Below are 144,179 nucleotides of genomic sequence, written 5' to 3'. Positions count from 1 at the left end.
ACGACAGCTCTACTCCATATTACCTGCAGGCCAATGGACAAGTTGAAGCAATCAACAAAGTCCTGAAGCGGATGCTGCAAAGGATGACTGGAGTCCACAAAAGGAGTTGGCACCTGATCCTGTACTCATCTTTGTGGGCATACCGAACATCGGTAAAGAATGCAACCAGGTTTACACCTTTCCAACTGGTGTATGGCCTAGAAGCAATCTTACTAGTTCATTGTGAAATTTCATCCCTCAAACTCGCAGTCGACCTTCTCCCCAGAACTTCAGAAGAGGAGGCTCGTTTCTTGGAACTAGTCCAATTGGATGAAACCTGTCGTGATGCCGCTTTGGCTAACAAAGCCCATAAGAAACAAGTCAAGGCGCAGTTCGACAAAAATGTCAAACCCCGTGTCTTCTTAGAAGGTGACTTGGTCTTACTTTATGGCCAGGAATCCAATAAATTGGGAGCAGGTAAGTTCAAGTCTTTATGGCTGGGCCCCTATATTGTTAAGCGTGTATTAGTAAAAGGAACCTACGAGTTAATGGATTATGACGAGATTCCACTGGCGCAACCCCGTAACAGGTTGTACCTTAAGTGTTACTACGCATGATTCAGTGTGGTAACCCATATGCTTTTGTTACATTTTTGTTTTTGCTAAGGGTAATTGTCTTGGTCAAGTAATCCAATTTTTACATTTGTCACAGATGTCGAACCTATTGGAATCTTTTGTTGGATATGCTGATGGAGCGAGTCGTAGTTCGCGGAACCTATCTTCTGCAGCCTGGGCCATTTTTGATCCAAGCGACGAGTTAGTAAGTTTCAGAGGGGTATGTATTGGTCGGTCAACAAATAACATCACTCAATATAGCAAGTTGATAGAACTTCTCTCTAATGCCATCACACATGGCATAAGCCAACTTGTCGTCAGGCTAGACTCACAACTCGTCATACTACAACTCACTAGTATCTACTCCGTCTGAAATCCAGCTATCTATCGCATGTTCTTGAGGGTCAAGATTTTGGAGAGGCAATTTGATTTTATTAAATATCAGCATATTTCCAGAAACTTAAACACATTAACAGATTCATTGGAAAATTATGTGTTAGATAGACATTTGCAACATTTATAAAAGGAAGCATTTCATCAGTATTTGCATCAGGATCATGTAACTTAACCAAAATAAAACTTCGAAAATCAAAAATATATATATAACTATTTATGGTTTACACATAATGTTCTGTAACCAAGAAAAAATTGGTCAAATGACCACAAACTCAAAATGCTAGGGGGCACCCTAGTCTAATGATGCTGGTGATAACAAGTCACTGCCTGTGCAATCATGCGTAAAAGCCTAGTCCATCGACTCGGCACGCCAGTAGTATGTTGCTGCAACCTTAGAGGCAGCTCGTCAGTCCTCACATCCGGAATACCAAGAGTGAGGCCTTCGACCTGGTCCTACAATGCTAAAAGAGTCTTGACCGCATCAAGGTCGTGAAGGATAGCCCTTCCCACAGCCTCTCCTGCTGGAGCGGCAGCTGGCACTCTCAGGCATACTACTGGCCAAACTGGTCCAACATCTGCATGAACACATGAGTTTTGATTAGTCCCAATAGAAGAAAGCACAAGAACATTATAAAGGAAATGATAAACAGAGATATGGTCAGAGGATTTACCGATGAAACCCCACTGCTCGCCAGTCGGCAGTACCAAATCCAGATCACCCCAGAAATCCATACTGGCATATGGATACTCGGAAAAAACCATCAACTGATGGTTGAACCACTTGAAAAAGGTATTAGAAAAGGAAACCTAGGACTAACCAACATGTCTGGCCATAAGGTCGATCCATCTCTGCATCTGTGGCTCAGTTGGTGGAGGTAAACCAAGTGAAACATACTGCGGTTGCATCAGCGGGATCTTTTCCAAGGCGAAATTGGTCAAGATAGAACCATATCCAAAGTTCTTCAAGCTTCCATTTTTCACCTTGGTCAGTTGTTCCTTCATCACAGAGAGTACTGCATCACACCAGTTGAACACCTTTGGTTCAAGGCTTTCCAAGGCGTATTGTATATAAGACCTGTTGGCCACATGAAGAGCCGCACTACCAGCCAGTCTAGCAAAAGTGAACAGAATGGTCCTCAAGGATCTGTCAGTGACATCTCGGATATTGATCTTACCATCCTTACTCCGCTGAGATCCCTCTTTGCAATACCTGCAAATGTAATCTCCCACAAATTCACCCCCACGGGCCGAACCTGATAATGAGATAGGGGCACCCCGCCTAGATAAGCCGGTCAAAAAATAGATGTCCACGACAGTCAAGGGGATGGAATTGCCCCTAATCTGGAACACCTGGGTGGTAGGATCCCATGCATTGAGAAAATATTGCAACAAGTTGATTTGTTGCCTCATGCTAGAGATGCGGAAAAACTTGAACAAGCCATAGTTCCGCAGTGCATTTACCGTAACCGGATCATGTAAAGCAAGCATGTCCTCTCCTTCATGCTCACGTTCTCATCATGTAATAGGAATTTTTCTCCAATGAAACTCTGAAACAAACAAGAGAAGAGTCAGGATCCTGATTTGGTGAAAAGCAGGCAAAAATTTCCATGAGAAACTGTGCATAAATTTCCCTCTTTGTGCCCATCGCACCCCCAACAGTGTTCTAGGTAGGATGCATGTTGACTGGCCAATGGCCAAGCTAGCATGCATCACACCTTTCGATATAGAAGAGGTGCGATGGAGCCAGGGCGAGTTTTTCAAACCCCAGAGGCTCAGAAAAACCATAAAACATGCTCAGAATTCAAAAAGGAAAAGATGAAACTGAAGAGCTTAGGTTTAGCTCCTACCTGGTCCAGACGACACCGAGAATCGTCCACAGAATCTCTCGGAATCAGCTAGTGAAAATCAAGGGGGAAAGCACCTCCAAAGCTCCAACAAACCAAAGTTCAAATGAAATGGTAAAATGAGAGGTAAAAAACCACTTTTAAATTACTTTTCATGTAATTCAAGTAAAATATTAGTGTTTTGACTCATTTTTCAAGCATATATTATTCGTTTCTAACTAGTTTGATGAAGCAATTGAAGAAGTAGTACAACCATTGAAGGAACAAAAGTTGTCAATGGTAAAATCAAAGTAATCAATGACCATTAGATCAAGCAGTTTTAACGTGGAATTCAAGCTCGTTAAAAAATAAACATAAGCAATGAGCAAATGTTCCCCCAGAGTTTAATCTCATTAAAAAATGAACCAATTTTTAGTAAATAACCATCGTGAATGCATTATCATCAGCCTTTTAAGCCTTGGTCGTGTTCTCATCATCACCTCCACTCTATATTGGCCAGTCATTCACCTCCATTTGATTGTTTACCCTTTTTGAGGAACAACTGCGAAGAGTGATCCTGTTAGCCATCCTTGTGACACTACCATGATTGGAAAATTCCAAACCTTACCTGGAAGTAGCTGCTACTTGAATTTATCACTTGTTCCTCAAAAAACGAGTCTCCTTTAAGCTCTTTTCAACTGACTCATAAAATATGAAAAGATTTCCGAGCAATTGGCCTCTCCAGCTCGTTAAAGTGACTGGAAGTGCTATCCCTCCTTTAGATTTTAATCTTTTTGGACTTGAGGTATTATTACACAAAAAGATCGAGCACTTGTTTTGTTTGGCTCGTTAAAAGTACCGAAAGTTCATCCCTTTTGTATTGTTTTATACTTTTTCAGACTCAAGGGATTATATGACAAAAAAGGATTACTGGAGTTTTCTTTACGTCCTTTTCTCAGAATCTCTAAAATTGAAAAGGATTGCGTTATCTTTGTTGTTAAACTCGTTAAAACCGAATAGCGAAAAACTTGTCCATACAGAAAAGAACGAGTTTCACTATCACTAGGCTCGTTAAACATAGCGATGGGTTTGCCTGAAGGGAAAATTATAGAACAAGCATATGTTATCCTCCTCAAGCTTCACAAAAATAAAGAGGTACCGGTCAGCAATGACTGGGGGAAAATTGGGAAGAAAACTTGAAGAAACTTTATTGGTAGCAAGTCGCTCTTGAACATGACACTTTCACTCAGCATCCAAGTCGGGTTGGGTTCTTCTATTCACTGGTCATATCACCATGGTTCTGTCACACCATCCATATTTGGGGTTAATGCTACCAATCCATCATGTCAGTGTCACCGATATGTTAAAGAGAAGTCGCTCAGAGAATTCACCTATGTCTCATCCACTGCAATACATTAACGCTCCATTCTTTCATGACTGCCACCCTGAACCTTATGTCATCATATCATTTTCACCTCCGTTAAAATCATTTGCTCCATTCCATGTCATTGATGTGGGATTCACTAAGGTCCTCCTGTGACGGATCGCTTCTTATCGACACCAGCTCATTATCCAAGAAGTTGATCTAGGAACACCCCTTTCAGTACTTTGAAGCTTGCATGCCTCAATGGAAAGTTTCTCACTTCCGGCGATAGGTTTACATCAATGGCCTTCAACCGAAATATTTTGCGTGGTGTTCGACGCCAAGTCCCTTATTCACACCACGTGAATTGTACTGTAGTACCTTGAGGGTTATCATCATTATCGGTGATTCCTCTCACACCTGTTAACAACTTACATCATTGGCTGGTAATCAAGCGATGTCTTTCCTTGTTCGACTCCAGAACATCTCTCACATGGATCGACTTGTAATTTGAGTGAAGATTGAATGAGATTGAAGACCCCGGATCTAGTTTCATCCATATGGGCTACGATATATATTTAGGAAAATAAAGACATCAAATGTACATAATTACTGCACAGATAATCATCCAATCCAAGGGATGATGGCTCTACCAGAATCATCAGTCTGCACCCAGACGATTGTCTGTCTTATGTACATGAAAATTAATTTATAAAGCTGAGAATGGGAATGCCCGCCTCAGCTAGACCATGAAAATATTATGAAGATAATGTATTGTATTGTATCTTATTACCGGTCGCCTTTCAGCTTGAAAAAACTTCGGATCCTCATGATAAAGCATTTCACCCGACATCAAAAGATTAATGACCTCATGCTTTAGGGGGCAACTGTTATAGACATTTTTGGGCACTACAACCCAAATCAAAAATGTCCATAAACCAAGGGCTCTTAAGTATCTAAAAGTTTTGTTCCAACGCCTAAAAGAACAAGGTCAGCTGATTACATCATCTCCCAGATGTTCTCCATAAAAAACTACTCAGAACTGGTCAAAACTGGACCATCTCACCTGCTCCATGGTCAAAGTGCGCTGCATCCCACCTAAATGCACATAGGAGGTGCGATGCATACTAAAAAGCCCTTCTATGGGTTGCGATGGGTGAGAGTGGACAAATGGCAAGGTCAACCTGCAAGGTGGAGGATAATGGAATCTTCCAAAAACTTCTCCTGTGATACTTGCCTCTCTGAATTCGCTCAGGGATGAGTAAGAGATCATCAATCTCCAAGTGGAATCAAGAAATATCAGAGAGAGGACACTAATCAAATCTCAAAAGCTGACTCACCCCCCTTTCAAACATCTATATATGGATCCCTCATCCCAGAGATCCAGAGGCTGGAATTTTGTATCCTGTAAGGAAGTGGTGCTGGTTTCTCGGTGTAACATCATAGTGTTGGGTGATCTAAGCTTTTCATGAGGTGAAGAAGGGCTTTCTTGCTGAGAGGATGATGCTAGGTCAGAACAATTGGTTGTAATCCTCTTTGCTATTCTTGATTATTAATCAAGCTATTCAAGTTTTCCTCCACATTCTTGTATGATTGATGATATATGCATTTGTGTGGTCAATGTATATCTGGTCCTATATTTTTTATGATAGTAGATCTCTGTTCTTGGATAGTGTTATGCTGGTCTAATTCTACAGGTACTCTTTGAAGCTGGGTAAACGAGGAAGCAAGTGGCAAAGATCTATCAGAAGGGAGAGGAATCAAGAAAGGGACCAAGCGCAAGACAGAGGTTGGTCTCCTTCTTTCCCCTCTTATTTACTTCTCATAAAGGAAAGTGAAAGTGGTTTTAGTTTGTTTGTTTCTAAGGTAGCCACCAGCCTTAGTGGGGCTAGCAGCTCTGCATAGACACTAGATTTCCCGATAACAGTAAGGGACATATATATTTATTATCTAAAGACTATTGAAGAACTTCTCTGGACATCTATTAATAATAAACCAACAACATAATTTTAAACCTTTAATTTAAGAACATTTGGGTTCAACATTGCAACCAAACCTCTCGAGAGTTTAGAGGCGTTGGTCACACGCACATGGAAAAGAGGAAAAATATGCATCATAAAACCCCAATCCTTCTCCTTTCTAGTCATGGTTTATTGAAATAGAACAATGGAAAGATTATAAATCCCAATAATTATTTTGAGGGATTGTCTTCTAGGGACAATCCCAGACCCCAAACATTTAGGGACATAATAATCATTCTAGAGAGTCTTCCATGGGTGTCTCCCCTCTAAGGACCTGAGACCCACAAAGAGCTACATCCATATGTCCAACCTTAAAGTAAGAAGGCTCACTAATAGGGGAAAATTACTCTCCAATGACTCTTGAAAATTACCTGAAAGGTTTGAAGGGACCATATAATAATTTGTGCTTTTCTTATATGTGACACCCCATTTTTCCAAGTGGTAATGTTATTTTGAGACTCAGGAATCACACATATTTCCTCATCTACAAAGAAGGATTTCTTGATGGAAAGAAATTCCAAACCACTCGAAGAGTCCCGAGCCAATTCCTCCAATTCCTCATCTTCTGAGAATGGAAAAAAATGTGGATGTTGATGGCTCCCCAAATTTTACTAGAGAAGAGAACTATTTCTCCTTCCTAACTTTTTCATTCGCTATCTAGACCTCTTTAGATTTTTGAGAGAAGTCACATTCCAAACAGGAGTCAGACATGTCGACCACTCAAGGGTGTCTTATATTGTAGATAATGGCTGAGTGGCACCCAAATTAGTATATTTCAAGGTAGGATTAGTGTGTTGAGTAGAGAGAAATACATTATCCCCAGTAACAAGCACACCATTGACAATAAGTGATTCATCAAATTTACTAGAAGAAGTTAAACTATTACCTGCGTTCGGAGGAGAAATTAAACAATCATCCCATCGATCCACCCACCCTTCATCACCTTTATAACACACAAGATTCCCTCCAAACATGCTAATTCTCTGGCGACCCCATGCATGTATACTAGGGCACTCCGCCATTAGGTGTCCAGTCGCATCGAAACATAGACACTTAAAAGGAACCCCCGAATAGTCAATAACCTATCTATGATATCATGACCCCTAGCTAAGATAAATATCTTCTGAAAGACCCCCTATGAAATTAATTTCAACTAGAACCCACGCTATATGCTAATCTAGGCCACCCAAACTACCTTCCTCCATGAAATAGAATTTTCCAATTTTATTAGCAATGGAAGAAATGGCCTCCTTAATCCATAGGTCCAACAAAAATCCTGGAAGTTTAACCCAAATGAATTTATGCCAAGGCGTGTCCTTTGCAAGATCAAAGCATAACTTCCACCTTTGTAATGGAAGGTAGCCCCTACCTTTAACCCATGGGGAAGCAACAATGTGAGTAGCGTCTTTAGAAATCAAGAAGTGGAAAGTGAACAAACCATTCAAAATCATGCTCACCCTCGATCTATATTTCAGAATAGGAAATCACGGGGACTCATCCCATCCCTTCATTTTTTCACTAATCATTCAGTCTAATTCCCACCTGCACACCAAATCGTTTTGTTTCACTCTATCCACCTCCTTCCAATACTCTTCTATCCCAAGGACTAAACCCTATGTCTGCTCATTGGGTTTAATTTCCTTATGCCTTCGAGTATTTTTATTCTTCCCCTAAAAAAATGTGACACTTTATTCATGCAGAACACCTTTTCCTATATTCCCCTTCACACCCAACTCCACACTACCGACCTCCGGTACCATGGCCATTCGCTTGCTCAAAGTAAATTTTGCATAATCCTCCACAAGTACTATAACCTCTACCAATTTCTCCACTTCAGGAGAGTAGTCCCTCCATAGAAACCCTACTAACGCCATCCAGTATTCAAAATTGAACATGTTATAGCCCTTCAAAATGCCTCTGGCATGTCATAGAAGTAGTCAACAAAATTTACTAGTAAAAAAAAAAAATTGAGTTTTACAGGTTTTTAAAAAAGTTTGAATAATATTATCAAATGTCCAAGGAAGGAATATTAGCCCATAGAACATTCTTTAAAATTCCAGTTTTATTTATTACAATTTACCATTGCTAATTTACTAAAGTATGACTTGTCACCAATTACCATGTTACATGTATAGACTTTTCCTAGGGTAAATTGTAACGCAACTTGGTGACTGGACTCTAGGTTTTTTTCATTGTTCAAAGGTTGTTGCAACATTGAAAAAGATTAATGGTAAGGGAGAGGGAGGTTGGAGGTTTTTGTGTTTCAATTTACCACTACCAACTCCAAGCCAACCATCATGATGGTAGGCTTAGCAGTGACTGATACTTTTCTCCGTAAGTGTGAAGGGCTTTCTTTTTTCATCCAATTGGAGAAGAACTCCAGTCTACAAAAGACCATTTTTGTAGTGAAAGAGCCATTCCTAAAACGTATTTTACACATTCATACTCAGGAGTGAACATCTTCTTCAATTGAATGCTGACAAACAAGAATCAGGTATGTTGCAGCCTCAACCTCAATCTCAACCTCTGTTATCAATGGTCCTAGTAACAAATGCATCATTGTAATCGTTGTAAAGATCCTTGTACATCTTTGGTCTTTGGTCGTTTTACCCACATGAACCTTCAACCTACTCTGCCTCACAAACCTACACTGCTCTATTCCCTCCATGGGGAGTAATCCTCTCAAAACTGGGAAAGTATGATTCCTGGAGGCGCTGCAGCACCTTTTTCTTGAAGAATTTGGCGCTGAATTTTGCATCAACCTTCATTACTTTGGCAGACATGATGGTTTTCTCGATTTTCTGAACTTCGATGTTGGTTGGTCATTTAAAAGAGTGTGCGTTCAATGATGACTTAGAACCCATGAGGCCTAATTCTTGAGCCCTTACTCCTAAGTCATCCCAGATTTCTATTGAGACCCGGTTTCAGAAAACATGAAAATGTCATTTATGTGCTTCAAAATTGAGAAATTTAACCATTATCTTTGGTGAAAAACCCATCAACATATCCACTCAATACCATTAACTCACACTCTTTAAGATGAGCTTCTAAAAATGAGGTCTATCGATATTTTAAAACAATGTTCCGAATACAACATGAATTCCCTATATTAAATTACTAACATTAACGCTAAATCTATAGTCCCAGGGTACTATAGCAAATCTCCACGAACCAATAGTGGGATCCATCTTTTACCGATACTGAAAAAGGACCCAAATTGCAGAATTGGAAGATAGACAAAAGGGAAAATAAACATTCAACAATTCTCTAAACAAAATCATGAGATATATTTCATTGTATCAATTAGAAAATCCTACAAAAGGATGAGATTCTTCATAAAATTCATCAAATGTCCTACTCAACGGAAATAAAAACAAAATATACAATATCTAGTCATATATATGATATATAAAAGGGAGAGTGCCATGAAAGTGTTAACAATTCCAAGTAAAATTGTATCTTAACAAAACCAATGTATTTGGAGTAAATTCGGAAGGACTGTCGACAACAATTAAGGCCATACTTCCTAATCAATCCATGCAATTCCCCACAAACCCAACTGGCACAGCAATCATGTAGAAAACCATGATAAAAATATATGGCATTCAGCTTCAACTATTAATTACAACAAAATATTTATAGTCAAGTTTAAACAACACCACAAATTTTCACAAAAAGAAAACCTGTAGTTCTTATATAACAAACTAGTCCAATCCTCTGCTCAAGAATTTAATTTCAATAGCAATCAAATAAGTTTCCAATAACTTAAAAGGTATAATCACTAGCTCAAGACTAGGTACCCAGATGCCTTAATCCATAAAATATAATACCATTTAGAATCTATGCTCAGTAAATGCTAAAAAGAGAAAAGGAAAAGCACGCATGCAAATCTTTCATGCTTCTCTCATTATAAGAATCATGAGACAAATAAAAAGGAATATTAAAAATAAAATCTATTTACATGCATTTCTAGAAACATATTTTAGAAAAGACAATATCAGGAAATACTACTAGCGCATAGATACATCTAAACATCAATTAAGTTTATAGTGCTAAATGATTCAATTCAATGGTAATACAATAAGACATTGGTACATGGGAAAGTACAACTGCAAAATGGAAATTCTCTAAATATTTCCTTGTGAGCATGAACAAATAAATTCTTAAAAATCATGGAAGAGCATATTGGTTGTTGGTGTACAAGAAAGTTGAGGTGCAAAATGGAAATCCTCTAAATATTTCCTAGTAAGAATGAAAAAACAAAGATTAGTGTATCCATGACAATAGCTTAATGAGCATGGCTTCTCAATTTGTAGAGTAGTATGGCTTCTATGTGACTTACGTGTTAAGATATAAGCTATGTTGTAGGAAACACCTAGTTTGGTCATGTCCTAGTACCCAAATCCCTGGAAATGTCAAAATAGGTACAAAACACCTTCTAAATTTAACTAGTTGTATGATACGATGATGAAATTCCCTAAATGTCATTGCTCATACCATACGACCATGGTATTTCCAAAGAATTTGGGCATTTACAGTGATGTTATGAGCATTTTTTGGAAGTTTCTTGACACCCAAGTGCCCATGAGGGGTGTGGGAGTCACCTCTCTGTGTTTTACAGCGCTGAGGTTTTTTCTTACCATTTATTTTTTGGTATTCAGATCGCTTCACCATGAGGCAAACATAAGGGTATTTACATTTTTGCTCCTTCTGTGCCTACCAACCATCATTACAAAAGTCTGCATTAATGTGATCAACCCCAGCATTGAGATTCTAAAACAGGGCTATTTTGGCAATGAAGGAAAGATACCAAAGTACTTCATTGCAACAATTTAGGAAGAAGGTAACATGGAATTTTGTACTTATTCTTTGTTGAGTATCACAATGCATGGAGTGTTTGTTTCATATTTTGTGAGTTGTTTCTTGTATGTGGGCTTGCATATCATATCGATGGCTATCAATAAGAGTTTGGAAAGAAGAGTTTGGGTGATGATATTAGCAGTAGTTATTTTTTTTCCTTTGAGGGTAATGTTCCCTGGGTTCACTGTAATGTCAAAGTCTGGTGATCTGGCATTTGAAGTGTTGGAATTCTAAGCATTCCTAGCAATGGTTTTTAGAACTTCGCTCTATGTAATCATTTTTGTTCTAAGGCGTATTTCTGATTCAATAGTTGTTCAAAGGATTTTTTATTCTGATAATTCGGGGTAGGGTCACAACAGTTGAGCATAATATCTATGGAGAATTTAAGCATGCATGTTTCAAGATTTTTTAGTTACAATGCTGATGAATTTTTTGTTGGTGCAAGTCAGAGTCTTCTTCGAGCATTAGTGTAATTGTTGAGAAGGATTCATTTCTCACTCATCAAATTAGGGAGCCAATTTTGTTTCTATTGTGATGGATCGACCCTTGGAACCTACAAGGAAGGGGGACATATTGTAAGTTGGGTGTAGTAGAGGATGAGTGGTCAAGATGAACGGAACCAACAGTAAGGGGCATATTTTCTTAGTCTGGAATGCATTATGATTGGTTAGGCGGGTGGGCATTGTACATGAGAGCCCTGAGCACAACAGAAATGGTGGGAAGTTGTGTGTGTCCATCTAAATCTATAGGGACTACAATTAGAAGCATACAATTAAATCCTATTGTTGGTGATTCAATGTTGTAGCGCTCAGTTTATTGAAACACAAATTTTAAAAAGTTAAAAACCCACTAAGAAACAACAAGTATTGGATACCTAATTTTCCAAAACAGATATCTTAGAAATAAAAAGATGAAAACACTCAGCTCCAAATGAATTTGTTTTGAAAATTCCAAAGTCTCTCCCATGAATTATGAGAAAAAAGGGGAAAATTTAGCACAAGAAATGAGTGATCCTGATGAGAAGACACCAAACATCTGCCACTTAAAGGCCAATAAACCTCATATACCCAAGGACAAAAATTCAAATAAGTTAGTCCATTTTCGGGTTTCCATTCATTAGGCAGACTATAGGATAATACTATAACAAACAGTTTCAAACTTCATCATATATTTCATAAACAATTTAGAGAAATGTCAATGATAAATCTGAGGGGCCAACTGAATTTTATTTAGAATGGATCCTCATTTTTTACAATCATCTTAGGAGTAGAACTTGAACTCGATTTATTAACAAACATGAAAAATTACAACAGTGTGTTGATAATACAAGCCTAAAAAAATTGTTTCCTCCTGGAATAATCTGCTACAACACTTCATGTTGATTGATATCCCATCAAAATGATGATCTTTAGCCCACTGCCAAATTGAATTCACTCTTGACAGATGAAATGATTTCGTATAAATGAGTTTGTTCTCTGAGAGAGTGTAGTTGGCCACTCTGAAACTGATATGAGGACGTTTGAAATATGCTCAAAATAATTTCAATTTCCCTTATGGAATTTAAGCTTCAAACTTGGAACTCTCTGATAGGAAATTATTGTGTCTCTTGGAGGAGAGATTAGCTCTCTTTTATAGGTGAATTTGTTCCTCTTTATTCAGCCTCAATGGTGAAATAAAATGATCATGAAATCTAACTTCCTTCCTTAAGCTTCAAAGGTCTAGAATACCCTTGTTGATCCAATCTTCAAGCCAAACGAATATAAAGGAAAAAATTCAACTCGGCCTCAAAATTTTTCACAATTCCTTTGTACCAATAAATATTGGAAGAATTAGACCTTGACAATAGATACATCAACTACATAACACAAATGTTGGCTTGATGGGGCCTGACCTAGGTTCAAAGTGTTTTAGCCAAACAAATCCCAAATTACCGGCCCTTTCAGCAATAGTCCACAGAGCGCAGACTGAGGTCTCACTCGAGGTAGTAGGGGAGGGTGCTTGAACCAGGTTTCTACACCGTAGGGATGTCTTGATGACATCTAGAAAGCTCGTGAACCGATCCTACACGTTTTTTTAATTCTGCGCAGCCGTCTGTTTAGTGCAACTACATTCTCGCGGCTAAGATAGCGAGAGTGAATGTTCTTTACCCCTTTCTGTGTCTAGTATTATTATAGATATTGACTTAAATTAAGTAGGCCCAATATGTTTAGTGATCAATTAACATAAACAGATACGCATGCAATCATAAACCATAACAGATGGATAAACCAGAATATAGAAACAGATATGCAATATTCCAAAACCAACTTATCTTTATTAACGCTTTTTCTAGTTACAATCCACATCCTACCTTGCGCACTCAGCTGGAGGATTCCACACACACAGTTGTGGACTTTACTAGGCCTCTGCACACACAGTTGTATAGCCTCTTCTACTATTACAACCCACAACTTCTGACTTACAGACTTAGATCGAATATTACTTTTAGAAACCCATATATTTTCTGATCTCTACCAAAACTTCCTTCTACACTTAGAGCCGCGATCTATTTATACATTCCCATGGTCCGCGGACCATGGGTAGGCCGACACATTCTAGATTAAATTACAATATTTTAGGATGGACTACCCTTTGACTTGACTCATTAAAACTCATGCTCTGCGCACTTTGCGAAGCCTTTACAATATGAATACCAAAATTTGTGGGCTTTAAGCCCCAAAACCGTTATGCGGGGGATCTGCTACCCAACAGGCCCCCAACACAAACATCGTGACTCGTCCAGAGTCACTTGGCCGGTGTGGTGATTTTTGTATGAATTTCATTGAGCAATCTGTGCACTTCGCTTATGTTTGCCACATATTCCTCCATTTTCTACTGTATCAAGTGTACGAGACTCTCCGATGCATCGTTGTTAGAGGCCCCCTCTTTCCTTTTCGCATATTTGTCTTGCATTTCGGCCAGCGTCTCCTCGATCGTGGCGGTGACCATGAACTCTTCTTCAAGCCAAGGCTAGATGCATTCTTTCATCCATGCGGCTTTCTATCATGCGACGTCGACCTGTTCTTTTAGAGCCTGGGCCTCCCTCATCTTCGCCAGTCACTGGGTAAGGACGACCATCTGTGCAGTTCCTCGAACATTGTCATAGGCTTGCTGTAATTCCTGTGCTTATGCTTCTAACTACTGCAGTGTTGGGTCCTCCTATAATGAAGTGAAGGTGACGAGTGACTAGTCCAACAACCCTGTGCAGTCCTGGACAACATGCTCTATTTCTTCCAACCCCGATTGAATGGCGCGGTAGCATTGCTATCTGACTTCCGGGGGTGTAGAGGACAATACCTTTATTCGCAGCTCTGCAATCTATAGGTTCATCTCCAACTGAACCTTCGTGGCCTCCTCCTAGGTCCTACAGACTCCTATTGCCAGTTGATGAATTTTTCCCTGGTGGGGAGTGCCGCTGGCATGGCCAACACCGGGATGCTACTATAGGCTTCTTCCACTACCTGTTCTAATCCTTGGTTGTGGGCAACCATGCGGTCACGCTGTAGGCTGAGCTATTCTAAATTGTCCTTATGCTCACTTAAAATTTGGAGAGTGTGGCCCTCCCTGGCGTGAAGCTCTACAGTTACCCCATCATGTAGTTGGTATAGGGTTTCTCTAGGAAGGGTGGCCAAATTTAATCCCTAGGCCCTCATGTCTCCTTTAGCTTCTGCGAAGACGACGCCTTTTGGTAACACCAAAGTGTTCATTTTGCAGGTACACACCATCTGCTCAGCTTCGGCTATACCTTCTATAAGGTGCAGTGTCATTTCTCCTGGGGGTCGTACCTGTAATGCTTGCAACTGCACTCTAAGTGCCCCCAACGCAGTGGTCTGCTTCGTCATTAACTCCTTCAAAGCATCATTAGTGACTTCACGAACTGGTTCGCTACTGTCAATGAGGTTTCCCTTCGCAGTATTTGTTGTCTTTGTCTTTTTGCACGGGGGTGGCTGCTCCTGGATGCATGGCCTCTTGGTTTGGGTCAATTTTGTTATAAGGTCTGTGCATTCCGATGTCTCCTCCTCCTCCCCGTGTATGTCCTACTCCATGGAAATTTCCTGACCTACCTCAGTTTCCTCAGTGGGTGCGGTTGTGGTTCGTTCTATATGCTCTATTACTACCACCTCAACCATCTTCTTCTGCGTGGCCGCATCTTGTTCCTGACTTTTTGTCTCCGGTAGCTTCATGATGTGCAGCTTGGTCTCCTTCTTCCTCTACTGTGCTGCGATCTTTTCTAGTTTTGCCAAGTCTGGGGTGCACCACTCCGAGTACCATGACGCCATGACTTCGAAGATCGCATCATCTGTGGCAATGAACGACAGTTTTACCCATTCTCTGGTTGGATCCTTGCGCACCCAGATATACAAGTTATGCATATATGCCTTGAATTCTGGTGCAATTTGTAAACTGTTATATACTGTTGGGGAAAAGTGTGGCCTGTGGTGGATTCATGTTCATAAACTCACCTCTATGAATGTCCAAAACACTTTTATCTCTCAAATCCGCGCCGCATCTTTTGTTTCCTAGAGCGAGGTGTACCTCACGGCCTCGGGTAGGTTCCTGTCAATGGTGGGAAACTGGCTGGCTGCCGACAGCTCCCCGTCAACTAGTAGGATGGATAACAGCAACCACGCGTAGTGGAAGGTCTTACTCTACTCCTGGGCTTCCCTACAATTTGTCAAAAATTCCTCGCAGAGAAACAATGCCCAATTGAACTGGACCCCTTCTGTACACTGCTCTACCAAGGTAATTACAAATGCTGACACTTCATCTGCATGACATTTCCTCATGAGCTTGCAGGCTAGCACCTGGGTGGTGATGCGCACCCGTCAGTCCTTGATGCTTACCATTACATACTCGCACTTCCTATTCTCTAGCTTATATTTGGCCTTCATAGCTTCTGCGAGGCCCAAGTGACTTCTCTCTCCTGCGATGTCTGTGGGATTGCTTCCTCTAATAGGCAGTCATGATACTCGGTGAATTAAGTTAGCTGTAATAGGAATTGGCTCATTTAGCTACAGATACCCATCATGTACTAGACACAGTAGCTGTTGGATTACAAAAGTTGTGATGGGTGTGCGATGGTAGTGGGGTATCCACTGTAGATGGAGTAATGCAACCATCTCCAAACCACGCAACCATTTCTGTCGTAGTAATTTTTTCGTGGCCAACTGTGGGAACTTCTTATCATCCGCGAGGTCCCAGTCTTCAAATTTGATGTTCGGTACCCTTCTAAGCAACGAACCATCAAATCTTATCTCATCCAGAAGAAGCGGGGTCTGGAGTGCACTCTTCGTGGCTTCCACATCCTTTGGTATTTTGGTTGTCCCTTTCCACGGGGGAAGGTAGGGGGGTAACTCTATCACCGACAGTGCTTGGGAAATATTCTCCACCTCATCAACCTATGCCTCAATTTGGGCTATTAGGGCTTGCAAATCTTCCTCCTCCTCTTTCTCAGCGGTGACAGTTTTTCCCTTCTCTGTGAGTGAAAATTTACTAACTCTTGGGTTGCATGGTGATACCCAGACTGGCCTCATTGGCCATTTGTTTTTTGTTGGAAATAATACTGAGAGGGGGGGTGAATCAGTATTATCAGAACTATAAAACTTTTTCAATTCTCAGAAACATATACGCTACTTTTGTTAAGTGAAACAGCGTGTACACGCAACTGTGTCTAAGGAAAACAGCGTATAACAAGAAATCTTATAATTCAGTCAGTTTATCTTCAGTTAAGTGCATAAGGACATTATTCAGCATATTAAGAGTAAACAGATGCAGTAGAACAGATCACACAAAAACCACACACATGAACACCATGATATAAGGTGGAAACCCAATGTGGGTGAAAACCACCTGCTGCAAGTCGTCTCTATCTTTCTTTAATATGAAACTTCAGTTTACAATCATTTTGTACTGGTGCAGCCTTATACCAGTACGCAGGCTACAACCTGTAGAAGGCTACAACCTTCTCTCGTTCTCCAAACTTCCTTGGAAGGGAGCTCCAACCCCCTTTGCTCTTGTACTAGCCAAGATACTAGTACGTAGGTGCTGGCCTACAATCTTCTTTCTTTCAGGTACCACCTTTCATACATTTTCAGACTGGATATTCCTGAAGCACAACGTTACAATCTGAAGACCACAATTCATTCAACTTTCACAACAAATCATTGAAGCACAAAACATCCAATACTAGCATCATCAATCATTGAACCACTGAAACCCTGTCAAACACCAGTTACCAGAACACAGAGCAGACTACAGAACTCTGCAATAACAGTCAGACCCAACTGTAACTAAAAAATCAAGCTCCAAAATATATACGCTACTTCAATGAGAGCAACCCGCGTATACACGCGCTTTTACCGAATCCAACCTGCGTACAGATCTAAAAATAAATTCTCTCAACTTGCAGCTGTACCAGACATCAGTTAGACCCAGAACATAGCATTGCGTCAGTATGCAGATCTAGAAACACGCATAATCAACCATATCATAATAGTGCATTTCAAATCATTAGATCCCGATCTATCCTTAGATCTAGTCTTCCATCAACCGAAGTGATCTCTCCTTAGCTTAGATCAAGCAACCCAGAACCTGCATACCAGATCTCTTTCTTTTTCAGATATTCAAGCCTTTTCAAAGATGATTTGCCTAATGATCTTCTCCTCCTTATATAGCCTTAGGCCTTGCTCAATACCAAGGGCCAAACCATAGAAATCCAATACCATCAACTTAGAAACTAGGGATCAACACGTCTGTCGAGATACTTTGGTCCAAATACATAGGCTCAAGTACCGAGGACTAACTACCATGGACCAAAGGGAAGCTTCCCGACATATACGCCCTTTTCTGTTCATATATCTGCGTGCATACGCGCCTCCGTATATATATAACCTGTGTATACGTGACTTAGTATGCATATAGACTGCGTGCATACGCAACTTGGACTTGATTAACCGGCGTATATGAGATTTCTCTTTTATTCTGTAGTCTGAACGGAGATCTGTCATCAAAGAGAGTTGCCATCAAGGACAACACCTGTATCAAAGCGCCACACCTGTGCCAAAATGCCAACAATCTCCCCCTTTGGACTTGATGGCAACCTCAAGATCCTTAGAATCATTCTCCCCCTTTGTCATCAAGGGCAAAGGGCTGTGCTCCCCCTGAGTACATGCTGATACCTCTGCTTGGCTGTCCTGAATCATTCTCCCCCTGACTGTAGGCCAGATCTGCAAAAGATGTTCTTCAACAAGAACCAAGACTTATACACCATAAGGAAACTTCCTATCACCAAAAGACTCAATACATACATCCATACTCCCTACCAAGAGGGGACACATCAGAAACAACCAATTATATTACATCATTCATCCCAGGCATAGTGGGGAAACCAACATAGGCCGTTACATGACCTTGACACCATAAAAGAGATATCACAAAAGAGATACATGACATAGAGACAACAGATCTAGACCAAGACTTATGAAAGTCACCAGCAGCATCTGATAAACATCTTTTAGATCAGCAACCAGGATTTCTTTCTGAGCTCCTTCTCCTGAAACTAACAACCAAAACATCTAAATGCCAACAATGCTTTATGAGACTTTTAAGCTGCTCCCCCTGAACCTGTGCCTGCTGCACCTCCTGAAACTGTGTCTGAAGGATTCTGACATACCCACCTCAGACCTTTTCAATCCAGAGTTTGCCCTTGCTGCTCAGAACTCCATATACGCGATTTATCCTGCACAAACCAGCGTATGGACGCGGATATACTCTCTGCAACAAGCGTACACCATACACGCGACTTTCCCAGCATAAATCGGCATATATACGCGTATATCCCTTACGTAACTTGCGTATACCAACTTTTCTGTAGAACAGACAAGCTTCAACAGCAGGATGAAGCATCAACTACTCCCAGCTTTTGTCTGAGATATTCGAAAGTTTCCCTGGGCAGTGGTTTTGTGAGAATATCAGCAACTTGTTCCTTAGAAGGAACATACTCCAACTTGACCTTCTGCTCAAGCACTTGTTCCCGGAGAAAATGGTACTTGATTGGTATGTGCTTGGTCTTTGAGTGCATGACTGGATTCTTTGAAATGCTGATTGCACTTGTATTATCACATAAGATAGAGACTGGTGGAGTGCAAGTGATTTGAAAGTCCTGCAAGGTCTGCATCATCCAAAGTTGTGTGCAACAAGATGCCGCAGCCACATATTCTGCTTCAGCTGTAGATAATGCAATCGAACTCTGTTTCTTGTTGAACCAAGATACTAATATGGAACCCATGAAGAAAGCACCACCACTTGTGCTTTTCCTATCATCCACACTTCCAGCCCAATCTGCATCTGTGTAAGCATGAAGAGTGAGATCTGTATTTCTAGGATACCATAAGCCATAGTTTTGGGTCCCTTGAAGATACTTGAAGATTCTTTTGACTGCCTGAAGATGAGTTTCCTTTGGGTTGGCTTGAAATCTTCCAACAATTCCTACTGCATGTGTAATATCTGGTCGGGTACCTGTCAAATAGAGCAAACTCCCAATCATGGATCTATAAGTGGGTTGGTGAACTGTTGCTGATTCATCATTTGCACTGAGGCTGCATCCTGTAGCCATGGGTGTACATACTGGATTTGACTCTTCCATGCCATACTTCTTCAAGATCTGCTTGAGGTATTTGGTTTGAGACAAGAAGATACTTCCTTCATTTTGTTGAATTTGCAATCCAAGAAAATATGTCAATTCTCCAAGTAGTGACATTTCGAATTCTTTCTGCATAACCGAGGCAAAGTTTTGACTCATAGTCTCTTCATTGCTGCCAAAGATAATATCATCTACATAAACAACAAGAATTAGCAATTTGTTATTTTCAACTTTTATATAGAGATTGCTATCTGCTGATCCTTTTGAAAAGCCTTGTTGGTGAAGATATTTGTCCAACCGATAGTACCAAGCCCTTGGAGCTTGTTTGAGTCCATAGAGAGCCTTTTTCAATCTGCATACAAGGTTTGGATCATTCCCAAGAATGAAACCATCTGGCTGCTCAATATATACTTCTTCTTCTAAGTCTCCATTCAGAAAGGCTGATTTCACATCCATTTGAAATACCTTGAAGTTTTGAAAGCTTGAGAGAGCAAGGAACATTCGGATAGCCTCAAGTCTTGCCACAGGAGCAAAGGTCTCTTCAAAATCTATTCCTTCTTGCTATGCATACCCTTTACAAACAAGTCTGGCCTTGTTCCTAATTACTTCTCCATTTTCATTCAATTTATTCTTGAAGACCCATTTTGTTCCTATTACATTTTTATCTTTTGGTCTAGGAACTAATTCCCAAGTGTTGTTCTTTTCGATCTGCTCAAGTTCTTCATCCATTGCTTTGACCCAACATTCATCTTTGCATGCCTCTTTCACATTTTGTGGTTCAGTGGAGGAGAGTAATGCCAAATAGCTTGAAGCTTCTGCAAGTGTCCTTCTTGTTTGTACTCCTGCTTCTTTCTGCCCCACAATCTGAGATTCCGGATGATTCTTTTGAACATATCTGGATGGAGTCTTCTCTTCTATTCTTGTCTGCTCCTCTGGTTCTTCTTGAGGTTCTTCTTCTTCTTGAGGTTCTTCTTCTTCATTATTCCGTCTTTGAGGGTAGCCTTCATCTTCTTCAATGTCTTCATGATGAACTTGCCTAGGAATATATCCCTTCTCATCAACCACTACATCAATGCTGTCAACAATTTTGCCAAGTCTTTTATTGTAGCACTTGTATGCTTTGCTATGTGGGGAATAACCAAGAAGAATGCCCTCATCTGCTCTTGGTTCAAGTTTGCCAAGTTGCTCATCAGTATTTTTAATATAACATTTGCTCCCAAAGATTTTGAAGTGCTTCACCGAAGGAGTCTCACCACTCCAGAGCTCATGAGGTGTTTGAGTGCTGTTTACTCAGACATTTGTTTTGTTAAGAATAATAACCGCAGCATGTGCAGCTTCACCCCAGAAGGTTGCGGGAGTACCTGATTCATCAAGCATAGCACGAGCCATTTGTTGGATTGTTCTGTTCATTCTTTCCACAACCCCATTTTGCTGAGGAGTTCTAGCTGTAGAGAATTCTCTTCTTATCCCATGTTCTTCACAGAAATCGAAAAATTCGTTTGAGGTAAACTCCCCACCTCTGTCAGATCTGAGGCACTTAATTTTGTGTCCTGATTCATTTTCAACCAAGGCTTTGAAGGATTTGAATTTTTCGAATGCTTCATCTTTGTGCTTCATGAGCCCTAACCAAACAAATCTGGAGAAATCATCAATGAATAATATCAGATATTCTTCTCCTCGAGGTGTCCTCTTCCTAAATGGACCACATACATCTGTATGGACTAGCTCGAGAGGCATGCTAGCTGATCCTTCCTTCTCTGGAAAGTTAGTTCTGGTTTGCTTTCCAAATTGACAAGATTTGCATATGGTATTGTCTGGAATTTTGATATCTGGAAGACCACGAACTGCCTGATATTTGCATGCTTTCCTTATTTGTGAAAAGCTTAGATGCCCCAACCTCCGATGCCATAGCCAATGTTCATCGTCCTTGCTTAAGTAGCATTGTTGTCTTTCCTCAAAGATATATAGATTATTTGGAGTCCTTCTTCCTTTGATCACTGTTTTACCTGTATCAAGATCGCGAACACAACATCCATTTGATCTAAATATTACCTCAGTTCCTTGATCGCACATCTGACTGACACTGAGAAGATTATGCTTCAATCCATCAACATATAAAACATTTCCTGCTTTGACCTCCTCTTTCAACGGAGCAACACCTTTTCCTTTTATGGCTGCAGAGATATCGTTCCCGAAAGAAACTTTCTTCCCCTTTTCTAATGCGGTATATGACTCAAGCTTTTCTTTGTCCCCTGTCATATGCTTCGAACATCCGTTGTCAATGTACCATAGACTTTCTTGACCTTCTGCATAAAAGGCTATCCCACATCTTTCTGGTTGTGATTCTTTTATTCTCTATGTTCTAACATTTGAGGTTTGTTCCTTCTGAGTTGTCTTCCAGAACCTGCTCCTGCATTCAGAGTCTTCATGACCAAAGTTATTACAAATAGAGCATTCAACTTCATTTTCAAGAACCGAAAAGTTGTTATAAGTCCTTTTCATGGTTTCAGTCATTCTCCCTTGCTTTTGAGCTTCTCTAGTCATGATCGTTTTGTAGGCAACACATTGAGCTGCTTTGTGACCGAAGTTATGGCAAGAAAAGCATTGGCCATTAAAGAAACTTCTGCGATAATCAGATCTATCATCCAACCAATTGTAGCTTCTATTCATTCTTGGAGCAAATTGGGAAGATTTTACCTATGGCTGATTGTAGCTTTTGTTTAAGGCAGTTTGTCCCCAAATTTCTTGATGGTCTTTATTTGTTCTTGAGGCAAACTGTCTCTGATTCACCTGATGACTTTTATTTGGCCTTTGCTCGCTTCTCCTTGCTGCATCAAGATAACTTTTAGAGGTAGAGGCTTGAGATGTTTCTCCATTATATCCAAGACCTGTCTTGATCAGAGGAGATCGCTGCACATTGATAATCTCATCCAAGGTTTCAGATCCTTTAACAAACTTAAGATTAATTGCTTTGGTTTTCTCAATCTCCTTTCTAAGACAAACAATCTCACATTCCAATTTTTCAAGATGTTTTTCCTTTTCAGCTAGTTGACATTGTAGAGAATCAATAATAGCACTCTTCTCTTCTAAACAAACTTTGAGATCTTTCATTTCGTCATAAAAGCCTTCTACATCTATAGCATCCATGTAGTCATCATCTTCAAAATCCATTAAAAGTTTATATCTATTACCTTGTTCATGTTCATCACTATTTGAAAATCCATCACTATCTTCATGAGTGTAGTAGCTTTTCTTCTTTTCATATTGTTTCTTGTTCCATTTAACAGGTTCCTTTCCCTTGTCATTCTTATCTTTGTGAGGACATTTGGCAGCATAATGACCTACTCTTCCACAAGCAAAGCATTTAAAAGGTAACTTACCTCTGAACCTTCCAGAACCCCTTTGAAGATTTCTGACGAAATTTGATTCCTCTTCTTCATCTTCTGGCAGGTGACTTGCTTCATAATAATGTTCTTTGCCTGAAGCCTTGAAGGCAGCTTCTCTTCTGTCTGATGGACCTCCCTTTCTCATTTCATAAGCGGTTAGAATTCCGTGAAGCTGAGACATAGTAAGAATTTGCAAATTTTCCTTTTCTTCTATGGCAGATACTTTAGATTCAAACTTGGGGGACAAAGATCTTAGAATCTTTTCAACCACAATAGCCTCTTTTATTTCTTCACCCAAGTTTTGCATGCAATTGACAATCTCATCTACCCTAAGGAAGTAGTTAGCCACACTTTCATCATTATACATTTTGAGAGTCTCATACTTAATCCTGAGAGTTTGAAGTTTAGCACGCTTTACCTGATCGTCTCCTTCATATCTCGTGACCATTTTGTCCCATATTTCTTTTGCAGATTTATAGTGCATTACCTTCATGAATTCAGATTGAGAGATGCATCCCAATAGAGTATTGACTGCTTTCGCATTTGTTTCATATTTCTTTTTCTCGGCTGGATCTGTAGGAGTAGCTGAAGGAAAAGTGTAGCCTGTTTCTACGATGTTCCAAACTTCTGTACCAAGAGATTGAAGATATGCAGTAACTCTTACCTTCCAATAATTGAAGTTTGTCCCATCAAAAACCGGTGGCCTGATTGATGCTTCTTTCTCGTAGTTGCTCATGATGATCGATCTACCTTCAAGCGGTCAAGCTTCTCTGAAGGACCTGCTCTGATACCAATTGTTGGAAATAATACTGAGAGGGGGGGTGAATCAGTATTATCAGAACTATAAAACTTTTTCAATGCTCAGAAACATATACGCTACTTTTGTTAAGTGAAACAGCGTGTACACGCAACTGTGTCTAAGGAAAACAACGTATAACAAGAAATCTTATAATTCAGTCAGTTTATCTTCAGTTAAGTGCATAAGGACATTATTCAGCATATTAAGAGTAAACAGATGCAGTAGAACAGATCACACAAAAACCACACACATGAACACCATGATATAAGGTGGAAACCCAATGTGGGTGAAAACCACCTGCTGCAAGTCGTCTCTATCTTTCTTTAATATGAAACTTCAGTTTACAATCATTTTGTACTGGTGCAGCCTTATACTAGTACGCAGGCTACAACCTGCAGAAGGCTACAACCTTCTCTCGTTCTCCAAACTTCCTTGGAAGGGAGCTCCAACCCCCTTTGCTCTTGTACTAGGCAAGATACTAGTACGTAGGTGCTGGCCTACAATCTTATTTCTTTCAGGTACCACCTTTCATACATTTTCAGACTGGATATTCCTGAAGCACAACGTTACAATCTGAAGACCACAATTCATTCAACTTTCACAACAAATCATTGAAGCACAAAACATCCAATACTAGCATCATCAATCACTGAACCACTGAAACCCTGTCAAACACCAGTTACCAGAACACAGAGCAGACTACAGAACTCTGCAATAACAGTCAGACCCAACTGTAACTAAAAAATCAAGCTCCAAAATATATACGCTACTTCAATGAGAGCAACCCGCGTATACACACGCTTTTACCGAATCCAACCTGCGTACAGATCTAAAAATAAATTCTCTCAACTTGCAGCTGTACCAGACATCAGTTAGACCCAGAACATAGCATTGCGTTAGTATGCAGATCTAGAAATACGCATAATCAACCATATCATAATAGTGCATTTCAAATCATTAGATCTCGATCTATCCTTAGATCTAGTCTTCCATCAACCGAAGTGATCTCTCCTTAGCTTAGATCAAGCAACCCAGAACCTGCATACCAGATCTCTTTCTTTTTCAGATATTCAAGCCTTTTCAAAGATGATTTGCCTAATGATCTTCTCCTCCTTATATAGCCTTAGGCCTTGCTCAATACCAAGGGCCAAACCATAGAAATCCAATACCATCAACTTAGAAACTAGGGATCAACACGTCTGTCGAGATACTTTGGTCCAAATACATAGGCTCAAGTACCGAGGACTAACTACTATGGACCAAAGGGAAGCTTCCCGACATATACGCCCTTTTCTATTCATATATCTGCGTGCATACGCGCCTCCGTATATATATAACATGCGTATACGCGACTTAGTATGCATATAGACTGCGTGTATACGCAACTTGGACTTGATTAACCGACGTATATGAGATTTCTCTTTTATTCTGTAGTCTGAACGGAGATCTGTCATCAAAGAGAGTTGCCATCAAGGACAACACCTGTATCAAAGCGCCACACCTGTGCCAAAATGCCAACATTTTTCTGTGTTCGTGGCATGCGTTGGGACTTCGGTACCTCTGGTGCACTTGCTGCCTCTCCAGGCTCTCCCTGGGTCACCCGGGGTTCTGGGTTAAATTTTGTTAATCACACTCTGGTTCTGGACATTGTATCTATAGTGGGTTTGTTCGGTCGCGTCCTTATAGGTGGCGAGGTAGCTTGGCGCTCATCGTTGTGTACTAGCTCCAATCTCAACCCACCAAGTGTCGTTCGACAACTACCCCACGGGATTTTATGGGAACTTTTGAATTTGAACTTGACCATTCCCTCCATATCTAAGTTAGTAGTACCTACTTGGCAGAAAATCATCCCGAATCTAGTTCTTAATTTTTGTCTTAATGGAACACCGCCCACTCCTTTGTGCCTTAAATTAGACCTCTTGTCATGAAAATTGACATCAACGATCACTTCCCAGCCTACCCACACGACAACACAAACTCTTATTCGCGACCACGATCCTTGTGACAGACTGACCCTACGTGGAACCTCCTTTCCACGCATCTCTTTTGCATACTTGTTTATAGTCCCATGCCTTCTTTCAGCTGTGGGGGGAGCTAAGACTATGCTTCCTACAGATAGTTAGGTGGTCACAGCTCTGGTGAGAGGCTTTGATTTTCCTACTAGCGCGGGTTGTGGGCACCCTTCAAAGATTCTTACGTTCGGTGGTGTGCCATGCTCTTCTTTATGTGGTACACTCCCTTGTTCAGTCAGGTGCAGTTGCAGCCATGATAAGAAGGTTGTTACTCTTTCTAGTGTAGTAGTAAGGCTGGCTAGCCTTGATCCCAACAGGCTTAGCTTCTTGCGGCCTGCTGGTGCAACTTCGACGTTCAGTTCGCCAATTTCTTCGTCCATTGTTATAATTCCCTTCCTTATTCATGCCCACTCCTCATCGGGTTCACGAAGTCTCATGTCCCTTCTTCGAAGGTCTTATTACACCTGCCTAATTCCTTTTCCCAGGTCCTCACGTTCTATCGCTACCATGGTATGGGGCCTCTTCTCTGTCTTCCTAGTTTCCTTTCTTCTTGATACTATTGTGCTGTAGTTTTTGCTTATGGTCTTATAGGCCCATCGAGCTGCTGGTACGCGCAGGTCCCAATCCATTCATCCCACCTGGTAAACTTTATCCATTATTTCATGTAGCCTTGTGAATGCTTCGTCATGGGGTATTTTTGGTGCACATCGCTTTTCCTGCTGCTACGTTGGGTTGATCCTTAGCCTGTGATGTGCTTGCCCATCATTCCTTTGTACCCATCAACATAGGTGGCCACGCAAATTGCTTTGCCCTGGCTGCCTGGCTTGCTTTTGACGTCAGGGACTTCCAAATCGTAAGTGCATCGATCTTTTGCATTCATGCCAGTTCCCAATATTTCTCTGGTGTTTTTGCCACCATTGTGCCGGTGTTGTCGTCAACACCCATTTCATCACACCGTACCTCTGCTGTTTTGGTACTGACCGTTTGAATTTGTCCAGGAATTCATCCATGCCTATCTCCCCAGTATATTTTGGCAGTTCCCTTGCTTCAGACCTCACACATTGCAGTGATATAATCATCATGTTGCAACTTAGCGTTGTTACTTCGTCCAACCGGTTCTACCCACGTTCTATTTCTTCTTCTGAATCTGAAGTACATGAACTGTCACGCTCCCATGAGATTCTTCCATATTCTGTCGGGTTCACCTGATCATGATCTTATGTCGTAATCTGATAAATGCAATCCAACTCATCGTCAATGTCATCCTCGCACATAGGTTCTGTGTAGCGTGCCCCTTCAACCGGATCAAGCGGAACTATTACACATACGGATTTTTCATGAAAATCATTTTTCGCTTCTTTAGGTTGATGACCCCATTCATATCCATGGCCCAGTCTATCCCTAACAATGCAGGGTAAGGGTTACTATCATCCACAATCTATATTACATCAAAATCATTCTATGTGCTCGAACCTTTGATATCCACTGATACCCCTTGCGATCTTCCCATGGGCATGATCTTTTGGTTGTTCACCATCCGTAATTGAATAGGAGACCACTGTAGCATGAGCCTACCCATGAATTCCCATGTTTGCTTTGGTAATACATTCGCATCTGAACCTAGGTCTAGGATGACCTGATCCATTTCATATTCACCAATTTTTGCCGTCAATCACATTTCCCTTCCAGTGCGCAAGGCATGCTTCCCCAACTTCCAAACTATGTGCGGTTCCCCTGACCCTACGCACCTAGTGATCAACTCTTGTAGCCCTTTAACTACCTTATTGTCATGTAGCAACTTCATGCATGTCTCTAAAAAGGTACTAAGCATAGAAGGATCCATTCCCGGCTTTGGTTGATCCTTACTACTTGAGGTAGAGGCCTCCATGAAGCTCTTCTTAGCTTCCATAAATGCGTCCTTTGCGCGCTCCATGTCTAACTCAGGCTCTTTTGTAGGATCCGTATGAACCCTTGCATCGCCCTCAGGTTTCTTTCCCTTACTGTCCCCTGTGGTTGTGCCACTTCTGAGTACCATGTTTACATTAGGGTCTTCTTCGCGTAGTTCTGACCTCATTATTTAGATATTTTGTGTGGGAGGAGGTTGTAGTACCCCTTTCTTGTGCATCTATGTGATCAATGTTGGGCAATCCACTGCTTCATGGTCAAACTAATAGCAATACGGACAACATGTTCTGGTCAGATTCATACAGTCACATCCATAGTGCCTGGGGCCTCCACAATTGTAGCAAATTAACTGTCTGCACCCTCGTCCGGGTCCTATTCCTCCTCGTCCTCGTCCTCACCCTTGGAATCCACTGTATGCTATGGCTGGGCTGGATCTTGACCTCGCGCCTCAATCTTCATCCTATAGGTAGGCATTCGATCCATCAATAATTCATAGCTTCGACAGTTTCACTCATCGTGGCCTATCAATCTACAAAAATTACAAAATATCTGCTGCAGAGTCTACATATACTTCTACAACAAGGGACAATTTCCTATAGTGTCCTTTCCTCCCACCTGATATATCGCACAGTAGAGCGCAGGAACTGTGCTTGGGCCCGCCTGTGCCTCTAGCCTCAATGGCATCGGTCCTCCTCCCGCCAAATAGTTTGCAAATACGGGGCAGTGATCCTTATCGTGACCCTAGCCTTTACATTTTATGCACCACACTTCTTTGCACGCTTCCGGCCGAGGTGCCCTATCCTGCTTCAATCTCTGCATCTCCAAGCATAGGTTTTGTAGCTATGTGTGGATTTGTTGGATTCCCAACCCTGGATCCTGTATCGGCATCTCATGCAACCTCATCACCATTTCCAATGCTTTTGCATGGGTTGAGAGCTTCTGTTGTGCCAGTGTCGTCCTTAGGCGTGGTGTCAAAGATGCCACAAACCATGCATAGTGATGTGCATCTGTTAGTGTCATATTATCCTCGCAGATCGTACTCTTCAACCTCTAATCTGGATCCTAGGGGGTTTCACCGGGAAGCATCGTGATCTCCTTAAATCCGATGATCGACTGCGTTTCAGGTTTCGGTCAGCTAAACTCTCTATTCAACACGATCTAGATCTTTGCTATTCCTGCATTTGGGTGATCATTCGAGTGCTTGATATACCAAGTCAGTGCGCGGTCCTATAGCACGCTTACTAATGTGGCCTTCTTAATGTTATCATCCGTAACCTTGTGTGCTTCCCACACTACTCCCACTATAAACCAGAACTGATCTGGATCTTCGTTCCCTACTCCTCTAAATATAGGTAGCCTGATTGTGCTTGCCATGCTAAACCACTACTTTGGTGGAGGTGGTGTGGGTGAAGATGGAGGTGAACATGGTGACGTGGGCGGCGGCGTACGTGGGGATGCTAACTATGGAATGCGATGTCTTATCAAACTGACCGCACTCCTTGGAGAAACCCTCGCGCGCTCTTCCTCGCTCACTTGTGGAGGTGAAATTAAAGGACTGTTTCCTAACCCGTCGATACCTTTGTAGACTTTTCCGCTCCACATTGTTCCACTCATTAATGGATTCACATCACCCGTTTTTCACACAACAACATCTTAATCCAAGTATTCAAAGATTTGATGTACTTACCTCACGGTTCCTTGAGAAAACTTCTTTCTGCTTCACTATAGCTGACAGTCATGTCTATCGCAAATTTAGTGATAAACCCTCCTATTATTCGATCCAGCCAATGGTCTACAGCTTGCGCGATCTTATCTTCAGATGCCTCTAGATTGCATACCAACTCTGGAGTCCACACTATCGGTTGATCAAGCTTGCATCTTCTCTCGCTGTCTACTAGCCTCGCGATCCAATCATATAGCTCTGAAGAGAAAGACGCAAAGAAGATCTCGTGGATTTCCGTATATACGTAGTGATCCATCCACCTCGTCTCAGATATCTACGGGGTTTTGTTTTCCTGTACCACGAACTCATGAAGCTTCTGATCCAACCAATCTTCAATTTCCTTCTTCATAGGGTTCCAGTGTTCTGAAATTAGACATCCCTTAGGCAGATCCCAGTCCCGACAATGGAACCATTTGTTGGCTTGATGGGGCCTGACCCAGGTTTAGAGTGTTTTAGCCAAACAAATCCCGAACTACTGGCCCTTTCTGCAATAGTCTGCGGAGCATGGACTGAGGTCTCACCCGAGGTAGTAGGGGAGGGTGCTCGAACTAGGTTTTCGCACCCTAGGGATGTCTTGATGATGTCTGAAAAACTCACGAACCGATCCTACATGCTGTGCTAATTCCACGCAGCCGTATGTTCAGTGCAACTACCTTCTCGCAGCTAAGATAACGAGAGCGAATGTTCTTTACCCCTTTCTGTGCTTAGTATTATTATAGATATTGACTTAAATTAAGTAGGCCCAATACATTCAGTTATCAATTAACATAAATAGATATGCATGCAATCATAAACCATAAAAAATGCATAAACTAGAATATAGAAACAGATACGCAATATTCCAAAACCAACTTATCTTTATTAATGCTTTTTCCAGTTACAACCCACTTCCTACCCTACGCACTCAGCTGCAGGGGTCTGCGCACACAGCTGCAGACTCTACTAGGCCTCTGCGCACACAACTATAGAGCCTCTTCTACTACTACAACCCGCAACTTCCGACTTACAAACTTAGATCAAATATTACTTTTAGAAACCCATATATTTTATGATCTCTACCAAAGTTGCCTTCTACACTTAGAGCCTCGCTCTATTTATACATTCCCATGGTCCACGGACCATGGGTAGGCCGACACATTCTAGATTAAATAACAATATTTTAAGGTGGACTGCCCTTTGACTTGACTCATTAAAACTCATGCTCTGTGCACTTTGCAGAGCCTTTACAATATCAATACCCAAATTTGTGGGCTTTAAGCCCCAAAACCATTACGCGGGGGATCCGATACCCAACAACAACCCTTCTAAGTGACTTACTTGATCCATTGGGGAGACTAAATTTGGCCTTCTAATGGATCATTGATTCTTCAAGGGATACGCCTCTTCTACCAGCTTCTACGATAAAAAGGGCATAGGAAGTGGGCCCCACGTTTGATGAACATATGTATGACACCCTATCAGCTAATATAAATATTACTCCCACCCATTTAAAAAATTCACTTATATTTAGGTAAGAGGCCCCACTGTGCAAATCGAGAGCCTCCAAAAATTAAATTTAATGAAAGGGATGGTACCAGGGATAAATGTCCTCAAGGAAAATCATCAGCTAGATAATAAATAGCTAGTTCCCTAAACATCATTAAAATGGCATGGAATCCCATGAACGATCTCGAAGCACCACATTCAAGAGAGAATGTAAAAATCATCTACAAAGATGATAATCCAAAAATTGATGGAAGAAATCAATGTCTATGATCAATGGCACCACCTTCCCTTAGCGCTTGAAATAAATTTGAAATTTAACCCTCCAAAAACGGCTAGTGGGGCCAAATGACAAGGATCAATGCCATGAGTTTGCACATCTAAGGGAAAATGCCTACAAGAAGACCCACACATTGGGAGGCCATACTAAAAAAACTCCACTTAGAAAAATATAAGAAAACCAACATCAGATGTTTGACCAGGAATGGAAACTGCATGCATAATATCATAATTCACCCACGTACACTTTTGACGAGTGAAAGAATCATGCACCAAAAAGACCCGAAAACATAAACTGAACAACTTCCACGAACTAACAAAGGGAAATCTCACGAAAACCAATCAAGAGGAAATGTCCCAAGGATGTGGTCCAATGGTTAGGTGGGGAGGTTTGGTTCCTATAGGTCTTGTGGTCCAATCCTAGGTAGAACTATGTATGCCTAAGAGCAGTTCCACGCAGAATTTCTTTTGTTGAAAAAAAAATAAAAAATATTTTGTTGAAAAAACCAATAAGGAGGAAAACTCAACACATAAGAGCCACAAGTCCTCAATGTGGGCTTAATACACCATATCAAGCCCATCTAGCCACTAATAAATTATCATAAAAAATCACCATAGAGCCACTGACGCAATTAAATATCGTTAGACAGGCATAGTGAATACTCCCTCATAGTGAGGAAAAACTAATACACCCACTAGTTATCTGCATCGATTGCACAAGAAACAACAGCATCAAGTAAAGTAGAATCCACTACACCAACAACATCTCCATCCAAAACCCTCCCATAATATCCCATGGAAGCTTTGCAACCATGTTTTGAATTGGCTGTTTGGGAAAAAACTAAAAAAAGAAGAGGGTGGTTTACTTATGCTCGCAGCCTTAACATACAATGCCTTCATAGTGTCGGTGCTCCAAGAACATAGCCTCATACCACATGAAAAAATTTCGCGAGTGTGATATGTTTATTGATTAACTTTTGTGACTCAATCCTGACCAAAAGTATGTGCACGTTCTATATTGAATTCATAGAGGTACTATGATATGGTCATCTTTCTCTATTTCACAGTGCCTTGTTTTTTCATTTCCCTTGCACACTTAGTTGCTGATGGGTATCATTTAGCCTTGGCTTTGTAAGCATAATTTTCATGTGACGAGAAAATCTATTGGAATTTTATTGGTTTAATGAAGGCTCAGTTACACTCATGGTCTTAGAAAATCAAATTGCACACTAGAAACTAATTTTCACACTCCATTTATTCACAAATATTATACAAATATATAGTTGGATTCAGATCCAACTAATTCCAAATATTAATATGAGAGTTGAGATATTCTCTCAACCAAATCCCAAATGAACTCTAAATTTACCATGTAAGCAATATCTCCAAGTGCCTCCCTTAATGCTTACACGTCCAAATTAAAAATAACACAAATCACAATATAGAGAATACATATTAAAACAATATAACTTGCCATTGTCTCACTAGAATTCATCAACACTCATGTCCACTCTGGAATCTTTTTAGACATCGCTCTTTCTTCATCCACTACTTCGAGTTGTCACTTGAACTCCATTTAACACATGCTTGCCTCGGACCATCATTGATGAACTTTGCAAGATCAACAATATTGACAACTCAACTTAAAAGGGCTTCCGCGATAAGAGCTATCAAGCAATGAACCATCCTATGGACCAATCACCATTTGTTGGATATTTCACTTTCGGCTATCCATTAGTTGCTAGGAAGATAGACTAAATACTAAATGTGTTCAAAAAATTATGAAACAACTTGACCTATTTCACACACATGTATATCATATTATAACCTATAGTAGTTTTTCAAGGGTTTCCAAGCACCAAGAACAACAAACCATAATAGTATAAACACAATCAAACTAGTCATGTGTTCAAGGGTTTCTGAGTGCCAAGAACCACTAATTCTAATTCTGAAACATTATTCATTAGTTGGTTATGCATGAAATATAACTCACAACAACAAAATAAAAAAACAGATCGTTACAAAATTCTCCTAAGTTGGTGCAAACCTTTCAATTCGACCACATCAATTTCTCCCTGAAGAGAATGGGCACAATTATGGCATGGATTCTAAAAAAGGCTGCAATTTTCAATGATGACAATGCAATTATTGATCCTTAATGATGGATTTGAATCTAGCTATAAACTTGACTTTGTCGACTAGTAGAATAAATATCTATAGTACACACACACACACATAACAAGTACTCCAATGAAACCTATAGTGAAGGCCCACAACCATTTCCTTGAGGAGGAGAATCATGTTGTACTCCAATAAGAGCCAAGTAAGTCACATTACAGTTTGGACTAAGTCCAAGCCTTAAACCAGCTACAATTTCATAAAGCATTACAATTGCAACATATTTTTATAACGGTATAATCTCCAATTCTAGTATAAAAGAGAGACAAATGCCTTTGAAACAAAATAGAAAGGTAATACTCTCAGTCCACGATTATCTATGAGCTTCAAGGACACATCGGGCTTTAATCTGAGCTTCGAAGAGAGAAACAATTCCAAATTTTGCAGTCATTGGCAGATCCACACTCTTGCTCTAGGTTCTGTATCTCACTCTTGGTGTCTGGACACTCAATAGATGTGAGTCTTCCATCTGCACCAAGATACCCATCCTCTAGTTGAAGTATCCAACCACTATGTGCTGAATTATCTCCATCAATCTAATTCTTCTTGTGTTCAGTGTAGATGCGTCTATTGAGACATCCATCATGAAGAAGTCTTCATTGCCCACATCTTTTTTTCCCATGCAACATGTGCTAGAAAAGAGATTCGCTATTGTTTGAGGATCAAGCCACTATGTGGCACACTTGAGAGGCCTACATGATCACTGGAAGCATGGGATCCTAGCAATTTCATTTGTCGCCACATAAGTTTTCCATTGCTTCCTGCACATAGTTTACTCCCACCAATGACAAATTCCATGCATCACTTAATAGACAACATATGCCACAAAACAAATCATCCCACCTCTCATCAACGAGCCTCAAAAGTCGCTTTCGGATCTGCAGTCATGTAGCAGTAATAAAGGATGGACAAACAAAAAAAGGGAAAACAAGCAAAATACTCTTCGAGCTCTCTATTTCCCTTGGCCCAAAAGGGGCCAAGGCCTAAGCCCATATGGGCTCTAATATCAACTAGAAAATCAAATTGCACACCAAAAACTATTTTTCACACTCAATTTATTCACAAATATTATACAAATATATAGCTGGATTGAGATCAAACTAATTCCAAATATGAATATGGGAGTTCAAATACTCTCTCAACCAAATCCGAAACCAACTCTAAATTACCATGTAAACATTATCTCCAAGTATGGTGTCTATTGATGTTAGGTATATGATTCAGGTCATTTTAATACTTATTCATTTTTCATTTCTATATGGTAGGTTACTTTCAGACCAGTTGTAGTTTTGCATAAATTCAATGGATTATGACCTAGTGTGATAGTAAATCAATCCATTGGCGAACTAAAAAATTGAAGATATAAAATATAGGTTTTATTAAACCTATTAGTTGGTGGCGACTAAATGTTTTAAAACATTGTAACATTTTTTCAACCTTTTATCATAGTTTTTTATCATAACGATTAAATATTGTCTTCTCTAGTAATGGTTTCCGAAGGGGTAATAAGAACTTACTGGATTTTTTTTTTCTCATCTCTCCCAATTTTATTGAAATATAAAATGATGTGAAGCTATAATTTTAATTTAATTTTAATTGTGTTAAATTATGATTAAAAAAAATATGGTGTTAAAATATAATTACATTTTTTAATTATAATTTTTTTAATGTTATTGTTTGAGATTATTGTTAATGCCTAAGTTATTTTAACTAAGGTTTGACTGACTATTTCTTTGTATAGATGGAATTGAAGTAATTGTATATTTTACTTGGATCCCATGGAGATGTATTTGTCAAAGATGATAACAAAAAATGTTGGAAGTTGAAGAGTTCAATTAACAATGCTTGTTGCAACTTGTAAGTTAGATGTTAACATCACTTTTAGATAAAGACTTGTGGATTTGTCTTCATCTTGAAATGTAGGGGGGAGATGGATGTTTCATCATTGAACATTTGAAAATGCAATTGTCATGTTTAAACATTTGAATATTTTTTGATTATGTGAGAATATAATGTCTCACTTGGTGAATATCTTTCATGCAATGTGGTTGCAAGGGAAAGTGTTTTTCCACAGTGTGGTGAATCATGTGCAAAATAACTTAGCAATGCTAATTTGGATTATGCAAGTAAATAGTATCTATAAATAAATCTATAAGTGAAATTTATAACAAATAGATATTTTTTCCTAAAAAGTCCCCAACACTTAACCAGTGCTAAGAATTATTTGTAATTAATTATTTTATTGATATTTGAATGGGTATGTAAATGTAAATCAACTTATAGGATCAAAACTGCATAGGAAGTGGACCCTAATTTTGATGAAAGTATGTATGACACCCTCTCATTTGATCGAAATATTACTCCCACCCATTTAACAAATTGACTTATCTTTAGGTCATACACATATTCGCTTAGTGAAAATTCATCCTTCAAGTCTGGTGATTATGAAATTCTTATGTTTTATACATTGTATTGATTGAGAGATACACAACATCAACTGTAATTATATCCAATATCTTATGATTATATACTATTTCTCCTCTTATTTGTATGATCCATTAACCATTTCAAGGAATTTTTTCTTTCCTTTGGGTAAATACAAACTACCTCACCTGCATGGTTTATAATATGTATACGACTTGAATTGATATCTAGATTAATGTAAATTCCATTTGTTGCAATAAGATTACTTTACTGCTTTTCTTTTATTCTAAGATGGGAATCTACACATGGGAAATCTCGAACTTCATGATATTGGCTGCACAAAGTGCTGTAAAAATGAATAAATGCAGGGGTCATGGAGCAGATCCCTAGTCATCTACATTCGGTGCACTATTGTTCCATTAATATTGAGGCAAAAAGCCACCAAAGGTTGTGGATTACATGCCTGGTAGTCAGGTAACAATGTATAGTCGATGGTTTTAGCTTTGATGGGGTCGTGGTCCAATATTTTTTAACTAAGACAGTGTTGGGTTTAGTTCAAACTAGCCTGAGAATTCTTAAGATTGAAGAAAGATATGAGTTTTGATTTGGGTTGAGCGTCTCATTTTTGTGGAGGGTTTACATTTGGATGAGATTTTCCTGAGGCAGAATGGGAGTGTTTTATGGAACAGATGAGACTTGAGTGGCATTGAAGATTTGTTGTGTTCAACTTCTAATTTTTGTGGAGGATTTTCATTTGGATGAGATTTTTCTAAGGTAGAATGGTAGTGGGTGTCAAATGAAATTGATGAGATTTGATGGGGCACTAACAATTTGTTGTGTTGAGCTTCTGATTTTTGTGGAGGATTTCAATTTGGGTGAATTCTTTTTGAGACAATGGGGGTGTGTGTTGTATGAACTAGATGACACTTGAGGGGCACTGAAAATTTCTTTTTAGAATTATCATTCTATGGAGTTTTTTGAGCTCTAATGATACTGAATTTAGTATGAATTGCTATGGGAATTCATAGAAATTTGGAGCTAAACCATTGTGTTGAGGTTCTTGTAGTTTTTCTAAGGGATTGTGTTTGGTAATGGACAATATGAGATTGCACGAGTTGGAACAAGATTGAAGATTTGCACTAGAATGAGCGTGGTTTTTATTTGTTTTGGTATAAATCTGAAAGTTCTTATATGTAGAAATTCCCACTGTAGATCAACAGATTATGCAATATACTAAAAGACAATAGAAGATCTACTTCTACAACACTTTGTGGAAGCTTAATCGAATCGAGCAAGATCAAGAGAAGACATATAACTGAAAATGAGAAATCAATTACACATAACACAGAAGAAATAACCCAGGGAAAGCCTCAGCCTAAAACCCCAATCTCTGTCTTATCATACAAGTGGAAATCTTGTTCAAGTTACAAAAAGAATTAGCTATAAAGCTATCCTGCTCTCTCTGCAATCAAACAGTACAGCTCACAGACTGAATAAACACTATATATGTCCTCCTCAAGCCCTCCAAGCCTCCTATTTCCTTGCACAAGTTTTCTTCGCGTTCAGTGAAGCCACATGTGTGAATTGGCCTCATCACACTCACAAAACTTGAAGAAGTAAATGTTCATTCCTGAAGGAAAGAATTCTTTCTGCATGCAAGGAATATTCACAATGGAATATTTTAGCAACTGACAGTGCACTACCCCTCCATTTGATCTCAATTGGGTCTCTGTCTGAACTAACATGCATGAGTTATTTATGAGAGAATATTCAATTATTTGAAGTGCAATAGTTACATGCATGCAAGCATTAACTAACTGAACTTACATTAATTCAACAAACTATTTGAATTAATCTAACTGGACTTGACTCAGTTAACTGAGCCAACTAATTACAACTCAATATTACAACTCATCCTTATCTCTCTAACTGATGGATAAATTCTTCAATTAATGGAGAAACAGTTGCATGTCCCCACATAGACTTCATGCTTGATTTTCCTTAACTAATTAACTCAATATGAATTAATTAATTATTTTACAAATATCTACTAAGATCAAATTCGAATTTTAATTCACTATTTTAGTTTAGGGATTGACTAAAATAGGAAGGTATCCCAAAATGCTATTTATAGAATGCTATTTTTAGCACTTCCATTTTTTCATTCCTTGTTGCTATGTTCAACATTGGTTGAACTGCCATTTATAGCAGTGCTATTTTTAGCATTTATTATTGCTATTTTCAACACTCCCTCTCAACAAGAAAGGGATTATTAGTAACACCAATTTTGTCTCTGTGGAACTTGAACTTGCATTTTGACATTGCCTTAGTCAAAATATCTACATCATGTTCCTTGATCAAAACATATAGCAATAACATGATCCTCTTGACAACACAGCCTCTAAGATGGTGATACCAGATATCAATGTGCTTGGACCTGTCATGAAAAACTAGATTCTCAGAGAGTTTGTTACAACTTCAGTCATCGCAGTAGATCACTGTAGGATCCATCCTCTAACCAAACAATCCCACTAGTATCTTCTGCATCCAAATGGCCTCACATGCAGCCTGACTAGCAGCCATGTATTCAGCCTTTGCTGAGCTAAGTGCAACTGATCTCTGTTTCCTGTTGTACCAAGAAACTACAATTGAACCAAGGTTGAAGATTCCTCCAGATGTGCTCTTCGGTCTGGTGGACTCCTTGCCCAATCTGCATCTGTGAATCCCTGAAGCTTCGATCCCTCTATTCGTCTGTATCACAATTCAAACTGAGATGTGCCTTTGAGGTATCTTACCACATGCTTCGCTGCCTTCCAAAATAGCTTGGTAGGCTGAACCATAGCTTGAATTAGCTAGATCACCGCAAAGCATAAGTCTAATCGCGTGTTCACCAGATACATAAGTGAACCCACCAGCTGCCGATAAACAATAGCAGCTACTACCTCACATGATGTAACATCCTCCTTCGTCCAGTTCCCAGCTAGAGGAGTCTACATGGGCTTGCACTTCTCCATGTGAAAGCACATGAGTATCTCATTGGCATACTTGCTTTGAGACGCAAATACTTCACCATCTTTCTGCCACACCTCCATGCCTAGAAAGTAGTGCGTAAGGCCCATGTCCTTCATCTTGAACTCTCTTGCAAGGTCCTCCTTGTAAGACTGTATCAGTTGATCATCACCTGTCAAAATTAGATCATCGACATAAAGAACAATGATCAATGGTTTACCTTCTACCATGATGTGGTAAAGGTTTGCATCTGCTTCACTCTTGATGAAGCCCAACCCGGTGAAATAGTTGTTGATCCTTGTGTACCAAGCATGGGGTTCTTACTTCTGCCCATACAAAGCCCTCTTGAGTTGGAACACAAGTGACTCACAATCGAACGTCTCGAAACCCTCTGGCTGCTCAATGTACACCTCCTCCTCAATCTTCCCATTGAGGAATGTTGTCTTCTCATCCATCTGGTGGATCTTCCACCCCATATGAGCTGATAGTGCCAACATCGATCTAATCTATGAGTACCTTGCTACAGGATCAAAAGTCTCATCGTAGTCGAACCCCTCGACCTGTGAGAAACCCTGGGAAACAAACCTTGCCTTATTTTTCTCAACACTGCCATCAGCTGCCTGCTTTACCTTGTAAAGCCATCTGGAACTCACCATTGACTTGCCCTAAGGTCTTGGGACAACATCCCACACACTGTTCTGAATGATAGAGTCGTACTCCTCTACCATTGCATCGAACGAGACTGGTTGTTGTACTGCCTCCTTGAATGAGGAAGGTTCGGTATCTACACACTCCCCAAATAGGGCCATGTACCTAGTGTACCACTCGGGCGACCTCCTCTATCTGTGCTGAGAAGATGGCTATCCCACATTCTCCCATGCATCCACCATCAACTTGTCAGCTTCCCTTGAGCGTTTCCGCCCATCTCTGGAAGTCTCAACATGAGTGGATGTCTCCACTCCTGGATCCTCTGCATGCGGCTGCTCTGCATCAATCTGAGGCTCCTCCTCCGCATGCAACTTGAGCTCCCTGCCAAGTGATAATCGCATGGCTTTCTGCTCATCGAACTTCAGATCCCTGCATACCACTATCCTTTGACTGGTAGGCAGGTACACCCGATAGTTGTAGGGTGTATCCATGTACCCCACAAGTATTCCCAACTCAGCTGTTGGATACAGCTTCTTCCGAGCATCTCTGGTCACATGACAATAAATGGATGATCCAAAGATTCAAAAGTGACTCACATCTAGTCGCTTCTCGGAAAAGGCCTCCATAGGTGTCTTCATTCCCAACATACAGTGCGGCCTTCTGTTTTGCAAGTATACTTCTGTATTGCATGCCTCAGCCCACAAATGCAGTGGTAGGCTTTGGTCATGCAACAGTGCTCAAGCTGCTCCCACAATTGATTTGTTCTTCCTTTCATCCACCTCGTTCTGTTGTGGGTTATGGCATGCTGTCAATTCCCATTTAATTCCTTCTGCGGTGTAGAAGTCTTTAAACTGTTAGGAGACATACTCTCCACCATTATCGCTATGCAAGGCTTTTATTTTCTTTCCAGATTATTTCTCTACCAAGACTTCAAACTCACAAAACCTCAAGAAGGTTTGATCCTTCATTCGCATAAAGTAGATCCAACATCTAGGAGAAAATCATCAATAAAAATAACATTGTACCTTTGTTTAGTGGTGGAGTCTATAGAGAATGGTCCACAAACATCTGAGTGAACTTGCTCCAAGATTTCTCCAGCTCTTGATCCAGAAAGGAAGATTTCGCATACTTACCCAAGGTACAACCTTTGCATGTACTCGTCTGCTCAAGTTTTTCCTTGGGTAATTCGGTAGAAATCTGCTACATGATCTTTAGGGCTCCATGGTGCAAGTGGCCTAGTATTCTATGCCATAGCTCGCCAACATCTTGGCTTTGCACCATCTCAGCTTTGGAGCTAAAAGCATCATAGTCGTCTAGCTCCATCTTGTTGAGATTCTTGACTCGAATCCCTATTCGCTTTGTCTGTCGAGTACCGATATGCCTCAAGAATACCTTTCCTTTACAGAAGACTACATCATAGCCTTTATCTTCTAGAATAGTGACAGACACAAGATTCTTCTTCAAACCTAGTACATACTTTACATTAGTCAGGGTGAGGGGAGCTCCATGCTCCCTCTGAAACACAACCGTAGGTCTTCACCTGAAACATGGTACTTTCCATTATCCCCCATCTCGATACGCATTTGGAGATCCTTCTCCTCCAAGGTATTGAAAAGATTCTTATCACCTGACATGTGGAATGAAGCTCACACATCCCACCATGGATGAAACCATGCATGAGATAAGCGAGAAATCCAACTCAAACTATGAGGTGAGTGCCTCACCATCAGATCCCTTCGAGGAATGCCTTCCCTTTCCCTTTCCTAGCCTTACTCACTAAGGCTAGATTCTCCTCATCATCTTGCTTCGATGAGGATCCATCTCTGGTGCTTCTTCTTATCTCCTCATGCATCAGATCCGACCAAAGTCATTCCCAATCTGGCAGTTTTTCTCTTCCATTAACCGAGTCTTGGTAGCAATGCCATCTCTTAAGAAGACAGGCGAGTGCAAGACTCACCATGTCATCATCAGTGGTCATGATCCCTACACTTCCAAGCTCATCCCTGCAGGTGGTGAGCTTGTTCATATATGTAGAGATCGTGTTGCCCTTTTCACACTTGATCCTATGAAGCTTGTCTTTCAGCGCTAGCTTCCTATTATCATTGTTGTTCTGATATAGATATTTCAATGTTTTCCATATTGAAAATGATGTCTCCTTCCCATGGAGGCTCGAGACAATGTGGTCTCAAACTCCCTCCTGGAGGATTCTCCTCGCTCTAGCCACACATTTCTTCCATTTCGCTAGTTGAGTAGCATCAGTCGGCTTGGGGACTTCTTGATCAATGAATTCCTTTAGATCATTATCATCTAATACTGCCTCCATGCGATCCTTCTAGGCTATATAATTCAAGCTACCATCAAGGGAATACTCGAGTCTTAAACCACTGAATGCCATTGGTGAAATTGAGATGAGATAAGAACTCATTGTCTATATTTAGGAACCACAAACTTTGAACTTCTCCCTTCTTGTATATTGTTCTTTGCTTTGATCACCTTTTCTCTAATACCATGTAGAAATTTCTACTCTAGATCAATAGATTATGCAATATACTAAAACAAAATATAAGATCTACTTCTACAACACTTTGTGGAAGCTTAACTGAATTGAGCAAGATCAAGAGAACACATATAACGGAGAATGAGAAATCAATCACACATAACACAGAAGAAATAACCCATGGAAAGCCTCAGCCTAAAACCCCAATCTCTGTATTATCATATAAGTTGACACTTGTTTTATTTACAAAAAGAATCAGCTCTCAAGCTATCCTGCTCTCTCTGCAATAAAAAAATACAGCTCACAGACTGAATAGACACTGTATATGTCCTCCTCAAGCCCTCCAAGCCTCCTATTTCCTTGCGCAGTTTTTCTTAGGGTCCAGTGAAGCCACATGTGAATTGGCCTCATCACACTCAAAAAACCTGAAGAAGTAACTGCACAATCCTCAAGGAAAAAATTACTTCTTCAAGCAAGAGATATTCACACTGGAATATTCTAACAACTGATAGTACACTGCCCCTCCATCTGATCTCAACTAGGTCTCTGTTTGAACTGACATGCATGAGTTATTTGTGAGAGAATATTCAGTTATCTGAAGTGCAGCAGTTACATGCATGCAATAATTAGCTAACTGAACTTACATTAATTCAACAAACTGTTTGAATTAATCTAACTGGACTTGACTCAGTTAACTGAGCCAACTAATTACAACTCAATAACTCATCCTTATCTCTTTAACTGATGGATAAATTCCTCAATTAATGGAGAAACTATTGCATGTCCCCACATAGACTTCATGTTTGATTTTCCTTAACTAATTAACTCAAGATGAATTAATTAATTATTTTACAAACACCTGCTAAGATCAAATTCGAATTTTACTTCACTATTCTAGTTTAGGGACTGACTAAAATAAGAAGGTATCTTGAAATCCTATTTATAGAATGCTATTTTTAGCACTTCCATTTTTTCATTCCTTGTTTCTATGTTAAACACTGGCTGAACTGCTATTTATAGCAATGCTATTTTTAGCATTTCTATTCTTAGCATTTCTTGTTGCTATTTTCAACATTATAGGTTTTCCTAGCCAGAATAATATGATATTTTGTGTAAATTATTATGAGAATTGATGAGATTCAAGATGTATCAAATATTTCAAGATTTTCATTTGATTGTGAAGAAATTTATGATCAATTCCTAAATCATTTAATTTTTATGTGGTTATGTGATATATTAATGAATATCTATATTGATCCAAACATGGGGTTTAATTCATCAGTAGACCACTCTGAAAGGATCCCAGATTCACTTATGAAACTTATATTCAAAGAGATTATCTAGTATAGTCCCTCAAGTACACATTGTGGTAGTTAAGGTGGATTGTGTTATATCTAGTGAAGAAAACAACCTTAACAACAATGGTAAAAATAGAGGGATATGGGTCTATTTGATGAGAATCAAATTAAGGGATATGTTTTGAATTGGGATATATTAGGAAATGGGATATATTTTGAATTTTTTTTTTTTTGTTATGTAACAATCTTTTATTAGCACAAAGATTGTTGGTTTTTTCTTTCTGAAAATGAAATGTATAGATAATAAAATTATGGGTACTGCTCGAATCAATCAACAATAATACCTTTTTCTTCTTGATATTTCCTTCTATCTTGATAGTTTGAGGTGGTAATTATGGCCAATGCATTACAAGATATGGTCGGATTCATTTCTTCTTTCTCTAGGGTTTGTTCCTAGTGTATATCCTCTTCTTTTGATGTTTCTTGTTCCTTTTCTTCCTCCTCTTCACAATCTATGTAAAATGATTTCTTCTCATCACACTTATGACCTTTAGTGTATTTGCTATCACAACTGTAACAAAGCCCTTTTGCTCTTTTTTCTTCCAATTGTTGTGGTGTCATCCTTGTAGGTTGGGGATAGCTAGGGGAAACAACACTTCCATCTTTATGATTTTGAGTGGTAGGCTTCCTTGTTTCCATAATTGCCAAACTGAATTCCTTGTCCAATGAATCAGGTTCCCAAAGGTGAACTTGATGTTGGATGTTATCCTTTAAAGTCCCTATGAACACATCAATCCTATGCTCCTCTGGAATATCCTTTACCCTTATATTCAACTTTTGGAAGTCCTCAATGTGCTCCATCATTGAACCCTTTTGTTTGAGATTTATCAATTGGCTAAAAAATGTGTTTCTTTTTGTATCCTCAAAATGTGCTATCATTTCATCCATAAAAATAGCCCAAGTGACAATTCGTTTACCAGAGCAAAGCCATTGATACCATACAAACTGATTTGGTTCCAAATATAAAGTTGCAATGCGTACCTTTTGTGTGTTTTGCACATTATGGAGATCGAAAAGTTACTCCATTTGTAGTATCCATGATATTGGATCCTTGCCATCAAACTTCCTCATATTGATATTTGGAACATGGTGGTTCTTTGATCCAATGTTAGAGTCTCCGAAATCATGATTAACATTTATTTTGTTCTCATCATGAGTTTCCTTTACTACCCTTTCTCCATTAGTAACCATTTCTTGTAGAAACTTTCTCAAATCTGTCTTCAAATATTCCATCTCAGCTTCCACACCTTTCTTTAAATCATCCATCTTAGATTCCACGTCATCCATTTTAGCTTCCACACCATCCATCTTAGGTTCCACGCCATCCATCTTGTCTTCTACATCATTCATCTTAGCTTCTATGCCTTTCTTTAAACCATCTATCTTAGCTTCCACGCCATACATCTTAGCTTCTACGTATTTCTTTAAACCATCCATCTTAGCTTCCATGCCATACATATTATCTTCTACATCTTTCTTTAAGCCATCCATCTTAGCTTCTATTAATTTTTATGCGAGTGAAATTTGTTGCACTTGGTCTCGTAATTTTGATATATCATGTTGCATTTCTTCCTCTTCTTCATGAGTCATGCTAGAGATTTTAGGTTGCTTATTAGGTGTTTCCATTTTCTTTCATTGGTGCATCAATTACTGATAATAATGCTTCAATATTCCCTTTGAATTCCTTCAAACTAGTTTTTCAAGCTAAACATATGCAAAAATTAAAAAAGAAAACTACACACCTTTTTTCACTTTGTAGGAGTGCGATATTGAATCTGTTGTATCTCTATAATTTTGGATCTCCAAGGTATGAAATTTCTTCCTATGGTAACCCTCTGAGTACTCTTTCTAACCCCGCAAGTTTGATCAATATTGTATTCTCCAATGAAGAGTTATGCCAAATCTCCCACAATGACCTGATTATAGATTGGTTCAGTAGAGCGAGATTATACGAAGTGCCACGTGTCAATGTTTTGACCTTAGGATCTGAAACTGATACACATAAAACTATAGTCTGTCTTATTTCTGTAACTTCTTAAGAAATTTCAATCTGATGCTCAGAAAAAATGTTATGACGATTTTCCCCAGGTCACCTGTTTGAGATATAATTCGGGATTCTCTAAAAATCCTAATTTCCTTGGATCATATGTTCGAAAATGCAGCGAGACAAGATCTGAAATTTGGACTGAAGGTGCATAGAGGTTTCGGCTAAGTTGGGGTTTTTTTTGGCTTTTGAAAAATCACAGAAAAAACGTTATAGCAAAAATTCAACGATGACCTGTTTGGAGCAGCAGAACCTTAGAATCCAAGCTTTGATACCAATTGTTATGAAATCAGCTCACAAAGAGATAGAAAAGATAGATCAACGACCTAGAAATCAACCACTTTGAGGGGCAATCTCCTTTACATTACACAAATTAACAATTCCTGGATGATACAAATGACAAAACCTCCTTTCTATATATAGGAGTCTAAGGGGTCACAATATAACCAAAGCCAACCTAACAATAATAATGTAAGGGCACAAAAATAACAATAGTGGGCTTCTATGGGGCACAATAATAACAATATGGGTACAATAGGGCAAAAACAATAAAAATAAGGGATATAATGACAATAGTAATGGGGGAATCAATAGTATTATAGGAACCTAACATAATATATTGTTGTCGATTGATTTTTTTTTTCATTATGGAAGGGGGACATGAATATATGCCCTTTTAATTGAAATGAAGGCCTTCCCTTCAAATTTTATGATTGATGCCATCCCCTTAGAAAACTACAATGAATAGCATACCATCCAGAGAAAGGAAACTGGGCACTTGAACCAACGCAGAAAACCACACCTACAAACTTGAAAGACACCCCCCAAATGCCTAGTGTTTGTGTTGCATCTAATGATACATCTAAGACAGACAACACACCTCTCTATTTAGACAAATAAATATATAAAATATCAAGTAGGGAGTGAAAATATCAGTAATCATTGACATCGTCCCTCTGAGAGAAAAGGGTCCCTGTTATGTAAGAGGCCTCACTGTGCAAACCGAGAGCCCCAAAAGAATCATTTCAATGAAAAGGATGACAGAGAGGATAAATTTCCTCCAGAAAAATCACCAACCAGCTAATAAATATCAAGTTCCGTAAATTTCATAAGAATGGCCGAGAATCCCCTAGACGATCTCCGAGCGCCACCTTTAAGAGAGAATGTAAAAGCATCGTCTACAAAGTCGATAATCCAAAAATAGATGGAAGAAATCAATGATATGATTAATGGCACCACCTTACCTTAGTGCTTGAAAGAAATTTGAAATTTAACCCTCCATAAATAGCTAGCGGGGCCAAATGGCAATGATTAATGCCATCAATCTGCACAATGAGGGAAAAACATTGCAAGTAGTCCCCACTACAGAAAATCCACATTAAAAAAAAAAACCAACACCCGATGTCCGACTAGGATATTAGGGAAAGTGCACGAACAATATCACGGTTCACTGTTGTACACTTCTGACGAGTGAAAGAAACACGCATAAAAAAGGCCTGAAAACCACGAAATAACTAGGGGAAAGCTCACGACAAACAATCATGAGGAAATGTTCCAAGGGTGTGGTCTAATTGTTAGGTGGGGAGGTTTGGTCTCTACAGGTCTTGTGTTCTAATCCTGGGTAGGACTACGTATGCCTAAGAATTATTCTAGACACAATTTCTTCTGTAAGAAAATAAAAATAAAAATATTTTGTTGAAAATTTTAATCAGGAGGAAAACTCTCAACACATAAGAACCATAAGTCATCAATATGGGTTCAATACACCATATCATGCCCAACCAACCACTGAAAAACTATCATAAAAAAGCACCAAAGAGCCACTAGTGGAAATAAATATCACTAGACATGCACAGTGAATACTCCCTCCTAGTTAGGGAAAACTATTACACCCACTAGTTAGTTGCATCAATTTCACCAAAACCAGTAGCACCAACTAAAATAGCATCCACTGCACCAACACCATCACCATCCAAAAATCTCCCATACTCTCCCATTGAAGCTTCCCAGTGATGTTTTGAATTGGTTGTTTGGGAAAAAATAAAGAAAATAAGAAGGTGGTTTACTTATGTTGGGAGCCTTAACATACAATTCCTTCATAGTGCTGGTCCTCCAAGAACATAGCCTCATACCTCATGAAAATGTTTCTCTTGTGTGATATTTTTATTCATCAACTTTTGTGACTCAATCCTGACCAAAAGTATGTGCATGTTCTATATTGAATTCGTAGAGGTACTATGATACAATCATCTTTCTCTATTTCGCAGTGCCTTGTTTTTTCAATGGCCTTGCACACTTAGTTGTTGATGGGTATCATTTAGCCTTGGCTTTGTAAAAATAATTTCCAAGTGAAAAACAAAGCTACTGGAACTTTATTGGTTTAATTAAGGTTCAGTTACACTCATGGTACTAGAAAATCAAATTGCAACCAGAAACGTTTTTTCACACGCCATTTAGTCACAAGTATTATACAAATATATAGTTGGATTGAGATCCAACTAATTCCAAATATGAATATGGGAGTTGGTATATTCTATCAACCAAATCCCATACCAACTCTAAATTTACTGTGTAAGCATTATGTCCAGGTGCCTCCCTTAATTCTTACATGTCAAAATTAAAAATAACAAAAAATTACAATATAAAGAATACATATTACAACAATATAATTCGTTTCCATCTCACTAGTCTTCATCAACACTTACGTCCACTCTAGAATCTTTGAGAACATTTCTCTTTCTTCATTCACTACTTCGAGTTGTCACTTGAACTCCATTTAACACATGCTTTCCTTGGACCATCACTAATGAAATTTGGAAGATCAACAATATTGACAACTCGGCTCGTCGGGGATTCGTGATAAAAGCTGTCAAGCAATGAACGATCCTTACAATTTGGACCAAGTCTGAGCCTTAAACCAACTACAGTTTCATAAAGCATTACGACTGCAAGATATTCTTATAAGGGTATAATTTCCAATCCTAGTTAAAAAGCAAGACACCTTCATAAGAAACGGTGCTAGTGACGAATTCCTTTGACACAAAACAAAAATGTAACACCCCTGGTCCACGGTTATCTACGAGCTTCATGGCCACATTGGGGTTCGATCTTAGCTTCAAAGCTGGAAATGACTCCAAATTTTGCAGTCATTGGAAGATCCACAATCCCGCTCTCAGTTCCCTATCTTGCTTTCAGCGTCTAGACACTTAACAGATGTGAGTGTTGCTTTTGCATCAAGATACCCATCCTCTAGTTGAATTATCCCACCACTGTGTGCCAAATTATCTCCATTGATCAATTGTTACTTGCCCTCAATGTGGGTGCATCTACTTAGAACTTCAACATGAACAAGGCTTCATTGCCCACTTGTTTTTTTCCCACGCAGGGTGCACCAAAAAGTTGATTTTCTATTGTTTGTGCATCAAGCCACTATGTGGCACACCTAAGAGGCCTTCATGGTCCCTGGAAACATGGGAGCCTAGGCATGCGTCACCATAGAAGCTTTCCATCGCTTCCTGCACACAGTTTAATCCCACCAATGATGAATTCCATGCACCACCTAACATGCGACATATGCAACCAGACAAAACATCCCACCTCTCATCAGCGAGCCTCAACGACCACTCTCAGTTTTGCAGTCACGCAGTAGTAACAAAGGATGCACAAACAAACGAAGGGAAAACAAACAAAAATACTCATCAAACTCTCTATTTCCCTCGGCCCAGAGGGGGCCAAGGCCCAGGTCCATATGGGCTCTAATACCAACTAGAAAATCAAATTGCACATTGAAAAATATTTTTCACACTCCATTTATTCACAAATATTATACAAATATATAGTTGGATTTAGATACAACTAATTCCAAATATGAATATGGGAGTTGAGATATTCTCTCAACCAACTCTCAAAACAATTGTAAATTTACCATATAAGTATGGTCTCTAAATATAGTAGTATATGATTCATGTCGTTTTAATAGTCATTCATTTTTCATTTCTATATCGTAGGTTACTTTTAAACCATTTGTAGTTTTGCAGAAATTCAATGGATCATGACCTGCTGTGATCGTAAATGAACCCATTAGCGAACTAACAAATTGAAGTTATAGAATATAGGTTTCATTAAACCTATTAATTGGTGGCCACTAGACGTTGTACAACATTGGAATGTTTTTTCAGCCTTTTATGATAGTTTCGTTATGGTAAGGATTGAATATTGTCTTAACTAGTAATGGTCTAATGGTTTCCGAAGGTGTAATAAGAACTTCCTCGAACAAAAGCGTTTTCTCGTCCAGCCCAATGTTATTGAAATATAAAATGATGTGAAACTATAATTTTAATGTAATTGTAAGCGTGTTAAAATATGATTTAAAAATATATGGTGTTAAAATATAATTATATTTTTTTAATTATAATTTTTATAATGTTATTGTTTGAGATTATTTTAATGCCTAAGTTATTTTAAGTAAGATTTGAATGACTATTTCTTTGTATAGACCATGGAGACGTATTTGTCAAAGATGACAACAAAAAATATTGGAAGTTGAAGAGGTCAATTAACAATATTTGTTGTAATTTATAAATAAGTCAGATGTTAACATCATTTTTAGATAAAGACTTGTGGATTTATTTTCATCTTTAAATGTAAGGGGAAGAAGGTTGTTGCATCATTGAACATTTGATAATGTAATTGCAATGTCTAAATATTTGAACATTTGTCGATTATGTGAGAATACAATGTGTTATTTGGTGAATATCTTTCGTGCAATGTGGTTGTAAGGGAAAAAAATTCCAGTGTGCTGTATTATGTGCAAAATAACTTAGCAATGTTAATTTGGATTTTGCAAGTAAATAGTATCTCTAAAGACATCTATAAACTAAAATTGTAAGAAATAGATCCTTTTTCCTACAAAGTCCCTAACACTTAACGAGTGCTAAGAATTATTTGTAATTAATTATTTTATTGATATTTGAATGGGTATGTAAATATAAATGTGCAAAACAACTTACTAATATTTATTTGCATTCTACAAGTAAATAATATCTCTAAAGACATTTATAAGTTAAAATTATAACAAATAGATCATTTTTCCTACAAAGTCCCTAACACTTAACGAGTGCTAAAAATGATTTGTAATTAATTATTTTATTAATATTTGAATGGGTATTTAAATGTAAATGAGCTAAACCCCTAGAATTTAGCCAATAATATGATCTAATTTGAATTTTAGAGAGATAAAGTGAATTCCCAATTCTCACATCACTAATACCCATATAATTTTAAATAAACGTTATTATCTTTTTTACCTAGATTTATTAGTACATATAACATGTTTAATTCATAATGAATATTTTTTCTAATAACTTTAAAATTTAATATTTACACCAGCATAACAAAAACATATATATTTTTCCCGTAACATATAGAAATATTTTTCTCATATATAAAATTATAATTAATATAGAAATAAATATATATATATAATTATAATTAATATAGAAATAAATAAATATATATAGTTATAATTATAATTATAATTTTATATTAATGAAAGTTGAAAAAAAACGTAAAAACAGCATTTACATTCAAACTTAAGGAGCATGATATTTACATAAACAACAATATTTAATGTTTTGAAATGCGAACATAATATTTTGTAGGGGAAAAGATTCAAGATCATTTCCTGATAAAAATATTTGGAACATTGATGCATTTTTATACACAAATGTTTTTAAGATGCACTGTTCCTCAAAGTCGGTTACGTTGCTAAGCGGAAGGTTTATTTTTGACGTAGCCGCTCACTTCCGGTCTGCGTCGTCTATCCACAGTAGAGGTTGCCACATGTCCAATTATGATTAGTCAAACCTCTCAACCTGTCTTTTTACAACTCATAAGTTTTTTACATTGTTATGCCAGGACAACAAATGGATATCAACCTGACATACATGAAAATAATCTCAATTTCAAACCCGTCGTGGAACGGGGAATATTGTGCCAAACTTAATTTAGCCCTTCAAATTTCATATTCCATCTCTGGTCATCAAACAGTTTTCCTTTTCACCATTGCCAAAAATTCCTCGGTGTCAACAGCGTCTCTGTTGCAGTCCTTGCAAGTTTCTCTTTTCGGCGAATAAATCGTGGCACCTCATATTTTTGACTAAAATTTCGCTGAGATGACCCTGATACTGGAACTAATGTAGTATTATATATCTTATGGAACTCATTTCAAAAAATTATAAAAAATTTCACTTACACAATCAACAGCTAGTTGACTAAAATTTCGTTAAAACAATTGTGATCCTAGAACTAATAGTCCATGGAGATCATTCCAGGCGTAATAATTCATTTGGAAACCCATTTTTTACATTGCAGTTAATGGCCACTATTTGAGGCAGCATAATAACTTTGGAAACTCAAACAAAATATTTCCATCTTCGGAGGAGAAATCACAGACCATGTTTCTACCGTACCTGTCATTACATGACTGATTATAATCAGGCTTGGCAGCTTAAAAGACATGAGAGATAGCGGTGATGCTTTTATTCGGAACCTCGTGCATTCCTATTACAACCGACTTTTCCATTAGAAAACAAAGGCAGAAGAGAAGCTATTAGATCTTTAAAACAGTTATCAAAGGCAGAAGAGAAGCTATTAGATCTTTAAAGCAGTTATTTTATCCATTAGTGACTTTTAAAATAGATTTTAAATTAAGGGAACCACGCATGCATTTGTTATATGTAGTTGAAATGAACCATGTAGTTGTATGTAATTCAAATGAACCATGTAGTTTTATGTCATTATGCGTTCCCATTTGATATAGTGGCATTTCTTCCACCACCTTCCATTTTCATTTTGGGAAAAGAAAAGGTAAAAGGTTACTCAATGGTTATATGGTGGCTTTTATGGTAAAAGAAAAGATAGTGTAGATTTATTTTATTTTATTTTTAAATTAACAAAATTAATTAAATGTTAAAGGTATTTTTTTAAGAGGTAGTTTTATTTATGGCTTCATTATTTGTTCATAATTATTGGTCAAACCATCTAGGTATCTTTTTAGTTTTATGGGTTGAAGAGATTCCAACCTTGATTATATAAGTATCTAATTTACACTTGCACAAATTAATTTGTTTTTAAGATGGATGATATGTTTTTCAAAGTAATTTATTATGCCTTTTCATACATGTTGATGTATCATAATCTAAACTATTAAAGAATCAAGGAATTGAAATAAGGGAGGCTCACATAGCTGGTTTTAATTTCTCTAAGAAGGCCTCCTCCAGAGGAAAGTTGAGAAAGGTATGAGATCCCCTCATTTTCATAGTGGCTTTATCCTAAGGTAAGGTTGCTTCTATCATTTTCAATGTTCCATGCCATATCTATGCTCATTGTTGAGATAAACATCAATTTTTTTCTCATTAGTTCCCCCCTACAAATGCATTCACACCCCTCTGTAATGTGCCTTTGTAGGTGGGGAAGCTATCTACCTCTTTGTTCAAATTTTTAGTGATGCAATGGTAATTTAGTAGGATAAATAATGTCTGTAGTTGACATTTTTTTTTGCATTCTTAATCATCATCAAAGACAGAAGAGCCTTTATAAAAACATGATGAATTCATGCATACTAATTACAACTTCCAAACAATCAACAAGCATTCATGCCAATGCCCTCTTCCATTGCACCAAGGTTCCATCTAATTTAGGCTAGAAGCTTCTCTCCATTAGCATTGTTTACTTCATAATTTAACGACTTCATTAACCCCATCACTTCTAGGGCTTTCTATGGTAGCTATTATTGCACCGGTTTCTCAAATGGGTTAAATTTTTTAAATCATTGACTACATGTTTATTCAGGTATTTAATGTGGATTTGTTGTGATATATCTATCTACAACTTCTTTTTCATTTTTGGGGATTGTAATTTGTAAGTTGAAAGGAAGATGTCACCAATGAAGTTGTGTGACAGAGTAGTAGCCACAACAACGACACACATGTAACTAACAACAAGAGAGGAATTCCCATCCCCACAAATAGAAGCATTAGCATGTCGAATTATTTATAGTATTAGATTGTGCATAGCATGGGCTCCCGTGACAACTAACCAAGGTTAAGGGTGAAGATGAGAACTATGACTTTGAAGATAGATTTGAGGTAAAAGCCTTCCCTTTTCCTTTTTAACAACAAGCCATCAATGTTTTAGCTTTCATCCTAGTCCCTACAATGTGCACTTAACCATTTTTTTGTTTGAATGATTGTTTTACCCGCACAAAAATTGCTTGTTCATTTGATTTAGTGGTTTTCAACCTATAATAGAATTGTAATGGTGACCCATGAAAATTTCATGATATATAATGACGCTATATCTATTCATACTCTAATATTCCCTAGAAAAATTTCTATATATAACCATTTTATGGTTCTTAAAAACTCCATTAAAAACCATAATTAAAACCATAATTAAAATTAACTCGGGTCTCCAAACATTTTACATAACATTTTTCAATTATACATCATTCACATCTAACCTGCTACAAAACCTTTTGAAAATCCATTTGTAGCAAAAACCAAATCCTTCATTCTTTAAACATCGTAAACAAAACAATCAAACCACTTTATTTACTTTGGTGTTTCCTTTTCTCCAGTTCAGAGGTATGATAGTGCTTCAATGTGTAATATTCCTCCATGTCTACGTAAGAAAATGTTACATTGATTTTCTCTCGTGCGTGTTTGAATAAAAATTGTTTATGAATAATAATAAAAAATTTACATCTCATTACACCGCTAGAACTGTTTTAACGTAACATGGTTTGGATGATAATTTCAATTTACTCTTTTGTTTTTCATAGCAAATATTAATTTTTTTTGTTATTCCTTCGAGTAAAAAAAGGTACATTATCTTGTTGTTTTTATAACTTCTCAGCATTGGCTAAAATTGCTGCCAGTGTGACAGCACAAAGATGAAAATTTCAAGGTTTCATGAGTGATCACATGTTTCCATTTCTCCATACAACCAAATAAAAAGAAAATTTAGAATCTGAATAGACTATATATATTGAAGTATCAGGAAAATTACAAATAGTGAGTTCCAAAATAGATAAAACATTAATTACTTGCTTAAGAACTTGAACATGCTTTGCTGGACCTTTGTTCCTTTTATTCTGTGTTACTGAGAGATCCATCTGACACTGAGATGCTGGAAATTGAGATTTAGTTCATGTAGGCTAAAGGAATGGAGTGAGAACCTTAGACTTGGAGGTCATCAAGATATTCATATAAAATGGTGCCTCGGTGCAAATCTAATGCACTTTTTGAGGGACCATCAATTGTTCTATCGAATTCTCTATATATGTGCTAAAATAAGATGTGCTGGAAATGAAATTTTGTTTCCAAAATTATATGTTTCCATGTTACTAGGTTTAGGGCCTTTAAGTGAGCGTTACCTAATAGCCAACCAATAACATATTTAGAGTTTCCTAGAATGAGGATGTCGTTTATGTTTTTTAGTTTTCCAGTTATCATGAGTTCCCATATAACAATCGGTTCTACTTTGGTATTTGTCCCTAAACGAAGACTAATTTTGAAATTGAATTATATGTTTTTAGACATCCTTATCAAACCCCCTCCTCCAAAAACATTCTCATGGGATCCTCCATCAACGAAACCAACAGGAAGATTTTGTACGATGATAGGAAGTTGTATTATTCTTTGAATGTTTGAGATCTGTAGAGGGAGATATTATCTGAAATGGGATATGATCTTCGTGGCTCGGGGTGGGATACATTTCCTTTCATCTTTGACTACAACCTCATTTCTTAGAAGCCATATGCCCCACATGATAAATACAGGCAAGGTACAAAGATTTCTATATTTCTTCAGCCATAGATATAGAGCTTATTCAAAGGTGATCCACCCCAAGTATTTGCTAATTCCCATGAACTAAAGAATAGAAGACCAAATTTCTTGGGAAAAAATTGAATTTAATGAAACATGGTTAGTAGTTTCTTTGTGTTTTTTACATAAGCCACATCATCTTGGTCCCACAGAGCACCGTTTTTGAAGATTTTCCTAGGTCAATATTTTGTTGTCAAGGACCAGCCAAGTGAAGCATTTTAACTTATTTGGAATGTCATTTCCAAGAAAATCTAATCCACAATATGTCATTTTTTGCAATCTCAGAATGTGTTATCACTTTGTAGGTAGAGCAGGCTTTAATCTTCCAGATGAGAAGTCACAAATCTAGACTAGAGTGTCCCTAGAATTATTTAATCTCACTCCATTGAGATTAATCTCTTTAATGAATAAATTTCATTGCTTATCAACTAAACCAACTAGTCCTATCTCAGTCGAGGTCATCCAATAACTCTGTGAGGGTTGAGAGGATTTCACCATTTTTATGTTATGCAGGTAGAAAATTCACTTGGAGGATAATTATTGCCTTAATTCTAAGGATAGTTTGTAGACCCTAGCACCACCTATGGAGGGTTACTTGCCAAGGATGACTTGTTTTCCATCTCAGACATTCCAAGCTAGCCAATTGAAAATATAGGGAAAATAGGACAGAGTGCTTTCGAATCTAAGGAACCTCTTTTATAAAATTTAATGGATTTTCCTATAATCCAATCGACCAACTCTTGTCTTCTTAAATATTTATCTCATATAAATTGGGTCCAAAGTCCGTCTCTAAACAAATCTTTCCACATGATTTTTAGAGCCAATTCTTGTGCAAGCAATATTATATTCTCAAAACCCCATCGTCCCAGACATTTTTGGCTAGATAGTGTTTGCCAATTCACAAGATGAACACCTCCTTTACTATTTTTACCCTTCGAAAACATGTTTAGTATCATCTATTTGATAGAGAATAGGATTATAGAGGGAATTTTGGCAAAAGCCAACGAGTAAATAGGTATATTTTCCAAGATCAATTTAGCCAACATAATTATGCCTCCTAATGACAACCAATTGTAGCACCAAAGATTTATTTTCTTCTCCACCATTATGATCATCCAGATTCAATCATACTTATGATAATCATTTTTTTTATAAATAATCCTAGATACTTAATACCACTCTCCAAAGAAATATTCTGCAAAGGAAAGAAGGATTGAATATCTGAGAGTATGTTCGGGCTAATAACAAATTGATGGAAGGTAAATTTAGTAAGATTGATCTCCATTCCTATAGTCACAAACTAGACCTATGCTTTTATGAAATTCATATCATTCAAGTACAATGCCTAAACCTAGGAGTAGTACATTATCCACAAGCAGAAGGTGGGTGATGTATTGTTTTCTAGATATTTTTTTTCCTTTTATATTTCCTTCCTATTTTTCTTTTAGCAATAGGTGACTAAAAATTTCCATCACAAGAAAAAACAATATAAGAGATAATGTGCATCCCTGCCTTAGTCCCTTAGAGTAGGTGAAACTATTAAAGGGTGAGCCAATGATTAGGATTGAAAATTGTTGTAGAAACAAAACCCATGATCCAGTTTATAACTTCCAACCCTAGTCCTATATGTAGGAGGATAATTCTAAGATTGGTCCAACTGACTTTATCAAATGCTTTGTTAATTTCCATATGGAGCACAAGTTATTTCTGATTTTTTTGTTTTAAATAAATATTTGGCTTCTTAGGCTATATCTATGGCATCATGGATCTCCCTATAAGAAAGAGACTTAGAATTTTATCTGTTGTGAACCTCTTCAAAACTCCTTTCATTTCCTTAAGTGAGGTAGGGCTTCCAATACTAACTGCTTCCTCATGGATAGAAAGAGCGAGTCGTGTTTTATAAGTTAGATCTATGAAATAATATTGGAGGATGCTGGATCTTTGAAGAGGGAATAAAAACATGAAGAAGCTGCAACCTTTAAATATTTGGAAGAAGATATAAATTTTTCCTCTTTTATCTATGTCTCCCATATAGTGTTTATATACCTTCTATGGTTAGTGTAGTTTTGAAAAAAATTATTGTTACCATCCCCCTATTTTATGCAAATAACCCTACCTTTTAATCTCCAAGCCTCTTCCTCCATTTTTAGGATCTTCATTTTCTTAGCTTCGAGGCAGATCATTTTTTGGGCTATATCAACAAAGAATGAAGAGGAGAAGGTCCTATGGATGTGTTCATATTTAAATTCAACTTCTAAGAGTTTTTTTGGCTGATCTCCTTTCCCGTTCCTCTCCCAAAACCTTACTTCCATCTTTAGATCCATGATTTTTCTTAACAAGGAAACCACAATAGAGGAGGAATTATGGACCATAAATTTTTACTAGATATCCATCACCAACAATTTGAAAGAATCCTCTTCCAACAATGTATGGTTGAATTTGAAGGGATATTTATATTGGTGTGGACAAAAATATAATTCCAGGAAAATGGGCATATGTTTGAAAAGCTTATCATGTGTTTTCCAAGATAGGAACATCCATACCTTTTCAACTAACTGGTATTCCATCAATAATATGTCCAGTCACCTTGCGATACCATCCATGCTTGATCTATCATTTCTCCTGGTAGGGGATAGAGGGAAAGCATAAATGTCTCAGAGGTTATGGTTTGGAGAATTTTCAAGAAGTGGGAGCACAATAGATCTACATGGGCTCGATTTGCCTAGGTCTCTCATGTAGATGTAGTAAAAGTTAAATTTCCTTTGAGGAGGAGTGCTTGTTCTGAGAGAAGTCTACTAGCTTCAACCATGAACCATAAGGCTTTTCTATCACTATAAGGTCCATAACAATTAACCAGTTTAATGGGAATAGGACATCCTCTAAAAAATCCTTTTAGGATAACAATTGTTGACAATGAGAAGGCTTATACATATGCATAATTTGAGTCCCATAAAGTGAGATTCCTACCCAATAAACCATTTGAATCCATAACACATGAGGACGAACCTGGATAAAGACTTATAAAGCTCTCTCTAGCTTCATATCCTAAGACCATACTTTCTTGAAGATATATTGTAGGGGAAATGTATGCTCATCAGTCTCTTAGGGGATGAAAATTTTGAGGGTCCCCCAACCCCTCAGATGTTGAGAGATAAGATAATAATTTTTTGGGGGAGAGTGAGGAATTTTGAGCTTTAAGTGCCCTTGTATCAGTATTTAGATTTGCAGAAGTTGAGAGGTTTATTCCTCCATGGACAGGCTCCAAGTGTTGCCTTCTCTTGCGAGAAATTTCTTGTTATTCCTTTTCTTTAAAACAGTAATGTTCTCAAAGGAGAAACTGTGTTTGGCCGAAGGATTCTCAAGAGGTGTAACCCCTAAGAAAGAAGGGATGGGTCTAAGCTTCAGTGAATCTTTATAAAAGAGTGATAAACAAGTGGAAACACAAGCTAGGCTATCCATAAAAGTAGAGGTATGGAAAACCATAGAGGAAGGCTCGATATATGTAGCAGAAAGTCAAGATTAGAATAATATTGTCTTAGGGTGACCATTAGATCTCAAGACTATATTATTACAGGTCACTTGGTGAATAAAAAATTGTTAGATGTAGCCAGTTTCTTAGCTTCACTTATATAGACTCATGAAAACTATTAATAGGGAGAGTAATATGCAAGACAAATGGTAAAATTATTAAGAGAAATATGTTATATTTGTTCTAAAAGTAAGGAATATTCAATACAAAAATATTGAATGAGAGGTTCTAAATCAAAGAGGGAGTTAATAGTGTGATCTGTATCATAGGATGTGCCTTTCTCGAGAGTGGCATTGAATACTAGATGTATATTGATGTTTGTCATAGCTTTGTCAGTGACCTTTGCAACTCTAGCACCAACAAGACTTCTATCACCAAGGCTCGAGATTTTGTTATTGTTTTGAAAACAACCTTCAATTGGGGTATCATGACTCAATGTCATAATGTGAGGGACTAATATTTGGATAAATAAATTGGTATTGTATGTCCAATTTGCTGACATAGGAGTGGACCCCAACCTATCTTCTAAAGCCCACAAAAGCGACGAGGGAAGCTTTTGCAAAAACGACTGCACAAGAGACCTAGATAGTTTTTTTTATGAAATTGGAATACCAAATCCTACCTCTAAGAAGCCTCAAAGGAGTTTGCTAAATGACCCACCTCTCTGGAATTGAATGGATTTTTCTATTAATCCTGTAGTTGGATTATCTCTTTCTAACCCCAAATAATTTTTAGAGACTCTATTAACCCTTATGTAGTGTCAATTTTTACCAGAACCCATTATATGCATTTTTCTTAAGCCAATGAAGAAGATTCATCCAAAAATATGAATTTTCCCAAGTCATTTTCCATCTTGATCACTACTTATTTTGATTGGAACTCTAGGGGGAAGTCCGATAGCATAACCCAGAGGTGTTTTCATCGATAATTCTTTGTCCTTGGGAAGAATGCTAGCCATAATCATTGTAACCAAAATGAGCCCCTACCTATGACCCAAGGCTTGCTAAGAATTAATTTGAGGTTTTTCCTTGACAAAAAATGGAAATGTATCAATTTATTAACCGAAATGCTCACTATTGAGGTATATCCTACCAATGGTTTCCATGCTACCCTCACCTGGGATAATAGTTTTTCATGAGTCATTTTAATATAACTGAGATTTACCACTAGGGCCCTATTAGACAGAGAGTCCACTCTATCGAAGATGATATCTATGCCTTGGGTCCATCCCCTCAAGGTCGTTAATGTCATTACATGTCTTAGCGCGCATTTATTTTTTATTCTCCTAGCTTTCAGGTTTGATAATGTCCCTTCTCCTCCCGCTCCTGGGAACTACAAGGTAGCCTGGTCAATCTGGTATTTATCGACACAGTTTTATAGTCCATGTGTTTATTTTGATCGATGTGGACCTTTGGGTAGTTATCGATGATGTTTTCCTACTCTAACATATGAATGGGATGGATCCCTACTTGTTGGATTTTTTTTTGGTAGCTACATGGATCTCTAAGGGTTTTTACCTGATAACCCACTCTGGGAATATTAATGCATGTGATCACCCAACCAAACTTATTCTAGTCTATTACTCATGAGAAACAAAACGTGCAATAAAGAAAAAACCTTATAGCATAGAAGATTAGTTACAACAAGAGAAGCTTACAAATTGTTGTGGGTGAGGAAGATGATTTCAAGCTCGAAATGTAAACTATACCTTTTGTTGGGTTTTTGCTCCATTAGGGTTTTGTTTTGTTATTTTCCTCATTTTCCCAAAGAAAAGTAAGGAACATGTAAGACAATACGCCAAAAATTTTATGTGGTCACAATATGAAGATTGTGACATCTCATGAGTAGGTTTAGCATTAATTTCATTGTGTGTAACCTTCTTTAATTTACTTTAATAAAATTTAGGTTCAAGATATAACTCATCAGTTCTCAAAAGCTATCAGTTTACTTGTTGTTTCAGATAATCTCCCACATCACCCTAAGAAGAAATAAATAACTCGTACTAGTGTATTAGTTACAAAAGTGGAAGATTTGGTTATTTCCACTCTTGAAGAGTTAGAAGAGTCCTCAGAGGACACAATTAAGAAAGATCCACTTCCACCCATTAACAAAGGGTACAAGGAAGACATTGTTTTTTCTAATGAAATTTTTAAGGATATAGACAGTGAAGGAGAAGGCTCCTAGAATTATGAAAAGGATGAGGAACACATAGATGAGGACATGACCAACCAGGACCTAGATTGAATGGGTCACAGGCCCCTTGTTGTTCCAAATAACCTTCCTAGTATTCCTATACATCCTGAAAAATTGTTATCGAAGTTTGATCAAGATAAGAAGACAAAGGTAACATATCTCATCGACGAATTCTACATCCATCTACAAATGTTGGAGGTACATTACGATGATGTTGTTTGCAGGATTTTTCCTTCTACATTCGAAGGTAGAGCAGTAACATAGTACCATAGTGGCCTATCAATTTAGTGCACAAGTTGAGGGAGTTTAAGATATTATTTTTGGATAAATTTGTTGATGACAAGACTCCCACCATGTTAATGAAAGAGGTCAGAAATAATAAGATGGAGAGAAATCATAAAGTGAAATAATTCAATCAAAAATTCAATTACATAATGAAAAAATTTACCCCGGGCATGCATTCTCATGATTCAATTACTATTGATTACTATAAAACTTCCTTTCCCACCAACATTTCCTTTTTTATCAAATGCGTTGCAAAGGAAACATTAGCACTAAACTTTGTATAAGAAATCACCATGAATAAATAATTCAGATCTATTGGAGTTATTAGTGATGATGATGAATCAAAAGACTCTAAAGAGACTGGTAGGAAATCTCAGCCTTCCTTAAGTAACACTAAAGAAAAGGATTCTTGGATATTGAGAGTTTCTCCCAGAAAATTAAAGCACTTACCAATGATATTTTAGAATTAAATAATTGTACCAGTAGAAATCACCCTAATTCTTTTCCATTTTGAAGGAGAATTAACAATAATAACAAATATAATCTTGTCAAGTCTACGGAAGAGTTGAAATATTGTGTTTAATATTGAAAGTATGGTTATGGACAACTATTTCTCTTTCCATTAGGAATATCATTTAGAAAATAAATTCTCACAATGGAACCACAACATCAATTCTCTCGCTGCACACATTGTGGATTCCTTACTAGCGGATGAGTAGTTTGTTGGCATTATGATTCTGGTATGGCTTTATGATACATATGTTGTACTTGATGGCAACCCACTCATCTCAGATGATAAATTATAGTGCAGAAAAGTTCACGCACTTATATGCAGAAAAAAGCTTATTCTATGTAGAGAAAAGTTCACGCACTTATATGCAGAGAAAAGTTTATTTCATGTAGAGAAAAGTTCACGCACTTTTATGCAGAGAAAATTTTATTTCATGTAGAGAAAAGTTTATTTCATGTAGAGAAAAAGTTCACGCACTTTCATGTTGGAGAACTTACCTTTGGTCCATGGTAGTTAGTCCTTGGTATTTGAACCTATGGTTTTGGACCATGGTACCTCGTCAAAAGTGTGTATATGTTGGAGAACTTACCTTTGGTCCATGGTGGTTAGTCCTTGGTATTATTGAGCCCCATGTTTTTGGGCCCCTTGTATTGGTTATCTATGGTATTGATCCATGATTTTAGGAAGAAGCTTGCCTATATAAAGCAAAGGAGATCACTTGGCTAATTCATTCTTGCAAATCGAATATCTTAAGATCTGAAATATTGGGTTATTGTTTTAAAAGTTTGATCTATGAAAGGGAAGTTGAAAGCGAATCTGTGAAGGGTGATCTCTCGAGCGCTGCAGCTGCGGAAGTGCGGAGGCGCCACAGAAGGTGCAGTGCGGAGATGCCACAGAGGCGCCACAGAAGGCGCAGTGCGGAGGCGCCACAGAAGGCGCAGTGCGGAGATGCCACAGAGGCGCCACAGAAGGCGCAGTGCGGAGGCACCACAGAAGGCGCAGTGTGGAGACGCCACAGAGGCGCCACAGAAGGCGCAGTACGGAGGCGCCATAGAAGGCGCAGTGCGGAGGCGCCACAGAAGGCGCAGTGTGGAGACGCCACAGAGGCGCCACAGAAGGCGCAGTGCGGAGGCGCAGTGCAAAGGCGCTACAGAAGGCACAGTGCGGAGGCGCCACAGAAGGTGCAGTGGGGAGGCGCCACAGAAGGCGCAGGTGCGGTGGTCGGGGTGCCACAGAAGGTGCAGGTGCGGAGGTAGTACAGATATCCGCAGATCTATACCAGTGAAGTTGCGATCCCTACTTAAAATTTGTTTTAACTACCTTTGACTATTCTGCAGGGTTTTGGGTGCATAACTGATGTTTGGTTACTGGTATTCAGTTCAGATAACAGCATGATTAATGACTTATCTTTATGTACTAGATCTGGTTGATAACTCTCATAATATCATTGTATATGTATGGATCTGGTGATTGGGTGATTCAAAAGGTTGTTTGATTATGAGCTTCAATGTTGTTGTTGGATCTAGTTTGAAAATTTATGAAAAGTGGTCCTTGAAAGAAAAGAAGTAGGGGGTTGTAGCTCCCTTCCAGGAGAGACTGCAAAATGAGAGAGAGTTGTAGCTCTCTGCAGGTTGCAGCCTATGTACTGGTAAAGGATTGCACCAGTACAAAATCATTGTAACAGGAGTTTCTAATTTGAAAGAAGATAGAGACATATTGCAGCAAGTCGTTTTCACCCACATTGGGTTTCCACCTTATATCTGGTGTTCTTTGGTGTGACTATCTGTTTTTCTTGTTCATGCTCATTATTTTATGGTACTGATATGCAAAAATAATTCAAAGTGTAAATAAGGAAGTTTTGTTAAAAGAACTTGATAATACTGATTCACCCCCCCCTCTCAGTATTATTTTCAACAACTGGTATCAGAGCAGGTCCTTCAGAGAAGCTTGATCGCTTGAAGGTAGATCATTCATCATGAGCAACTACGAGAGAGAAGCATCAATCAGGCCACCAATTTTTGATGGGACGAACTTCAATTATTGAAGATAAGAGTTACTGCCTATCTTCAATCTCTTGGTACAGAAGTTTGGGATATCATAGAGACAGGCTACACTTTTCCTTCAGCTACTACAGATTCGACCGAGAAGAAGAAATATGAAACAAATGCGAAAGCAGTCAATACTCTATTGGGATGCTTATCCCAATCGGAATTCGTGAAGGTAATGCACTATAAATCCACAAAAGAAATATGGGACAAAATTGTCACGAGCTATGAAGGAGACGAACAGGTAAAGCGTGCTAAACTTCAAACTTTCAGGATTCAGTATGAGAATCTCAGAATGTATAATGATGAAAGTGTGGCTAACTATTTCCTTAGGGTAGATGAAATTGTTAACTGCATGAAAAACTTGGGTGAAGAAATAAAAGAGGCTATTGTGGTTGAAAAAGTCCTAAGATCCTTGTCCCCCAAGTTTGAATCTAAAGTGTCCGCTATAGAGGAAAAAGCAAATCTACAAACTCTCACCATGTCTCAACTACATGGAATTCTAACTGCTTATGAAATGAGAAAGGGAGGTCCATCAGACAGAAGAGAAGCGGCTTTCAAGGCTTCAGGCAAAGGAGATTACTATGAAGCAAGTCACGTGCCAGAAGAAGAAGAAGAAGAATCAAATTCTGTCAGAAATATTCAAAGGGTTCTGGAAGGTTCAGAGGTAAGTTACCTTTTAAATGTTTTGCTTGTGGAAGAGTAGGTCATTATGCTGCAAAATGTCCTTATAAGGATAAAGGAAAGGAACCTGCTAGATGGAACAAGAAACAGAGTGCAAACAAGAAAAGTTACTACACTCATGAAGATAGTGATGGTCTATCGATTAGTGATGAAGATGAACAAGGTAATGACTATAAACTATTAATGGCATTTGAAGATGATGATTATATGGATGCTATAGATGTGGATAGCCTTTTTGAAGAAATTACTAGACTCAAGAGATGTATAGAAGAAAAGAATATGATCATTGATACTCTACAATTTCAAATTGATGAAAAGGAAAAACATCTTGAAAAATTAGAAGGTGAAATTGTTGGTCTTAGAAAAGAGATTGAGAAAACAAAAGCTATTAATCTTAAGTTTGTCAAAGGATCTGAAACTTTGGATGAGATTATCAATGTACAGCGTTCTCCACTAAACAAGACAGGTCTGGGCTATAATGGAGAAACTTCTCAAGCAACCACTTCAAAAATTTATCTTGATGCAGCAAGAAGGAATGAGAAAAAGCACAATGAAGACCATCAGGCAAGGCAGGGACGAATTTCAAACAGAGACTATCAAGGGCAATCCGTTTTAAGGGTGAAAAAAAGCTACAACCAGCCACAGGTAAAATCTTCTCAATTTAGTTCAAGAATGGATGACAATAGAAATTACAATCATTTGGCCGGTAGATTTGATAACCGCAAAAATTTCTTCAATGGACAATGTTTCTCTTGCCATAACTTTGGTCACAAAGCAGCTCAATGTGTTGCATATAAAACAATCATGACTAGAGAAGCTCAAAAACAAAGAAGTATGATCGGGATTACAAAAAGGACCTATAACAACTTTTCGGCTCTTGAAAATGAAGTTGAATGTTCTATTTGCAATAACTTTGGTCATGAAGATTCTGAATGCAGGAGCAGGTTTCAGCAGACAAAGGAACAAGCCTCAAACACCAAAACATGGAGAATAAAGGAACCACAAATAGAAAGATGTGGGATAGCATTCTATGCAGAGGGACAGGAAAATCTATGGTACATTGACAGTGGATGTTCGAAGCATATGACAGGTGATAAAGAAAAACTTGAGTCATATTCTGCTCTAGAAAAGGGAAAGAAAGTTTCTTTTGGAAATGATACTCCTGCAACTATAAAAGGAAAAGGCACTGCTCAGATAAAAGAAAAGGTCAAGGCTGGAAATGTTTTGTATGTTGATGGATTGAAACATAATCTTCTAAGTGTCAGCCAGATGTGTGATCAAGGAACCGAGGTGATATTTAGAACAAATGGATGTCTTGTTCGTGATCTTGATACAGGTAAAACGGTGATCAAAGGTAAAAGAACTCCAAATAATCTATATGTATTTGAAGAAGGACAACAACAATGCTATCTAAGCAAGGATGATGAACATTGGCTATGGCATCGGAGGTTGGGGCATCTAAGCTTTTCAAAAATAAGGAAAGCATGCAAATATCAGGCAGTTCGCGATCTTCCAGATATCAAAATTCCAGACAACACCATATGCAAATCATGTCAGTTTGGAAAGCAAACCAAAACTAATTTTCCAGAGAAGGAAGGATCAGCTAGCATGCCTCTTGAGCTAGTACATACAGATACATGTGGTCCATTCAGAAAAATAACACCTCGAGGAGAAGAATACTTGATATTATTCATTGACGATTTCTCCAGGTTTGTCTGGTTAGGACTAATGAAGCACAAAGATGAAGCATTCGAAAAATTCAAATCCTTCAAAGCCTTGGTTGAAAATGAATCAGGATACAAAATTAAGTGCCTCAGATCTGACAGAGGTGGGGAGTTTACCTCGAATGAATTTTTCGATTTCTGTGAAGAACATGGGATAAGAAGAGAATTCTCTACAGCTAGAACTCCTCAGCAAAATGGAGTTGTGGAAAGAATGAACAGAACAGTCCAACAAATGGCTCGTGCTATGCTTGATGAGTCGGGTACTCCTGCAACTTTCTGGGGTGAAGCTGCACATGCTGTGGTTGTTATTCTCAACAAAACAAATGTCCGTGTTAACAGCACTCAAACCCCTCATGAGCTCTGGTGTGGTGAGACTCCTTCGGTGAAGCACTTCAAAATCTTTGGGAGAAAATGTTATATTAAGAATACTGATGAGCAACTTGGCAAACTTGAACCTAGAGCAGATGAAGGCATTCTTCTTGGTTATTCTCCACATAGAAAAGCATACAAGTGCTACAATAAAAGACTTGGCAGAATTGTTGACAACATTGATGTAGTGGTTGATGAGAAGGGATACATTCCTAGGCAAGTACATCATGAAGACATCGAAGAAGATGAAGGCTACCCTCAAAGACAGAATGATGAAGAATAAGAACCTCAAGAAGAACCAGAGGAGCAGACAAGAATAGAAGAGAAGATTCCATCCAGATATGTTCATAAGAATCATCCAGAATCTCAGATTGTGGGGTAGAAAGAAGCAGGTGTACAAACAAGAAGAACAATTGCAGAAGCTTCAAGCTATTTGGCATTACTCTCTTCCACTGAACCACAAAATGTGAAAGAGGCATGCAAAGATGAATGTTGGGGCAAAGCAATGGATGAAGAACTTGAGCAGATCGAAAAGAACAACATTTGGGAGTTGGTTCCTAGACCAAAAGATAAGAATGTTATAGGAACAAAATGGGTCTTCAAAAATAAATTGAATGAAAATGGAGAAGTAATTAGAAACAAGGCCAGACTTGTTTGTAAAGGGTATGCACAGCAAGAAGGAATAGATTTTGAAGAAACCTTTGCTCCTGTTGCAAGACTTGAGGCCATCCGAATGTTCCTTGCTCTCTCAAGCTTTCAAAACTTCAAAGCATTTCAAATGGACGTGAAATCAGCCTTTCTGAATGGAGACTTAGAAGAAGAAGTATATATTGAGCACCCAGATGGTTTCATTCTTGGAAATGATCCAAATCTTGTATGCAGATTGAAAAAGGCTCTCTATGGTCTCAAACAAGCTCCAAGGGCTTGGTACTATCGTTTGGACAAATATCTTCATCAACAAGGTTTTTCAAAAGGATCAACAGATAGCAATCTTTATATAAAAGTTGAAAATGACAAATTGCTAATACTTGTTGTGTATGTAGATGACATTATCTTTGGCATCAATGAAGAAGCTATGAGTCAAAGCTTTGCCTTGGTCATGCAGAAAGAATTTGAAATGTCCTTGCTGGGAGAACTGACATATTTCCTTGGTTTGCAAATCCAACAAAAGGAAGGAGGAAACTTTTTGTCTCAAACCAAGTATCTCAAACAGATTTTGAAGAAATATGGCATGGAAGATGCAAAACCAGTATGTACACCCATGGTCACAGGATGTAGCCTCAGTGCAAATGATGAATCTGCAGCGGTACATCAACCAACCTACAGATCTATGATTGGATGTCTACTTTATCTGACAGGTACCCGACCGGACATCATGCATGCAGTTGGAATAGTTGGAAGATTTCAGGCAAATCTGAAGGAGACTCATCTTCAGGCAGTGAAGAGAATTTTCAAATATCTTCAAGGGACTCAAAATTATGGTTTATGGTATCTTAGAGATACAAATCTCACACTTCATGCTTATACAGATGCCGATTGGGCCGGATGCGTGGATGACAGGAAGAGCATAAGTGGTGGCGCATTCTTTATGGGTTCCAGACTAGTATCTTGGTTCAGCAAGAAATAGAGTTCGATTGCCTTATCTACAGCTGAAGCAGAATATGTTGCTGCTGCATCTTGCTGCACTCAACTCCTTTGGATGATGCAGACCTTGCAGGATTTTCAAATCACTTGTACACCACCTATCTCCATCTTATGTGATAACACAAGTGCAATCAGCATCTCAAAGAACCCAGTCATGCATTCAAAAACCAAGCACATACCAATCAAGTATCATTTTCTTCGGGAACAAGTGCTTGAATAGAAGGTCAAGTTGGAGTATGTTCCTTCTAAGGAACAAGTTGCTGATATACTCACCAAACCATTGCCCAGGGAGACTTTTGAATACCTCAGGAAAAAGCTGGGGGTTGTTGATGCATCATCTTGTTGTTGAATCTCTTCTGATTGTTGGTTGTACAGGAATATGCGTACATGTGCTGGGTTGCGGATTGGTTGAAGATCAAATAGCACTGGTTCAGGGGGAGCTTATAATGCATTGTTGGCATTATGGAGGATGTACAGAAGGCGATCATGGATGCTGATCTGAATATTACTGCAATATGTCTCTATCTCTTTCATGGTCATTTATGGTGTTTGGTGGATTATGTTTCTTCTTTATAGATCTGGTTCATATTCAGGCGGAGCATGCTCTTAGGGGGAGCATAACCCTTTGCCCTTGATGTCAAAGGGGGAGAATGAGCTGAAGATTTTGAGGTTGCCATCAATTCCAAAGGGGGAGATTGTTGGCATTATGATTCTGGTATGGCTTTATGATACATATGTTGTACTTGATGGCAACCCACTCATCTCAGATGATAAATTATAGTGCAGAAAAGTTCACGCACTTATATGCAGAAAAAAGCTTATTCTATGTAGAGAAAAGTTCACGCACTTATATGCAGAGAAAAGTTTATTTCATGTAAAGAAAATTTCACGCACTTTTATGCAGAGAAAAGTTTATTTCATGTAGAGAAAAGTTTATTTCATGTAGAGAAAAAGTTCACGCACTTTCATGTTGGAGAACTTACCTTTGGTCCATGGTAGTTAGTCCTTGGTATTTGAACGTATGGTTTTGGACCATGGTACCTCCTCAAAAGTGTGTATCTGTTGGAGAACTTACCTTTGGTCCATGGTGGTTAGTCCTTGGTATTATTGAGCCCCATGTTTTTGGGCCCCTTGTATTGGTTATCTATGGTATTGATCCATGATTTTAGGAAGAAGCTTGACTATATAAAGCAAAGGAGATCACTTGGCTAATTCATTCTTGCAAATCGAATATCTTAAGATCTGAAATATTGGGTTATTGTTTTAAAAGTTTGATCTATGAAAGGGAAGTTGAAAGCGAATCTGTGAAGGGTGATCTCTCGAGCGCTGCAGCTGCGGAAGTGCGGAGGCGCCACAGAAGGCGCAGTGTGGAGGCGCCACAGAAGGCGAAGTGTGGAGACGCCACAAAGGCGCCACAGAAGGCGCAGTGTGGAGGCGCCACAAAAGGCGCAGTGCGGAGGCGCCACAGAAGGCGCAGTGCGGAGACGCCACAGAGGTGCCACAGAAGGTGCAGTGCGGAGGCGCCATAGAAGGTGCAGTGCGGAGACGCCACAGAGGCGCCACAGAAGGCGCAGTGCGAAGGCGCCATAGAAGGCGCAGTGCGGAGGCACCATAGAAGGCGCAGTGCGGAGACGCCACAGAAGCGCCACAGAAGGCGCAGTGCGGAGGCGCCACAGAAGGCGCAGGTGCGGTGGTCGCGGCGCCACAGAAGGCACAGGTGCGGAGGTAGTATAGATATCCACAGATCTATACCAGTGAAGTTGCGATCCCTGCTTAAAATTTGTTTTAACTGCCTTTGACTATTCTGCAGGGTTTTGGGTGCATAACTGATGTTTGGTTACTGGTATTCAGTTCAGATAACAACATGATTAATGACTTATCTTTATGTACTAGATCTGGTTGATAACTCTCATAATATCATTGTATATGTATGGATCTGGTGATTGGGTGATTCAGAAGGTTGTTTGATTATGAGCTTCAATGTTGTTGTTGGATCCAGTTTGGAAATTTATGAAAAATGGTCCTTGAAAGAAAAGAAGTAGGGGGTTGTAGCTCCCTTCCAGTAGAGACTGGAAAACGAGAGAGAGTTGTAGATCTCTACAGGTTGCAGCCTGCGTACTGGTAAAGGACTGCACCAGTACAAAATCATTGTAACAGGAGTTTCTAATTTGAAAGAAGATAGAGACATATTGCAGCAGGTGGTTTTCACCCACATTGGGTTTCCACCTTATATCTGGTGTTCTTTGGTGTGACTATCTGTTTTTCTTGTTCATGCTCATTATTTTATGGTACTGATATGCAAAAATAATTCAAAGTGTAAATAAGGAAGATTTGTTAAAAGAACTTGATAATACTGATTCACCCCCCCCTCTCAGTATTATTTTCAACATAGTTGAAATAAACGGAAGAAACAAAAGAACCTACAACGACTGAAGAAAGTATAGGTATTGGACATGTAGTAAATTATTTTTATTATATTCTTAACGCCGACAAGAAGAATGTTGAAGAACCACCACAAAGTGAGGCCCCCTCAGAAGTAAAATGTCTAATATAACTTGAGAAGCCAAGGGCCCATTTCTAAACAGGAGGTGACGAGATATAACTTGAAGGAGAAATTATTAAGAAGGGTCTCACCATCAGTTAATCCTTATCATAATTATGCACAAAGTCAGTTTGGAAATGAAAACACTTCCAAGAACACTTCCTCGAGTAGAAAAAATAAGTCCATTACTCTAGAAGTGCCAAATAAAGCTACACCTCCAAAGACTTCAACACTACCTGTTAGACGTGAAACAACTGATTATGACATAGTTGAAGATTTGAAATGATATTGAGCCAATATTTCCATCTATGAGCTCATGAATATAACAGGTCAGTGTTAACTGTTAGTCTAATCCTTTTCATAAAATTCGCTAGGTGATAAAGATTCTACCTCTCAAAAGGTGTTTGGTAATTCTTTTGGTTCCCTTGAATCTATAGTTAATGCTGCAACATTAAACACTAACATTGTCTTCCCTCCATTTTTGTTAACCTTTGAACTTTTTAATTATAATGTCCATAATTGTTTAGTCGACTCCAATGCATTTGTAAATTTAATTCAATTATCTATTTCCAAGAACATAAATGCCAAGTTGGAAAAAATAGATGCCACATCATTTACTTAGATAGATTTGTTATTGAATCTGTTGGTGAATGCAAGAAGGTTCTTATCTTATTGTCATCTGATCACCTAGTTCACCAATGTGTATATATTGTAATTGTGGATATCCCTAAACCCTATGATTTACTTCTGAGTAGAGAATGATCTAGTAAATTACAACGGTATTTTTCTATACATTGGTCACATTTATGGCTTCCATATAAGGGTAGGAATAATCAAATTAGAGTGAAAAGTGAATCATATATGAAATACACAATGGCACCACTTGAGGGCCCTAATGAGTCAATTTCCTTTGTTGATTTAATATTTGGAGATTGTTTCTTAGGAACTGATCATGAGTGTTATAAAGCATAGCCATCACCCATCCCACTAGATACAAGTTTGAGCTCCTTCTTTGTTCTCCAGTTAGTGCGAATGAATCTTGTAATATAGATGTACATAGTTAGAGTAATAATAGTATAGGAAGTTTATTAATAGCTGACAATATTTTGACTTTAAACATTGATGGTTCAAAGACATAGGATGGCTTTGGAGCTAGTTGCATACTTATAGACCAATGTAATAAGAAACATATCCATTCATGTCATTTGGAGTTCAAGTGTACTAATAATATTATTGAATATGAAGCACTCGTATTTGGACTAAAGAAAGCCATTGATATAAAGATAGAGTTTCTTAATGTAATTGGTGACTTAGATTTGGTCACTCGTAAGGTACAAGATACTATTGATTTTGTTTCTTCGAATATTAAATAATATCAGCAGGACATATGGTGATTGATCAATTACTTTAAATATTTTAATAATATTTTTGTTCCTAGGCTTAGAAATGTTGCATTTGATATATTATGAAACGTATCCACTAGGATTTAATTATTGAGAAATGATTTTTCTATTCAAATTATATATAAACCATATGTGCCTGATCATGTTACTACCTCCGCGTTTTCAATAATGACCAACAAACAATGCATTTTATGGCCAGTGGAGATGTATTGAAATATTCTTCCATATATGAGGATGAGGATGATAAGGCTTTGTAGGAGGCATCTAATGCGATGAAAGGTAACACTATTCCTAAAGGTGTGGTGTCCCTAGAAAAGTTATGTGACCTGCATAAATGATTTAGAGGACCAATCAATACTAAGACTCAAGAAGTTTTGAAGTATGTAAACCTCGGTACATGTTGTTCTCAACAAGAAAGAGAAGCATCCATCCCCTTATTCAAACAGTATCGTGATGTGTTTGTATGGATCTATGAAAAATTAAAGATACATGATACTCGTATTATCCAACATGTTATTCACATAAAATAAGCGGTAAAACATTTCCATCAGAAACTAAGGAAAGTTCATCCAACACTAGAGCCCCTCATCAAAAAGGAATTGAGAAAATTGTTGGATGCTCAAATCATTTTTAAGGTCAAACATTCCACTTGGGTTTCAAATTTCGTCCCAGTCACAAAGATGTCTGGGGTGAAAAGGCTATGTGTATATTTCTACAACCTCAACTCACCATATGATAAAGATAATTATCCAATGCCATCCATGGAGAAAATACCCCAAATAGTATTTGGGTCTGTGATGTTCTGTTAGGGTCCCACCCTAACCCCCTTATTTATGTCATGGGATCACGGCATAGTCAAGAGTCAATAAAGCCCATATTAATAATTGTAAGTGGTTAACCCACAATTAATGACGGGACCACAGTTAGTTGCAAATGGGCGGAAGTATTAGTTAGATGGTAAATGGGCGGTAGTATTAGATAGATGGTATTAATAAAATCCACAATATTGGCTCGTGGTATTGCATGTATGAGTCATATATAAAGGATAGAGACTCCCTGCGAGGAGTATTGTGTCTTGTTTTGTAATCGAGCTCTGCTCTATTGGAGGTTGCCCCCTCGAAGAGGCCTGTGAACATATCTCTCTGGATAATAAAATCATTGCTATTATGTGCTCTCGGTATATTTTCTTCACATATTTTGTGTTCTTGGTATCTTTTCTTCGCAAATTCTCTGTTTGGGTATCGCTTTGCAGGTTAAGAGCATAACAAGTGGTATCAGAGCACTTTCCAGGGCTCGGTGGGATCTCCAAATTTTAGCAAAATTTTTTTAGGCTAGAGACGTGTTCCGACGTCTTTAAACCACGGGATCTGTCGTTAAGCGCATAAACCTGCGGATTTGGGGAGGTATGCACGCAGGAAATACAAGAGGTGGTCACGTCTGTTGGACTCCCTTGTAACCCCTGTGGGTACCCCTTCGAGTAGTAGCGCATTAGACAGAACCGCGCACGGACTGTCTTCCACGTACCCTCTGGGTATATAGGAAGCCCCCTAGCTCCCCTGAAACCGCGCCATAGATAAAACTTCGGCCGTCTTGTGGCTACAGTACACCGAGAACAGCACTCGGAGAGATTACTCGCCCGTACGATAGGGTAGTCGGGTTGTACGGCTAAGGGTACGGTCGATCCTCCTTAGTTAGAGCCCTGAAACATTGGGCCGAGTACTACTGTCAGACCCTTATGTATATTGCGATCTGTAGCACCTGACACTCCCCAAGACCATAGTTCCCTTTCTCTCGAGGGATCACACATCATCTATTCCAGATCAGCGGCAGCAGTTGTTCCACCATTCAGATCTCTCAGATCCACCAGATCGGACATTCCAGATCAGCAGCAGCAGTTGTTCCACCATTCAGATCTCTCAGATCCACCAGATCGGACATTCCAGATCAGCAGCAGCAGTTGTTCCACCATTCAGATCTCCCAGATTCGCCAGATCGGAGTAGTGGGAAAGGGTTCCTGTACCTGGATATAATTTTCGCAGGACTTTTGGTGGCATTGACATTTTGAGGATTTGGCGACTGCAGTATTGATCAGAAAGGAGTAAAACTCCATTAGGAGTTTTCAAAAAAAAAAAAAAAAGTCTGAGATCTTCCAGGGTGCTTATTGGTGACCTAGCCCATCAGAATCAGGACGACGAGCTGAGCAAGGTGGTACCATTCAATTCTTAGTAAAAAAAATTTCAGCGGTCCCAAATTTCGTCAGACGGGTGTATGGTAGAAACTCGCGCTCAAGCAATGGCCAATGAAAGGGTAGAAAAAATAGAAGAAGAGGTGCACTCCCTCCACTCTACGGTGGAAAGGATCGAAAATCATCTTAAAGGATTAGAATGCCTACTACAGGACAAGGGCAAGGAGCCAGCCCACGAGGAGGCGTATAAGGGTCATGAATACCATGAGGGGGAGTCTAGCCACTCTCCTCACGTCTGGCACACCCATCCACCACCCAATCAGAGACCTCCCAAGTTGGATATGCATAAATTTGACGGTTCTCACACGTCCGCATGGCTAGCACAAATGGAGCAGTATTTTCAATTGAATCATATCATAGATGAGGGGACTAAGCTTATGGTGGGCACCATGTACTTGGACAGTGAACGATGGCAATGGAAGGAATGGTATCAGCGTTGCAATGGACAATTTAAGAGTTGGGGCCAATTTACCAAAGCTCTTCGAAATCGCTTTGAACAGGAAGACTCTTTTTTGGGGCGTCTCACTAAGCTCTGACAGACGGGTACAGTGGATGAATATATTACCACTTTTGAAGCCTTAGCCTTCTGCACTAAGGGTCTCACAGATGAATTCTACATGGAATGCTTTATCAGCGGTCTTAAAGAAGCCATCAAAGCTCAGGTTCTACTCCACCACCCCCCCACATGGAACGAGGCTTGCCAGGTAGCCCATAAGGTGGAACGGGCATTAGCAGCTCAATCCAGCCGCTCCAACTTTCCCGCTAAAGGTCGTCCCTCACAGGCTCCCAATATGACCCAAACACTTAAGATTCAAAAGGTGTCACCTGCAGAAATGGCCGAAAGAAGGAAGCAAGGACTATGTTACTACTGTGATGAAAAATATTCCCCGGGTCATAAATGCAAAGAGCACAAGTTTTTTCAAATAGATGCCACTGACTACAGCTCCACCGAGGAAGATCCACCACTTGAGGAACCAGAGGCGACCGAAGAAGATAACCAATAGGAGATGGTATCTGATGAACCAATGATTTCGCTACATGCATTGGCAGGAATTTCTTCACCTCAAACTCTCAAAATCAGGGGTTTTCTTAAACATCGGCCAGTAATAGTTTTGATTGATAGTGGAAGTACCCATAATTTCATCCACCAAAAGATCGCCGAAGCAGCACATTGTTATGTCCGAGCAGTTTCTAACTTCCAAGTCCAGATTACAGATGGAGGCACAATGAAATGTGAAGGTCGCTGTGAAAATGTCAAAATTCAAATGGGGGATTATCAATTGAAAACCCACATGTTTGCAATACACATGGGGGGTTGCGACATTGTCCTAGGTGCGGAATGGCTCCGCACTCTTGGGCCAATCACAATGGATTTCCAGGAGTTATATATGAGTTTTAAGCAGAACGACTACACACATACCCTCCGTGGGCTACAAGCGGGAGCCCCTTCTATCATAAGCTCGCATCGTATGGAAAAATTGTTAAAAAAGGGCCATCATGGAGTAGTAGCTCAATTTAATGCCATCCAGGTAGTAGATACCATGTCTTCGCCAATTCATCCTGAGATGCAACAGATTTTGAATAAACATCGGACGGTCTTTGACAAACCTCATGAACTTCCACCCTCGCGAGGGGAACATGATCATAGCATCACATTGGTCCCAAGGGCCCAACCCCCAAATGTGCGGCCATACAGACATCCGTTCACCCAAAAGAATGAAATAGAAAAAATCATCAAGAAATTGTTGGAAGCAGGTGTCATTCGTCCTAGTATTAGTCCTTACTCATCTCCAGTCGTCATGGTCCTCAAGAAAGATGGGGAGTGGCGGATGTGTCCAGACTTCAGGGCCCTCAATAAGTTAACAGTCAAAGATAAATTTCCCATCCCAGTGGTTGACGATTTGCTGGACGAACTGAATGGGGCTCAATTCTTCACTAAATTGGATCTTCGCTCAGGCTACCACCAAATTCGCATCAAGGAAGTTGACATTCCCAAGACAGCTTTCAGAACTCATGAAGGCCATTATGAGTTCTTGGTCATGCCATTTGGCCTCTGTAATGCCCCCTCTACTTTTCAGAGCCTTATGAATCACCTCCTCAGACCATATCTCAGAAAATTTGTCCTGGTCTTCTTCGATGACATCCTCATCTATAGTGGCACTTGGGCGGCACATCTTAAGCATGTAGATATCCTCTTGCAACTGCTCAGCAAGCATAAACTATTTGTCAAAATGTCTAAGTGTGCGTTTGGCATGGAAGAAGTTGAGTATTTAGGCCACATTGTGGGCCGTGAAGGTGTCAAGGTTGATCCCAAAAAGATCCAGGCAATGCAAGAATGGCCTCAACCTAAGACCTTGAAAAGCTTGAGAGGATTTTTGGGTCTCACAGGCTATTATCGTAAATTTGTCCGAAACTACGGCCGCATAGCGAAGCCCCTGACGCAACTTCTCAAGAAAAATTCCTTCTTCTGGAACGAAGAAGCACAACAGGCATTTACCGCTCTCAAAACCGCCATGTGTTCCACTCCGGTCTTAGCCCTACCGGACTTCACCAAAACATTTGTCATTGAATCTGATGCTTCGGGAACAGGTATTGGAGCAGTCTTAATGCAGGAAGGGCGACCATTGGCCTTCACCAGCCAACAACTAAGTGGGAAGAACTTGGGCCAATCTACCTATGAGAAGGAAATGATGGCCATCTTACATGCAGTTGAGACCTGGCGACCCTACTTGTTGGGGCGACATTTCCAAATCCGCACAGATCATCACAGTCTTAAATATTTTTTGGAGCAACGCCTATCTTCCCCCCAACAAAATAAATGGTTAGCCAAAATGCTAGGTTATGATTATGAGATCATTTACAAGAAAGGGAAAGACAACAGGGTAGCAGATGCATTGTCACGCCAATTTGAGGAGGAAAGTACTCTACTCGCAATATCCCTTCCCATTCCCGACTGGATTGAAGAGGCTCGCGGGAAATGGTTTTCACATCCTGAGCTCTCCCAACTCATTTCTCAATTACAGGCAGATCCTAATTCCAGCAAGGGCTACTCGTGGCAGGATGATATTCTTCGCTACAAGGACAGAGTTGTCATATCACCAACATCCACCCTCAAAAGTCGCATTTTGGCAGAATTGCACTCCTCTCCCATTGCAGGACATTCGGGCTTTCAGAAGACATATGCTCGCACCAGAAGATCATTTTTTTGGACCGGCATGAAACAGGACATCCTTACTTTTGTAGCAGAATGTGACGTCTGTCAACGCCACAAGGGGGAAACCGTCAACACACCAGGCACATTACAACCATTGCCCATTCCGGCGTCAATTTGGATGGAGGTCTCCATGGATTTCATTACAGGTCTTCCAAAGTCTGGGAACAAATCAGTCATCATGGTGGTTGTGGACCGACTATCGAAGTATGCTCATTTTTGCACTCTACCCCAACCATTCACACCTACTTTGGTTGCTCAAACTTTCATGGATCAAATCTTCAAATTGCATGGCATACCCACTTCGATTGTGTCCGACCGCGACCCAATCTTCACCAGTAATTTTTGGCAGGAGCTCTTCAGAATACAAGGCACTCAACTCAAACTCAGTACTTCATATCATCCGCAAACAGATGGTCAAACCGAAGCCGTCAACAAATGCCTAGAAACCTACCTTAGGTGTTTCACTTCAGAAAAACAACACCTTTGGGCACAGTGGTTACCTCTGGCGGAATGGTGGTATAACACCAACTATCATGCCACCACCAAAATGACTCCCTATGAAGCAGTCTATGGACAACTTCCGTCGTCCCCTACTTCTTATCTCACGGGGTGCTCCAAAGTACAAGCAGTGGATCAACTCTTACAACACCGTGCAACCATGCTGGCCCACTTGCGCGAGAATCTTCATCAAGCTCAGAACCGTATGAAGCAATAGGCTGACCAACATCGCTCAGAGCGCCAATTTCAAGAAGGGGATCAGGTCTTTTTGAAGCTGCAACCATATAAGCAAACATCACTCAAAGACAAGGGCTGTCAAAAGCTCTCTCCAAAATTCTACGGACCATATCAAGTACTTCAGCGCATTGGAGAAGTGGCTTACAAGTTGGCTTTGCCACCTACAGCAAAAATCCACCCAGTTTTCCATGTATCGTGCCTCAAGAAAGTGATTGGGAACAATTGCCGAGTTCAAACCAGTCTACCTGAATTGGATGAAGAAGGATCAATCTGGCTTCAACCTGAACAGGTTCTAGACACACGGGACAAGCACCTGCGTGGCTGCGTGATTAAGGAGGTCCTAGTCAAATGGAAAGACACCTCGCCGGAAGATGCAACTTGGGAACCAGCCGCTATTCTTCAGCAGTTTCCGCAGCTTCAGCCTTGAGGACAAGGCTAGTCTTAAGGGGGAGGGCATGTTAGGGTCCCACCCTAACCCCCTTATTTATGTCATGGGATCACGTCATAGTCAAGAGTCAATAAAGCCCATATTAATAATTGTAAGTGGTTAACCCACAATTAATGACGGGACCACAGTTAGTTGCAAATGGGCGGAAGTATTAGTTAGATGGTAAATGGGCGGTAGTATTAGATAGATGGTATTAATAAAATCCACGATATTGGCTCGTGGTATTGCATGTATGAGTCATATATAAAGGATAGAGACTCCCTGCGAGGAGTATTGTGTCTTGTTTTGTAATCGAGCTCTGCTCTATTGGAGGTTGCCCCCTCGAAGAGGCCTGTGAACATTTCTCTCTGGATAATAAAATCATTGCTATTCTGTGCTCTGGGTATATTTTCTTTGCATATTTTTTGTTCTCGGTATCTTTTCTTCGCAAATTCTCTGTTTGGGTATCGCTTTGCAGGTTAAGAGCATAACATGTTCTCACTCCTATATGGTTTCTCTAGCTACAATCAATTGCTAGTGGTGAAATTGGATTGTTTGAAGAGTACCTTCAGAACCAAATGGGGAGCATTTTCCTTCAAGATAATTCCATTCGAGCTTATCAATGTCAGTGCTACATTTCAAAGTGCGATGGATTTCACTTTCTAGGGCCTTATTGGTCATAGAGTAGTTTTGTATTTGGATGATGTTAGTGTGTTTTCTAAAAGAAGGTCATATCATGTACATAATCTAAAAAAAATAATTGAGCGGTGTCGTAAAAATGGGATTTATCTCATTCCCAAGAAAATCATCTTTGGCATGCTAGAAGGGACTCTCTTAGGGAACAACATTGCAAGGAATGGAATGAAAGTTGATCCTAAGACGTTCAAAGGTATTACTCAGATCCCATTCCTAGTGAATAAGAAGTTTATGTAATCTTTCTTAGGGAAGATTAATTTCCTACGAAAATTCATCTCTCATTATACTTAGATAGTTAAGCCTTTATAGGAGATGATTAAGAAGGATGAAACTTATACATGGGACAAAAGAGAAAAAGATTATTTCTCTTGAATTAAATAGGGTATCATTAATGTGCTTGTGATATTTAGTTCTGACTATGGAAACAATTTCATTCTTTATACCTTCGCTTCGGATTCGTCTATTGCAACCGTATTGACCCAAAAAGATACTAAAGGAATTGAATGACTTATTTGTTTTATGAGCGTTGGCATACAAGGGTCAAAACTAAGCTATCATGTCATTGAGAAATAAGAATATTTTGTGTATAAGGGAGTAAAATGCTTTAGGACCTATCTTTTAAAATCTCACACAATCATATTTGTGCATCACCCAGTGGTAAGAACACTCTTTCTACAACAAGAGCCAGGTGAGAATAGGGAAAATTGGATGACCAACTCACAATAGTATGATTTCAAGTTTAAACTAGTTCATACAATAAATGGTCATGGCCTCTACTAGCTAGCAGTTGAAGCAAGAGATGCTCCCAAGCAAGATATTTCAAGTTGGGAGAAGGTGATAGAAATGTACAATGTTGAACATGATCCCCATTTTTCATCTACAACGCCATGGTATTCTGATATACGATAAATTATAGAGCATGGAACCTTGCTACAACATCTATCAAATAAAGAAAATATGGGAACTCACTTAAAGGATCTATCCTATCAGTTTTTTCATGGTGTTCTTTTCAGAAAGTATCACAATGGTGCCCTACTAAGCTGCCTTTAGCCATAGGATATAGAGAAGGTACTTAGAGATTTAGTGATGGAATGACAAGTGATCACTATGTGGGTGACACAAGTGAGAATGAAGTAATTAGCATTGGTTATTATTGGCCCACTCTACTAAAAGATGCACACGCGTATGTTTGCAAGTTCCCAGCTTGTCAGAGATGTGTCAGTGGGGATCAGAGGTCAACTGCCCCACTGCTACTAGTAGTAGTTAAGGAAAAATTCTAACAATGGGGTATAGATGTTATCAGAGAAATATTCCCACACTTCGACAGAAACACTGATACATTTTGACAAAAATATATTATTTTACTCGGTGGTCAAAAGAAGCTCCCTTAAGAAATGAATGAGGAATTCATCCACTTCTTGGAGCAAAACATTATAACCAGGTTTTGTCTTATGACTGTTGAATTAAGTAATTGTTAAGAGGGGGGGTGAATTAGCAATTAAGAAACTATTATTATTTTTCTCTTTATGCTTACAACCTCTTCTTATAATCTTTAGCTTGTGAGAGGATTCATTCACAAATCAGTTAACCAACAATATTTTAGGCACACATATTCAAACAACAATCACATGAGCACCACGCATTTGACACAATGTCCATCATGTGGAAATCGAGAGGGAAAAAAACACAAATTTGTTGTTTTTTTATGATGTAAATTAAGCACCCACTTAATTACATATGTTTTTATGTCATCAACCACTCATAGAAGGCATTGATCCCCTTTGTTTAGAAAGAACCAACTTGCGATAGGAATCAACCTCCTTAATATGCAAGAACCAACCTTCCTTTGGTTAGAAAGTACCAACTTGCTAAGAGGCACCAACATCTTGAGTATGCAGGCACCAACCTGCCCTTGCCATTGTTCTACTATTTCATACAATTTTCAAACGAAAAACAAAGGCATAAACTTATAAAAATAAAATACCAATAAATGGTTATGTGCAGATTCAACATCTGCACTCTGCTTTCTATACTCACTTGCATCATATCTACTCTTGTTGTTCTCAACAACGATTTCTCTGCACTCTACCTTCACCATCAAGGTCTCTTCATTGATTGCTCATCAACACTACCCTCACCATTGTCCACACAACACTGTCGTTGCTCTTATTGCACTATTATACGAAATCCTCTCAGGTGATTCAACATATCTATCACTATGCACTTCACTCACAGCTCAATACTCTCACACATTTGCTCAACTCCCACATATATCCATTACAGGCAACGGTTTTGCTCTACTAAGCTACTCTATGCAAGTTAGACTCTACTACCTTCTCTTTTTCTTCCCTACTATACTTAGGCATGGCATCCCTTGCCATTTTTGCATCTCCTCTCAGTTTCTGGTAATAGTTCAGAAACAAAGATTGACCTTGTAGTCCTTATTGTCTGACTGTGTGGAGCTCCATGTAGGTGACCCACACACTACTTCATGTGTCCCATACCTCCTTTTAAATCGTTGTTCCTGAGGATTATGGTCGTTTCTACCTTGACACAGTGATATTTGACAATCGCCATTACTCCTAAGACCAACTCCTATGTTCCTGCATTCAATCTTGCAATTACGGACCCGTACACCTTTAAATCTCTGTATTACATGATCGGAGGCTAATATGTTCTGTATTATTTCAATAGTGTTATATCAGATATTTTACTCATTGGGAATTTTATTCTTAAATACATTACAAAAATTGAGTTATGATGTTCTTGGCCCCTTTTGTTTAACCCCTTTCTATTGTCCTCCATGGGAATGGGTGCGGTGACCAAAGGCTTAGCGTTAAGGCATTAGGGCATTTTGTTCCTATCGGGGGGTTATTTTTCCTTTGTTAAGAGCTTAATGCCCTTGGTTCTTGTTGTGGCCTCAGATTTGTGTTGCCGAAACATGGGGGATAATCATCCTGTCTGGAGCTTAAGACAACTCCTTTCCCGTTTAAAGTGGTGGCTCCGACTGGGGATAATGGGACCAATTTCCCAATCTGGGTTTTAAGATGAGAATGGGTGGTTCACGAGTGTTTGCAATGGAATAATGATAATTTAAATGACCTACTCTATTATGCAAATCTCTAGCTAACTTATTCTAATATAAACCTGGGTATTTATGTGTCATATGTGATCTACAAAGATATATGCTTGACATGTGATAATAAAGATCAATCACACATAAAGCAAAGATGATAACGTATAAATATAATTTATTTTACTAAAAAGATAATCAAAGAAATTGTATAAAATATATCTGATATATGATTACTTATATATGAAAATAGACAATTTTAGCTAGGCATCATACAATAGTGCAATTAACTCTTAACAAAAAGAATGTATCCCATATATAGTTCATGAAAATAAAGAATTCTCACTAATTAAACGAAAATGAAATCAATCATACAAGGTAAAAGTACCATATGTGTGAAGTTCTGCTCATCTAACTAATGACATGGATCAACTCCTTTCCTCAGATCAAATTATCTCCCAAGTAGAAAATAGTGAATCAACAAAGAAAAGTAATCTGATATCTAAAAGAAATGATCATGTTCCATAATTTCACCAAAGAATTCACAAACTTACAATAATGCATTCTTTGCAAATGTTTTTGATAAAATTATGGACAATTCTATAAACGCATGAGAAGGGTATAAATATTATTCTAACTAATGTGAAAAAATAGATTATACAAAAATTTGAGGTTTCAAACAACCTTCCTGCTAACTAGTTAACTAACTCTAAAAATAAATAGTGGCTTGATGAGCAGAGGCTAAGATGACGATCTATTATTTGCCAGCTTGTCCTTCAAATCGCATATGTCGGCCATCGATTTGAATTGAGGAGGTGCCCCAAAATGTGTTCTGACTTGTCCTGCGAAGATCGCATTGGTGAGAAGTGGTAGCATCCGCTAAGTTGAATGAAGTGAGCAGTTAAGGGTCATGATTTCATTGTGTGCCTTGATGAGGAATTTCCAATACGAATCCCAGTCTGCCTTTGCCAATTTTGTGATTGATTCCCTTTGAGTTTCTGCTTTTTATTGCCATCTTTTATGAAAATCACCTAAATCAGGCATTTCATTTATATTTCCTTCTTTTACCAGGTTGGTGGCCAATAGAGTGTGTTTTACTGCCTTGATTATTTTCTTCACCACCCCAGATACTCTTGCAACTACTAGATCAACTTGCTTGACCCTTGCATCCCAATCAGTGAAAAGGATGTCTTTGTGTGTCTCCTCAATCTCAGGTAGATTGGATTTCCTCCCATCTTATGTTTCTTTCCATTCAATGAACTATGAGATTCTGGTGTTTAGATCAGTAAACTCAGTTCTCTAGTCAATCACTTTATATGTTAGCTGGTTGCTAGTGATCAGATAAGGAGCGAATTGTGACATATTTTGGCATAACTATTCTTGTTGTTTCATCAGAAGGGAATTCAATTCCAGTGCCTCTTTAATGAACTTCTCAACAGTAGGAACATCCTTATATCTTTCCATGGATTTCTGCAATTCTTGGAGTCGCATATTTTTGGTTGATTCATGGCTTATCTTCAGGACCTCCATGGTCTTTTATAATTGGGCGAGCTAGTCAGCAACTTGCTTGTTCACACTTTTCCTATCTGTTTTTAGTTGTTTCTCGAGCTACACAATCTTCCCCTCCTTTTCTCCCAATAAAATAAAGACTTCGGTGGCTTTGTCCATGGTGGCCGTTGCTTATTCTCTCATAGACTGTGACAATCTAGTCAAGTTCTTAGCTGGGTTGGAAGGAATGTCCCTCCAGACTATTTCCATTCACTCGTTTCCAAGTGGGAGCTCAGGTGTTTCTACGCTTCCTCTTTTCCTCTGTCTTCTTGCTACAACCTTGTGTAACGGGCTGTAGAACACATCTAGAGGAGGGATTTTAGTCACTTTCAAGAAAATCTCTGTTGTCGACAGAGCAAGGATAATCTCAGTCTGCTGAGATGTTGTTGCTTGCTCAACTATTGGCTTGGACTCTGTATTTTCCTGATTATGTAGAGGAGTTTGACACTCCATTGTTTCCTAGGTATCTATGGTGTTGGGAGTGCCTTATAGTTTCTTACAAAACTGATCCCACTCCAGTTCCAAAATGTCACTTTTGACTTCTAAACTAGTCTCTTTAGGTGGGGTGCTCATAACCTATTTCTCAACTGACTTCCTGCTGGATTCTGCTGTGTTATTGATGTCTTGGGCCTTCCCTGTATCCAGTGTCTTCTCAGTATTTACCCGAGATTCAATGCGAGAACTAGGTCCTTCGCTATTGACAGTCACATTGGGTGTGGGCTTGTCCTCGATTTTCAACAAGTGCATTGGGATTATTTCGAGCCTTCTATTTCTGAATTCCTAAATGTTTCCAAAATTATCGAGGACTCAAATTTGTCGTTGCCCATTTGAACGATTGTTCGAAAGATTCAACTTGCTGTGATAGGTCTTCAAAATCGTTAGGCTTGTGGCTATATGGCTTGATCTTTAGCACATTAGTGATGTCATATGCTACCTTGTTTGGATAACATTTCCTTTTCGGCAAAGTATGAAGCCTAAGGACTTCCATGCTTATTGATTCCTTTATCGCATGATTAAAATTTTCCAAAGAAAAAGAACCGCACTTGATAGCAAAATATGGCCATAAGAATTTCTTGTTTTCTTTGAGAACTTTGGTCGGGCCTTTTCCCAGGGTCTGGTGGGTGATTTCCCTTGCCAACAATTTATCAAAAATATAGAAGGGGAGGACATGTGGGTTTGATGTGCTACCAAAAACCCTAACATAGGTGAACCATTCTTCAACAAAATATTTGCCGACAACCAAAAGGTCTTTAGTGGCTTCTTGGGAAAACCTGGGGGCTTTCCTATTGAAAATTCATTGATGCAGCGGCAAAACAATATTATGACATATTTTATAGAAATGGAGTGTGTAATGGGATTCCCACATTTTTTTATGATTGATATAGATAGGGTAGGGGTCCTGTAATGTCCATTTCCAACCCATGATTGGAAAGTTAGTGAAAAAATAGATGGCATCCATAATGTAGGCACTAAAATAGAATGGTGGAAGGTTCTCTGGAGAGGAGGATCTCTTCTGTCGATAGTCATTGATGATGGTGGCTAGGTTATCAGATAGGATGGTGTCCCAATTCATAATGTGGGAATTAACATAGGCATCAATCATAGGAATCCATTCTATGGAAAAATTAGCATTATTGGGTAACCCATATAGTCTACATAACATATCAACTGCATAGTTGTAGGGGTTTTCCAAAGAGGCTATAGCATACATACCCGATTTCTTGAATTTGTTCTCCAGCACTGTCCAACCCTGAATCACCTTGAAGGGCTCTTGGTTCTTCTTTACAAAGTTTGCCACGTATGTGTTATCATATATATCCTGAGGGTCAAGTATATGGTACATTTGTTTCAGTTCCTCCACTCTGAATGATCCCATGAGTTCCATTCATGAATTCTTGAATTTCCTATGTTCAATTGTGAGGTTTTCCACCACCCACCTGATCATATCCGTGTATGGCAGAATTTTAGCTCTCGCTCCTATCCTATGAAGGAAATAACAAGTGACATTCTTGAATTGGAATCCCGAAGGTCTTGTTCAGTCAGTTGTTGCTTTTGTGATAGTAGCCTTGGGACACTCATCCTAGAGCCTATTGTATATGAGATCCCAAGTCATTTCTCCCCCACCAGTGCTACAGAATGTATCAAAGAATATAGGAGCCATTTTTGTAAACTCAGACTCTGCAATGCTCTATTTCTTCTATTTCTACATCACCTTCCTCAATGACATGTCTTTTTTAGCTTCCCTGAAATGGACGAGATATATTAGCAAAGACGGTATCGGGTAATTAATATTGAAAGATTTTCTTAAATGACTTTGGATCATGGGAAAGGTTTAGATGAGATATCCAATGTTAACTACCCATAAATTGGAAAATCATTACCTCTCCTTAGGCTACTTAACATTTATTAACCTGTAAAATCATTCATTATTACATTCAAATGCATTTATTTCACATGCATACTACTCTATTCACAAATCACAATATTTAAAATGATGTAATGTAGTGTTTCTTATTTATGAGGCGAAATACAATTGCAATATTGGAATATCGCATTTCGCAAATCTTTAGTGAAGTACATAGTGGCAAGGCTTAATTACTTGCGATTTCTACGAAATTCAAATGTGAGTTCGTGGGTTGTTTAATTAGGATATTGCAGCAGGAGGTTTGATGGCACATCGTACCTTTTAAATGTGTTTCATGTTCATTACATGGAAAAAATGCGATTTGCGATTTACGATGAGGATCCTATCTTTGGGTTGTTTTAAGAGTTTTTTAAGGCAATTTCTGAGAGTTAGGTTTTATTATTCTAAGACCAAAAATTTAAAAAGGGTCCCCATTTATATTTCTAACCTCAGCTATTTCTATATATAAATGGGGGGTTGTTTAACAGTACAACAATAGGTGATTTAGTTGGGAGAACTAGTGATCTCTCAGTAGTTTTTCCAAAATTCCTAAAACTTTCAAAATAATTAGAGTTATAGGAATAAGAATTACATGAGTTATAAAGTAAAACATTTCTCTAGAATCATAATCACTTACTCAATCTATTTATTCAAATACTTTACTCTTGTAGTGATAAAAATACAAATGTTCGTATCAGCCAATAATAAGATTTAAAGTGATATAGTAGGTGTCTTCTAAAGATTAGTTTTTTGGTGTTTACTCATTTATCAAAGATAGAGCCTCTATTGCCAGCAAGCGTTTATAGCCTCTACAGGGTTATATTTTAACCAACAATGATTCGTTGTCCCATTTGAAGAAATTTTTGAAATTTGAAATGATATTCACTTGCTTTGAATCTCACTTGGATCTTGTCCCTTTTTACTTTTTTAATACAATATTTTCTTTTAGGTTTCTTAAAATACATTGTTTAGGCTTGGTGACCTAAAAATTACAATGCCATTCACTGGTTGTAGCTAAACTGAACAAGATGGCTCTTGATGAGACTCGTTGTCCTCTAATCAATGAGATCATTGGCTATTACCTTGTTTTCATATGCAATTTTGGTAATATCAGTTTAATTATTTCGTTATGATCATGGTAAAAAAGCTCGTAATGAGACTTTTTATATTCTAAGTTTCATATAGTTTAGAATTACACTATGGAAAAGGAAAATTTCATTAGATGGGGTGAATCATTGGCTCTTTTAAGAGTTTTGGATGATAATGATAGAGTTTTAAGATACGATCTACAGAAAGTCTTTACCAGGTTAAAGACTCTTTTCTTGACTGATAACAAAAGATTCATACTTTATAAAGATAAGAGTTTTTGCATACAATAATTTTTTTTTGAAAGATCCAGTTTTTCCAAAGAAATCAGGTTTACTATGGTACTCAATTGTCCTAATTATTTCTTTTAACTTTACTTACTTATAGAAGCGAAAATTCAGAAATATTGTCAAGGATTTTATTTTTGAAAAGCCAAAAGTAAATACTACTTAACCTTTATTTTCCTAAGAATCTTAAAGGTGATATGATACAAAATTGGAAGAGGCTATCTTTTAAGAAAAGTATTTTTTCATGATTTTCCCATTAACGAGCAAAGAATATATCTTACCTAACACATCTTGTAAAAGAAATGTTGATTGACCAATTTTATCAATGATTTGAAAAGGGCCAAGCCATACTCCTTTGAATTTGGTATGTTTTCCTTTTTCCCCGTGCGCTTTGTCCAATTTCAAAACCAAATCACCTACTTCAAATGTATTTTTAATGGCAGAGGTCGTATCAAAAGAGGCTTTGACTAATTGTTGATGATCGAAGTGGGTTGCTTTAGCCTTCTCTCGTTCTTCTTCAAGCTTAATAATCTGAAATTTTCTTTCCTGAAGAGAAGAGGAAGGGTTTTCATTGATGAATTGCACTAGGGAAAGAGATGAGATTTCTATGTTTGTGGGAAGAAGAGATTATTTTCCATAAACTAAAGCAAAATGAGAACCGATGGAGTTCTTCTTGTAATTCTGACTGTCCAAAGAGAAAATGTCAATTCTTTGTGCCAATTTCTATGATTTTGGTCAACAGTCCTTTTGATAATTTTGATGAGGTTTTTGTTTGTTGATTCTGATAATCCATTACCTTGTGGATAATAGTTGGCTAAACATTTTAACTTAACACCTCGCTTTAGACAAAAATATACCATTGCATTTCCAGAAAAATAAGATGCATTGTCAAACATTAAAGCTGAGGGTAGGCGAAACCTAGTAATTATGTATTGATCAATGATATCGATAATGATTTCTATTTTAGCTATATTTAGTTGGATAACTTCTACCATTTTTTGAAACAATCAGTAGTTGTAAGGATGTATCTATGTTATTTGGAAGAGCTAGGAACAATTTCACCAATTATGTCTAATCCCCATTGTTAGAATGGTTGTTGGATGTTTACTAGTTGCAAAGGGAATGTTGGCTTCCTTTCTCTTCCAGCTGTAGTTTGAAAAGTTTTACACTTCCTTTCTCATCCTTAAATATTGTTGGCCAATAATATCTTACATGCAGGATTTTCTGAGCTATGGTATTTCCTCGGAAATGTCCTCCAACTGGTCCATCATGTAATTCCTGCATGACCTTCTTAACTTCAGGTTTTTCCAGGCATCTTAACAATATTGAATCATAATTTTTTCTAAATAATACGTCATTGACCAATTCATACTGATTTGATTTCAACCTTAAAGAACGCTTTGTATATAATTAAGATGCATAGGAGCATACCCATTCTTCAAATAAAATTTCAAATCAGCATATTATGGTTGTTCGTCATTGAGGATTACCTCTGATATTTGTACTTGATTACATTGATCTTCTCCTGCTAACAAGTGGGAAGCTCCAGTTAACATCCTTCAAAAACCTTGGCCCCTAAAAATTTTAGCTCGTCGGATTTCTACATCATATTCTTGAAGTGCGGTAACCCAATTGGCTCTTTTTTCCCCTATTTCTCCTTGGATCAATAATTGCCTTAATACGGGGTAGGGTACTATTATATTTGTATGGGTTTCTAGAAGAAAAGGTCTGAAATGTTTCAATGTTTTCAACACAGAAAATGCTTGCTTCTCAATAGCTAAATAATTTAACTCGGCAACGTGCAAATAGAAACTGAAAAAAGAGATGGGTTCCTCGATATTTTTATCGTTCAGCTATGTTAAAACTACTACATATGATGTATCAGATGAAAAATTATATAATACAAATGGTTTGAGAAAGTCAGGAGTTGTTAAAGAAGGAGCATTAATAATGGATTTTTTAATTAACTCAAATGACTCTCTTTTGTCTTTGCCCCATTTGAAAACTACATTTTTTCTTATCATTGCTTGAAGGGGTAGGACGATCTGTGAAAAATCTAGAACAAATCTTTTTACAAAATTAATTTGGCCTAGGAATGATTGCATGGTCTTTTTGTTATGTGGGAGAGGAATTTTTTCGATTTGTAGTACTCTATCAAGATCAATGTATATCCCTTTCTTGGACACTATAAACCAAGCAGTTTTCCTTTTGGTAAAGCAAAATAAGATTTTTTGGGATTTTAGGAAATTCCATATTTCTTGCATCTTTCAAAAATGTGCTTCAGGTCACTTAAATGATTGTTCATATCCTTAGAATAGATTGTGATGTCATCTAAGTAAATAACAATTAATATATTAATCATACCTTTAAAAGCAATATCCATAGCACGTTGAAATGTATCACCTACATTAATGAGTTTGAAAGGCATCTTATGATAGGCATATGTTTCCCACTTGGTCCTGAATGTTGTCTTTAATATTTCATCTAGATGCACAAGAATTTGATTATATCCTAAAAACCCATCTAGAAAATAAATTAATTCGGAACCTGCAAGTCATTGCAATATCTATTCCATGGTAGGCAATGGGAAGTTATCTTTCTGACAAGCATTATTTAGGTTTCTAAAATCAATACAAGTCCTAATATCACTATTCTTTTCCCTTACATGCACCATATTTGATACTCACTTTGAGTGTCTAACAGGGAATATTATTTTGGCTTTCAGAAGCTTGTTCATTACGGATTTGATTTGACTCTCAAGGTTTGGGTGAATCTTCTGAAGCTTCCGTTGAACTGGTTTTTCGTCTAAAATCATAGGTATGGCATGTTGAATTATGGAGGTATCATAGGTCTTTAGATCTATGTAATCCTAGGCAAAGGCACCTTTGTATGTTTTCAACAACCTAATGAATGATATTCTTTCTTCAGATGATAGGTCAAGACCTAGGTTAACATTTTGAGGTTTTTCAGTTGACTCTAGGTTTACTACTTCAAATATCAAAGTAGAACTTTGAGTTTTGGAGTTCATAACTTTCTTGAACCTATCCTTTAAATCATAGAGATCTTCCATCTTAACTACATACTTTGGGATTAGGTGTTGGTCTTGATTGTGTTTAATCTGCAGATCATGCTCATGTTCATCTATGACCTGTTCCTCATACGACTCTTTTGATGTAAGGAAGTTGAATATATCCGCATTGTTATTGAATACTCTCCAATTTGTTACATTATCAGGAAGAGGCGGCCTAAAAATTTAATCTATTGAAAATTTCTCTGGACTGAAATCTTCCGAGGGTATAGGCTTGGATGCCGCATTAATGAGTAAGTCAGCACTTGCGTTTTGCAACCTAGGAACTGAAGAAATATTAAAATTAGTGAAATGGCAATTAAGTTTTTGGGATAATGATTTATAATGTTTAAGGTGCCTAGAGACACAATGAATTGTATTTCTTACCTTCTTAACGATTATTTCAGAATCTCCACAAACTTGCAAATATTTGACATTAAGACCAATGACTTTAGGCAGTCCTTAGATCAATGCTTCATACTCAGTGATATTATTAGTGCACTGAAATTCAAGTCTATAAGCTAAGATGGTTTTCTCTCCTTGAGGGTTGATCAAAATGCATCTTGCACCTGCACCGTCTTCAGATTTGGAACTGTCAAAATAGAGAGTCCAGAACAAAGAATTATTTGAAATTTTATTTACTACATTTACACACTTGGGAGCATGTGTTTGTGAAAAGTTTTCTATTTGAGAGACAATTATATTATCTGGGAAGGGATACCTCTGAGCATTAAAGCATCCCAAAAATGACTCGACCGAGTAATTTCCAATGATGTAATTGGTGAAGGAAATAGGCTCATTGCTTCCCTTGAGGTCAGTGATTGTGTGTTTCATGAATTTTTCTCGGTTTACTCTAATTTGATTTGGTTTACCATTATGTGGCAACCACATGTGGGACCAATCAGTTTTGAACTAACCGTGTAAATTTTTAGACCAGTCCCTACTTAGAATCAAACCATAGAATTCTGGGATATTAGCCAATAGAATATCAATTATTTGTGAAACTTTTGGATTAGAGGAAAGCCTAATTGGAACTGATGCTATTTCTCCAAGTACCTCTACTTTTTTCCTGTCTATTTGAACTATGTGTACTACATATTTTTGAGGCATAATATTCAATTTGGTGCACACAACTCTTGGCATAATATTTGAAGAGGCTCCTGAATCAACAAGGCAATTATGAACATTTCTGTTGAAAATTTCATAAGTAAGAAGAAATGGAGGAATATGAGAAAGAGATATATCCTCGATTAGGACTAAATCTAAAGGATCTACTCTTTTTGAATATCTGGGAGGTTTTCCCATATCATAGGCAGCCTGAGTAACCACAACAGTTGGTAAAGGAGATATAGGAATTGCTTTTAACTCTCTTAATAGAATTTTCTGTTGTTTGAGTTTAGTGAGTTCGTGTAACGAAATGTTTTCTCTAGTCTTTTTCATATCTTCCACTATGTTATATTCCACTGTATCTGAGATTACCAAGGTTTTGGAAGCATTTGGAGGATCTAGTGGAATAGTGTCAGTTTGGATAGTATTATACTTCTTGCTTAGGGTTTTCTTCTTTATAGAGGTAGCAGTTTTTCATTTTTGATTTATTACAAACATATCAGGAGAGTTTTTACTCATTGTGGTTACTGGCATAGCTTGTGCTTCTTGTTCATTTGGGAGGATGAAATCCCACATTCCATTTAATTAAAATTCTTCTTCTTTTTAGGCTTCCTCTTTGGTTGGTGAGTCTTCTTCTGCATCTTGATTAGATTCGGAATTTGAAATAGTATTTGGCGGTTGGGATGCAGAATAAGGATTTCATTTAAACAATCAAAAAGGTTTCTTGGGGGCAGAGGATTCAGTGACCTGTTTCTTGATCTCGACCATTTCATTAGACATGGTCTTTAACACTTTCTGAAGGCATTCAAGATCGAAAGGGTCCTTTGAAGCTTTATTTTTTGGTTCATCCTTAAATGTCACTTTCTTTTACTTCTTCTCGTCTGTTTGTGATCTCTTTTCTAAAGTTATAATCCTTCATTCTACAGATGGGGATTCTTTCATGTTTTTTACAAGGGTCACCTTATTGGCTCTATTTACAAAAATTGCAATATTAGAAGGAAGAGACAATATGTACCATTCTATTTGTACATATACTACAGGTTTTGGTGCAGCTGGGATTTTATTTAGCAGCTTGTTACATATGGAGTTGAAGTCTTTGATCCTTTCATCTGAATTATATTTTGAGTTATAAACATCATTGATCAAGGATGCTCTGGTCCTATCATCACCAAATTTTGCAAGAAATAATTCTTGAGAGGTATCCCAGTCTCTTATTGAACCTGCTGGAAGGTAAAAATACCAAGATCCAACAGATCCTTGAAAGGTATATGTGAACTGTCTAATTACAACATCTTCATGTGAAATTCCATTAAGATTCATGGCTAACATAAATTTGTTTAGATGTTCTTCAGTAGGGAGACCATCATCAGGACTGTACTTAGGCAGTCATTTTTCTAGATTTGCTAGGAGCACATTTGGATTTGCAACTAGAATAGCACTGAGATTTTTCTAAGGTTGAACGGGTTGATTGGCCATATGATGAGTTGGAGACTGAGAAGATGGGAAGGTCGATCCAGAATTAGGTATAGATGGTGAAGAACTTACTACTAGTAGTAGTACTAAATGGAGAAGTGGATAGTTGAGAAGTTGTGGATTGAGTAGAAGTGAATGGATAAGTGAATGTTTGAAAAGGTGAGGTGATCTCGCTGGTATCCGAATCAGATCCTAGTGAGGTAACTTTCCTATGTCGTGGAGGGATGGGGAACTCAAAAGGGGTTACTCAAATCCTTTCACTTTGTAATCTACTTAATACACCTGTTTGTTGTAATAAGGAAGTAACACTTTCTTTAGAGACTTTGGGCCTCTCTGGTTTCTCGACAGAAATGGCTATCTATTCCAATTTCTGTATCAAAGAATGGACTTCAAGAGACTCGGGAGTGTAATCTGGAGAAGGTGGTCATCTTACTACTTTAGGAGATGATGGAGATGTTTCTACAACTTCAGATTTGTGATTAGGATATTTTAAACAAGATTTATAAGGTGTAGAAGTTGTGGAGGGGTTTTGAATCTTATGAATCTTTTTCAATTATATTTAGGTCTATACGCCATTCATAGTCGGATGGCCTTCCTTATAGTGCCAAAATGTTGTAGCCTCAAATTTCTGCCGCCTAAACATGGGGTATAACTACCTAGTCTGAACCTTAACACAACTACTTTTTCATTTAAAGTGGTGGCTCTGACTGGGGATAATGGGACCAATTTCCCAATCTGGGTTTTAAGATTAGAGTGGGTGGTTCCCAAGTGTTTGCAATAGAATAATGATAGTCTAAATGACCTATTCTATTATGCAAATCTCTAACTAACTTATTCTAATATAAACCCGGGTATTTTAGAGTGATATACAATCTACAAAGATATCTGCTTGACATGTGATAATAAAGATCAATCACGCATAAAACAGAGATGATAAAATATATAGATAATTTCTTTGAATAAATAGTTTGTCAAAGAAATTATATAAACTATATCACATATATGATTACTTATATATAAAAATAGACAATTTTAGCTAGGCATCATACAATATTGCAATTAATGCTTCACAGAAAGAATGTATCCCATACATAGTTCATGAAAATAAAGTGTTTTCACTAATTAAATAGAAACAAAACCAATCAAAAAAGATAAAAGTACCATATGTGTGAAGTTCTGCTCATCTGACTAATGACATGGATCAACTCCTTTCTTCAAATCAAATTATCTCCCAAGTATACAATAGTGCATCAACAAAGGAGAGTAGTCTGATATCTAAAAGAAACAATCATGTTCCATAATTTCAGCAAAGCATTCACAAACATACAATAGTGCAATCTTTGCAAATGTTTTTGATAAAATTCTAGACCCTTCTCTAAAACATGAGAAGGGTATAAATACTATTCCAACTAATGTGCAAAAATTGATTATACAAAAATTTGAGGAGGTTTATAACAAACTTCCTCCTAACTAGTTAATTAACTCTAAAAATAAATAGTTGCTTGATGAGTAGAGGCTAAGATGAAGATTTGATGTCTGACAGCTTGTCCTTTGAACCGCATATGTTAGCCATCAGTTTTACTTGAGGAGGTGCCCCAAAATGTGTTCTGAGGTGTCCTGCGAAGATCGTATCAGTGAGAGGTGGCAACATCCACTGATTCAAATGAAGTGAGTAGTTAAGGGTCTTGATTTGGCTATGTGGCTTGATGAGGTATTGCCAATACGAATCCTAGTCAGTATTTACAAATTTTGCGGTTGCTTCCCTTTGATTTTCTCATTTTTCTTGCCAGCTTTTATGCAAATCACCTAAATCAGGTATTTCTTTTGGATTTCCTTCTTTTACCCGGTTGATGGCAAACAGAGTGTGGTTTACCACCTTGATTATGTTCTTTGCCAGCCTAGCTTCTCTTTCCACTACTAGCTCAACTTTCTTGATCCTTGTGTCCCAATATGTGAAAAGGATGTCCTTGTGTGTCTCCTCAATCTCGGGCAGATTGGCTTTCCTCCCATGTTTTGTCTCTTGCCATTCGATGAACTCTGAGATTCTGGTGTTTAGAATAGTAAACTCAATTCTCTGATCAATCGCTTATCTGTTAGTTGGTCGCTAGTGATTAGATAAGGAGCAATGTGTGACATATTTTGGCAGAATTGTTGTTGCAGTTTCATCAGGAGGGAATTCAATTCGAGCACCTCTTTAATGAACTCCTCGACAGTAGGAATATCCTTATATTGGCTTCATGGCTCATATTCAGCACCACCATGCTCTCTTGCAATTGGGAAAGCTGTTCAGTGGCTTAACTGTTCACACTTGCCCTGTCTGTTTCAAGTTGTTGCTTGAGCTATGCAATCTTCTCCTCCTTTTCTCTCTAAAAAATAGCGACTTTGGTGGCTTTTTCCATGGTTTTCATTGCATATGCTCCCATAAACTATGACAATCTAGTCAAGTTCTTAGCTGGGTTGGAAGGAATGTCCCTCCAAACTATGTCCATTGTCTCGTTTCCAGGTGGGAGCTCAGGTGTTTCTACGCTTCCCCTTTTCCTCTGTCTTCTTACTACAACCTTGTGTTGCGGGCTGTAGAACACACCTAGAGGATGGATTTCAGTCACTTTCAAGACAATCTCTGTTGTGGGTAGAGCAGGGATAATATCAGTATGATGAGCCATTGTTTCTTGCTCAACTATTGGCTTGGAATCTGTGTTTTCTTGATTATGCAGAGGAGACACTGCATTGTTTCCTTGGTATTTGTGGTGTTGGGAGTGTCTTGCAGTTTCCTATTAAACTGATCCCACTCCTGCTCCAAACTGTCACTTTTGACCTCTAAATTGATCTCTTTAGGTGGGGTGCTCATAACCTATTTCAGGGCTGACTTCCTACTAAATTCTGTTGTGTTATCGATGTCTTGCGCCTTCCCTGTATCTAGTGTCTTCGCAGTATTTACCTAAGATTCAATGTGAGAACTAGGTCCTTCGCTATTGATAATCACACTGGGTGTGGGCTTGTCCTTGATTTTCAACAAGTGCATCAGGATTATTTCAAGCCTTCTATTTTTTAATTCCTAAAAGTTTCCAAAATATTGAAGACTCAAATTTTCCCTTTCCCATTCGAAAGATTGCTCGAAGGATTCAGCCGACTATAACACATCTTCAAAATCATTAGCCTTGTGGTTATATGGCTTGATATTTAGTGCAGTAGTGATGTTATATGCTACCTTGTTTGGATCAAATTTCGTTTTGGGAAAAGTATGAAGCCTAAGGAATTCCATGCTTACTATTTCCTTTATTGCATGATTAAAATTTGCCAAAGAAAAAGAACCGCACTTGATTAGAAAAGATGGCCATAACAATTTCTTGTTTTCTTTAAGAACTTTGGTCAACCCTTTTCCCACGGTATGGTGGGTGATTTGCCTTGCCAAAAATTTATCGAAAACATATAAGGGGAGGACATGTGGGTCTGTTGTGCTACCAAAACCCCTAACATAGGTGAACCATTCTTCAACAAAATATTTTCCAACAGCGAGAATGTCTGTAGCAACTTCTTGGGAAAACCTGGGGGCTTTCCTATTGAAAATTAATTGATGCAATGACAAAATAACAACATGACATATTTTATAAAAATGGGGTATGTAATGGGGTTGCCACATTTGCTTATGACTAAGATGGATAGGGTAGGGTTCCTGTAAGGTCCATTTCCAACCCATGATTGGAAATTTAGTGCAAAACCAGATGGCATCCATAATGTAGGCACTGAAATAGAATGGAGGAAGGTTCTTTGGAGAGGAGGATCTCTTCTGTTGATAGTCAGTGATGAGGGTGGCTAGGCTATTAGATAAGATGGTGGCCCATTTCATAATGTGGGAATTAACACAGGCATCAATCAGAGGAATCCATTCTATGGAAAGCTTAACTTTATTGGGTAACCCATATAGTCTACATAACATAGTAGCTGCATAGTTGTAGGGGTTTTCCAAATAGATTATAGCATACATACCCGATTTCTTGAATTTGGATTTTTTCTCCAACACTCCCCAACCCTGAGTCACCTTGAAGGGCTCTTTGTTCTTCTTTGCGAAGTTGGCCATGTATGTGGTATCATATATATCCTGAGGGTCAGGTATATGGTACATTCTTTTTATGTCCTCTACTCTGAATGACCCCATGATTTCCATTCAAGAATTCCTTAATTGCCTATCTTCAATTGTGAGGTTTTCCACCACCCACCTGATCATATCTGTGTATGGAAATATTTTAGCTCTTGCTCCTATCCTATGAAGGAAAGAACAGGCAGCATCCTTGAATTGGAGTCTTGAAGGTCTTGTTCAATTAGCTGTTTCTTTTGTTACAGTAACCTTGGGATGCTCATCCTCGAGCTTGTTGTATATAACCTCCCAAGTTGTTTCTCCCCTGTCAGCACTACAGACCGTATCAAAGAATATAGGATCCATTTCTGTAAACTAAAACTTTGCATTGCTCCGTTTCTTCTATTTCTACATCACCTTCCTCAATGATATGTCTTTTGTATCTTGCTTGAAATGGATGAGATATAACAGCACAGACAATATCGGGCAATTAAGACTGAAAGATTTTCTGAAATGACTTTGGATCATGGGAAAGGTTTAGATGAGGTATCCAACATTAAATGCCATAACTTGGAAAATCATTACCTCTCATTGGGCTACTAAACATTTATTAACTTTTCAAATTGTTCATTATTACATTCAAACGCATTTATTTCACATGCTTACTCCTCTATTCGCACATCACAATCTTTAAAATGATGTAATGTAGTGTTGCATGTTTATAAGGTGAAATGCAAATGCGATATCACAATATCGCATTTCGCAAATTGTTAATGAAGTTCATAGTGGCAAGGTTTAATTACTTGCGATTTCTATGAAATGTGATTATGAGTTCACAGGTTGTTTAATCGGGATATCGCAGCGGGAGGTTTGATCACACATCACACTTTATTAAAGGTGTTTCATGTTCATTACATGAAAAAAACAAGATTTGCAATTTGCAATGAGGACCCTATCTTTAGGTTGTTTTAAGAGTTTTTCAAGGAAATTTCTTAGAGTTAGGTTTTATTATTTTAAGACCAAAAATTTAAAAAAGGTCCCCATTTATATGTCTAACCTCAAATATTTCTATATATAAATGTTGGGGTTGTTTCACAGTACAACAGTTCTATAAGTTCTTTTAGACCATCTGCTAGCCCTAATATCAGATCTACCTTATCGATACTTTTTCAATTGCCAACTGTTATAAAATGCCAACATCCTCAACCTTCGATATGTGATCTTTGATATGACGTCATCACTTCCAAATGGCACCTCATTAGTGGTATATTTTCCCCCTTGGACCCCCCAAGATGCCAAAACCTCCTGCCACGTGTCCTTCTGTAGCACCACATCATGCTGATATTAGATGCCACTATAGCGTTGTCGAAACCAATCATACATCACCATGTGTCCTACTAGAAGAGAGAGAAAAGGGCTCATCCACCTTTATTTTTGCGAGTAAATCCTTTGTTAATACTTATCGGCGCTCCCTGATGATTTTTAACACTATTAGAACTTTGAACAATATTGCAAATTTTTAAAGGTTTGCACTTTTAGAATTTACGATCCTCTGATTGCTGATGTTCTGATCCCCTTTGAGCTCCAACACTACCTCCTTTGATTTATTGGACCTCCGACATTGTGATCACCCATAATGTGATGTGATGATAATGTGACCTCTGATATCTCTGACCTCCGATATGTGATCGTCACTATCTCTGATGCTCTGATGTTCCAATGTGTGATTGCTGATATGCCTGATGCTCAGATTTTTGATCACTGATATGCTTGATCTCACTGGACCTCTGATGTCGCTAGACCTCCAATCTCTAATATGTCGATATTATTTCCTGCCTAAGGCTTCAAATCCCTAAACTTCAACTTGTCATAAATTTTGAACCAGGAACCCATTGATGGAGTTCATATCATTGGTAATCTTATTCAAAGAAAATTCGAATGGAGAGGGTCTAATGTAAGCTTTGAGTCCTTCTACTACTTGGAATATGACTACAAATTTCTCTGCTCATTGACTGCTTGCACAACTAAAATCACACATACCATAATGATCTTTTCCATGAAGCCTGCAACTATCACGGGAATTCTTCTAAGCCATGCATTCTTTCCAATCTGGTTGAAATCAGTACCAACATTTCTACACATTACTAGTACACCCACCACCAATTTTCCAATAGAATACACTTATCTTTGATAATGCAAATTATTTTTTGTCATTAAAACTTTATGAATTTGCATTAGAAAATGTTGTTGTATTAAAACACGCATCTAATTATTACCCACAGGGAAATGGTTTGTTTGAATCAACAAATAAAAATCTCATCTTCAAGAAAATCATCTTATCTGAGCAAAGGAACTAGCACAATTCTTTGACTAATGCATTATGGGTTGACCATGTCACTCCTAAGCCTTCCCTTAATACATTGTCATTCTTTCTAGTTTATGGTGAAGAAGCTATGTTTCCCTAGAACCTGTATCTCCTAGCCTTATAACTCTCCCAAGAGTCCCAAGGTAGACCTTTTCTTCTAGTTCATAGCATGATAGATACTTTACTCAAACTTGAGGGAGAAAGGCTCAAAGACAAACAAAGATTTTTCATTCATCAAAACCATGTTAAGTGTTTGTTCGATAAGAAATCCGTAGGGGCGAAGAGTTGCAATGTGGGTGACCTAACCTTGAAGTTGGATAAACCCAATGAAGAGAAAGGAAAACACATGAAATTCTAACCTTTGTTATTTTTCCCATTTAATATTAAAGAGAATCTCGGTGATAACACCTTCAAGATGAGATCTTTAGATAGGAGAACCGATCATGTTTGCGTAAATGTATGAGATTTGAAAAATGATTTTCAATAGGGATACACATTTCCCTTCATGTAGCATTTCGTATTTTTATTTTCTTTTGTGTTCATTAGTGTCGGTCATATGTGTGTCATGTTAGTCATGTCTTGTTGCATTTGTTTCTTGGTCATTGTACATAAATAATACCCCGTGTAAAAGTGTATTTCTCAAGTAGACTTTGTGGTGGAATGAAAGAGAAAATGTGACAACCAAAATGCTTGGATTTCTACTCATTCTCCTTCTTAATTTCAGAAAATTCCATAGGTTGAGCTAAGTCCGGATGGAAAATATGATACATCCAAAAGGAAAACCTGGAGGGAACTTATTAGACTTTCACCTATGCTAGTATCCAATATATTCAACTTGGTATAAATTTTCTTGTGTGTTAATGCTTTTCCAATCTAGTAGAGAAATGATAAGGGGGAATATAAAGAGAGAAAACCTATATTAGAGGTCTTAAAATACTTCTATGAGGGGGAAACCTCCCTACTCTCAATAATTTGGGATCCCTCTTCTCCCTGTTGAAAATAATAAGTGTCGATGCAAAGTCCTATTAAATAAATAAATAAAGGGTGAAAGAAGAGAAAGGCTTCCTATGCATGGAGGTGAAGCAAGTGACTTCATCAGGGTAGTGATTAGGCCTACTCGTAGTGGAGAAACACTAGATATGAAAACTCATAATTTGAATATCATAAAAATGTCACGTACATTACCCTTTCCTGGATTGAAATAATTTTGATATGGTGTATCTTTATGTGTTCAACCAGGACGAAAGGGGGAAGTCAAGGAAATCCAATTAGTGAATCAATACTTCCTAAAATATTGACCCTTTCACTAAAAATCCATTCCTAAACAGAGAATTTTAAGCTCGCCCAACATGTCACCAAGTGTTGTTGATTCTACAACAACCTCCAAAATTTCACTACATTCAATTTTTGGATCCTACTTCACCATCATATATAGTGCTTTCTTGATCATCAAGTGTCATTTCAAGTTAATCTATGTTTTTTAATTGTTGTTGACCATCCCTAAGTTTCGTTGCATTTATTAGAGCATATTTGGTTCATTTCATGGTTATAACACATTTGTCACTGTAAAACGACACTTTTTGTTCATAGTCACACACACTTTATTTGTTGTATGTGGGGAATGTATGTAAAGTGGTCTTTTGATGCATACTTGTCATTTTTCAAGCTTGTGTAAGTTTTCTTGATGAGTTGGTTCATGTCACACATGGTCTTCTGTCTAAACTCATCATGTCCACCCCTTGTCCCTTTTCCAGATAGAAAAATTTTAGTTGTAAAATGATCCCATTGAGGAAAGAAGAATAAGCACACAATATTAACCCTTGATCGGGAATCCTTCCTATTTTAGAAGTTCACCATGCATCCTTCAAGAGCCCATAGTGCACTCCTTAACCATCTTTTCTCTTCCTTGTCCCGAATTGTGCACTTTGAGGAAGAAAGCCTTCCTTTGAGCACAGTCCTTTGACTTGAAGAAGTGTGGCCTCCTTGAGTGCAGGTGCATACCTTGAAGTCCTTAAGCTCCACCCTTTAGCCTTCTATAATATTCTATGCACTCTCTTCACCCTTTTATTGCATGAGCACACTTCGAAGGGATGACGATTTATCCTTTAGCCTTCAGACTTGCACCATGCACCCTCTTTAGTCTCTTAAGTGCATGGGTGCACTCTAAAGGCACAAAGCTCTATCCATCAACCCTTATGAGTGTGTCTTGCACCCTCCTTCTATCCCTTGAGCACATAGAAAAATTTCTAATCCTAAAGCCATCTCCTTCCTCCTTTTAACTTTCACCATGAGCCCTACCCTGATTCACTCTTTCTCCTTAGTGCATGATGATGCCCTAAATCATGTTCCATCCAACCCTTCAGCCTTTCGGTGTGTTTAATTTTCAAAGTCCACTCATAAGGCATGAACATAAAATATACATAAATAATGTTATAATAGGATATTTTTAGGTTGATTGTTGCTTGTAATGACTGATTGCAGAAACATGTATTTAAGGAACATCATGGCAAGCATGCATGAAAAATATCGAGTAAGGAAGGAAAACAAAGGAAGCATTAAAAGAAAAAGAACACATTGATATCTTGATGGTCGACGCGCCTCCAAAAGATCTATAAGATCAAAGACCATTTGGAGGGTGAATACATAAATAATCTTAAGCTACATGAAAAACAAAGACACAAGTGGCAACCATGTTAGTCATTTAATAAAGTCCATGTCATCAATCGCTATAAGTCATAGGCATCAATCATAGTGACTTATCATGTCTGATCACATGATGATATGGAATTTATGATGTAATGATGTAATCATTGTAAAGACAAATAAATAGAAGTCCAAGAGACATGTATGGACAAAAGACCCATGGAAGTCCAAAAGACATGTAATACCAAGAGTCAGATGTAACTCCAAAACTCATTTGGAAGTCCAAAGGTTGTAGAATGTCAAAGGTCATTAAGAGTTGGAAATTCAAGAGTTGGTGAAAGGTCAGGCTTCAAGTTATAAAAGGATTGTCATTACTAATGAAAAGGAATTTTAACCTTCGTTTCTCCCACCAGGAATTAGAGAGATAGAGTTAATACTTTTGGGGAGTATGTAGTGGCTTTAACACTCCACTATTGGAGCTAATATTGTTCATTATACTTTTGTATCTTGGAACTTTTTCTTAATGCTTTAAGACTTTCGACCAACAAATTTTCACACATGGATTGTCGATGGTTCTAATACTATTCTTTGAATGTTTATGATTCATGTTTTCTTTCACATGTACTGAAGTAATTGAACTATTTCGATGACTTTCGTGCTTAACCTATTAGAAATTTGTTGTAATTCTTGTAATGATCTTCACATCTGTGTGAACTATTTCACTTGATGTTAGATGAGCCTTTATCATGTTTGTATGTGTATCCATTAGGGTAGTATTATTACTTCTCTCTGAGAGGATCACTTTATTTCTCCTCTACAGGGAAAGAACCTTAATACAACTACAATCAAACATTCACAAGGCACACTTTCTTGCTCATTCAAGATCACATGCGCACTTATGTCTCGTGCTCAATAGCTAAAGCCAAGTCATATTTTTAAGTAAATGGTAATCAGTTAGTATTCTAGATGGGACTCCTAAACCAAATAGTGTGAGGTCTAATTGGGACCTCATATCAGGGAGATTCCATATATGTTGGTGGTATCCAACACCGTCAACAGGAGGAAATTAGAAATCTCTGCTGGAAATGCATCCTGAAACTATTGCAAAACTTGATACCTCTTCAATAGTTCCTAATGCTCAACATACTTTTCTTTTTCACAATAAATCTGAATTTCAAACCATACACAACCTTTCCTACAAGTGTGCTTTGCTTGCATAGTTGTCACCGTTCTCATTGATGTAGGCTTCTTCTTTCCCTACAATACTTTTCTTTCCCCCTCACCATCCATATACTCAATATCCTTATCATAGCAATCCAATTTGGTAATATGAATGAACAAACAATCCATGCCAAAAATCATACTATGTAATACCAAAGGAAGAAAATTTTGATGTAGGCATACCATTCATCTCAAATGCGCAAGATCTCACCTAATGATGAACTCTTCTCTTGGTCCCTATATCTAACTGCACCAACCAAGATTATCCATGCACTTATTTATTCAAGAAACACTTGTCCACTAGCTTAGGACTAATATAACTATAGTTAGATCTAGGATCAATCAAATAGAACAAATTAATAATGAAGCTTACCTTGCATCTCTATCATGGATGCTTGATGATCAACCTAGTTGGTATCTACTCGTGCATAAATTCAAGGAATAATCTTCTCAACATCTCTTACTGCCTGTGCCTCCTGAGCATTGTAAATATGAGGTCTTCCAGCCTCATGTGATGGCAAATATCTCCTGCACTTCTCTCCACCACAAGTCTAACACTGCAAAGTCTTCCTTCCACCACCCTTATTTTTCTCATCATACTGAAATCCATGTCCTCTATCAACTATGTTGAAATTGTTATAAGGTGCCACATTCTCCTTATCACTTGCATCTTGAGGCCTTCCTCACTTCTTATTCCACTTTTCATTAGCCTTATCATTACCTTTCCAATCTCACTTAGGGTGATTCTTAGATTGCTCATAACAATGCTTCAGCTTCCTGACGACTTCCTCTAATTACCAAGGCTCATCAAACTCAATCCGACTTTGAATGCTAGAGCAAATCTTTTGACGAAGCTTTGGAGCTTTGTCTTCTCATCCTTGAGATATGACACATACCTCAACATCTCCAAAAACCTAGTTGGGTAGTATTTATCTATCATGGAGCCCATCTTCAATTCATATAATTCCTTCACCTTTCCATTAGAGTACCTCTTAGATAGGTACTTCTCCATGAAGAATCTTTTAAAATCATGAAAACTCAAATCTTCTACCTTGATGCATGTGACATGCTTCACATATCCCCACTAGATATATGATTTTACCTTGAGACTAAATACTACTATCTTTCCTTTCATATTCTCTCAATAATTATGTTATTTGAAGAACATCTTCATCCCAAGTAGTCATGCTACTGCATCTTCTAGTTTCTTCACATCCCCATCAAAAGTAGGAGGTTTGGACTTCTTTAACTCTTTTAGAGAATACTTCTTCTCGCTCCTCCTATAAGGATGTCGATAGTAATGATGGTTATGTCTCTCAAAACCAGAACTAGAATAGAATCCATGAACATTGCCTCTCTTGTCAGATGTATCCAACCATTTTCCACCTCTGACAGTATCATCTTTGTCCTACCTATATCTTGGTCGAGACTTGTTACCATATTCCCCATTAATCCTTTCCTCTTGTCCATGATTGATCCTTAGTTGTCCGTACTTCTGCAAATATGAAAGGATCTAAAGGATGACTTCATTAACTTCTTCTTTGTTTTCGTAAGCTCTAGAAATTGTTTCTTGTGCCTCAACCAAATTACTATTATTAACCTTACAAATTCTAATTTCTACCTTCAAACTTCTCAGTGTATCTTCTATATTAGGATAGTACTTCTTTCCTTACCACTCAATTGATCGATAAGGAGAGTCACGTGAACTATAATCCACCATTTTTCTCATCATCTATAGTCTTCTATCTCCTATAAACATGTCATGTTAGATAAACCAAATATAGACACAATCAAAATCATACCTTAGTGTCTCTCATGGCAGGCTATCCATATTAGCACAATATATATACATAATGAAACCAAAATCATCAAGATGATAGAAATTGCAATAATGACCACCATAATGCAAGTCTTACCTACTATGCATGATAGCAATAACTCTCAAAAAGCACTAACAACTAACATGTATGCATCATGTGCACATAAACAACTGAGATGTATGCATAACCATACACATTTTTTCCCATCTAGTCCAAGTGTTTGAACTTGGAAGATTTGATACCAATCTATAACCACCCTCCAACATTTACCCACTTTTATAAGCTGTCTAGGGTAAACATGAGTTGGATGTCACTATGACATGACCCAACCTCTGCATTCTAGTTATGGAGGTGGGGCCAACAAATCGACAACAAACTAACATCCCTTAGGAACTACATACAACTCAGGAGCTTGCAAACCACCCCAGGTGTTGAATCCCTATGTTGGAATGCTTTTTCACATATTTTACCCCACAACCAAACCCTTGACACTCTGTGTATGTCGTTGAAAGGCTATAACCACATGCACAAGCCTAGCTACTAGTAGTTATGATACAAAAACTCTAGGTCTGTGCTAGTCGTTTCAAGATCCGAGCCACTTTTTCAGGCTAGCCTCTTGACGACTACCCAAAACTTCCTAAAACTTTCTAGAAACATAAAAAATATTATGATAAGGCAAACCAATCAAAACTCAAGTAATAGCTTGACCTAGACATGCCTAATCCATGATAGACATTTCATCAAACATATGGTAAATGCGTGAGCTATAGGTCATGAATGAAAATTTGATCATAGGAGTTTGCACTTCATATGAGAACCACCAGGAAAGACTAATTCCCTCTCAAGATAGTTGTAATTACACTTTTTAGACCATGCATTTACCAACCATTACATAACTTATCAAAACATGTCAAGAGCCATAGATAAAATAAATCATATAGCCAACATATAACTATCATATAAATAAAATGGAAACCATGGAAAATCATCCATAAATAACCAACATAATCAATACAGATGTTCATATATCACAATAAGAAAATATGTCATATTAACGTATGAAAATGCCAACCAATTCAGGTACTTTCATGTACCACCTGACCATATATTAGGTTGAACCAAATCTCTCTTTCAGCCAATCAATTCCGTGCCATATTCCAAGAATGAAGGTGGGATCATATGGGTTAAACCAAAACAAAACAAACCAAGGTTTCAAGAGGGAAAACTACTTTAACGCTCAATGGTAGTGATCTCATCTATATATTCCAAAAATTACTAACATCAACTTGATCAGTCTCCACCTAGGTTCTCTAAGGCTCTAGGAACTAGTATCTCAACTCACAACTAAGCAAGGCTCTAGAGTGTTTGTTCCAACCCATGACTCCAGGGACTAGTAACTCAACCCACAAGGCTCCAAAGTGTTTCTCCCAACTTGCAGGCTCTGGGAACTAATAACTCAACCCAAGTTGTTCCAGGGCTCCAAGTGATTGTTCCAACCCATCTCCATATGGAACCTAAGAACCAATTAGAAAAACAAGTGGTAAACCAACAAAACCATGGTTATCTAGGAAATGACAAGGAAAGGCCAAAACCACTATCAATCTAGGGAAATCTCCTTGCCAATGACAACACATAACCAGAGAATCACGTCCATATACCATGCATCCAAAAACAAAGCAGGAAATCCACATGCAACATTTTACCTAAAAAGAAATCCAGTTGTTGTTGTTGATCCAACTATCTCCTTGTTCTTCGTTGATTTCCTTTTTCTTTCCATTTCTCTCCTTGTTTGTATTCTTCTAAATCCAAGACAATTCTAGAGTGCTCCAAGAATACTTTAAGTGTGCAAGAGTATGAGAGAATGACAAAATCAAAGGAGAGAGCCAAAACTAAACTAACAAAAGCCTTGAATTGTTTCTCTAATGTCTTTTTATTATTGATGTCTCCTTTTCTCTTCATTTTCCTTCATTTTTCCTCTAATTTCCATTGAATGCAAATTTTTGTCGTTTCACCTTACTTTTCTGCTATTTTCCTTTATTTTCATAATTAATGGCCATTTATTTCCTCTTTTCCAATGTCTTTCCCAACTTCCATAGCGATAATTAAAAAAAAGTGATGTCCACTAAATTTTTTTCTAGGGAAAATTTTAAGAATGGAAATTCATCTTAAATTTTAGAATCCTTGGCGAATCTCGCTAGTCCATGATATGAAATTTGTAAAATTTTTGATGATTTCTATGTAAAAGTATTTAAATTTCTAATAATTTTATATAGTCTCTACCTAAAATTTTGGCAATTTTTAAGGTAAAATAATTTTACACTATAAAATTTGGGTGAAACAATTTTATAAGAAATGGAAATTAACGAATCGTTTTTTTGAAAAAAAAACATCGAAAATTAGCCCACCTGCGAATATTAGCTCCTAAAATTTTCCATGGTTTAAGCCCAACTTTTATCTTCGATTACATGTCCCATGACCTTGGTCTACATGGAAAATCAACCAAGGGTTGTTATATTTCTGTTGTACATATGAATGTGATATGAATGGGAATAGGGTAAAGTTGTATTACGTGTATTATGTTGTATCATGTGTATAAGTTTGTGTTGTGCAATGCCTTTGATTCATGAAAGTATAAGACTTTATGGACCTATGTGTTTCATAGGTGTGAAGTGCTCAAAACAAACAAGTATGGGATCGTATGGGGACTTATATTTTGAAATGCTACACAGAGGGATGTATGGGATTTCTTGGGCCTACACAGGTGTGAAACACACCTATATTCTTGTTGACGTAACAGTATCTGGTTTGGTAGTGCCCATAATATTAGGATAGTGATTTTTCTTAAGTTCTCATCTTGGGGTTGATGTGTTACTTAGTAAATTTGAAGTCAAAGGTTAAAGAGAAGAGAAGGAACTAGGTGCTTTCCAATTGGAAATCGATCTAGTGTGTGGACATGGTCAGAAAGAAGAGAAGGCATTGGATGCTTGCCAGTTGGAAATCACTCAAGTGTGTGTATGTGATCAAAGAGAAGAGAATGCACTAGGTGATTTGTAGTTGGAAACCAATTCAGTCATGAGGGGAATTTTGAGGTCTAAAATGGGCCTCTTAAGAAAAATTTACAACCAAAATAAAGTTTATAACAACCAATATGTTTTGAGATAATGATGTCAACCATGGGGGATGAATCACCATTTTTGGAGTAAAAAAGTAAAAATATTAAAAAATAATAATAGTAAAACTATGTTTTCAACTCATATTTTTGAATTATCTCTATAAGGTTTTACTCAAATTTCGAATGGGAGTACTCATTGGATGAAAAATTCAATTCCTCATCCAAAGAATATCCATGTATATGAAAAATGAAAAATACATGAAAAAACTGTTATTTCAATCACGTTTTTCATGTATTTCTCATTTTTCATGTAGCAGGGTCCATCAAAAGTATGTAACATGGGTAATACTTGAATGAGAATCAAATTTTGCATCCAACGAGTGTTGTGACACAAAATTTTAGTAAACCCATAGGGAGATAAGTTGAAAATACGCATTGAAAAAATAACTTTTTCTTTCTTCACCCTAAAATTTGATGACGTCATCTAATCTTATTTTATTGTTTCCACTATTATTTTATAATTTCCTTACGAGGCCCATTTTAGACCTCAAAACTCCCCAAGTTTGCAATCGATTCAGTGTGTGAACATGGTCAAATAGAATAGAAGGCATTGGGTGATTTCCAATTAGAAACCCATCTGGTGTGTGTACGTGGTCAAAAAGAAGAAAATTCATTGGGTGGCTACCAGGATGGGTTACTATCAAGACACATAGCTGGCACCAAGGCCAACAAGTACCCATCATTGTCGATTCCCACTTCAAGTGGTGAAAAACCGAGATGGATAACCAAGTTGGGAAGATCAGACGATGAGGTATCAACTGCACAAGGAAGAATTCCTACCCATGCAATGAAGGAATGACTTGGAGAAGGCCTGGAACTATATCCACCCCCTCTAATATTTATCGAAGTTTACTAGCATGTCGAGGTAAACATAAGATGAAGAATTACTATGACATGACCCAACCTCCAAGATTCAGTTATGGAAGTGGGGACGGTAACTAAATAATTCACAAACATCCTTTAAGGCTTACAAGACACTCTGGGACCAAAGAACCACCCCATGTGACCAAACCTTCAGCTGGATTTTGTTTTCACTGACTTGTGCCCACAACTACATGCATGATAAGAAAGGGTGTAGTTATAGGCCTCCAACCACATTTAAAAGCCTCCTTCACTATGGTTATAATTTAAAATATTCAGTTTAGAGGGTGTGGTCCTGAGAACTAAGCCACCTTTCTAGAAAAAATTCCAGATCACTACCCATAACTGCCTATAAATTATTACAGTGATAAATGACATAATGACAATACTAATCATACAAAACATGAACAAGAGCTTAACCTAACTAGGTTGAATCATGACATACATTTCGTCAAACATATAGTGAACATGTGAACTATAGGTGATGAATGCGTATCTAATCATAGGAGTTTGAAACTTATCTAAGAATCACCAAGAAGGTCTAACGACCCCACATAATAGCTACAATAAATCTTGTTAGCCCATCCACTCTAACCAACAAATACTTTCCAGATCCTGAACAAGTCATAGCTAAAGCACATTACCGATCCATGCTTATAACCATCATATAACCCACTTATTAACCATGATAGAACAACCATCAAATCACCATAATGAAAAGTACAAGTGCTCATAGAACATAATATGAAAGTAGTTATTATTAACTTATGCGAAATCCAACCAAGTCTGGGACTTTAACGTACTACCTGATCATATATTGCACTGAACCAAGTAAATTTTTCTTCAGTCAATCACCCCCATGCCATATTCCAAGCATGAATGTGGGATCTTAAGACATAAACAACTTGGGATTCCTGGAGATTAAACCACCTCCATCCTCAGGCTATCAGGATCTCACCAAAACCAATAAAAAGATCATGAAGAACAAAACAACATGGATTCCTTAGATTTTCTTCACCATTGCCTCGATGAAATTTCATGTCTCACCCACCTGTCGAGGGATTCCCTAAGATTAAACCACCTCCATCCCCAACCATTGGGAATTTTTTTGAGACCAGCTCACCTGGTTCCAAAACATTCTGGCAATCCAAAGCTCAACCAAGAAATAAATCCCATCACACCATGGCTATATAATAAGTGGAAAGAAAATGATGAAACCACTATCAAACGAGCAAAAAACCATGCTAATGACAACAAATGAACCAAAAAAATAAATGCATGGATTATGCATTCACACCTTAGCTAGGAAATAAAAAATACACCCTATTAATTGAAAAATCCTCCTACTGAAGATGTTGATCTAAACTTCTCCATGCTTATATTTAATTCACTTTTCCTTCCTTTGCTTTCTTTTCCAAGTGCTTGCTCTCCTTCCTTTTCCAGACCTACTCCAAAGATGGGGAAAAATCAAAAGCCAAAAAAAATTGCGAACTGATTCTCTGAAACCCTTTTATCATTGACGCCTCTATTTTCTTCATTTTCCTTCAATTTCCATCTCATGTAAATCAACATCTCTTCACCTTCCATTTCTCCTATTTTCCTTTATTTTCATAAATAAAATGCCAATTATTTCCTCTTTTCCTTTTCCAATGCCTTTTCCAATTTCCTTAGCCATAAATTAACGGAAAGTGACACCCACTAGGATGTTTTTCCCAAAATTCAGCTTGGAATACGTGTCCCATGACCTTGATCTTAATTTTATTTACATGTAAACATAACTTGGGGTTGTTACAAACCCCTCCCCCTTGGAGGAACAATATCCTTGGTGTTCTATGACACCTATGACCAACAAACTGCTGAAATAAAACATACTACATATGGAGCTTTATAATTAATCTTGTTGTAGTATTTGCAATTACCATTACTGAAACATGAAAATCATACTGCTTACTGGAGCTTTATAAAAAACTCATTATGGTATTTACAATACCAACCACATATGCACATTTTTATTAACCAACAAATAATCATACTACTTATGGAGCTTTATAAATCCATCTCGAGAGAGTATTCATGATAATATACACATACATTCATTTTTACATTTGGTTTAACTAGAAAATAAAAAGATACGTTGATTGCATCAATCAACAAGGGAATACAAAGGCTCACATATCCACCCTCAAAGTGATACCAACATTCACCTCCCTCCTGGGAAGTCCAGAATCCACTACCAAAGTCAAACCTGCATCGAATGTCCAGTGCTACAATCATTGCACTACTAGTTCCCCTAGTGACGAGTTACTAACTCATTGTTCCAGGGCACAATCCTAATGCGATTCTGCTTCCATCTAGCAATTCTAGTGACCAAAACAAATTCATTCCCCAACCTTCCCTTCTCTACTACAAAGTTCGTCGGGAAATCTAATCACCCCCCTTCCGTACAGTCACTCACCTTCCAATTTCCCTGACGTCCCCTTCTCTAATACACAAAACCTTAAGTAATCCATCCCTTGGAAATATTTCCTTGCATTAGAAGGTCCAAAAACCAAGGCATGTCCTTTACTTCAAACCATAATATCGATTATATCATGCTCATGGAAATCAATGGACACTATTGGGTACTAGCGTCCCATAATGGCCCTGCTCTTGAATGATTTGCCAACATATTGTTGCTTGTTCCAATTCCTTTTGTTGTTTCTGCTAATTCTTGCAGTCAATTTCAACCACCCAAACTAGGAATTTCCCTCCTTTATTATACCAAGAACATAATTGACATTATACTAAAAATGATTTGAAATAAATTTAAATCATACCACATTGGTGGCCCGTCAATAAGGTACACTTGCAATTTTATTTACTTCTTGACACAAAAAATTAAACTAGCTCTTTGATCAAATCATCATGTATAAACATATCATATCCGGTTAGCTCAAAATGAAACCATCATAAACAAAAATCATAGATCACATACAAAAATCATAAATAATAATCATAAACTATGTGCATAATTAAAAATAGAATAAAATATTGATACTTATCTTTCAAATGGTTATTTTCTTCTACATTTGTTCTTTTTCCTTTTTGTACACACACTTAATCGGTTTCTAAACCCAACAAGCACCTACTTCCTTCACTTCTCTTCAATCTCATACACACACTTTATCAGTTTCCAAACATGACAAGCACTCGGTGCCCTCTCTTCTCTTCAAAGTAATAAGGGAATCTAAAGACTAAGCCGCCTCTACCCTCAATATTAACAACAAGGGTATTTCGAGACTAAATCATCTCTACCATCAATATCAACAACAAGGGCATCCAAAGACTAAACCACCTCGACCCTCAATATAAAAAACAACGGCATGTAGACACTAAACCATCTCAACCCTCAATATCAACAATGAGGGCCTAGATATTCCCATACCTTCCTATCCCATCACGTTGTACAACACATACACATACACAATGTATAACACAACACATACTCCTACACTCTATGTACAACACAATGCATACAACTACACTCAATGTTCAACACTACACATACACTTACACCTGGTGTAAAACACCACACATAAACCTACACCTAATGTACAACACAACACATATACGTACATAATGTATAATACAAAGAATGTATATGTCGCAACATAATGACTACATAATATCCATAACACAATATGAAATATACACAACATAACATGTACGACATTTGCACAATACCACATGTACATAAAACCACCCGCACAATGTGTACACAACATCACATATAAACAACAACAAGTGCACAATGTGTACACAACACCACATGTACACAAAACCACCTGCACAAAGTGTACATAGCACCACATGTACACAACAACATCTGCACGACATGTACACAACACCACATACACACATCACCACATGTACAACATGCATGCAACACCACATGTAGATAGCACCACATGCACAACATGTACATAGAAGCACTTGCACAACGTGTACACAACACCACATGTACAACATGTACACAACACCAAATATACACAACACCACATACACCACATGTACACATCACCATATGTACACAACACCTCATATACAACATGTACACAATGCCATATGTACATAACACAACATATACAACATATACACATCACCATATGTACACAGTACCTCATATACACTCATGTACACCACGAATACTGCACATCTAGAGAACACACCATGTCCACCAAGAAACCTTGCTTCTAGTGTCTCTCCACTATCCACATTTTTCCAGCATGTAACAAATCACATTGATTTCATTCCACTGATGTATCCCTCAACATTACTTTCCATAACATAAACATAGGCATAATACAAGCACATAATATCAATTCATATCCACATGATACTAACCTCGTAGATCTTTTATGGCTACTCTGCCCACTTGATTCCTCATTATAACAGGAACCTCTCCATGCCATTCATCTACCTAGAGCAATCATTCCACCACAAGAATGATACCTGATGACCCTGTTAGATAGTTTCATACATACATATATATAGATGTAAACATTAGCATAAAGTGATCATAATACCTAATGTCCTTGTTATACAATGACATACGTACATACATATATACATATATAAACATCAAGATAATCATAATCACAACAAAATTACTATATATCATAAGGTCAAGGTTAAGAGAACTCCCTTTATTCTTTCACAGTGTGAAAAACATTGAGAGAAATAGTTCCCAACATATTCAAGGCATGTGATGCCTTGAATCCATTTACTTTACCTTTCCTGTTACATTTCTCATGACTATCATGCCATCGTCCACTTATCCAAATGAACCCAACCAGTCCAACTGGATGTCATATTCTTTTCTTCAACTTCCCTTTACTCATGCACCAGTCTTAATCTCGGTCTTTCATTACATGTTGGGTTTCATTTAGCTCCCCCCAAGCTCCATTAACTTTCCTCTTTCCCCAACTAATTCCCAGTACCCTCATAACATAAAAGGAAATAACAAGAAACAAATGATAAGAAACCATGAAAAACTAATAAGAATACAATACCACAAAATAAAATGGTATGGACATGCACCATACGTAGTTAAAACTACAAATCATGTGCAAAAAAATCACAAAATATAGAAATCATAAAAATAGCAACAAACACCGTGACTCAACCCCATGGTTTCCAATGCTTCCAAGGGAAATATCAACCTGATCCTTCTTCAAGATTTCATGGCAGTCTCTTCCACCATGTGATCGTCTGCATCATACCTGCCATAAACACATAATTGTTAGTTCATAAATAAATGTAACAATATACAATTTACCTTACCTTGTTGTACCCAACCCGCTGACCTGTAACTAAACTCGTACATATATCATCTCTCAAGGGACTCCAATTCCTTGATGATTCCAGCCATAACTAGAAATTAGCTATTATACCTGTCAAATACATGTTCATGAATATATCACATATCCACATAATTTTAGAGAAAATCAATGTTAAGAACACTTCATGTATTTATGCAAAGCACTCATTCATTTGGAATTGTGGTTTCCAAACATGGCCAATTGAATTCTCACCCGTTCCCTTTATTTTAACTTTTTCCTTGTTGCAATTGAGTCTTATTATGTGCTACCACATCACCCAAATATTAGTTATATAAGAAAACCAACCGTTACCTTGTCATGCTAATACCAAGCGTGTTTCCCTACAACTATTCACACATGTTAGTCACATGTTCCAAAAATCAAGACATCTTGTCTATTAATTTGAAATGAGTCTTTACCAAGACTAACAACTATGTCATAACCAATAGTAAACTCATAGTAATTAGTTATTATACTAGAAGTAGCTTCCACTTTCACTCAAGTGCATATCAGTTGTCTCAATGCATATTGTATTTGTACAACTATTTTAAAACAAGATCATTCCTTCATGCAATCTTATAGACACATACGCATATCATAAAATTAATCAGTCATTCAAATAACCTATAAACACGGCATGTTAGATAAACCAAATAGATTACATAATCAAACTCATAACCCAATATATCTCAAGGGAGGCTATATCACATTTGCACAAGTCAATCTGGATTAGTATCACACAATATCAAAAGTATTTTTTCTCATACCTAAGTATCATAACCATGATCATTTTCATAGGTCAATCTAAATAAGCAAGATAAATATAACATCAATATCTTAAATTCAATGACCATAATCATTGTGTATATGAATGCAATGCATATAACAACAAGTGACTACTATTCATGACTATCTGATGCATGTACATAAGAGTGCATTGATCAAATAACATCTATCATGCATGTAATCACAACAATAATAGAATGACAGGCATGTCCATAGCCATATTTCATATAACAACCATTAGCTATCATACTTGCATGCCCAAGATATAAAATTGTATGATGATCTCCTCCTACCTTGAGGTCCAGTGTTGCAACCTTGCTCTGATGATTTACATCTCCTACTCCATCTTGGCCAACATATTTGTGTCATAACATATCAACAACATCATGATGACATAAGTTACATAATGGCCACGATGATGCATGTCTGACCTACTGTGCATGCATAACCATATACATGTATCTGGATGGGCTAATTGGGCTAACCATAAACCATATTCAGTCCAAGTGTTTGAAATATGCTTTGATACCAATCTATAACCACTTGTTCCCACATTTACCCAATTTCACTAGCCTGTCGGGGTAAACATTAGATGAATGGTTACCATGGCATGACTCGACCACCAAGCTTCAATTATGGTAGTGGGATCAAGAACTGAAAAACTCACAGACATCCCTCAAGGCTTATAGGACATTCAGGGGCCAAAGAACTAGCCTAGGTGACTAAACCCTCAATTGCATTTATTTTCCACTAACGTGGGTGTTGGTGTCCAGGTATGAACAATTTATTCACCCGTTTTTCCTACATTAATGTATCAATCTGGATGCATATTCTTTTCAAGGCAACACTCAAGGTATATGTAGGGGTAAGGTTATAATCTGTCATCAACCAAGGGTTCGTGATTACCAAATCAAAGCATTGCTGAAATAGAAATAGAAACTCAATTACAGAACTTAAAAAGGTATTCACAGTGATCTAAAGAATTTGTAACAACAATCAAGAAATAAACACAACAATGAACAATACACACATAACAAGAAAACACACACCACCTGATCAAAAGAGCGGGCCCATATCTCTGATCAGGGCTGCGTTACTCACAGTGAAAGATAGAACAGCAAAAGGGTTGTATTTTATTAATCTGAACAATGATGTTACAATACAATGCAGGGTGTAGCTAACCCCTCATACAAGAATGACCCGTCTTTTATACAGTAAAAAGGAGAGTAACATCTCTCCCCAAAAATCGGAAACTATATGCCCAAAGATATACATCAGTTCAACACAGCACCAGCACCGAGAGAGAAAGAATAGGAATGATCCAAAACGGGTTGAGAACAACTGCAAATCAGTTATGTTGTTTCATCACGGTCGATCAGCTATTGTGAATCATGGAACTGCTGCGATATGTCGTGAGGTCAACACCCGTGCTCCATAATATACAGTCATAAGATGTTTTAGTGGTTCACATAGGTAAAATGCTCATGACTCTACTTCATTGATTAAATATACCAAGCAACGATAAACGGGAATTACCTCATAGTTTTACATAGTAAATATATGCAAAGGAATACAAAAAGGGATGAAAAGAGGAGTGGAAATGCTGGAAAAAGATAGGTCGATTTGGTGCCCAACATCTCCCCCCAACTAGCCTTCTACACGCCCTCATGCAGATCACCGTCTCTACAAGTTGGTGTTGGATAGGCTCTGTGCTTCATGAAGTCGGGCGAGATCGTATTCCTCGGCCATTTCTGTTCCTGGAACCTTAAACCCCTCTGAGAGAAGAACTTCCTTCCACCAATAATTTGGTACATTATATGATGGAGTGTAGTGCTCTGTCGATAGCCAAAGGACAGGGTATTGAAATCAAATTCCCATCCACCGGACCTCACATGTTTGGATGCATGGAACGTATCTTGGCACCCTACTAAGTGTTCATGCAAAATTTGGTGCTCCAAACGGTTCTCACTTCCGAACAGATGTGGGTGACATCATCCACATTTTCTGATAACTATCTAGGGCCTCAGTTTTAAATGTGACTAATTGCTTCATGTAGAGATCAATGCACCACTTCTGTGTCCTCAGCATCCGTTCCTTATTTCCCATAATTTCATAAATGTAGTGTGCTTATTGTACATAGTCATTGATCTCTCGGGTTCTCCTCTTACCATAAAAGGCTTCATGAGATGATTTGACTCAAATGTATTAGAAGCCTTCTGCCAACTTATTTGATTGAAAGTGTAAGAGGTGAGGACCCTTAAATAAATGTCCCCCACATATGGAACCAGATTAAATTCTCTATCAACACACAGGAGATACCCGTGCATGTAAAGCTCACACATCAAATGTTGAGTTGGCACATCATGGGCTCTCAATATCGAGAGAAACTATACACCATCCTCAATCTCATGACTAATTTCTTTCTGGATACTTTCCAAACAGAAGAAAAGAAAATGTTCATGAAAAAATAAAGAATAACTTGAAGTGGGAGGACGACATGCCATCACCTCTTGTGTTAAATTGAGCATCTGTTCTTTGTCGGTTTTCAATTCTACCACTTGCCTTTCTAGCTGCTCCACCTTGAGTTGCTACTTTTCATACCTCAATCGCATTATATCTATGCACTCCACATATTTGAAGATAGCCGTGGATGCTCATTCTTGGGCTTTCTTCACTTTGTTCTGATATCGCGCCACAGTGGATTTCCAGGATTGTAATTCAGCCATCAAAGAAAACTCACGGCCTTCAAAAAAATACTCTACAGGGTCTATCTGAGTGGCAACTAAGGTTGTTGCCACTCCATATACCTGTGTCTCTGCTTCAGTCATCGTGGCTTTGGGCTTCTTAGCCCACCGCTTATATTTCTTCACCTGTTTCTTCAACTGGTGCATCTGCCTTCTCAGCATCTTGACCTCTGTTTTGAGCCGCATTGTTTCTTTGAATTGCAGCTGATATTTTTTCTTATTAGGTAGCCTCCATTTCTTACATAATTCTACCCGTTCTTGTTTGACCACCACCTCATTTGGTAATGCAACTAGTTCAACAGGTGGCAGATTGCTCGAGGGAGTATCCATATGGTTAATCGATGGGGCTGTTTCGCTCGGTCTCTCTTCCTTGGGAGCAACCGCTTCCTTACTGACTCCTACCTCAACCCACTGTGAAGTTATTTCGATGGATGGTGGATTCACTTGATGGATTTCCATTGGTGTTTCAGAGAAAATTTCCCCTCCAGGCTCCCTTATTTCTGAAACATCTGTCTCTTCCTCTCTTCTAGGTTCTTGGGAAAGATCTCTCTAGAAGTTTGTGGCCCACGAACCTATGGCATCTGGTTCTTTATTCCTCCCATCAGACTTCAAAATCGGTGGAATGGAAACATCCTCCTCTATATGTCGGGAAGTGCAATACACCCTCACCCCTTTTGGAATGGAGAAGTAAGAGGAAAATTGAAAGAATTTTCCTACCTGATCTATCTCAGCCCCGGTTTTGGCCTCGAGCTCTTTCCCTCTGTCTGCAACATCTCTGCTCTGGGTTGAAATGTCTGTCTATTCAGTCCCTCGTTCCGAGCTTGACACTGGTTCTTGTGGAGCAGCGTTGGTCTCAGCGTGTAATTCCTCTGTAATCTCCAAAGTTAGACGGGTTGATGGTGGTTCTTGTGTAACACCACCTTCTGTATCCAACAGTTCTTGAGCAGACGATGTTGGCACAACATTTATAGAAATGGATTATTGCATCATTATGTCAATTCTGTCCATTATACCCACATCCTCTCCTTCCGTTGGCCCCATGGTTCTTTTAGCTTCGGGCACCTCTCGTCCTGGTTCATCTTCCTCCATTGGTTCCACAGTCGAAGGTGGTTATTATGGGACACCCCAGGCTGCAATATTAACGAATTCTTCCACCTTAGCCTAATGTGGTAGCTCTTCTCTTATTAAAGTGTTGTTGATTTGCTCCACTGGCTCCATAATCGAGGCTGGTTCTTGTGAGAGAGCCTCGGTTGTGGTGCTGGTGACCCTTTCTATATCGGCCCCTTGCTGCAGCACTTCTTCTTCCATCGGTTTTGCAGTTGAGGTTGGTTCTTGTGGAGAAGCCTCAACTATCCTCTCTCATTCACGCTCCTGATTTTGTTCCAGCCCCTCAGGTTCCATCTCCATTTCTTCTGGTTCATCTTGATTTATGTGTTCGTCCTCTTCTCCAAGTTCTTCCTCCATCACTTCCAGCTCTTCTTCTCTAGCAGCTCTAGTAGCTACTATCTCTTCCTCTGTAGAATCCCAAATTTTTTCCCATGGGATTTGAAGTGGATCGATTACATGCATGACTAACGGTTGGACTAGCCAATGGTTGGTAATGACTACCGCAACTTGTCATGAACGCCGAGTAGATTGCGCAATCAGTTGGAGACTTTTTAACAGGAAGAAAGGAATATTCAATGAGAAGAATTCAGATTGTGGGAGCTGGAGGTGAGCCAACATTCTGAAATGATATTTAAACACGGTGGTATACTTCCCCTCGTAGCTTATGTATCTCACTACAAAACCTGCTACCTCACCCCCTGGGTGTGGTAATGAATTTCGGTCATACCCTTGGCCTTTCCGAACAACATTTTCTCTGGCTTGTAAAAATGCTTCAGGGAACTCCGAGAGGGAGGTTTTTCATGAAAACCATCTCTACCCCTGCCAGGGTAGCCCACTAACCTCCGCAATGGTTTCCTCTATAATAGGGATTTCTATCCCCCAGACCAGAGAGCTCCCTTCCTCTAAATTGAGTGCAAATTCAATCGCAATTGCCTCGTTAAACCCGTGCAACCTGTCGAAATAGACGTTCCACTCTGCATTTTCAAAAACCTTCCATGCTTCCTGATTTTTTCGGACCATTGCCATATCCTCTAGCTCATGGTGTATAGCCAACCCACCCATTGTTGTGGGAACTAGATCAAAACGATCGATACAGTCGACTCATAGGGGGAGAGTAACAACAATCCAACTGACGATGGCAATAATGTTTAGTATGGTGGCCACAGGGTAAAAGAATGGTAATAATGGCTGATACACCTTGAAAAACACAACAAATAATGGCAGGGTATGGTAGTACAGGTGAATGATTATGGTGATTGAATACAACGTACAGAGGAAATGACTGATAACGTTTTTTGGCTTACAATTTTAAATTCCAATGCATCGAAATCATGACTACAAAATCGTAATATTTTGGGTTTTCGTTCACATTAGATTTGATAATGATGTGATATGATTACAATTTTAGGTATGCCGTCATTAATTTGTGACGGGACCCCCCCCCCCCACAACTTAAATGTGCTCATCTGCGGCATGCACTAGTCTTTTCTTTGGAATATTTTAATTAAATCTGTAAGAGTCAATGAAGGCGTACTTGGGGACCTACCTGGTGGTGGAGTAACAACAAAAATAATCGACAGAGTAGAGACAATGGTGAAGTAACAATGCCGACGGAGTAACAACACAGTGAAGTAATAGCAACGATGGAGTAACAACAATGACGGAGAAACAACAACGACGGAGTAACAACACCAATGTAGTAACAACAATGGTGGAGTAACAACACCGGTGGAGTAATAGCAATGGTGGAGTAACAACACTGATGGAGTAACAACTACGGTTGTTACTTGGAAAATTTCTCAATTTCTCCTTGTCATAATTCGGTTCTTATTCTTGCAAAAAGACAAACAAGTAAGTAGTAACAACATAATAATAATAATATTATTATTGTTGTTGTTTTTTTTTTAATAGAGGGCAAAGGGAGCATTCTCTGCACCAACAACCATCAAACCAGATGTATCAGAAAGATGCTTGATGAAGGCAACCTTAGAAGTTGGATGGTGATATAACTTCAGATGGTGTTCGTTCGCTAGGAAGGAAGTATGACTTTCATCTACTGTGACCAATCTGACTGTTCCATTATTGAATACAATGTCCACTTCATAGGGTCCCATCCAATGAGTGTGAAGCTTTCCTTTAAAATCTTTGAACCAGGAATCATAGAGCAATGCCCAGTCTCCTATATAAAACACCTTATTCTTGATAAATTTATCATGCCATTTCATTCTCTATTGTTGGATAGTAGTGGTTCTCTGGATAACTACTAAAAAAATCTCGTCTAACTCATTGAGCTATTCCAGCTGGTGTTTTTGGGACTCTAATAAGTCTAATCCCACTTCCAAAGTCGTTATGGGTGTACTGATCTCGAACTCTACTGGAAACAAGGGGGATTTCCCATAGACTAGCTCAAATGGTGAAAACCCAGTTGTATTCCGCCATGTCGTCCTATACGCTCAAAGAGCTTTTGGAAGTTTCCGCGAGCAATCCTAATGATGACTTGCTATAGTTTTTGTCAAGATATTTTCCAATACCTTGTTTGTGCTTTCCACCTGTCCATTCGCTTGGGGATGGTAAGGAGTTGTCACTCTGTGTTTAACCCCATATTCCTGCATAAGCCTCTCTATCATGTGGGATGTGAACTGTGCTTCTCCATCTAAAACAATTTCTCTTAGGGTACTATATCGGGAAAAAATCTCTTCAAAAAGGCAATCTGCAACCACCTGTTCTGTTGCTTTCACAACTGCTCTGGCTTCCACCCACTTAGTCACATAATCAGTGCAGACCAGGATGTGAACCTTCTGGTGAGAAGGTGGGTTGAAGGGCCCAATGAAATCGATGGCCCACTTTTCAAAAGGTTTAAGGACTATTTGAGGTTGTAATGGCATTTCATCTAATTTCCCAGGTTGTCCCATCTGTTAACAGCTATCACATCTTTGGACATAATATCTAGCATTGCAAAAGATAGAAGGCCAGTAGTAACCCATTTGCAGCACCTTGTGGCCTATTCTTTTATCTGAAAATTTCCTCCACAAGGTCCACCATGGGTGGCCTTCAATATCTCATAGATATCATCCTCTGATACACAACACCGAATATGTTGATCAACCCCTGTATGAAAGAGGTATCCTGCCATCCATGAATATTGGGTACTATGTTGAATAATTTTCTGTTGATCCTTATATGACAAATGATGAGGTACCTTCCCTGTAGTAAGATAGTTAGCAATATTTGCATACCACAAAGTGTTATCAGAAATTGCGAAAAGATATTCATCGGGAAAGCTATCTTTGATAGGTGTACCTTCGACATTATTTTCTAACCTAGATAGAAAATCAGCAACCACATTGTCCTTCCTTGGTTTATCTACTATGGTAATTTCAAATTATTGAAGTAGAAAAATCCATATTGTAATATGACCAGGAGTAACAGATTTATTCATTAGGTACGTGATGGCTACATGATCAGTATGTACAAAGGTGGGGTAACTAGTGATATAGTGTTGGAACTTGTTGATGGTGTAGATGATAGCAAGGAATTCTTTTTCAATCACTGTGTAGTTTAACTCAATAGGAGCCAAGTTATTACTAACATAGTAAACCGCACATGGTACCTTATCCACTTACTGCCCCAAAACTGCCCAAACTGTTGTTTGGGAAGCATCAGCATGAATATGGAATGGTAATGCCCAGTTTGGCCCTCTAAGGATCAGAGAATTATGGACCAGTTCCTTGAACTTCACAAAGGTTGTATCACAATCATCTATCCACACAAAATCTTCATCTTTTGTTAGTAATTGGAAAAGTGGATGTACTGTCTTAGCAAAATTTTCTATAAAGTTCCTATAATAACCAATGCAACCGATAAAGCTACGTACCTTAGTGGGTGTTGTGGTTATTGGAAAATGTTGTATTACCTTTATCTTAGCTGGATCCATCTAGATTCCTACAGACAAAAGCAAGTGTGCCAAGACTATTCCTTCGTTCATCATCATATGGCATTTTTCCATACTTAAAGAGACATGCACCTGCTTGCATCTTTCAAGAACTTTTTATTGCTTCCCCAATGCTTCTTTGAATGAATCTCTATATGCCATGAAATATTCCGTATAAATCTCAACACTATCATCCATCATATTAGAGAAAATCCCTAAAATTGCCCTCTGGAATGTTGCAGGCGCATTACAGAGACCAAATGGGAGGACCTAGTATGTGAACCTTCCCCAAGGACATGTGAAAGTGGTCTTATCCTGATCTTTAGGAGCTATCTAGATCTAGTTGTACCCGCTAAATCCAACTAGGAAGGAGAAAAAATTCTTCCTGGCCAACGTATCCAAGACTTGGTCAATGAATGGTAACGAAAAATGGTCTTTATGAGTTGCCTTATTTAATTCTCCATAGCCAATGCATATCCTCCATTTACCATTTTTCTTAGGGACCATTACCAATGGGGAAACCCATTGGCTTTCTAAAATGGGGTAGATAAATCCCACATCCAGTAGCTTTTGAAGCTCTTCCTTAACAATATTTTTCAAAGTAGGATTCATTCTCCTCTGGGGTTGCCTCACAGGATGAAAGTCCTCCTCAATGTATATGTGATGGGTGCATAGATTAGTAGGAATCCCGTTCATATCTAAGTAGTCCCAGGTGAAGGTTTCTTTGTGTTTCCAAAGAACATCCAAGGGTTGCTTCTTCTGGGACTCTGATAGATTTGGATTGATATTCAGGGCTTTTCCTGGTTCTATTTTCACAGAAATACTGTCATGGGGCGTAGTTGTAGGTAGCTCATCAAATCCATCTGTTGTTTCAATACTTTCCTATGTCTCATAGCTCAAGACAAACTCCAAGATTTGGTGATTTAAATCTGAAACTGAACAAGGATCACTAATAAAGGTAGTAATTGTGTCATCTTTCGTTTTGGTTTTCAGCTGGAGGGCTTGTCCAATAGTAAGAACTGGTCTTAACTCCTCATTTTTTGATTCAGATTCTTTCCTGGGTAAATATTTCTTGCGGCTTGTTGGTTTTGCTGATGGGTTAGGTTCTGTGGGAGGGTATAATACTATATTATTAGTGTTTTGTCCATTTGAAATGACCATATGTCCAAACCGACACCCAATATAAGTGTTTGTGGTTGCCAGCCATAGTCTTCCCAAAATCAGGGCATGGCCTTCAGCTGGAGATTGTGTTTGGAGTACTAGGAAGTCAACAGGGTAGTGCCATGAATCAACTGAAATCATGATATCTTCTAACTTCCCTACCGGTTTCACTGTAGATTGATGTACGAGCTCTAACACTGTAGGTGTGTGTTTCAAGTTACGAAGGCCTAATGCATGCATAGTTTCAGAAGTGATGACATTTATGGCAACACCCAAATCTACCAATACATTTGGAATTTCTACCCCATTAATTTGCATGGTTAAAATTGGGTTCCCGGGATCCCCATACTTTACAAGCATGGACCTTCCCATCATAAAATTTGATAACTTCCCCATTACATGAATGGTGAGTGGGTCTCTTGATTTATTTTTAGGCTTCTTAACACAATATTCGCTAAGAGGTTTTGCGTTTATAGGTATGTCCCTCATAGCTTGCAACAGGGGAATATTGACAAATAAATTCTGTAACTCCCCTAACAGGTCAAACTCAGCTTAAGGGGTTTGTTTTGTCAAATCCAACCTTTCTGGATAGGGTGGTTCAGCTTGGTGCTTTTGAGTAACTAAGGGTTAAGGAGGTGTATGATTTTTGTTGACTTGGTTTAATTCTTCTTCAACCATTTCTTGTTCCTTTTCCTCACTATCAATTTGCTCAATGATAACTGGTGAGGGTCGAGCATCTACTGTCCACCAAGATTGTAAATTCATCTCATAGAATTCTGCAGTAGAGATGTTGTATGAAGGTAGGTTGAGGGTGTCAGTGTGCTGAGCCCCTTTATTGTTAGGATTTGGATTGGGTTAGATCGGAAGTTGGGGATGAACAGGATGATTACCAAGAGGCACATTAGAGGGTAACTAAAGTTGTTGTTGTGGCATTGATAGGGGAAAGTAACCAGGAGGAGAAGGTCCCTGCCAGTTCAGAGCCCACGAGGAACTTGAATTAGCTTGAGGAGCACACTGCTGCCAAGGTGGAAGCTGGTATCGGGGCCACATCGGTGGATAAGGCATGGACTCGGAACCTATATTAAAATTACAAAAATATTGTGATGGATCCAAAAACATACCTTGATTTCCCATTAACGGCCAAGGTTGCCATGGCTCTTTAGATCACGTAAAGTACAACTGCTCCATCTCTTCGCCTGTCCCTTGAAAAATTGCTTTTAGTCCTGGCAAGGATGGGAATGAAATTGTCGCATGATTCAACTCACAGATTGCACACTCTTCTACAGAGTTTAATGGACATTTCCTCTGTGGGTGTTTCTTCCTGCATGTTGGGAAAAATATAGCCATAGTTCTTTCAAATTCTCGTTGTTTCTATTTTACCTGCAATGTGTGTATATGTTCAGAAAAGGTACTCAGGATATTAGTCCTCATGCTATCCAATAGATTCCCAATTTCTACTTTTGTAACACCTCCACCAGATACTTTTGTTGATCGAATCCCTTGTTTATTTCTTACAACTCCCCTTGAGCACTGGATGCACAACTCACAGATAGTGTCAAAGTTATCCTTTGATATATCTCCCTTTCCGACTATATTTAACAATTCCAGAGAGTCCTCAGAAGGCCTGGAGAAGGATAATTTTCAAAATGTCCTTATCCAGGTCAGAGTGACCTAATCTCTGCAATGTGTATTTAAAGCATTCCACATAGTCTTCCATATTTTCGTCCTCTTTCTGTGTATATTTGAAAATTTCTTCTTAAATATCATGTGATTTAAAGTAGTCGTGGTACTTCTCCAAGAAAGGAGTTCTCATATCTTCCCATGTGGTGATAGACCTTCCTCCAAGACCCATAAACCACTGCAGGGCTGTCCCTTTTAGCATAGCAGGGAAGATTTTCAATTTCCAAGCATCCATTATATAATCATATCCTCGACACACAATGTCAAATTCAAACAAAAACGTGTTGGGGTCTTATGAAGTAAGCCCATGGAAACTGGGTAATGTTGTTAAAGGAATGGGATTTATTGGTGCGCTAGTCCTAAGATCCCCAATTGGGAAGTAAATAGTAGAGGTTGTAGGTGCCATAAATATCCTCCAATACTCACTAGGGATTTCAGCAAGCTCCGCAGGAAGGGATTTTATCATAGGGGTTCAAGTTGCCTTAACAACACTCCCTCTCTCCTTTGGTGATAGAAGTGTCTCTACAATTTCTTCCTCCCTATCACAGTGGCTTGACCCTTCAGATCTCTTCTCTGTAACTTCTTCTTCCCTACTAGGATGGAATATTTCCTTGGAGGTTCTACTTGCAACTTCTTCTTCTTCTGTTACGAGCAATGGTACACCTTTATCAAGCATATTGTTTCTTGTCTCTCTAGCTGCTGGAAGGGCTTGTTGTATTGAATCAGCATTGGGTTCCGTGGACAACATTGGTTGATCTATAGATTGTCCCTCAGACCTTGTCCACGCACCTGGGCTCATAGCTGCACGAGAAGGCACCTCTGATTCAGCTTTTGCAATGATTTGCTAGATATAAGTATTCCTTCCCAAATCCTGTCCTCCCTTCTTTGGGGCTCTCCCTCTACCCATTTTATTTGGCTCTCTCTTCATACAAGTTGGTGTGATGAAAGATGTTTCTACCAAATCACAGTGCCCAAGTCCTAGAGCAGGGCATCAAAAGACCATTCCCTCCGTAGGATGAGAGATCACTTTGGGAAGAGAAGAGTTAATGGAAAAAGAAAAGAAAATAGGAACCTAGGGTTCAGGGCCTAGAGTAGTGTGTCAAAGGACTCCTCCCTCCCCAGGACAAGAAACTCAATCAAGAAAAGATAACACACACATGAGAAAACCTAACACTTCATGACCTAAATTAGGGCGTGAAAGGACCCCTCCCTCCCTAGGGCAAGAGATTGGGTCTCTCAAAACCAAAATAACAAAAATGCAAGGGAAATCTAAGCTCAAAGCCTGGAGGAGGGCATCAAAGGACTCCTCCCTCCTAAGTGCAAGAGATTGGCCCTAATAAAACATGAAAACAATAAAAGTAGAAAACAAATGAATTACATATGCTCAGGACCTAGAGCAGAGTGAGAAAGCTCATTCTCTCCCCAAGACGAGAGATTGACCCTCTCGTTGATACCGATCATATCTTGCACCTTGTTAGCCTCCCCAGAAATCGCGCCAAAATTTTGGTGTCCACGTATGAACAATTTATTCACCCCTTTTTCCTACATTAATGTATCGATCCAGGTGTATACTCTTTTCAAGAAAACACGCAAGGTATATACAGGGGCAAGGTTACAATCTGTCACCGACCAAGAGTTCATGATTACCAAATCAAAGCATTGCTGAAACAAAATTAGTAACTCAACTGCAGAACTTAAAAAGGTATTCATAGTGATATAAAGAATTTGCAACAGCAATCAAGAAATAAGCACAACAATGAACAATCCACACATAACAAGAAAACACGCAACACCTGATCAGAAGAGCAGGCCTAGCTCTCTGATCATGGTTGTGTTACTCATAGCGAAAGATAGAATAGCAAAAGGGTTGTATTTTATTAATATGAACAATGCTATTACAATATAATGCAGGGTCTAGCTAACCCCTCATACAAGAATGACCTATCTTTTATATAGTACAAAGAAGAGTAACATCTCTCCCCAAAACCCAGCAACTATATGCCCAAAGATATACATCAATTCTACACAGCACCAGCGCCGAGAGAGCAAGAACAAGAATGATCCAAAACGAGTTGAGAACAACTAAAAATTAGTTATGTTGTTTCATCGTGGTCGATCAGCTGTTGTGAATCGCAGAACTGTTGAGATATGCCGTGAGGTCAACACTTGCGCTCCATAATCTATAGTCATAATATGTTTTAGTGGTTTGCATAGGTAAAACCCTCATGACTCTACTTGATTAATTAAATATCCCAAGGGACGAGAAAGGGGAATTACCTCATATTTTTACATAGAAAATATATGTGAATTAGTACAAAAAGGGATGAAAAGAGGAGTGGAAATGAAGGAAAAAGATAGTTCAATTTGGTTCCCAACAGTAGGCCCACAACCGTGTGCATGATAAGGAAAAGGTGCAGTTACAGGCCTCCAATTTCATTCACAAGCCTCCTTCCCTATGGTCATAGCCAAAAATATTTAGTTCAGAGGGTGTGGTCCCAAGAACTGAGCCACATTTCAAGGCCAGACTCCAGACCATTTCCCAGAACCGCCTGTAACTTCTCAGAGTGATAAATGACATAATTACAATGTTATGCATACAAAATTTGAAAAAGAACATGACTAATCAGGCCTAACCAAACCATTCATTTCTTCAAACATATGGTGAAGATGTAAAATACAAACTTATCTAAGAATGCATATATGATAATTGGGGTCTAAAACTTATCTAAGAATCACCAAGAAGATCTAATTCCACCCTCATAATAGCTACAATAACACTTGTTAGCCAATGCATTCATTAACCATAAAATACTTATCAGATCCTGAATAAGTTGTAGCTCAATCACATTACCAATCCATGCTTATAACCAACATAAACAAAATTATTAACTATGACAGAAACACCATCAAATAACAATAATAAATAGTACACGCTACAACGAAACATGCAATTTACGCCAGATTTAGCACCAGATTTTAGTGTATTTTTCTCTCCATTGGGATGATCAGCCTGGTGCTAAATTTGGCTCTATTGTACAATTTTTAAAGCATCCTTTTTTGCGCCAAATTTTGCATATTTTTTTTACGCCAAATTTTGCATCATATTTTGCACCAAGATTTGCATTTGGTTTTACAACAGGTTTTGCTTCTAGTTTTGTGCCATTTTTTGCATCTATTTTTGCATCATTTTTTTCTTCCTATTTTCTGCCATTCTTTGCTTCTATTTTTGTGTCATAATTTTCATTGAGTTTTACACCATCTTTTGCATCTGATTTAGTGCCTTTTTTTGCATCGAGTTTGTGCCAGTTTTTGCTTCTAGTCTTATGCCATTTTTTTCTTCTAATTTTGTACTTATTTTTACGTCTACTTTTGCATCAATTTTTCTGTCTTTTTTAACACCATTTTTTGCATCTAATTTTGCACCATATGTTGAATCTAATTTAGTGCCAAAATTTCCATCGATTTTTGCACCATTTTTTTCATCCACTTTTTCGTTTCATTTGTCTCCCTTTTTTGCATCCTATTTTGCACCTAATTTTGCATCATTTGTTGCATCCAATTTAACATCATTTTTAACAACATTTCTTGCATCCAATTTTGCATCCTTTTGAGCATCTAAATTTTCACCCTATGTTGGACCATGTGTTGCGTCCACCATCAAATCCCATTTTGTGTCTAATGTTACATTCAATTTTGAGTCTTTTTTTTCGTCTCGTTTGCATTTGGTTTTGCACCAAGTTTTGAATCATTTGTTGCACCTCATTTTGCATCCAATGTTGCATCCAAATTTGAACCATTTTATGCCTATTTTTCGCACCATTTTTTCTACTTTTATGTCCAATTTTTCAACATTTTTTATGTCCAATTTTGTATCTTTTTTGGTGTCTAATTTTTCATCCTTTTTGGCATCCAACTTTGCATCCTTTTTTATGCCACATTTTGTGTCCACATTTTAATCTTATTTTGCACCTAGATTTTAGTCTGAATTTTCATCTAGTTATGCATCATTTTTGGCATCCTTAGTTTCACCCTTTTTTAGTCCCATTTTGCTTCTTGTTTTGTGTCTTTTCTTACATCGTTTTTGCACCCAATTTTTCATCCTAATTTTACACCATTATTTTCATCCTCATTTTGGCATCCTTTTTTACATCCTTGTTTGCGCCCAATTTGGTATCTTTTTGTATGCCCAATTTTGTTCCCTTCTTTGTGTCTAGTTTTACACGCTTTTTTAATTCTACTTTAAAACCCTTTTTGTCTCATTGTTTGCATCTTGTTTTAATGGCTAGTTTAGCATCCAATTCTACTCCCAATTTTGCATCGATGGTTACATCCACTTTTGGCTTCTTGTTTAGAGTTTTACTTTTACTTCCAGTTTACTAATTTTATTACATAGTGAAATATATTACAGTTTCTATATCTCATTTTGCTGTAGGATTTAATGCACAGTTAGATGAACATAAAAGCCTCTCAATTTATCCTAGAAACCTAAGATAGACTGATTAAGAGAAAGGTTGTTTTAGGGCTCAAGATTCTTAGTAGATAAAGATGTAGAGTATAGATTAAGAAAATAAGAATGAATTCATGTGAGTCCTCGCATGCAGGTCTTGTTGGTGTTTTTAGTGTAGTTGGGAAGCGCTCCTAGATAGCTCCAAGTCTTGGTCCTACAAACAAGAGAGAGAACAAAGAAAACTTCACAACATAATATCTTGATAATTGAAACTATCGTAAACATATAAATATTACTGAATAAATAAATATAAACCAAAATCCCATACATTCATTAGTTAAATAGGATAAGTAAAGAATGAATAGTAGCATATGGAAGGAAGAACGAATAATCTATATTAATAAAGGAGTTGGAGGAAAGTTACAACCATACAACACCTCCCCCAACTCTTAGCTCCAAAACTCTCCCTCTCAATATAGATTTTAGCAGTGTGACAATACATAAATTCCCATCATTTCCTCAACGGCCAAGCCTCCAATATATAGGAAAGTGAAGGCTATGAATATTTTCCAAATTCCTCATTATTTCAATTTTGGCAAAAGCTTTTGGGTGAATAATGTTTCCTCATATAAAAATGGCATTTTCAACTTTTTAGATGCTTTTGTTCTTAGGAAAAAGCTTCCCCATTCTTTATGGCTCTTTTCCACTTTTGTATGCTTTTATTTTTAGGAAAAATCTAAAGATGAAGACAAAGAGATCACATGCCACCATATGAGTTTCCAAAAGTGAACAAGAGTGTCAAATGCTAGTTAACTCGAGCTTTTTTCCTCGCATTAGAGGAATTTTCATTTTAAAATTTTAGCACTGAATTTCCATGTGATAATGTGTAAGCCAATCAAAATCCTTTAAAATTTAAAAGACATATAGGTGTGACTATGCAGTGGATTTTTTTTAATAATATAACTTACCTAATTTATCTGCCCAAGTGACCCAAAACTATATTAAATATTAAAAATAAAATTAATATCTTAATCTATAAAAGTTAGAATATCTAGAATATTTTTAATGAAGGGTAAATCATGGCGTGTTAAATAAATAAATTTAAATATAAAATCCTAAATCCTAAATTTAATTTAAATTTTAAATTTACTTTCTTAATTTAAATTTTATTAAATCTTCTATTGATAAATTAATTTAAATATAAAATATAAATATATGGTTATTTTGATAAAAGTGCATTTATTTGAGTATCTTAAATTTATATTTTAAATTTTCCTTTTAATTTTAAATTTTCTTAAATCTTGTGTTAATAAATTAATTTCAATATAAAATACATGTAGACGGTTATTTTGGATAAAAGTGATGTTTATTTGGGCAATTTAAATTTAAATTTAAATTTCCTTTAAATTTTGAATTTTCTTTTTTAATTTGAATTTTATTAAATGTTGTGCTAATATATTAATTTAAATATAAAATACATATATAGTTATTTTGATAAATGTGACATTTATTTAGGTTTTTTTGGTAATAGAATAATAAAAATGATATATTAAAAAATTGTCTACATGGAATTATTTTATTAGTTTCTTAATTTTTTTTAGGTGGTTATTATTTTGGTAACAAAAGTTAGATGAAGGGGACAACTTGTTATAGACTAGGATAATGTGGTCCTCATGGTACATAACTTGTATTATAGGCTTATATAGTTTACGAGAAAGGGGTATTTCAACCAACAACATAGTATTCTCCTCCAAGATGATGAGTAGGTATTTTCATGTATAACACATTTAAGACTATATCACAATTCAAATTCATAACTGGGTATTTGTAAACAAATTTAAGGGTAATTGACAACATTCATAAAAAATATAGCAGTATCCTCATATATAACAATTCTCCATCAAAAAATCATTGACAATTTTCAATATACATATACTGCTACTAAATCAACATTTATCGCAGATATCATTATTCCAAGGTAAATTCACAACATTACATCCAAAAATAGTAATGTCATCATACATAATCATTCTCCATAAAAAAGCATTGACAGGTTTCAACACATATATAAAGTAACAAGATAATACTAATAATATCCTCATCATCCTTAATCAAATCAACTAAGATTCAAATGTGTGATTATCATATCAAAATATTTCATGAACACCATTATTCTAAGGTAAATTCACAACATCCATCAAAAGATAGTAATATCATCATACACAATAATTCTCCATCAAAATAATGTTGATAATTTTCAATATATACATAAAAGAACAAGATAAAAATGATAATATCATCATCATATTTAATCAAATCAACTAAAAGTCAATTTACGATTACCAAATGGAAACGTTTCATAGATATCATTATGCTAAGGTAAATTCACAACATCCATAAAAAAATAGGAATCTCATCATACACGATAATTCTTCATAAAAAAATTGTAAACAATTTTCAACATATTCACAAGGTAACAGGATAGTACCTATAGTATCATCATAATTATTCAAATAAACTAAAATTCAAATGTATGATTACCATATTAAGACATCCAACTAAATATAAAAAATAATGCATGGCTAGCTAGCACCACGAAAATCATAGTCAAGCTCATCCTCATGATCATTTCCATGATCATCATCCTGACCATCCTGATAATATCGTCCACATAATCATCACCAATACCATCGCCATCCTCATCATCATCATCATCATCTTTGATATATGATGTAATCTAAACATAGTCTATATCATCATCTTTGTGGTCATTACCTATAGCGTTTTGGAAAAAAAAACAATATTACATGTTAGTACTAATTCTATAGAAAAATGCATATTTTTATTACAATTCCAATAATAAAATGAGGTAGGACATAATAACATTTAATAGTACTAAAAATAAAATGAAAATATGGCTTAAGATATATTGGAGATCCAACTAAGATTACACTTGTAATTCACATTAAGTAGTAGAAGCATTTTTTAATCCATATGAAGTAGGTACCCATTTGTTCATCATATTATATTGTGAATGTTTCTTATGATTTCCATGCAAAATTGGTAAATTAATATTTAGTGGAAGCTTTATCTCAAATTACAATTGTAATTCAGATAAGAAATAGAAGAAATTTTAACAAAAAAAGAATGTTACATGAAAAAGTAAATTGTTTTTAATGAAAAATAAGTCGCATACAATATGAATGTCACATGAAATATTGAGTTGTATTTAATGCATGTACTTTTCTCTATAATAAGATGGATCCTAATGTTCGTTCAAGAACAAATTCTCACAAATAATTACTTCATTTTATTCATTATCACACTTAATCCATTATACCTAGTGACAACAATGATTCCATTCAAATTGCTTTGAACTCCCTAAATATAATGTAAAATAGAAAACTCCACGACAACGACCATGACCACAACCCCCTCCCTTGCCTCATACACCATTAGAGACAATGAACTTGGAGTTATGACCATGATAGCAACCCCTCCCTTGCCTTGTGTCCACCATTAGAGGCATTGAACTAGGAATTAAGAGTACTCATGTTTTCTTTGCTCTAATTAATCTCCAAAGAATCAAAACTTGATCAATATATCAAGGACTCCATCAAGGAATAGATATATCATAAGAGAATCTGAATAGGCTTTGCCAAAAGAGTGTGAAATAACACTTATCTATGTTTTATGAAATAACTCGGGTGAGTGGAATGAATGGTGGGAAACACTTACCAAGGAAAAGAATATTTTTGGTCCGTACTTATTTCTATTATTATTTTTGCTTCTTAGAATGGAGGGAAGTTTTTAAAAAAATTCAAAAAAATACTTAAAAAAAAATGTATTTGCTTAAGTTCAATTTTTTTTTTCTTAATATATATTCAATTTAGTATTTTTTTTTTATTTTCTAAAAGAATATATTTAGTTTTTGGTTTTTTTTTTTATAACAAAAATTAAATTTTCTTTTTATAAAAATGGATTTTAAACATCCATTCATGCTAAATTTGTGATTTTATGATATAAGTTTAAATTATATATAAAAAAACTAACTTAATCCCATGCATTGTGTCACTGAGATGGGTATTATACATCTCTTTCTTGCTAAGTTATAGAATGTGCTTGGGTTTTCTTAATGCAATAAAATTAATTCTTCTCTTCATTATATCTTGAGATGTTCAACATGCACCTAATAAAATAATAAAGTTAAAATAGGTTTGCCTTTGACCTTTGTAGATTTCTTTTCCAATTACTCCTTGTCTTAATAGATTAATTGTCTTATGGTGGTCTTGAGTGGCCACTCCCATTAGTTGCATGCTTTTTAGTTTTATGTTAGTGACATTTCTTAGGATTTATAACATGTTATCTAATTTATGAAAATGTGTTATTTTCCATATTATTGTTAAATATTAATATTAAATATGTTGGTTTTGAACATGGTTTAGCAAAAAGTTACCAAAAGGTTTATAGATTGTAATTTATAATGTAATGCTTTACTGCTTGATGAAATTGTTTTGGATTTTTTTTTTAAAGATTCATTTATTGATGAAATGTTTATGGATGTTTTTTTAGTATATTAACTTGTATGTGATAAAGTCAAAAGTCAACTCTTTCTGAGATTTTCATTGGTTAATTTCCCTTAAGGCTATCAAGTTCACCATTTAGTCCTAGGTTAAGGAAATATAGGAGTCATGAAGTGGCATTGTCCAATAACTTAAATCTTGGAACATGTTTTTTTTAGTCACATTATACTTCCTTTCTAGGTAAATTCTCCATGAAAATAGTCTCATGGAACATGAGGGACCTCAATAGTAAAGGAAACCAAATACTCCTAAAAGAAAAATGGTACGCAAAACACCCATCAATAATATTGATATAAGAAATAAAATTATTAAGTGAGGTTCTACCTAATACAATTAGAAAATGGGGGAGGAATTTCCAAGTAGTAGTGATTGATGATTAAATATACTTGGGTGGAATGGCTATTATTTGGAATGTTCAGGACACCAAGGTTACCAATATGTTTACCTCTTTTCGAATTATGACAATATAATTTTAGTTAATTGACATCGAGGACTAATACCATGTATCCAATGTCTATGAATCCAATATCGCAAATGGAAAACCTCTATTTCTCAATTCTATTTCCAGCACAAGTAATTTATACTCCCCATCTCCGTGGATTATTGGGAGTGACTTCAATATTATCAAGTGTCTCGAGGAACAAAAAGGATGAATCACAATGTTTACCAAGAGATTTTGTAAGATATACCATCAAGGCCCTAAAGTAGTATCCATTAAATTTCTCAAGAAATGAGTCTCCAACCCACACATGTGGATCAATGACACGTAATACATGTGTGTGTGGTGACTAACTTAATACACTATTCTAATAACTCCACAAACTTAAGTATTTCACTCTGTCACATGATTGACTGTAGTGTGACATAAGTAAACCAAGAGTAGACATGAAACCCTTAGGCAAGAAAAATTCCCTAGATGCTCAATTAGGTGCTTAAATGATGAAGTGAAAATGAAAGGGGAAAAGAGGACTTCATGATTGAGCCATCACAAACATGTGATCAAGTGTGACTAGGAGTGTATATATTCATATGTTTTCCAAAGAGGGTGTGAATACATGAGTTACCATTCATTGGGCCTTATTTTTCTTTCTTTTGATTTTTCTTATATATAGGACTTAGGGAATAAGGTTTTCATAAGTTTTGAACAACTCATAGATATAATATTTACATAAATTTCCACTTTAACCTTAGAGTTTAGACTTAGATAAATCATTATAGTGTATATTTAATGATTTTGGTTTTCACTTTTTTATTTTCTTTCATCACAAATGACAAAAAGGGGAAATATTTTGCCACAAATCTATGAATGCTTAATCATAAAGGCGTCATGTGATAAAAACAAATTAATGATGTTATTCCCAATGAAAATGATGGGTATTCTTGAGAAACGCTTATGCTTGTTGATGTATCCTCCCTCGTTGAGAGGGAGTGAGAATTGACACCATATTATCCATTTGTCATGTACTATGGCCGAGTCTAATAGTCGTAAGCCTACTAAAGACACCAATAGGTATGATGGTGGATTAGATAAACATCTGGGACCAATATTCTTTGAGAATTTGTGCTTTGACTAGAACTAACCGCCATAAGTCAAGTACATTAATCCAAGATAAGAATAGTCATGAGGATCGACATTTCCTGGTGTCAAATATTATGACAGTGAATTAGGAAATAATCATGTGAAGACATGCTTGATGAACATCCTAGTGTCGTAAGTGCCTAAAGAGGCAGTGATGTCCAAATTTATGCCTCCCAACATTGTGCTATGATCTAATGGAGATATATAACATTTTAGTCAAGGCCTTTCTATTTTGACAATGTTGGCTATGATGATTTAAATAATTTTTGATGCTTATCAATCTAGATCCCTTCTTATATGAATATTTCAACTTGAGAGTACTTTTTTGTCTCATTATGAGTATATCCCTACTTTAGAGGGAGTCTCATCATCTTCATTATCATCATCATCACCGCCATCAATCTCATCATTGCATTATTGTCATAATCACCATTCATGTCGTCATCATCATCATCATCATCATCATGATTATGGACATCGTCATCAATTGTTCATAATTATAGGTGTCGTAAGAAATATCATCAACCCAAAAAACATTATGAGTGCTCAAAAAGGGTTGTTAGGACACATGATATGTGCAAGAGAAATTAAAAATTTATTTTTTAGAGATGACCGATGATCATCATCACCACTACCATTATCATCATCATTATAATTTTCATCATCCCCATCATCATAATTAATGTAATTTCTATCATCATTGTTGTAAACTTCGTCATGAACATCATAATCATCATTAATGTCATTATTGTTGTTGATGATTACCAAGATGAAAATAATGATAATGATGATCAAATGATGCTGACTTGGAAGATGACTCTAAAGATAATGATTATGATTATGATCATGACAACATTTAAAAATTGGGAAGATCTTCATCATCTTCATTATCACCATCGTCGTAATTGTTGACATTGTCATCAGTTATTCATAATTGTTAATGTCATAAGAAATATCATCAATGCAAAAAATATGTGAGAGTTGGAAAATGGATGCAAAAGTTAAAAAAAAAATGGGGGCAACAATAGACATAAAATTGGGTGAAGAGTGGACACAACATAAGTAGATGCAAAAAAAGACAGAAAAATTGACACAAAAGTGGATGAAAAAGTAGATGCAACAGTTGATGCAAACTTGGACACAAAATAGGATGCAAACATGGATGAAAAAATGGAAGAAAACATGGGTGTAATAGTAGGCATAAAACTTAGGATGAATTGTTGTGAAATAAATGTGGATACAACAATGAACAAAAAAAAAAAAAGACACAAACTTGGATGCAAAAATGAGGCAAAATTGCATTAAAAAATGGATGTAAACATGGACCAAACATGGGTGCAATAGTGGACACAAAATTAGATTCAAAATTGGACACATCAGAAGTGGATGTAAAAGTAGATGCAAAATGGGATGCAAAAAACGTAAAAATTATTTGATGCAAACTTGGACACAAAAGAAGATGCAAATGTGGATGCAAAATTGGAAGAAAATGTGGATTTCAATGATAGGCACAAGATATGGCACAACAAAAGTGGATGAGAAAGTCAATGTAATAAAAAGCACAAAACATATGCAAACTTGGATGCAAGACAAGATGCAATAAGGGATGAAAAAGTGGATGAAAACATGGGTGCAAAAGAAAAAAACAAAATTGGATGAAAAATATGGATGCAACGGAAGTAGATGCAAAACATGATACAAAATGAGATGCAAACCCCAACACAAAAAGTGGATGAAAAAATAGATGCAATATTTTGATGCAAAAGTGGATGCGAAGATGGATGCAAAATTGGAAGCAAACGTGGGTACAACAGTAAGTACAAAACATGGTACAAATAGTGTCACAACAAAAGTGGATGTAATGACAGATGCAAAAAAAGAAGAAAATGAAGATGAAAAATAAGCTGCAAAAGTGGACGTAAACATGGGTGCAACAATGGATGAAAAATATGATGCAAAAGTTGATGCAACAAAATTAGATGCAAAAGTAGATACAATATGCGACACAAATCTTGATGCAAAGGGGATGCAAAAAATGATGTAAGAATGGATGCAAAAAATAATTTTAAAAATGATGCAAAAGAGGATGCAAGAGATGATGAAAAAGTTGATGCAAGTGTAGGAGCAAAAAGTGGATGCAATAAATGATACAAAAGTCGGTGAAACAAAATTAGGTGCCGAACTTGATGCAAAACATGGTGCAAAGAATGGCACAAAACTTGGCATAAAACTTGGCGTAACCTGGTGTAAAACCTGATGCAAAACCTGATGCAAAACCTATTGCAATACCTGGTGCTAAAATTGGTGTAAGACTTGCTGAAAAACTTGGTGCAAACTTTGCATCAATTTTTGCACCATATTTTATAAATGCACACAAATAGCACCAAAAATGGGCTCTAGATGCAAAAAAGGAAGAAAAAAGAGACGCTAATCAAAGGGTTTTGTTGTAGTGACAAATGCTCATATATTACAGTAGGAAAATAGATCTTCTTAACTTATGCAACATCCCACCTAGTTAGGGACTTCCATGTACCACTAAACAATAGATTGGGTTGAACCAATATTTTTTTCATCGAATCACCATTGTGCCATATTCCAAGCATGAATGTGGGAACTCAAGATATAAATAACCATGGATTCCCCAAGATTAAATCATCTCCACCCTCAAGTTACCATGATATTGCCAAAACCAGTCAAGAGATCATGAAGCCCAAACAATATTAAATGTCTTAGAGTTTCTTCACAATCACCTTGAGTATTTTTCATGTCTCCACCCACCTATCGAGGGCTTCCAAGAGATTAAACCACCTCCACCCCCAACCCTTGGGAATTTTCCTGAGACCACCTCACCTAGTCCAAAAACCTCCTGGAAATCTAAAAATCAACCAAGAAATAAATTCTATCCCACCATGGATATCAACAAAGTGGAAAGATAAGGTTGAAACAACTGTGAAACCAGGAAAAAAACATGCCAAAAACAACAAATGAACCAAATAAACAAATGCATGCACCATACATTCGCACCTCATCTTAGAAATCACAAATGCAACTTGATACCTACAAAATCCTCCTATTAACGCTGCTAATAAAAAATTATCCTTTCTTATCCTTTCTTTCCCTTCCTTTCTTTTCTTGTGTGTCCAATTTCTTGCTCTCCTTCCTTTTCTACACTTGTTCTAAAGATTGGGCAAAACGTAAAGCCATCAAAAGTTGTTAACTAATTCTCGGAAGCCTTTTTATGATTGATGCCTCTATTTTCTTCATTTTCCTTCACTTTTTCTTCAATTTCCCTCTCATGCATATTTGTGTCTCTTCACCCCCCTTTCTCCTATTTTCCTTTATTTTCATAAATAAAATTCCAATTATTTTCTCTTTTCATTTTCTAATGTCGTTTTTGAATTTCCTTAGCTATAAATAAACTGAAAGAGACACCCAATAAGATGTTTTTCTAAACATTCAACTTGGAATATGTGTCCCGTGACCTTGGTCTTATTTTTTTTACATGGAAACTTAACTCAGGTTTGTTACAGGTACGCATGACGTGAGAGTTCCTATTGAAACAGGTGTGCCCAAATTGAGGAGGGGAAACTAGGTCCACAAGGAAACACACATGAGCCGGAGGGGCACGTGCCCTTGGTTCACCCACATGATGGAAGGGCATCAGGAAAGGAATAAATAGCACACCACAATGGGTGTGTTTTCTCACATGACAGAAGGAGGAACAAGGAATTTGATCAAGGGCACGACTGACCTAACCATGAAGAAGCAATGGGACAGTGAGTTGCAAGCCAGATGGAGTAAAAAACGAGACAATGCGATGAGTGACATAGTGTGGATCACATAGCAATAGAGCGTTGGTGCCCTAGGAATTCTCACCCATGAGTGACACTCGCACAGCCAAGTTCAGGTCAACCTAAGTGTGCACCTACCCATGAAAGTGTGTCTGCACAAGAGGATGGGTTGGGTCATGTTTTGAAGGGGCATCAACCCACACTTAACTAAATTGAAGCCACATATATAAGTATAGGAGCTTGAAACTTGGACGAGGCGTCTTTGAAATAAAAAATATGTGAGCTGTGTGATATCGTAGAATTGTAGGCAAGGGTACACACTACCGAAAGGGAGATCACAACTCAGACATATCAAAGAAGGAGGTGAGGTTCGCCCAAGCAATCCTGTTTCTAGAAAAGGTTGGGAGTTTAGTTTTATATTGTTTTTAGCACCAAGTTTTGCATTTCTCCTGCGAAAGATGCCAACATTTTGGTTGGGCATGCCATGGGTTGCGTAACTTGGCATTCTGGGAAAGTGCATTGCGTTGGGCCAATCACTGGCACTCTTTTATAAATCTTGGGAAGTGCATGAGTCGAGTCATAGTAGCCCTTTGTAACTATGTTATGAAACCAGCTCAAGAAAAGATAGAAAAGATAGATCAACGCCTTAGAATTCAGCCTCTTCGAGGGGGCAACCTCCTTTACATTACATAAATGAACAATTCTTGGATGATACAAATGACAAAACCTCCTTTCTATATATAGGAGTCTAAGGAGTCACAATGTAATCCAGCCGACCTAACAATAATAATATAAAGCCACAAAATTAACAATAGAGGGATTCTATGGGGCACAGAAATAATAATATGGGGGTAATAGGGGCACAACAATATAAATAAGGGGTATAACTACAATAGTAATGGGGTAATCACTAGTATTATAGGGACCCAACATGCCCCTCTCCTTCAAAAAAGTGTTGTCCTCAACGCTTGAGTAGTTCTGGATACTTCTGCATAAAATTCTCATCCTCCCATGTGGAATCTTCAGCGGATAAGTTCTTCCACTTGATAAGATACTCTGAAATTGATCGATTTCGTAGCTGTCGAGTTCTTGTTTCTGTGACTGCTTCCGGTTCCAATATAATTTTTCCTTCCTCATCAAGTTCTGGCAATATTGTTTGAACTGGGAGCTTGTCACCTATAACCTTCTTTAAACATGAAACATGGAAAACTGGGTGCAATCGAGAAGCTGCAGGAAGCTCCAATTTGTATGCCATAGTACCAATCTTTTCCAACACCTTGTACGGACCATAATACTTTGGTGATAATTTATTATCCTTCTTAGCTTGCTTTAGGGACATTTGCTTATATGGTTGTAGCCGTAGGAATACCCAATCACCTACATCAAAACTTCTTTCACTGCGATGTTGATCTGCCTGTTGTTTCATTCTATTTTGTGCCAACACGAGGTTATCCTTTAAGAGTTGGAGGACTTGTTGTTGATGTTCGATGTGATGTTCCACTGCTTGAACCTTAGAATTTTCTCTTAAATATGATGTGATTGATGGTGGTTGATACCCATAAAGTGCCATAAATGGGGTCATTTTTGTTGCTGTATGGAAGGAAGTGTTATACCACCATTCAGCCAGAGGCAACCATTTGACCCATTGTGTCTGTTTATCAGATACAAAGCAACGAAGATATCCTTCCAAACATTTGTTTACTATCTCAGTTTGCCCATCAGATTGAGGATGATAAGATGAGCTATGAGCTAACTGAGTACCCAGACAAGAAAATAATTCTGTCCAAAAATTTCAGTGAAAATGGGATCTCTGTCACTTACAATAATCTTTGGGTTTCCATGTAGCTTTTGAACTGTTTCCATAAATGCAGTAGAAACTGTACTGGCTTTAAATGGATGTGATAATGCACAAAAGTGTGCATACTTGGTAAGTCTGTCAACTACCACCATGATGACACTCTTTCCCTCAGACTTGGGTAAACCTGTGATAAAATCCATTGAAACCTCCTCCCAACGTTGGCTTGGAATGGATAAAGGTTGTAATAGACCCGGTGTCTTAATTGTTTCAACTTTATTTTGTTGGCAAACCAAACATTCTGCCACAAACTTTTGAATATCTGATTTAAGGCCATCCCAAAAAAATTCCTTCTTAACCCTGTGGTAAGTTTTTAAAAATCCTGAGTGCCCTCCTAAGGGAGAAGTGTGCAATTCCATAAGAATCTTTTGTTTTAGCTGGGAATTCTTACAGAGGTATAAGCGATCTTTGTACCATAACGAATCATTTTGCCAGCTAAATGTATCAGAAGTACTGGAATCTTGTTGTAGCTTTCGAATAAGTGCCCACACTTCTTCATCATTCTTCCATTCCTCCTTTGCTTCGTTTATCCAATCTGGTTGGATAATAGAAATGGCACACAACAATGCTTCCATATCCTCATCCTTTCTTGAGAGTGCATCTGCCACCACATTTTGCTTCCCTTTTTTGTAGATGATTTCAAAGTCATAACCCAACATCTTTGTGACCCACTTTTGTTGCTCTTCAGAGGATAATCTTTGTTCTAAAAAGTATTTAAGGCTATCATGATCCGTTTTTACCTTGAAGTGTCTTCCCATTAGGTAGGGTCGCCATTTCTTAAGTGCATGGAGTATTGCCAACATTTCCTTCTCATAAATAGCTTTGCTTAAAAACTTTCCCTTGATTGGACGACTTTCAAAAGCAATGGGTCTTTCATCTTGCATTAGAACAGCACCAATTCCATTTCCTGAAGCATCACATTCCACAATAAAGGTTTTTGTGAAGTCCGGTGTAGCTAAGACCGGTGCTTGGCACATTGCCTCTTTAAGATGTTTAAAGGCCTTTGTTGCTTCCGGAGTCCATGAAAATGAATCTTTCTTCAATAATGTTGTTAGAGGTGCTGCTATTCTCCCATAATTCTTAACAAACTTGCGATAATACCCTGTCAACCCAAGAAATCCTCGCAGATGCTTTATGGATGTGGGGATTTTCCATTCCTTAATGGCTTTAATTTTGCTAGGGTCTACCTTAACTCCTTCATGAGATACAATATGACCCAAATATTCCACCTCCTGGACTCCAAAGAAACATTTGGATCTTTTTGCATATAATTGTTTCTCCTCCAATAGTTGTAGCACCTGTCAACATGTTCAACATGATCCTTCCAAGACTTGCTGTAG

Source organism: Pinus tabuliformis, chromosome 5_2 (genome assembly GCF_031772625.1).
Source record: "Pinus tabuliformis cultivar Carrire ecotype Pingquan chromosome 5_2, CPIR1, whole genome shotgun sequence".
In the NCBI taxonomy this organism is placed as follows: domain Eukaryota; kingdom Viridiplantae; phylum Streptophyta; class Pinopsida; order Pinales; family Pinaceae; genus Pinus; species Pinus tabuliformis.
The sequence above is the reverse complement of the archived record's forward strand: the minus strand, read 5'-3'. Positions refer to the sequence as shown.